The 144,179-nt window shown below is 42.6% G+C and overlaps 3 protein-coding genes and 1 non-coding gene across 9 annotated transcripts in view; 3 read left to right on the top strand and 1 right to left on the bottom strand.

Annotated features, from left to right (window-relative positions):
• Positions 1 to 26,974: 26,974 nt before the first annotated feature.
• On the top strand, positions 26,975 to 27,067 carry trnar-ucu (transfer RNA arginine (anticodon UCU)). Its single transcript has 2 exons — positions 26,975 to 27,011; positions 27,032 to 27,067. It is a non-coding gene; the product is annotated as a tRNA-Arg (tRNA).
• Positions 27,068 to 36,383: 9,316 nt separating this feature from the next.
• On the bottom strand, positions 36,384 to 135,233 carry rapgef2b (Rap guanine nucleotide exchange factor 2b). Of its 6 annotated transcripts, XM_053428719.1 has the most exons (31): positions 134,456 to 135,233; positions 108,913 to 108,983; positions 106,625 to 106,681; positions 98,679 to 98,762; positions 86,755 to 86,830; positions 83,866 to 84,033; positions 73,992 to 74,009; positions 59,179 to 59,310; positions 54,814 to 54,991; positions 53,280 to 53,416; positions 52,320 to 52,478; positions 51,746 to 51,898; positions 51,418 to 51,594; positions 51,158 to 51,265; positions 50,846 to 51,049; positions 49,564 to 49,672; positions 49,023 to 49,299; positions 48,303 to 48,460; positions 47,935 to 47,949; positions 47,229 to 47,469; positions 46,511 to 46,894; positions 46,191 to 46,402; positions 45,643 to 45,766; positions 45,151 to 45,174; positions 43,907 to 44,133; positions 43,410 to 43,577; positions 42,610 to 42,759; positions 41,949 to 42,150; positions 41,348 to 41,856; positions 40,850 to 41,140; positions 36,384 to 39,150 (listed from the first exon to the last, which is right to left on the bottom strand). In XM_053428719.1, exons 1-31 carry the CDS (start codon positions 134,522 to 134,524, stop codon positions 39,125 to 39,127), a joined length of 4,908 nt encoding a protein of 1,635 aa, XP_053284694.1. In that variant the 5' UTR covers positions 134,525 to 135,233; the 3' UTR covers positions 36,384 to 39,124. The 6 variants fall into 6 exon arrangements, with proteins under 6 accessions (XP_053284694.1, XP_053284691.1, XP_053284689.1 ...); XM_053428714.1 differs by lacking the exon at positions 36,384 to 39,150 and having other exon boundaries at positions 40,216 to 41,140; positions 41,333 to 41,856; positions 51,430 to 51,594; XM_053428715.1 differs by lacking the exon at positions 36,384 to 39,150 and having other exon boundaries at positions 40,216 to 41,140; positions 41,333 to 41,856; positions 43,907 to 44,130; positions 51,430 to 51,594.
• Positions 135,234 to 137,321: 2,088 nt separating this feature from the next.
• LOC128445637 (uncharacterized protein C4orf45) lies at positions 137,322 to 139,078 on the top strand. Its single transcript, XM_053428380.1, has 3 exons — positions 137,322 to 137,385; positions 138,204 to 138,433; positions 139,019 to 139,078. Exons 1-3 carry the CDS (start codon positions 137,322 to 137,324, stop codon positions 139,076 to 139,078), a joined length of 354 nt encoding a protein of 117 aa, XP_053284355.1.
• Positions 139,079 to 143,460: 4,382 nt separating this feature from the next.
• ppid (peptidylprolyl isomerase D) overlaps positions 143,461 to 144,179 on the top strand; it is a 7,667-nt gene continuing 6,948 nt past the window's right edge. The window contains exon 1 of the mRNA XM_053428875.1: positions 143,461 to 143,607. Within this exon, the coding sequence (XP_053284850.1) occupies positions 143,523 to 143,607 (85 nt within the window). The 5' untranslated portion in view covers positions 143,461 to 143,522. The remainder of the gene's footprint in view (positions 143,608 to 144,179) is intronic.

Here is a 144,179-nt window from a genome sequence, read left to right as displayed (position 1 = left end):
GAAGCGGAGAAGTAAAGAGGAGGAAAAGAAAATGATAATTCCCATCGTTCCAGACCATTGATTGTTCCTCGAGCTGCAGGTTTATTGGAGCTAAAGCAGGTGCTTACAGTATATGTTAGTTGGCTCAGCAGCGCAGCGACGGTTCACTTGTAATAAGGTTTACTGTGTCACATACGGGCCGGAGTAATAAGCTCTTGGCAGGTAGTTAACGCTGATTGATAAAAGACCTTTTAGAGGGAGCAGCACCCTCGGCGAGTGTTTTATTGCATTCTGCGTCCACTGGGGAGGAGAGAGAGAGAGAGAGAGAGAGAGAGAGAGAGAGAGAGAGAGAGAGAGAGAGAGAGAGAGAGAGAGAGAGAGAGAGAGAGAGAGAAGGGAATTGAGTCGAGGGCGATGTGACATTAGTGAAGGTTTTAATCCATGCAACAAAAACACGCTCTGTGGAAACAACAGGCAACAGAAGATCCTTTAGCTTTTAAACCAACTCTAGAAATCAGACCATTTCTGGATCTCTTAGGTCTTTAAATTGGTCTAAATTAGCTTTTAGCGACAATTCTAATATATTGAGTATTTTTCTATTATTTCAGCATTAATAAGTGTCGTGAAAATACTTCAACCTACTCGCATGCTTGACGCAGTCGGGTCCAAACTGCAGCGACTGAAATGACAGTGGCGATGAGTGTGTTTAGAGAAGTTTACACCTCAACCCTCCCTGCAGTCCATTTATTTCCAATATTATTTTGAATCACATAAAAAGCCAGTGCCACAGCAGTTTGAACAGCCAAAGGAGAAGGAGGATGTTCCCGCTAAATCAATGGAAAAGGCCTTACTGCTTCAACATATGGGAGTTTGGGAGTTAAATCTTGCTTGGTTGCTGATTGAATTTTACAGTGAGAGCCTTCAGGAGAGTGCCGGATGGTAATTACCCCAATGCAGGAGCAACCAGAGTGGAAAGAGGTGCTAAAAGAGAGAATGAGAATGAATAGCAGCCGGCAAATCCTTGGGTGTAACCCATCTGCTTTGAAATGTGTTAAGTTAAAAAAAAAAAATGGAGAAGCTATAAAAGGACAAATTGCAACAGAGGACACATCGTGGCTTTGGTTCTTAATGAGGTTTTTTAAATCTTTGCAGAACAGGAGGCTTCAGGTTTCCTGTGAACAGCTCACAGCGGTCGGGAGATTGTTAATTTTGAGAACAAATTTAACCAGAGAGAATTAAACCTGCAAATGACGTCAAGGGACTGGAGGAAATGGCGGCTGCGGTGAAACCCTGAAAGACAATATCTGATTTCCCCGAGTCACTCCGCACAGTCCTGATGATTTCAGAGGATGCATTGAGCAAACTCATTTTCACTGGCTTAAGAACTTCCCCTCGCAGATGAGCATCTGTTATGGGTGATGAGGTTTTCCAAAGGCAAAGCTCAGAGTAATAAGATGCAAGTTTTTCAGATCTACTGTCCATCAAAAGCTCTGGACCTCATTTTCTTTTTTGGTGTATTTGGTTATGTCTCAAATTCAAATTATAAAGCTGCAGATTATAGCACAAAGTCAGTAAAGATGATTAAAAGTTTGACGTTAATCTCTTTGGATTTCATTACTCGTGTTTTTTGGTTTCAGTTTCTACAATGTGAGGATTTCCTTCTTCTCTTCATCATGTGTTGAGGAAAAAAATGGATGATTCAGGCTTTTAGTCCGTTGACCGAGACTAAACAATAAAATCCTTTGGCTCTGGGAACTAGTGACGAAACATTTTTCACTATTTCTGACATTGAATCAAGATCAGAAGATAAGCGCCGCCACCATTAGCTGTTTAAATGATCGGTCTGCAGAACATTCATCTGAAACTATTTTGTTAACTGACTGAAAGAGAAACGACCACAGAGTTTCAAATTGAAGGATTGGCTGCATCTCCTGACATGTATAAGCATCTTTCAGAGTTTTATGATGTTTATTAATCCAAAAACAAATCTATGAATCAATCAAACTGATCGAATGTCTCCAGGATTAAAGCTCAAGACCATCTGAAGTCTGGAAGTTATTATATTTAGGGTTATTACCTGACATTGATTTCCCTTCTTAATTGTTGAGCCACACGTGACACAAGGGAACAGCCACAGAACGATGCTGGGATTTATAATGACTTTAACACATGATCATTATTTCATTATAGATCAAACAACTGATTATCATTTCAATTAGTTGTTTTGTCTGTAAAATGAACAGAAATAATTAAAAAGCCTCTAATGAAAAAGCAGTTGTTGCGTGTGAACAAGAACATAGAAACAAAGTCACATTAGAGAATCTGATACCACAGAACGTTTTGTATTTTCGATGCAGAAAAACAACTGATAAGATTAATCAATTATAAAAACAGCTGACCACTAATTGTCTGTTGAAAAATGATCTACTAATTCCAGAACTGCCTGGAGTCCAGACAGCTTTAAAACGGGCCACACACCAAACAACTAATAATCCCGGCTGTGGACTGAATGACAAACACAAAGAGCCACAGATCAAATACTCAATTTGCTTCTGTGCTGGTCCTTCAAACACATTTTCACCAAGCAGCTCAACTCAGGCACACGGCAATTAAAGTAAAACTGAATATTAAACAGGACCATGTTAAAACGCAGGCTGCCGGTGGTTGGCAGCTGTTTTGTGTTGACTAGACAATTCATTTGTTTTCACACGCTCACACATCTCTAAATCCCAAACGCACTTTTACTGAAGTTCTAATTAAGAGAAACACGGACTCAAAAAACCTTGTGTGCTTCACACTGTCAGAAGATGTTTGCTGTGGACACTGGGAACAACTGGGAGCTATAAGAAAAAACTATTAAAACCAGGCCAGCCCATGTTGTCTGTTGGAGGGGCCTCATTACAGCGATGGAGATCTGGGTCAGATCTAAACAATCGCGTCCACAGTGCAGCCTCCTGTGTGTGTTTTGACTGCGACTCATTTTTCTATAGCGCTCTCGATTTTGAAGAGAAAGAACGAAAGGTTAAAGTGCCGCCTCTCGTCTATAGAAGTGTGTGAGGATGTTCTTTTTTCACAATGTGGACGATAACGCTCCAAAAAAGGAAAGAGGCGAGTCAGCACTGTGAACTCAGACTCATTGTTTCATCTCCAAAGCGATGAGCTGGAGTGTGGAGGCGACGCACGCAGAAAAATGTTCCACTTTGCAAAATTAGACTAAACTAATGGATCCGTGCTTGGAAAGCGACTATTGGCTGAAATCATTTATCAAACGTGAGCTGGTTCCTTGCGAATCAGACGAGAGGATTTATTGCTTTCCTCTGTTTTAATGCCTTTGTTAACTGAAAATCATTTGGGGCCTTTCATTCAAAAGGAGCAGTGATAAGATATCACCTTGTCGTGGGAGAATTTGTGAGAGGCACACCCCCCCCCCCCCCATTTATTGTAATTCACAGATTAATAATTCATCGTTATAGCTAATGCCCCCAAACTGAAAATCATTCACAACGTCTGTAATTACACGTGTTCCTCTGGGCAAATCCAAAAAGATTAATAATCATCCACTTATTCAAAAAAATTGTGTGTGCAATATCAAATCTTACAAATCCCACATCTTGCTCCTGCTGTTATTCCACAGCCTTTTGTTCTGCGTCTTTACAAAACCTCTCTCTCTCTTTCTCTCTCTCTCTCTCTCTCTCTCTCTCTCTCTCTCTCTCTCTCTCTCTCTCTCTCTCTCTCTGTGCTTTTCATCTCCACTGATTCCGTGTCACGGAGGTTAAATATAGATGCGTTTGAGTTGCGGGAGGAAAGATTCATCAAGTCAGACACGATGTCCTGAAACCTCTGAACAGGTGTTGGTCTCCCCGACTCGAGCGAGCCCCAGACTTGAATGAGAGGAATCAGACGGGGATCACACGGGTCAGGACTCGTGCTGCTGCTGATGAGCCCCGTGGAGACTTCACGTACTCGCCTATATCGCTTTGTTCCTGAAGTCCTGGCCCCTGCACTTCTACCTGCATCCTGGGAACCGTGAACCAGGATCACTGAATGACTGATTACATGAGTCTACAACACTGAATTCCTTCATTTCTATGATCGTTAAGATATAGAACGGGGAAACGACACCATGATTAAAATCCCTCAACGAGGCCACTGAGCTTTCTGCCAAAGCTCTGTTGTTTTTGATTAATCAGGTTTGTTAATACAAGACTTAATTAAACTTCTGACATGAGATTGTCTGCGATTTACTTTGGACGACTTTTAAAAGTCTTCTGATACTATAGAGGACATTTTACTGGTGTGTCCCTCGTGGAAGTCGAGCTAATAGGAAGTGAATCTACCGGTATATGAGCATTTAGCTGCAGATATCTCAAACTTTATGGTACGTGTTGTGAACAACGGTGGTTATGTCGGCTACACTTTTTACTGGACGTTAAACACAACCTCTCCAGCGCTCAGCGGTGTGAGGACGCCAGCTTCTGCAGCTTGTTTACAGGTTCACTGGTTGATCATCCAACTGAATTAGAGACAAGTGAATTCAAATAAATGGATACATACATATTTAAAATGTCCACTTTCTTAAAACAAAATTAGAATTCCCCTTATTTTTGATGATTAATTGACATTAGCTCTAAGAAAATGTTAGTTTATGCCATTTTTCAAAAAGGTTCTGGATCGACTCTGACATATAAACCTGTTAACTGCTCTGAAACACAAAATTCTTCTCAAATTGTGCTCAGCCACGACAGACACAAGCTGTAAATATCAAACACAAACAAACAATTACGCCTGATCGTCCTCATTGGATTTTTCAAAACGTGTATGCAACTTAGTAAATAGAGTAAATGTATTTATGCATTTACAAAGTCTACTTCAATGCATTTAACTGAGGTCCTGTTATTTGTCATGTAGAGGTACAGGTATAGAACTGAGTATTACAGGGGTATATAGCCACAACACTTCTACATGCACTCTAGGTGAGGCTATAGATGTACTGCATGTTGACAGCATGATAAAAGACAGGTTCAGTACAATGTGGCTCATGAAAGAACAGAGAAACCAACACATGTGGAAAATAAATAGTGTATCATACAACCCGAGTAGATCAAACACATCCTTCTGGTGAAATCCCATCAAACCCTGAAGATGCTACACTTCAGAAATGTGAATATTTGTGTATTTCTTTGACGCTGACGCCTCCTTGTTGTGTGAATAAATCGTTATCACACACACAGGACGTGTGAGAAGCAAATCAGGTTTCGTCCTTTCATCTGTGTCAGGTCTGGAAGTGGGTGTTTGGCTGATTGTCACATGAGAGGCATTTCTTTACATCACAATATATTGACTTCTCTGTATCACAATCAAAAGCAATTCCCCTGCATCACAGAGCAGAAGCACTGAGGCTGCTGGGAACGTGATACAAAAAAAAAGGCAGATTCACTTGCTCCAACACGTGCTGCAGGTCTGTGTCATCTTCTAAACTCTCTAACACAACAGGTGTGTTACCAGCAAAACAATAAATGTACAAGTTTATGTAAGACACACTCGTTTATTAGATGGATATCAAACTGAGAACAGAAGAGTTTTCGAGGTTGTGAAATGCGGCCACAGATTTCATTTCTCTGACGGCTTGCCAAGAAAGAGCCGCTCGTCCACAATGACTTCACAGCACATGATGTGAGTCAGAGGGAATATGAGTGGTCCCCGATCTGCAATTTCCCCATGATCCTTATCTTTATTAGCTCATTATTTTCCGGGGAGCCAGAACTGGCTGCTGATCTGTGGCATTTATCCGAGAGAGCAGAAACAGCCAATTAGCGAGTGCTTATCTCCTCACAGATATGGAGCCGCAATAAGAATTAAACAGCACAGTGAATTTTGTAGACAGTCCTCAGATAGATTTAAATGAGGCTGTTAATGTGTTTGTATTCTGTTCAATTGGGTTTTGTAGCAGCCGGTGGAGCTGAATGTGAAAAAATAACTTTTATAGTTTGAATAGATGTTTTTAGGAAAGTACTGAAGTTCTAATGGCTCCTACCTTGCTATACAAATTTAATTAATCATGCTTTTATAATTGCGTTTAGAAACATCACTGTGAATTTACTCTCCACTAATCCGACCATAAAAATATGACGACTGCTTCTGACACCTTCTTGCAGTTCTTCTTCTTCAGGTTTTTCAGGGACTGGAGATTAAAACCACAGCCTCAACACCAGCAGTGAAATTCTGTCTCTCAATCTTCGTCAGTTGAAACGAGCACGATGACAAATTACAGAAGAGATTTTATTGTTACAGAGAGAAGTCCAGTCTGAGATCCGACCTGTGAATGTGACAGAGTGCAGCATCCCCGGACACACTGGTCCACGCCGTGGTTTTAATAACGTGATCTCACATCCTTTTCTCAGTGATGAACGAGCGGCAGTTTTGTGTTTGACTGGAGGCTGATGTGAACAAACCCTTCACTCACACACAATGATGCCTGCAAGTCAACAACACGTCTGGAGCAGCACACGGATTTATTTTCTCCCTCTGCACTGATTTATAGCATTTTTGGTTTTAAACTGAGGATTTAAAGATGTAAAATCACACACAAGCCATCAAGAGGCAGTGTACACATCCACCGAGGCCCAACAGGCATCTTAGATTCAAATAAGCTGCAACAAATTCCAGATACTGGTAGATACTGGTCCTGTAAATGTGTTTGATTTCTCTTTTCAACAAGAACCATGAATTATTATCACCTGGGAAATTGGTGAAAATGTCCAGTCACCTCTCATCCTGCTTCATAATCCTGCTGACAAACACACCTACCAGCAAACCTGGGGTGAAAACATAACCTCCACGGCAGCAGTGATAAAACATTATATATAAATGACCAATAACTGACCGTCGACTGGCTGTAAAGGGATTTAAAGGGTTGTCAGTTACTCTCAGTGACCACTGGAATATAAAATCCCCCATGTTCAACCATATGTGACTCATTAAGAGGCAGAATTTGTTTTGGTAATAATGTAGCCAGAGCTTTATACCAATTATATTACATTATATTGTAAATTTAAAAGTATTTATCCTGAATTCAGGATGGATTTAACCTATAGCAGCAAAAATGTTCCTTTCTCTTGTTTTTCCTTCCCTTCATCTTACAGGGTTTTATATTTTTGTCCACAACTTGTTTTGACTCCTCTCTCCAGAGTATGACCGCTGTACTACCTGGTGTCTATAGACAGAAGTCTGACAGCGCAGTGTCCTGTGTGAACACAAACAAAGCACCGGGTCACTCCTCAGGGTGAGGATCTGTGGGGAGTCCAGTGACAAACCAGCTGAGCGAGCACACCATTAAACCCTGTGTGTGGTTTCTGCTTCCAGGCGTCTGGGATTTCAAAGATTTGACAGTGGCTCCGATTTGAAGTTCAGACTTTTATGAGAATAACGAAATCGCCCGGAGCTCTTCTGACTGAACGCTTTTGTGTAATCACAGGCAGATAAGTGTTGGTGGCCGAGGAACTGCTCAGATTTAAGAGGAGCAGGCCGGGAATCCGCTTTCTATAATTGGCACATCGTGTATTATCCTCTACCTGCCAACCCGGAGAACACTTAGCCCAATTAACAACATCGTAAATCAGCTTTAAAAGGGCAGTGTCTTGGTTTGAGGTGTTGCTTCCCCCGGAGCCTCTGGTCTACACTCGGAATGTTAAAGACTCATTTCCCTGTCGATTAAACAGAACTTTAAATGCAAACCAATGCTTCTTCAATGCTGAACAGACCAGCACTAAAATCCTGTTTTTTACGACCTACATCTGCTGTGTTTGCTAAAGCAACAATTCAGGTTTGTTGTTGTTAAACCAGCAGGAACCAGGGTGATGTCATCAGGGTCACGGCTCCTGATGACATCACCTTTCTGTTCATTCGCATTAAAAAAAAGAATAAATGAAGTTTCCTGATGAGGTCAATGAGGTTCTGTTTATCGGTGGTTTGACTTGTTATGTGTTATTGACAATCAGAGCTGGTGAGAGCGTTTTCCCTCATTTGCAAAGGAGCTGAGAGTTTGAGACTGAAGGCAAAGGTCAAGGTTCAGTTATATTCTCAGTTTATCTGCTGCTAACTCATGTGATAAACTTTAATTATTCCTTATTTCTGATGCAGGGACACTGGACGTCAGTTGAGGGCGTTGAGAGAAAGTCTATATAACGATGTCATATTCAACGTAGCACAGTAGAACGGTGGCCATAGACGTGTTGAGGGAAGATGCAAACACAAGAACCCCAACACAACCACACAGGAAATGAGCGACAATGGATGTCGACAATGAAACCAGCAGAGCTCCTTAAGTGAGTCATAAATGCATTTTAATTAAAAGTTCTGACATCACACGTACGTTCATCTTCTGAAAGCTCCAAAGAGACGAGCATCACATTTTAATCAGCAGCTGCCTCGACCTGGTTCCCACCAACGATGGCTCTCTTGACCGCAGTAAGTTACAGAACAGAACTTTCCTTTGTCGGTAATCAAATGTGCCGTCTATTTTTTTTTACCAAACCCACATAATGATGCGCGTTGTGACACCAATTTGGAAATAGGTGACACAACGCGTCTCAGGGAGTCAGGCAGGTGAGTTGTGTGTCGCTCCTCTGTGTTGAGTTAAGTTGTGAATTTCTCACATTTTCACATCACAACTCTGATTGTTTCACTGTTGTTGATTTGCAGCACGTGTTAACTGTAGAAGAATGTTCCTCCGAAAAATTAATAAAGTAAAAAGTGGAACACACAGCGAGGGAGTTTATATAAGACGATGACCACACCCTGTGCGTCTGGCCTCTGATTGGCTGGATTTGTTTTGACACGTCTTATTACCCGACACATCTGGGGGACAGGCGGCGGTGGTGCGGTGCTACTGGAAACAGATTATCATCAACTGGTCTCAGAGCTGCAAACACTGCAGCATCCAGCACGGAGACGGGTTTATTTTCGGATCAATGGGAACTGAAAACACAGACGTGCACCGTAAATACGTGTCTGGTGATGTTCAGTCTGCTGGCACAAGTCATCAAAGTTTCCAAGCAGGCGAATGGGAAGATGAATCTGTTCAGTGGGAACTGATGAGTGTTGCTATGGCGGGAAAGTGGAGCGGCTTCATAAATAAATATTACACAAGTGGATATTTTGGGAAATTACGTGAATCAAAGCAGTGACTCATGAAACCTCACAGTGACGTCTCAGCCTTTATTGAGAATTCAAGAGAAAAACAAAAATAGTCCTCTGCATTTTACACAGCCTGGATTCAGTGCCTCAGATTTGAAGAGGTGGTTCATTAACTGGTGGAATTATAATTTGATTAGTTGATTGTGGGAACTGTGGGAAACAAAATGATTCATGAAATGACAATAACGAGTAAAAGATAAAAGCTTATTTGAACCCGACATGCCGGATTGAAACTTGAACACAGTGACACACAGACCTACAGGTGAATCCATCATATTCCAGGCAGAACTAATTGATTTGGACCAAGCTGCTCTCACATTAAAGTGTGAGAACCCGACCTGAGCCAATCGTGTCGGCAGAAATTTTGAAATATCCGGGTTCAGTCCGGGTTCAGTCACGTCGACTCGATCATACTTGACTTTCTAAAGATGCATGTGCCTGGAAACCGGGGGAAACTTCAGGCTCGGATCGGGTTTGGACACAAAAAACAAAATGCCTTTTGGCATTAATGGGTTTAATATGATTACGAGTAAATACACAAGTACTCCTGAGGTCACAGGTGAGCAGTCGGGTGTGTGGGTGTGTTCCAGCTGCTTCTGCTATAAAACGAGGATTCATGTTTCCGAGGGGAATCGCAAAGCTGCTCGGATAATGTAAAGAGTATGAAAACAAAAATCTTAATCTGCCGTCGAGCCGATGGCGGCGTCGGCGTCATTTGCATGAAAATCCCCTTGGACGCTCCCTGACCTTTACTAGTGCTCGCCACCAGCAGGGGGGGGGGGGGGGGGGAGCACCGCAGGCATATCCTGTTTGGATTAGCAGGTCCCCAGAAGCCTCGGGAAGTCTCCAGGCAGTGATTGCCTCAGTTAGAAAGTGGAATGAGTTGCAGTCTCCGCTGACCAGAGGCGACAGCAGAGAATCAGCCGGACTGTCTCTTTCTGATGGCAACCGACCCCGCACCCTTCACTTCATCACACACACACACACACACACACACACACACACACACACACACACACACACACACAGACACACACCTACGCACCGGGCCCACACATCTCGGAGCCCTCGGCTGTTTAGACAGCAGGGCGCTGGGTCCAGAGTCTTATTACCTAAGAGGAGGACTGAGCAGCTGGCAGCCTCTCGGATTCACCAAATCTCAGTATCGGTTGTTTTTTTCCGTCTGTGACACGGGGCAGCGATGACTCACACATCAACCGCTGGAGAATAGCAGTGTGAAATAAAGGGTGAAAGAAACAACAACTGCTGCTTTGTTACGGCTGGGTTATGCAGTACACGAGCAGAATTTATATTTATTTATTTCTGTTACTAATTACAGCTAATTGCTGCAAAAACATGATAATCGTGTTGATCGTTATTTCCCACAAAACAACACTTCATTGTGTTCTGCAAACATGGAGACAGCACATCAGGGGCCTCAGGGAGCACATGTGCACGTGCAGAGTGATTCTCATAGGAACTGATCTGGAGACTCTGAAGTGAATCACTGTTTTTAGCAGTTTTCATAGATCATTTTAAGATCGTTTAATTTAGAAACACACAGGTTCCCTCTATGAATTAAAAAAATTTGAGTTAACTGAGTGTTTGGGGAAAATTGTAAAAGTTTATTTAGTGAACTTGAGAAGTTCAGAGAGAATAACACACACAACCACAAACCTTTGTCGACAATCCAACACACGGTGATTGTCTAGATGTAAAATATATAAGAAAAGAATATGTGATGTTTAATTCTTTCTGTTTGAACCCGACCAAGCCCAAGAGAAAAGTCTGACTGGAACACAACCGGCAATTTGTATTTGAGTCTGAACCCGACCGGAGCCTGAGGTTTAAATACACCCAAAAAATTATGTAATTTTTAAATCTTTCTCCGAACCCATTCCTGAGGTCACACTCTATAACTTGAATCATCTATTTGTCTTAAAACATATATATATATTGAGTTGAACAACAGTTGAGAAATATATACCCAGCTGTTTGAATTCATAAATATCAGTGGACTGCCGGCGTTTTTAAAATTAAATCTGTGCATTATTCCCTGACAAACCAATGAAGATGCTCTATAGGTTGCATTGTTCTAATGAAAAAAGGAATCATAATCCTGGATCTTACTTAGTGGCTCCTCCCCCAGACCCAGACTCCATCCCTCCTCCCAGTTTGGTGTAAAATCAGCTCAATAGATTTTGCCTAATCCAACAAACAAACACAGGTGAAAACATAACCTCATCGTCGGAGGAAATCATAATGAAATCATAATTTAAATCCCCTGATCAGTTATACTCGTTACAAACAGGTCTCGTGTCTTTAATGTTTCCTCAGTTTAAAGCGTCACGTCTCCGTTTCACATGAGGAACTTGGAGCTGCAGCTGGTGAAGTCACTTTGTTCGAGACTCAAACACAAAGACTGCTCACTGGGACTTTGTTCAGGTCGTCAGAAAACAGCTGCAGGGACCGAAGCCAACACTCGTCACAGAGACTGTTGTTTTCATGACTGAGAGAAGAAACAAGCACGACTTACCTTGGCATTCACTGAAACACACCACAGGCCTAAATCATCTGTTTACTTCAAACCAAAGAGCACAGGAGCCCTCTGGAGAGCAATGCATGCTGGGAAGTCTGTTATTTATGGTTCTTTTGTTCCTTTGGAAACTTAACTCGACGAGTAGACATTCAACTTTATTGAATTTGCTCAAAACTTGCTCATTTGTTTGGTTGTTGATCGATATACGAGTGTGAGTTGACGGGAATCATGTTCTCATATGCCAACTTAGTTTATTGTGTTTTATTGATTAGTCAGTTGGAGAAGTAAATTCATATCTTAAAGTACAGTAAGTCATTTCATCTTCGACAACTAAGAACTGCTTATGGACGTTTTCCACGAGTGTAGGCGGCACACACACACACACACACACACACACACACACACACACACACACACACAGACCCTTACAGTGGGTCTTTGGGGACATGGCATACATTTACTCAGACCGCCGTCTTCCTCATCCTAACTTTAAACACTGACCCAATAATATTCTGTTCTTTTCCAATCTTAGACACTGATTCTGTCCCCAATTAACTGGTTTTTAGTATGTCCCAAAAGACCAACAACAGAAACACACACACACACACACACACACACAGTGAGCACAGGTGAAGTGAAGGCAGCTCGAATGAACAACTAGTACAGTACAGTTCACTGTAATAGGAAGGAAATGTGGCTCACAAAGGATGGAACCTCATTTTATATTAGACATCAACACTGTGCCATTTGAATCACAATTAAAAGTCATAATAAACTATAAAGTCTTAGGTCATTAACATGAGCAAGATTCTGAGAAAACAGTTTATTAACCTTTTCGAACTGATATTATAAACAATGTTTGAGTATCTCAAAATAATGATTCTTTATTATACTTCATTATTATGACTTTCTATTTTATGTAACTGGTTTATTTCAGTATTTTGAGAAGTATAATGATATTGGAATAAACGTGACAGCCATGACAGCAGCGCAGATGTGATGTTGCTCTGTTGTGGGAGTGATTTTAAATCCCGACTACAGTTTAATTTAATGCAGCATCAAATCCCAGAGGACCACTAATGGACCCCAGTTTATTTATTACTCATCTGAAACCTCTTTGAAAGTTCCGCCCTGTGACGCCTGTGCTGGGGACACAAGCTTACTGGTTCCCACTGGGCTTGTTATCTTTTAAAAGCAGGTCACACAGGTAAAGTTCATTTTTTAGAGAAAATATTGTGGTTTTCATTTAGAAATAATCCAACAATGGTAAAAACCAGCTCGTGATGGCGACTATTTGCTGCAGAGGATTATCAGGAGGACAATGAACATGGCATTCAAAATAAAACACAGCGACAAAGTAATGTGTCGCCTGATGCAATAGCTCAGCTCCTTTATGTGTTTCTGATGGTTTGTGGACAACAATGCAGGGATAAGCTGAGTCGGGCTCGGGCGACACTCAGTCGGATCAAGTCATTGTTGGTTTTTGGGGATTTTCATGGGATTCGTTGACGATAAGAGAAAAACTGAATAAATTACCAGCCTCGAGGCCGAGGGTTGAAAAATGAAAAGTACTGAATGCTGCTCATCTTCTTGTGCACACAGAGATGCTTCTATTAAATACGTCAGATGAGGTGCATTGTTTATAGCTCATCATTCAACAAAAGCACATGAGAAGTGAATGTCAGAGAAGTGGCCTTGGTTCTGATTCTGAGTCTGGGCTTGTGTCCTGAACTCACTTTAATCTATCAAGTCCCATTATAACATCTACTTTTATACTTTATTGTTTTCCATTGTATTTATTTATATGTGGCTTCTTTTTTATTAATGATTGCTCGACATTTAAACTGTTTAACGTTTATTATTTTATCTTATAAAACACTTTGTAGCTTTGTTTTGAAAAGTGCCAGATAAAGTTTATTGTACCGAGACACTCATCACCTGCTTTACCTGTTTCAGAGTCTGTTATAAATATCAGTCTTTGTAACTGCTGAATTTGTGTATAAATTTATATATATATATATATATATACACACAATTCAGCATAACACAACTACTCTGGACTTTAAATAACCTCACGAGTTAAATCAACCTTTCTCTCTGTTGCTGTTACTAAACTGCTGCTTTGGTTACAACACTTCCTCCTCCACTGTTTTATTCATAGTTAAGACCGCATTGCTATTCAAAATATAAATATATATATTTTTGCCCGACTGTGTATTTTATATACTCGTTATCCTGTTAAAGCTCCAAGGGCAAACTGCCAGTTTAATCTGAGTGCAGCATCCTAAACCAAATTGAATTCAAACCATTTTTCCCATTTGAAGGGAAAAGAAGAGAACACAAGAATAAAAGAAACAAGCAGAGGACAAAGGTTTAGAATGAACTTATCTGCAGGAGAAGGCCCGACCCAGCTCCTCTCTGTGTGTTACAGTGAATGGGCCGAGTGTGAATAGGAAAAGCTAAAGCAAGCAAATCCTAATCTGCTCGTCAATATCGTGCAGACGGAATCAAACCTACGTTGATTAAAATGTGTGACAACCGGAACAGAAAGACAGAGACTAAAGGAAGGTGTCATTGTGTAAACTGACAACTTCAAGTTAAATAAATAAATATGGATAATGAGGTGAGTGAAAAACTATTCAATACAAATTAAATCTATATATTCTCTCTAAAGGTTAAAGCTGCCATTTTGTCCTTATTCGTGGTTTATTATGAATTTATCGAGACAAAGATTCTCTATCTCTTCATCTCTCACAATGTGCTTGGTTTCATCCTCCTCTTCTTTTTTCTTTACCTCACAAACAAGTGGGAGCTTGTTTCGTTATCTTCTCGCTTCTGTGTGAAAACGACTTTAACACGACCGCGAACACAACAGGAGCCGAATGGGCAATTATCTGAGAAGTTTCATGTCAGGAAATAAAAAGAAAACTTTCCTCACAAAAGACGGAGCCACATTAATCACTGTTCACAAAGCAGCGCTAATTAGGGCAGCTCTCCACCCACACAGATCCAGGATCAGCTGGTCATCTTACTCCGATTACGGTCATGGTGACAGCCCACAAGAAGTTATTTGAATTATATTGTGATTTTATGACAATATGGTATCTCGGATATGGAAAATGTGTGTTAATGTTGTTAATTCTTCCCAAACTGAGTCACAGAGGAGATTAACTCAACATTATCTCACGTCCAGTTTTCAAATACATTGACTCAATGAGTAAAAGGCTCAATATTCAAATTGATATTATCAATAAATAGATTATGGATGTTTCTAACGTAATAATTGAACAACCTGCATCATTATACTTGTGAGATTGCATTAGTCGTTTTTGCACATTTTCCCAAACAGCTGCTGCAACACAGAATAAAAGTGCTGAACAGATCTTTGCGTAGCAGATTGTGTTTTTGTTTCTGGGATCAGTGCAGATGTGTTGTCAGGTCCAGTTTAAAGGGGACATATTATGAAAATTCCACTTTTGTAGTGCTTCTACACGTTGATTTGGGTATCTGGCATGTCTACCGTCCCAAAAACTCTGGAAAAAAACAACTCCCGTGATTTGTTGTGGTTTCTCTATTTCAGAAACGATACGCTAGAGTGGGTCGAATGGGAGCTGGGGCTCTCGCAGCCAGGCTCACCGGGGGTGAGGGGGGCGGGGCACTCAAAACAGGTCAATCTGAGGAGGGCTGTTTTAGACAGGGTCTAAAGGTTCTGTTTTAAATGATCCTCGTGGTATTTTGACCAAAATATGTTACAGACAATTCATTAAGACCCCAAGGAACCATATCAACTGTGGAAAAATGGGCATAATATGTCTTCTTTAAGTTAAAGGACAAAACTGGAAAAAACAGATCCCCTTTCTGTCCGTGTCTGTTGTCGCCGTAAAAGTTTGAGCGCCGCCGTCACTTTATGACACGGGTTAACGTGAGGCCCTTCCAGAGGGTGAGGAGCTCCTAAATCGAAGCTTCACATCAACGTCACTCCTCACTCAGAGAGGAGTAGAGCATCACAGAGCTGCTGCTGCTGCTGCTGTGATAGTAGCTCCTCAGCAGCAGAATGACTACAGGTAAACAGAGGATTAATAAGTCAGCGTCTTGCTCCGGAGACTCTGCCGTGGCCGGGTGGGCCGCACCGAGACAAAGAGTGAGTCATGGACACTGGACCAGTTGAGGCCGGGCGCTGCAATATTAATTATCCGATTGATTACAATGAATTAGCGATCGCCGAATGGGTCGGTCATTACAGGAAATGAGGAGTCTCATCACAGCTCGTTAACGCAGCGATAACTCTGCGTTAGAGCCTCACAGCTCCCGCCAGGACTGGGATGTGATCGCTTCTCCCACAAGGCTGTCGTAGAAAAAACAGCTTTAACCTGGAACTGCAGCTCTCAGACAACAGTTGTGTCTGAGAGCTTCCACTGTGGAGAGCTCGACTTGTGAATCGAGCCATAACCTAAAGTGACGCCAGCAAAATGTTCCCAACAAAACCAAACTGGTGAGAGTTAATGTAATTCATCCTGAGGGAAAGAGGAAGGTTTAACAGTTGGGAGGTTTCTCCCCAAACACCAAGCAGCCCCCCGGAGTCGTGAGAGTCTGGTTGATTTAAGGTTTCCCCCCGTCTGGATCCATGTGGGAGTTTAACCTGATCTGACTTCATGCAACTGACTGAACGGGCATTTGTCATTTTGACGAGCGAGTCCAAGTAGCAGTCGTGGTCATATTAGAGGGGCTGTCAACTTTTATTTGAGATCCAGACAACTATTGAAACGTGGGGGGGGGAGGGAAGATCATATGTAAGCTGTCGTGAATTCAACATATAAAGAAGCACAACAGACAATCTGAGGTAGATTTATGCATCGTGTCCTCTTGACCACCAGTGAAGTGAGTCAGAGACGTTGTGTTCTTTTGCTACAACAATGGAGGACGTCAGGAGACAAGGTCGTCCTGGTCCACGACACCAGAGCTTCTGAGAAGAGGCGAGACAAAGTGTTTTGTGTTCTACAGTGTAGACGGCAAAGATGAGGCTATTTGTCATCTTTGTAACGTGCTCTTCAAAGAGTTGTGTTTCAATATATCAGAAATAAATTGTGTGTCGCATCGGGTAAAGTGCGCAGCCAATTCCCCCGGAGGTCAAGTCGGAAAAAAAACATCTTAAGTTTCGAGGCGCTCGGTCTCTCTGTCTTATTTTCCTCACAGGAGCTTCTGCTGAAGGTAAATTCAGGAATCACACTTTGAAAGTTTTTACTTTTATGGCAAACTTATTTAATGATGTTTGCCATAACACTGCTCCTGTGGGAGGTAACATGAACAGTTCCACCTCGGCAGGTGTGAAGCGTCGCTGCTATAATCGGCTCAGTCGTGTCAGAGACGTCTGATAATGAACAAACTTCCTCTGATGAAGAATCTGAGATGAGTGAGTTTGTGTCACGTGCAGGTTTCGTGTGAGGAGTCGTATCTAAAAACAAGGCGTCCCCCTGGTGTCCTTCTGTATTACAGTTTCCTGCTGTGAGCAGATTTCCCCCCCGGTCCTCTCCTTAACGAGGCTGCATCCACAAATCAGGGCTGTAATTGGATTATTGGTTTACATTTGTTAGGGCACAGGGAGACACACGGTGCGTTGTGGAGTCTGGGTCCTTTGTGAAAGGTGGCAGGTGGTTGATAACAGCTGGCTTCCCTCGCTGCTCTGCTCCGGTCAGAACTGTCCTGATCCAAAACACTCCCGGCTGACCCGTCAATCTGCTCGGCCAGAAGCCTCGAGCGCCTCGACATCTCACTCCCTCTGTCTGTTTCCCCACGATTAAGAAATTCTGCTGTTGCCCTTTTCCTTTCCCTTGACTCCTTTTGCTTCTCTGATTCCCTCCTGCTGTTTTTTTTTCCTTTTCCTTCACGCCCTGTCTCTCTCTCTCTCTTCCCCTTCGACACGTCCCTCTCCACAAAATACTTGAGAAACTTTGTGGATTTGCACGACCGGCGCGAAACGTGGGAGTTTATTAAATGCTGCGAGAGATAATAGTGCCACTGCCAGAATGTTCTTTCCACAGTTGAAATATCTGCGTCTTGACAGGTTGAGGTCAATAGATTCAAGTCCCCGGTCTCGAATCACATTTCAAAAACCAGACACGGCCACGAAATACCAGCGGAATGAAAAAAAAAATAAGTTTAATAGGTCACAGGAATTGTTGCAGCGCCTCGATTCAGTCCGGCTTTCTTTTTTTCTGAGCTCATTAAAAGTGGGTCGTGTTGACATATTCAGTTTATATTCCTCACATCACAGAGCAGCCCAACGAGGCTGAATGGGCAGATCAGCTGCTCATTACAGAGATCAGAGCCGTGGCTGGGGCTGCAGGTGAAGCTGTGGACGGGGCAGAGCCAGTGGGTCCGGGTGGGTGTCTGCCCCCGGGCCGCATCACGTGAAGACATCCCTCAAAGGCATCCTGCAAGGCAATTTAGAAGTGCATTATAATTCCCACCTTATTACACCCAGACCGCTGCAGATCAGGCTCCAGGTGCTCCGGCCTGCTGCATATCCCATCACCTCACCCGCCTGGTGGACCTTCAGGTCTCCCGGAGCCGATGCTGAGATATTGCTCATCTGTCCGGGCGGAGCACCGAGGCGCTGGGAAGCTGCTCCTTAATTTATTTTAATGTTAGGAATAAAACTTCTTAATTCTCATTCAAAATCAAAGCGATTTGTTTACTCGGCCGTTTAGAGATTGATCTGAAAGAGGATTTAAAAGAAAAACTCTCTAGACCCAACTAATCAAGATTCTTTGGACTAAATTAAATAAATCCTTGTGCAGGGGGACAGGTTATTATTCATTAATATCTTCTATTAGGGAAATCATATCCTATTTTGATATTTTTAATAATGTTTCCCAATTATTCCAAACAAGCCCTAATACTAAGAAATAGTTAAGTTCAGAAAATTTTGAAGGTGTTGTGTATATTTTTGTGTTGCAAGATTGTTACTTCCACATACTGTCCACTGCTGCAGCTCCTCTTTTCAGCCTCTGTCACAAACACTTGGTTTGTGAAATTACTCACATTCGTCAGCTTTCTCCAGCATTGAAACTCCTCAGGTTTTAGAGATTGTGTTATTTATCCTCATCTCAGACCTAAGAGTCACTTTCAGCCTCTTTTACCGCTGAGTCCATGTCGTGAGGTTCAATGTCCATCGTCTCAGACACGATGTGAAGCTCCTTCTCTCCTGTTGACGCTTCTGAACAGACTTTAGCGGCAGTGTGATGATAAATCAATCAGTGTTAGTTTCATTGCTCTGCCCTAATGGTACTTAACAGTGAGTCAAGGTCAGACACCAGTGGCTCCTGGTTAGTCCAGTACGGCAGAATACGTCTGAATGTAATGATCATGATGAGATGAATATTCATAATTGTTTTCATGCACCATTTAACCAGGATATGATTCAGTCCATTACCTGACGTCAGACACAACAGATGCACCTTCACATGTCTCCTGCATATCGGTGTAAACACACACGTGTTTCAGGTGTTACGGTCATTTGATGCATTTGAAGTCAGATTCTTCACGAAGCTGCAACGATTACATAAATTAATCTGTTAGACAATTGGTGGAAAATTAACAGGCAGCACTTTTAGAAGATTACAAGTGTTTTAGAGCAAAAATGACAAATGTTTTCTGCTTCTGGCTTCTTGAACCTGAGGATTTGGTTCATTTCTTTTCTGTACATGATACAAAACTTATATAAAAACTACTAAACTATGTCCCTTAGCAGTTTCATTGAGGAAAGATAAATAAAATACAGAAAATAAAAGTTTTTTTTCTAAATATCCATTTATCTCACTTACCTTATAATCCCAGTTGACCCTAACCCTTTAGCAAGAAGCTAATTTTTATATTTAAACTACATGAGAGATTTAAAATGTCTCAATTATGACAGGGGGGGGAGGTGGATGACCCAAAGAATATATTATAAAGACGCCGCCTGCGTCAGAGTGTGGTCACTGTGTGTCACCGCCTTCACTCACATTGTAGAAGGTCGCTTCACTAATGAGCGAAGGTCAGCGCCTGGCTTCATCCATCACTGTCCTCCTCCTCCCCCCCCCGGCACGCAGCAGAACGTGGCACGACAAGGAGAACACGTCAATGTTATCACCGTGCCACAGACGACAGTGTGGCTAATTAACCCCCCCGCTACACAAAGAGGAGACCCCGCTCGCCGCTCAGGGGCCATCGTTTAGCATTTTCAAACTTGTTTAGATCTTTTTTTTAAAGTTCATTTATTTTACATCAGCTGAGCGGCTCATTGGTTCACGGACGATTCAGCCATTTACACAAAATGGTCGATTAGCTTTCATTTACAATTTTTCCAGTAAAGTTTTTGTCCTCCTCGATAAAGTTGAGCTACTTTAATCTTCAATATTGAATATTTGGTGACAAAATAATTAAATGTTCAGATACTCAGGAAATAACTTATTAGCTATTAAATCAACAAGAAAAAAATATTACAGGTTGGTTTTAGGGGAAATTGTGCACAGTTTTATTTGAATAAGACTTAAATTGAGATTAAATGCAGAATTCCATGCATTTGTACATGTGGATCAGTATGTAAATATAACATAACAAAAATCAAATGGGATTAACTCAATGAAAAGGTCGTTTTGTGCATCCAACGCCTTCAATCAACACAGTAATGGTTCCCATTAACATTTCTCCCCCTTAAGAATCAATACGTGTGATGTTGAGCGGACGGGAGAACGCGCTGACCGCAGCGTACCTGCAGGGGGCGTCCGATCGATACCAATAACTCTCACTTCACCAGGTGTGTTTACGGAACATAACCACGTTCACTGAATATTAAACTGGTGCTTTTCAATGAGCGTCAGTCACCACCCCCACTGATGCATTAACAGGCAACGTGCAGGGAAACATGTGAGTCCTGGTTGACAGAAAACGTTGATTACAAAAGATGCTGTGTAAAAATCAACAAAAGCAGGTGAAACTGGAACTTTTAATTTGAATAAACAAAACGTGATATTGATCTTATGCGCGTTGTGCAGCCACTGCAGTCGAGCAGACGAGCGCCTGACGCCACCGTTTTTCAGGGAGCCGCCATCAGCTCAGATCTATTTACGGCTTGAAACACTATCAACTGACAACAGATGGACATAAAAATGAATCAGAAGCCGCGGCTCCCATTTGTACAGATGTCTTTGTGGTGTGTTTTTCGGGCGCTGGCGATGAGAAATGGAAGAAAGAGCCTGGATCAATCGTGTTTTAATCAGAACGGCGGAATGGCACCAAATGACTTTTTGCCTGGAATCGAAGTAGCTGTAAAGTTTTATTCCAGAGCAGCAAACTCCAAAGAGATATTTTTAACTCCGAGCCGTGAATGAGTTTTGGGATTAAAAAAAAAAACACACTGTAATCACACGACTTTATATTAAAAGGTCTAATGTCACAGTGAAAGTCAGACACGGGGGGAAAAGGATCTTAAATGAATAATGGAAGAAATAAATATTATTTAATGTACCAGCTTCATATTCTGTCAACAAATTATAACTCTACAGGCTCATCTGTGCTGTCTGTCGTCTCGTGTCAGTTGCTGCTGGACACATTCAACACTTGAGGTAGATTTCACTTCAGCATCTCCCGACATCATCATCGACACACAATGTCTGAGTTGTGCTGCCTTTATAAACCTCAAAGAGGACATTTGTGTTGCTGAAATTCAGCCAATATGTCAAGTTGGTTATAAAAGGAGAAATTGAACATCCATGTTTTTGCGTCTCGTGCAGTAAATTCAGATTCTGGACTGTTTGTTTCCCTCTATGTTGAATAAGTGATAATAACCTGAACTGACAGTATATGATTGAAAAGACTACGTGTTCTCCACAGTGAAACTAGCTCACGTTGGAATATCCTTATATGTTTTAGTATCACTGTTCTATTTGTATTTTTACATTCGCGATTTTCTTACAGTTTTTAGAGGATTTGACAAACGACAGTTGAAAAGACATTTGACTTTTTACAACATCTTGCTAGCATTGTAAAAACAGTCCAAGAGTCAGAGGCTGCAACATTAGATGAGAACGTCCTTGTCTGAGATTACACAGTTATTATTATCGATGCATTATCAAGGACATTGGATAAGTGTTTCTTCTACCATGGGATGTTTGGATTACTTACTTAATTATTCGATTTTAGTAGATTTATCTTCAGCAAGGAAATCAGCAAGGAAATTAATATATTGGTACAAATTTATAAAATGTCGTGTTCACAATCCCTATGGATCAGGGTCTGTTGTCCTAAGGAATCCTGGATAATGTGTTTACATTATATCTAATACATTCACATTCCAACTTTTAAATAAAGAAGTTGATCGTTTCTTTTTGTATTGAACACTAAGATTGGCTGTTATGATAGAAAACTAAATGCCTGTGTACATTTTACTGATATGTTCAGTACCAAGGTATTTGCAACTTGTCAAACATGTAAATGAGCATTTTCTACTTGAACTTATCAATAAGTACGTTTTGTTTTGTTTGCTTTTCTCCGACAAACAAGGGAAATGAGATGAAAAGCTGCAGCCACATGAAACTGGTCAAACCGAGCTAAAGAAAGAAAACACTTAAACTCTAACAGATTCTCTCTCTTTCTCTCTCTCTCTCTCTCTCTCTCTCTCTCTCTCTCTCTCTCTCTCTCTCTCTCTCTGTGTGTAATTTACCTCTTTTTAATGGTCGCAGCCGTCAGCAGCAGTAAAGATTAGAAATGCCTTTTTTTTTCCGCACCCCTGCGTCTGCACTAGAGTGTTGTGTGTTTTTCTAATGTGCTTTGAACGTGGTCGGGCTCAGCGGAGGTGTGGGGGGGTGGAGTGGGGGGGGGGGGAGACGACAGAATCAAGAATGGTGCTGGAAACGAATCAAATCATGTTTTGCATTGTCTGTCCTTCAGAGAGTGGGCTACAGGATTACAGGCCGGCTTCAGCCTCAAACAAGCAAACCTGCAACTCCCCTGCCATTAGCAGAACCCCCCCCCCCCCCCGAGATCAGCTGAAATACAGTCGGAACATGGCTGCGCTTCGTTTTCTCACGTGACGATAAGTTCTCATTAAGAAGTCGCCTGAGTCGTAGGAGGTCAGAGCCGTGAGCAGCTGGATGAGCTGTGACTGGGTTTTTAAAGTGAGTCATAAATGGAATGTACAGATGCAGCAAATATCTCCACAGTCTCCATTTGTCATTTTTAGTAGTTTAACTCATTTTACATTTCTCTTTTCAATTTTTATCTTAGACCAGAGATAGAACCAGAAGATGACCTTCTCTACACAATGTGATACTGGAGGACTCCTCTAGAGGGCGCACCACGAAGCGCAGATTGGTGTTTCTGTGGACATATTGGTTTCCACCCAGCAGCAATGATGACTGGGACAGACAAAGGTCATTGCAGACGTGGTTTCTGGTTTGTTTTCTGTGTGCAGACATGTAGCGTTCATTTCTAAAGAATATCTACAATCGATACCGAACAGACAAAGGTCATGTGAGGCCGAAGTCGTTCACACATGAAAACACAACGGCTTCGAAAACTTCATCCTGTTCTCAGGTCCAAGTAGCATTTCTTTCTTTTACCTGTGGTTGTGTTTGAAGTAATGTTTCACTAGTTGGTATTTTTTGATATTATAAATGCACCAATACATTTTTTGAACAGCCTGTTGACTGTTGCACTTTATTTATAGATTATAGATTTATAGATTGTAGATTTAAGTCTGCAGATGTTAAAAAAACTAAAATAATTGATCTATTGATTTGTTTTCAAACTGTAACGTTGCAGATCGAGGTATCAAGAAAGTTTTTTTACAACCACTGGACTTGCTCACAAACCCAGGGACAGTTCGCCGAAGGCACTTCAGTTAAACACAAAGAGCCTTCGTTCTGATGGGGACACGACTTTATGAATTAAACCCTGAAAACCTGAAGGTCATAACACCTGAGCCCAAAACGGTGATTATGTCATCAACTCTGTTCACGACCGTAATAACTGGTACGAGTTTTTTACATATAATCTCAGAATGGAGGTGACACTCGGCTGAATTTTAGATTTGTTAAAGCCACATTAGTGTGTTGAGCTGTACCTGTGGCAGGTGTGTGTGTGTGTGTGTGAGGGTGGGGGGGGGGGGGGGTATAATGGAGGCAGACAGCAGCACCAGGGATTTAGCTTTTTTATGACGGACACACCAAAAAAATTCCCAATGAGCATTTAAACTGAATATTAGGACACAGCCAAGGACGTGGAACTTGAGGAATAAAATGAAAACTTGATTTCACAACCGACCCCTGAGCTCGATTTTTTCAAAAGTCAATTTGAAAGAGAAACTGTAATGAAAGACGATCTTAAGACAAATAAAATAATCCTCCGTGCAACATTAAAACGAGTTCCCAGCTTCAGGCGTGTTTCATTACTCTCACCTCCTCGTGGTTTCTTCATCATTATTTGATAACGGAATTTGAGTCTGTGTCAATAAAACCTATTTAAACAGCTGCATCTTATTCACTGGGATGAGTGGAGCTGCCGAGGAAACACGCTCGTGGCTCCGATGGATTTATCGACGCAGTAAAGAGGCAGACGAGAACATTTTGAATTTATCATTAATCACTTGATTTCCCTGCAGCTGTTTATACAGCAAACACTGGATGGCTAAAGCTGTATCCACTTTCTGTGTGTTTGAAATGTCAAATATGTATTTAGCTTTTTCTGATGTTTTAAGATCATATACATTAAAGATACTCCCTCCTATCTGTGTGTGTGTGTGTATGTGTGTGAGTGTGTGTGTGTGTGTGTGTGTGTGTGTGTGTGTGTGTGTGTGTGTGTGTGTGTGTGTGTGTGTGTGTATAGCGGATTGGCTCAACTATGTAACTCCATGCTTGTTTGATCATTTCCTGCCTCTCGGCTCATTCCAGGCAGCCAATCAGCTTCAGCGTTTTGCTTTGACTTAATAAAATCTTCATTGATTACAAACAAGTTGCTTGTTATTTGTCCGTTAATTGATTTCCATTATTAGTCATATAGCTTTATGTAAATCTTCTAAACACACGTGTCAGAAGTCTAATAAATCAAATAAAGAGAAAACACATGCAGGGCAACATAAGTGGTTCTTTATTAAGTTGCTTTATCTATTGTTAATAAACAAATCTGTTATTATTTTTTCATAAAATATTGAATAAACAATTTCAATTTATCAGTCATCTTATCAAGCAAATCACATTTTGCAATAGATAGTTTTTATTACCTTGTTAGACAAAGCAAGACATTGAAATATGAAGAAAATCCCATTTTATCGCAGAACACAGACAAATCTGCACCTTGAGACTTTTCTCTAAGAAAACTAAAACATTATGACAACAAGTATGATTTAAGTTAAAAATAAAATATTGTTTTGAACCAGATTTCTTGCTGATTGTGGCCTCGCTTGACTTTCTGCTTCTTATTTAGCGTTCATTCACGGTTGGTTAATTAGCTAAGAGGCACACTAGCGCCACCAAGTGGACTGTTTCCCCCAGAGTCAGATGTGACACCTACTGGTAAAACTTGGAACATACCGCTCCGGTGTTTTTTACTCGATAACGAAACCAGTTTGAAAGTTGTTGAAAGCAGCTCGACCCTGATTACTGACTGTGTCATGTATAATTATGGAGCATTAGAAAAACACTGCAGCCGTGTTTAATAATGTTTTCCTCATTATGCTCAAAGCTGCAGGCGTTCACCGCTGCAACAATTTCTACAAAACCACTCCAACTTCAGATTTAAAATGTTGAGAGTTCACTGCTGGAGTTTCTCTGGTTGAAGATTAAAAACGTGAGTTATGCACAGAAGCCGATAACATCTGTCTTATCTGTGAGCAAACTTTAGTTTCACAAAATTTGTCTAGAAAATCTCTGATATCTGATGATATATTTTACATGAGCAACAAATCCTTTCATGCAAAACACTGTTGCTCAGATCTATTTGTCAGACCTGCAGCCACCTGAAGACTTTATTACATTCTGAAGGAGGGAAATTGTGTTTGCAGGTTTGTAGACGCAGGAATCAGGAAGCAATTCCAGTTGAGAACTAGTTTGGTCCAAAACCATCGGAAAACACATGCCTCCAATTGTAGAATTTCCTTTTTAATGATGCAAACATGGTTTTTTGACAGTTGTGCATTGCAAGACGATGTCAAACTTTTGGGTTTGACTCTGCTGGAAACTTGCGATGAGAAGGAGCCATGGCGGAGAAGTTATTCCCACTCCCAAAGAAAGACGGAGACATTACAGATTCAAATACACAGACTAGAAATCCCACCCAGATTCATTCAACCCTTTCCATATCAATTCCCTTCTGGCCACACATCTGTCTGAGTTGTTTTTCACTGGAGGCATTTAGGGAACATGTGTAAATTGAAAAGACATAAAATAATCTGGGTTCCACTCTGCCCATCAGTCGCACACACACACCAAGTCATCCACCAACACAAGTTCATTTTCAACCTGTGGGAAACACTGAGTCTGTGAAATGATCATTTTGAGTAGAAAGATGGAAAACGCCAGCGAAGTGCTGACTCATCATTCTACACAACCTGAGCTGAACCTTGACAGGGAGGCTGAGTTTTCTCTTTGACTAAGCAAACCTGAGATAAACAAATGTTCTCAAATAGATCTCAGGCTGTTCAGACTCAGACATAAACACACGGTTGTGCTGACACATGAAAACCTGTTTGTTCACACTGGTAAACCACCAGGAACCATTGTGGGAGTCAAACCAGTGAACAGGCATTCCCCCCAAAGCACTGGTACAAATATTATCTTAACAGTTCCCTATAGATGTTGTAATTAATCCGTTTTGCTCTTCCTGGTTCATCTAATGAAGAAGGATGTTGACTGAACTCCTTCAAGTTTTATAAATTGAATTGGTCCTTTGATAAAACAATTTCCATCATAACTTAATCTGATGATCGTGCTGCGAGTTGCTGATTCTCTGAGTTTGGCCTAATGTTGTGTGAAAGCCGCTGTCGAGATGCTAATAGCTCAAGATAACTCGAGTGGACAACATTTAAATGCACACGTCCACTCAGATGTTCGCCGGGCAGCTGGTGAAAGGAACACGCGGCGAGAAACAGGAATACTAATACGAGGGAGCTGATTAGCTGCTCTCCAGAGGGAGCTGGGGGGGGGGGGGGGGGGATCCTACTGCTGTACGAGGGGTCACTTCTGCGTGTCTGTACGATTCAAACATCAGTCACATTGATGCATGTGCGGCTCTGTGGCGCAATGGACAGCGCATTGGACTTCTAGCATCAGCACTGAGGAAGTGATTCAAAGGTTGTGGGTTCGAGTCCCACCAGGGTCGTCGTTATATATCATTATATATGTATACCTTCTGACATACCTGATTCTGGCACAAATTTAAGCAAACATATAAAAGAAAAATACAGATATGTCTCTGAAAGGCTCATATTCATGACCAACCAGCTCATGCCAAAATGTCCTTGGGCAAGATGCTGAGCTCCCCAATGGATTGTAAGTATTAGTCACTTTAGATAAAAGAAGCAGCTAAACGTAAAATCAGGTTCTGGTAAAGTCGCCCAGTCATTCAAAAATTAAATAACTGAATTAAAATGTGCTGTGTCTGAATTAAGACACGTTGGCCTGAAACCTTCCTTCTTTTTCTGTTTAATCTGAACCAGATTAGTGTGAAAGGGACCAAACAGACTAAATATGAGTCAGAACAAAAAGAGGAGGACTCGGCCTGGATCAAAATGAACCATGGGTTTGGGTGAAAACACTTTTTGGACATTTTGGACTTGCTGCAAAGTTTCAGGCAGTTTGAGACAGAATCAAACAACAGAAGGAGAAAAGCTGAGAGAAGCCGTGGTTCCACATGGGAGGGGGGGGATCCTGGTAGAAAAACCTGAGAACCTGGAAACCTGAAAACATCCTAAAAGTGTATTGCTTCTCATTTTCAATCAGATTTTTATTCAACAGCTGATGTTTCATAAGAGTCTGTTTATTCAATAGATGTTAATTTATCTATTTCTGCAAGTGTGTGGTTGTTTTTAACATGAATAAATGAGATTTTCTTCATATCTCATTTTAGACAAGCCGTTTAATAATTTGATTAAATATAAAACACATCAGCTCATTCTACCAAACACATGAATTGTTCAGTTAACAGAATATATCATCTTCTACTTGACGGCTGACACCAAACTCTGTCTATCACAGCAATTACCTGAAAGTGCGACCGTTCCACAATGCAACACAACACAACTCACTCATCAACCTAAACCCAGTGATCTACCTGCGACAGGATGAGACACACCAGAAACACAACACATACACTCAGTGAGGTTTGACACGGCTCCTCAGTATTTTATATTTAATCAAGATATGCAGACAAGTAAAGAAAGTGATTTGATTCCTGTAATATTGACTTGAATATGAAATATGCCTGTTTTAAGATTTACAGAAGGGATGTAGGGATTTCCTCCACGCTGATATTATATTTGATATAATTATGAACAGGCAGTTTGCAGGACAGCCGTGATCTTCACATCCTGAAAGCAAATACGAGGTGGAATATTCATCTCTACAGGAGACCCGAGCTCGGAATGAACCAAAGCCTCAGAACAATGGAAAATAACCTGAAGGGAAATAAGCTGTGTCCACAACATTCAAAATATGACTCTTCCTATTTCCAGTGTGGAAACAAAGATGGAAGCAACACAATGCACCTGCCAAACAAAACAAACACAAGAGCTGAGCCACAAAGAAATCCTTCATTCATGATCAACACCAATGCAAACAGACAGTCACTGCAAAAGCTGCCGCGCTGCCAACAGAAGCAACACAACACTGACACACAGCAGATGCAGCAGCAAGAGGTGCAACACAACAAGAAGCAGAACCAGACCAGGTCCTGATATACCAGCAGCAACAGGCTGGGACTGAGCTTGGTTGAAGAAACAAACTGTAGTTTATTAAAACCAGGTTCAAATTGTTTTTATATTGATCCGATTTCTGAACTTTTAAGCAAAAACGTAGGAGACAACTTATTCTTTGTTTGTTGTTGGTCTTTTCGGTGGATAAACAAACAAGAGGCTCAGTTAAACAAGTATTTCTGGCAAATAGTAAGAAAATTAGGAAAAGCTGTTGATAAACAATATATGATTATAATTATAAACTGAATAACGATTATATGCTTAACTCGTAAATAAAAAACTATTGTAAACTGAATATACCTTAAGTTTAATAAGCTCTTCTCTGGCCCAGCTTCATTCGCCAAGGTGCAGGAAAAGTTTATTTCTACATTTGAAGATGATCTTTCAACATGTTTTTTAAAGTATTAATACTAAGTGTAAAATCAACATTTAAGGGAGATCTCCTGCTGCGGACTTCCTCCTGACTTTATACTCGAGGGCCAGAAACTCTTGAGTCTCCCACTCGGACATCTGCCTTCACACACTCCAGAGTTCAATGTCTGAATGCAGTGTTACTGATGTTGTACAGATGTGAGAGTGGCGTCAAGTTCCCAGAAACAAAAGCAGAATCAAACTCGCTGCTAATCAGTTGCTATAGTTGTTCGTTAATTAGCTTTGGACTAATCGATCGGTTGATTGTCCTGCGGCTCCTGGTTGAGGCCGAGCTTGATAAGAGTTTGGTGTTATTATTACACAACACCACAGCCGAGGCTGGAGATGCTGTGTAGCTCTCAGCCCACCACCGAGGGGGTGGGAGATGTTGGTTAAGATGGAGTTTAGTTCAGTCCTCATCCTCCCCTCCGCTGTTGCTGCCTCCAGGCTGTCCAGAGCTTGTTCATCCTGCTGCCTAACTCCCCCGCTGCGATGCTGCCTCCCCGGCACAACACTGGCTGCTACACAACACACACAGCATGGGGAGGATTCAGAGGGTCGGTCAAATTAAAGGAGGAAGAGATGTAAAATGGTGTTTTCTTCTTTTCACCAGGCCACGAGTCTTCCTGTCGGATTATGGACGATCATGTTTGAAGTTTATTGTGACGTCTTCAATTTCCAGCAGGCATGTTGACAAGACCATAGACTGTGTAAATACTTCACTGCCCCCTGGTGGCGGACCACTGTATAGTTCATAAACCCCACCTCCTCCATATTAGTGGATGGGACATGTCTGAAACTGAAGAATCAAAACACAGGTCAAATAATAGTTAGTACAAAGAAGGTTTCGGTCATTTTAGGTGATTCTTGTCACACTGATGTTTGTGTTTCTTATCAGTTTGATTTTTATTAGTTTTGATTTGATGCTATTTCATTAACGACGGCAAAGAGTGGCTCCAGTGGATCGTGTGCACGTATCGGGGGGGATCTCTGTTGCAGCCACAAGGAGGACGCACACTGATGAGTCATTTTATATAAAGAAACATTTCATTACATTAAAATATAGATGTCTGGAGGCCGGGGCCAAAAAAATAGAAGCAAGATATGAAGAAGGTCTGTACCCATCACAGATGCTGCCAAGCACAAGATGGCGGCACCAGAATCTGGGATAAATTGGATTCATTTTTTCCGCACTGTGAGGTGACAAGTCGTCCATCTTTATTTAAAGACACTGGACCACACATGCTTCCTGTTGATGGTAAACTACCTTCTCTCCTCTGGTGCTGTTCAGCAAAACTTTACAATATTCAACGCGCCCTGAGTCAGCACTTTCCTAATTTATACAGGTTATATAAATGCATGAAATGCAGGTTTGCTGCGTCACTACTTCCTGTTAATGATGAATTATTGTTCGAGAAGCTTTTGAAGTGTTAAACTGGAAGATGATGAGAATTTGGTTCGGAGGCAGTTTCGCTTCCACCTCACATGACTGCAGCTTGAATATTGATCATGTTGAAGCCTTTTAAACGACTTTAGAGATTAAATCAGCTTCACACAAATCAGTCTTTACCCTGAGGTGATTTGTTTCAGTCACTGACACAAAGTTCATCACTTAAAAAAAACTTTTACGTGCTTGATCTGTGCAGGTTCCACTGCAGGTCAGGTTTTTACAGAGTCACTCAAATATTCCAAAGTGGGTCAAACATGTTTCAGAATCAAACCATCGATGAGTTAAATGTATTCTGTGGGATGTGACTCACGGCTTTTGTTCTTTAGCTTCCATTAGCTGTCTTTTTGTCCCCAGGACCATTCAGATAATAAATGTAATTAAAGCGAGCAGCGGTGGTTTTGTCAGTGTCCACAGAGACAAACAGAAATAGCAGCAGGACTAATACCAGCTTTATGTGGAGCAGATTAACGTGGAGGCTTTCATAAGGACGCTGGGACAGTCTGGAATGTGACATCCCTGCATGTCGACCAGATCAGAGCTTTGAGTGAATCTGACCATGAAGAGCCACGTGAAATCCACTGAACTATACTTCCACCTTCCATCCTCTGTCTTGGTTGGTCTTGTATTGACCTGCAGTGTATTTATAACCTGGTTTCTCCGAAACACTAGAAGAGCTCTATACCTCCACCAAGGTCCAACCTTTTTTAAATTATTATTATTTCTTTACAAACAACTTTAATAATCACATAATTCAATCGAATCAAACTTGTTTTGTTGAAACATCTGTCGAGCAGCTGATTGATAAAACGTACAGTCGCCACGCAGAGCAACACAAACAAAACGTAAACACAACAGAGGTTTTTACAGTTTTTTTTCCAACACAACCTCAAATGAGTATTGACCAGCATGAGTCACCGTCTGTGCCTCCCCCAGTACACCCAGTTAGGTTTAATAACCAATTAGTGGTTCAGAGGGAGGGTGAATGTCAGCTCCTCGTTGTGATGATCACATGACACAAGATCTGACGCAGAGGGAACAACACCGGACTCTGGATTTCAGTCACGGCATCGAACATGAAAGTCGCTCTGGGGCTGTTTGTACTCGTATTGATTATAGAACAAATGTTATGTATCACCTATCAGATTCCTTTTCTTGCCACGACGCCTCCTGGGACTCATCGTATCTCAAGCTTATGATCACGTTCCCTGGGTCTCAGATGCATCCTTCCATCACCGAGTAGTGACGGCTCCAGTGGGCGGATCCTCCTCCTCAGGCCAACGAATCCCAGGATACACTGAGCACCTGCATGCACAGTGAGAAACCGCCCCTAGACTTAATTAGCTCAGGGGTCATTAACTTACCATTATTTGTGAACCACCCCTCAGTCGTGGTTCAGACCTCGACCCATTCAGCCGAATATCTACGTCCTGTTCACTGCAAACGGAGAAACTTGGACGCTGAGTCCCAGTTCTTCAAAACAAGGGGAAACTCTGAATCGCTTCTTCATCCCAGTAACAGAACGGTGAACAAGTGTCCACCAGTAACATCAACCCATGACCTGGACGATGTAGTTTTCTGTCGCCCTCCTCTAGGAAAACTGTGGCTGATGTAAATGTCACGATCAATCATCATTGTACTTAATAACAAATTAAAGATTGTTTTCCCTTTCAAAGAGGAGATGTAATGATCCCAGTGGACAAACTGGATATTATGACATTCACAGTTTTGACATTTGTAACATTGACGCCTGGTCTCTGTTGTAATATCCAAATATCTGTTCCCAGAGGTAAATCACAGTTTATTGCTTTACAATGCACTCCTTAAATCTCTCTGCATTTCAACCTGTCGCCCTTCAGGACCCTGAGACTTTTAATTACATGCTAACACACTCGGCCTGTTTACCGGCTGCATGCTAACGACCCTATTGTGAGTCAGGTTTGTCGTTGAGTTTGTTTCCCCTCGAAAGAAACATTTGAATTCAAGGCGTCGCGAAGCTCTCGGCTGCAATAACAGTTCAGACTGTGGCCAAATGGGTCAGTGAAAGTCAACAGGACACAGGAAGTGACATCACACCGAGTTTCATTTAGTAGGATGAATGGATGAGGGATAGATAGATAGATAGATAGATAGATGGATAGATCCATTGATGGATGGATGGATGGATGGATGGATGGATGGATGGATGGATGGATGGATGGATGGATGGATAGATGGATAGATGGATAGATAGATAGATAGATAGATAGATAGATAGATAGATAGATAGATAGATAGATAGATAGAGAGATAGATCCATTGATGGATGGATGGATGGATGATGGATGTACAGATGTAAATAATCGTCTGAAAGGCCTATGAGGAGAATCACAGACATTCTCCTACAGATGCTGATAACTCTGGTCTCCCCGGTCACGTGTTCGGTTGCCTCCTCTTATCTCAGCACATTTGCAGGTTTCCCCGTCAGAGGCCGGCGTCGCTATCCGCTCATCTAACACAGCGAGGACTCGAGAGCCGGAGCAGTCGAGGGGACGAGCGGCACCGAGAGCGTGAAGAGAACAGAAGGAAAATGGCTTCTCTGTCACAAATAACCAAACGGTCGATACGAGGCGATAACAGATCCGAGTCGTTGGGTGACGCTTATCTAGGAAAGAATACTGACGCTTTTGTGCCTGATTTGTACTATTGATTTTTTTTTTTTTAAAGGTGTCATAAGATACAAAAATGTATCGATGGAGCTCGCTGGGTTTCTTACGGCGGGAAGTGGCTCTACCAAAACAAAACGTAAATGGAGGAGTTGGAGTTTGCAAAGCTGGAAGGATGAAGGATCGAGTCGAGCGGAGGAATAGATTGTTTCTGATTACATTCACCATATCTGACAGAATCATTGAATATCACAAGAATCTTTAAAGATGATTAAAGGAGCTTTGATTTATAGTTACTGATGGAAACAGCTTGAGTCCCTTTGTGTTGAGCGTGAACATGTTTCTCCGTCAAAACATCAAATCCTCTTCCTCCTCCTCCTCCTCCTCACCAGGTTTCACCACAGAAACTTGTGCAGGAAAGCTACTGAGCAGAGGAGCGAGTACGGCTTTTATTAATCTTTCTTCCTCTCAATTCTTTGGTCTCTGACAGCTTTTAACTGAATTGTCTGCCAGGGCCTGTGTATGTGTGTCTGTGTATGTGTGTCTGTGTGTGTCTGTGTGTGTGTGTGTGTGTGTTTAGCCTCATTGGTGTCCAGACACAGGCCGCTGGACGCTGTGACATCTCCACTCCCCTCAGCTCCAGTGCTGCTGCCGCCTTCATCCAATTTACCATGAAAGGAATCCAGACGGTCCCATAATATGACCCACAGCTGCCTGGATTGAACACGGCCCACGACTCACACTCACAGAAACACACACACACGCACACACACCAAGCGTCTATCTACAGACGACCACTGGCTGCCTGCTGCCCCCCGATAAGGCCCCATCGCCCTGGGAAAGAGTGGACACGTCCATGCGGGGCTGTTTTCATAGAGAAGAGTGCCCCCTGCTGCCTCTGAAGGAGCAGCACACTCACAGACTCAGAATCTGCCTCTATCCACAGTCTGGTCTGTGTTTTAATGTCGGACACAGATTACAGCAGCTGTCATTTCGTGCAGCAGCAGAGCTCGGGGTGTTTCTCGAGTTGTTTCTGTTCCATCCTCGTGTCACTCACAGTTATCTGTCCAACGCAGGCGCGAGCTCTGACAATATCCTCTCCTCCGATGCTCCATCCCCATGAAAACGTGATTTGTCAGCGTCGGGGCTGCACCTCGGTTTGTTCTGAGGGGGACATCAGGAGGAGAAGGGTGGAGAGTTGGACTGATGGGAGAGAAATGAAAGATTTCATATTTATCCTTTATAAGTTTAAAACATATATCTCCTGAATCTGATACGCAATATTTTAATCCTCAATTATAGATTTTTAATATTCTCTAGCCTTTTTTATTCTCTTTTTATCAAGTGTTATAGATATATTCTTATATTTTTTATATTCTTTTCTTATTTTTAGCTCGTTCAACTGTGACTTGACTTTCTCACTCTAGAAATAGACAGATAATCAATAATAACCACAAATAATAAAATACTTGAGGCAGTTTGGACAATTTGACAAATATTGAATATTAGCACAAAAATATTCTCATGTCCGAAACTCTCCTGTGTGAAAGACTTAGAATAAAAACTGAAAATGGATCAAGAGACACTGAAACTTATTTTTCACCTTTATTTACTGGACTGACAGTTTTTGTAAAAGTGTGTATGTGTGTTTGTTTGTGTGTCAGAGCAGCTCCTCATTTCTCATGGTGCGAGTGTGTATCAGTTTCTGGAGAGGGTGACAAATTGGGGCCCTCGGCTTTTTGACAGAGAACCGGGGACAGCGTGCGGCTCCATTATTCATGAGGACCGGGAGTGACGAGCGAGACAGTTGTAACAGATACGGTCAGAATGTGAAATCCTCCGAGGGCAGAGCACCCCCCCCCCCACCATCTGAACACACAGCAACAGGGAACTGTTATGACAGCGGCTAATGAGAAGGTTAACAGCAGTCAGAGGTAGTGTGTGGGTTTAGAATGAGCTTATTCACTTTATGTATGTACTATATTTAACACAGTGTGTAGCAATGGACCCCAAGTGAGTCTCAAGACAGGCAGCCGCTTTCAGACGTGATTTCTTGAGTGTGTCCGGAGAACTGGGTCCTGACTCTCTCCAGAGTTTCACATGTTTTTATTTACAGTAAATCAATACAGGCCTTTATAAAAAAAAAAAACTCTCGACCTCTTCCTCTTCTACGTGAGTGGCTCTGATTTTTAATCTTGAGATATTTGTTTTCTGTTAGGGTCGGTCACGTGCTAGAAAGCATCATCAACCGAGCCACTCACTCAAGTTGAGTCTGGCCGAGGATCTACTGCTGTTTTCTCATTTCAGACTTTTTATTCATCGGGGTTTGCTCCACAGGAAGTCCAGAGGGTCTCACTCGGACATCTGCGTTCATAAATGCAGTCGAATGTCCAGAGGATCAGCACCTGTCTGAAAACAGCTTTAGAGGGACGTCACTGGATGACCTCCAGAAATGTACTAGTATATAGAAATAGAGTATTTGGGCCATAATTGTTGTAAATGATAACAAAAACTTATTCAACATAAAAATGTTAAACGTCATCGGCTTTTTAATATTCTTGTCCCCACATGATAACGGATTAGAAGCAGAATCATCTGCAGCAGCACAGGAATCACTGTGACATGTGCACATAATAAATAACCACCATTCTATTAGTGATGATCTCAAGTATCTGGAGTCTTTGTTTCATGGATCAGAGGCTGAGAAGTTTGGAAACTCGTGGTGAAGAGTTCAGGGGAGTAACAGTGACCTCTAGTGGTGTAACTGCTGTGTTTCTCAAACCACTGCAGCTCCAGTTCTGTGCAGTTGAGACATTTTCATGCAGACGACTTTAGATTTTTCCCTTTTAATGTAATGAAAATGTTTTCCTTATGTTTTATTCATAGAGCAGGACTCTCTCTCTGGATATAAGTGAATCTCTTGTCAGATTTGTAAAAAAATAACAAATTCTAGAAGGAGAAATTAATATCACAGCACGCGTGTGTGTGTGTGTGTTCCCCCCCCCCCCCCCCCCCGAGCTCTGCCCAGAGGTAATAAGATCTTACTTATGACGAGAGGGATGCGGTGACTGTGAGAATTTCATATTAAACTCAAACAGCTAATCTAAGGAACAATTTAGAAACAACACTAATAAAGGAAAAATTAGAGCTGGGACTTGTGCTATTCTCAAAGCTCTGGATAACAAGACAATACGAGAGGAGTAAATGAAAGCAAGGCGAGACTTCAATATCTCTTTTTTATTAATTCTGACACACTGCGGGGTCAGATAGAAAAGTATGAGGGTTACACTTTTCAAGTTGCTTTCATGACTTGTGCAAACACTAGACGGTATCTGGGAGGAAAAGAAGAAAAAAAAAAAAACTCTCAAAGAAAAACAATTTAGAAAAGAAAGACATCAAAATGCAGAAAGAAATGAATAAGTGCATTTAAACCTAGGTGTTGATTCTTTATGCAGTATTTATTGATTCCCAGCTTCATATAAACTGGATGTTGAGGCATAAACATAGTACATTTGAACAAAAATATAACCAATATTTACAATTATTGTATTAAAAATACAAAAACAACCGATACGTACTCCACCGATTGTCTTTTTAAAAGACATACACAGGTCAAAGTAGTACGAGAAAGAATGAAGAACAGAAGGTCATCACCAGCTAAATGTACATTTCTCACTGACATCACACATCACACGGAGTAGCAGTTCTACCCACTACACTTTTATCTTTACGCTTGTACATTTTTGTGCAACTTTTTGTTTTTCGAAATAGGACTCGGCCCGCTAATATGCACATTATCTTCAGAGTTGAATGAAAGTGAATGATGCATGTCACCACTGTAATACAAACAAATTATTAACAATCTATCTGCAGCCATTACAAAAAAAATAAAATTATAATATTACAATAAACAAAAAGGAACCCCCCCCTCCCCCGGGGGAAAAAAAACACACTGCACTCATTCATCTTATTTTTTCTCAGTCTGTCGTTTCCAAGACTGATCAATGTGATCAGTGCGAATCAGTGATAGAAGAAGAAAAAAAGAAATCTGATCGTTCTGATTGGCAGCCTTGGGAAATAAAAAATAAAAAAGGAAATTCTTCATTTGTCAGCTTCTGCACCGGAGTCCCCAAAAAAAACTAAAACAAAAAAAAATACACAATTCAGCCACTTCCCCTGGTGGCGCAATTCAACGGGAGGCCGGAGGAGGAACACAGCATCCATGGAGCTGATGTCTGTAACAGGTGAGAGGGTTTTATTTTTGTTTTTCTTGAGATGAATCGACAGCAGCGGACGAGGCGCAGGGTCACTTGTGTGTGTAGACGGATCTGTACCACACCGTAACAAGGCCATGTCCCGAAGCCACGTAACAGAAAGAGAAATGTCTTGACTTCATCTTGTACCGAGTCTTAAACGTCCAGGGAAGTTTCTTGAATAAGGCATTTTCTCTCCACTTTTGCTTGATTCAAGAGTTGCTCCTGAAACAAGGTGATTCATGACGAGGAACGAGCACGTAAAGAAATGTACGCAATCATGGCATCGTAAGGCGCTTTGGACATTCACAAAAAAAGTTGAGGGGGAGAAAAAAAAAAGAAGCCTAATCTCAATTCATGGGTATTTATATTTTGAAAAAAGGAAATGTGTGTGTGTATCGTAAGACTCTGTACAAGATTGGTTTGTAAAAGTTGAGCTACACTCACAATTTACACGTTGGCAGCTGCTGATGTTCACTACCCTGCTTGATCCCTTTCCGACCAAATACAAAGAGGCCACCGCTCTCCAGCCTTGATTCGTACGAGATGAGAAAAATCCTGCGAGCGTCCAAACCTCACACGAGAAACCAGGACCAACCTTCAGGCGTCTGTCGCTGCTGCTCCTTTGTGATTCCGCAGAAACCAACGTGTTCCCCCAGGTTTCAGCCGGCGCTCGATGGCCTATGTGCTTTTTTTTTTGTTTAAAACCTCACCAACAGGCGACTGACAGAGGCGCACGCTCACGATGTAACAGCAAACCACAGGATGATGAGGAGAAACCGATGTGACCAGGACGAGCTCCGAGGTTGGATCGAACCCTGGTGTCCAGGCCAAACGTCTGGTAACATCTGGGATTGTGCTGAAAGTGCTAAATCTGTAATAAACCGTCTTTTTTGTCTATGTGTCCGTACAACAACATGTACTCTGTGTGTGTGTGTGTGTGTGTGTCCGTACACTGTGCATGTTGAGCTTCCACTTGAACCAACACTTGATAAACGTTCACATGTGAAACACGAGTTAATACTGGATTTGTCCGAGTCCGAAACACTCAACGACAGATGGGTTGTTTTCAGTCCAGGCAGAGAAACGATGGGCTGACTTGTGTTCTCTCTCTCTCTCCCATCAGTCAAACGAAAAGAAAAAGAAGAACTGAAATCTAGAGGGAATTTGAAAAATGAAGAGTCAAGTCAACCGCTGTTTCTCTCCGTCTTCAGTCTGTTTTGTTCTAGAAAATAAGGAAAGTGCAGATGAAGCTCAACACGTCATGATGCTGTTGTGTTAACAGGGTTTCTGACAGCGACGTGTTTGTGGTTCCGTGTGTGTTTTGTGCGTCCAGGTCGACCTCCCCCGACGCCAGTTAATGATTCTCTAGTCTTTTTATCAAAGTGCCAGGCATTTAGTCATCGTCTTTGACCTTCTCTCTCTCTCTCCATCTCCTCCTCCTCTTCCTCTTCTTCTTCTTCTTCTTCACAGTATTTTTTGTTGCATGCAAGGTCATTCAACCCCCCATGATGCTTTAAGGCAGGGGAGGGAGACCAGCAGAGGAGTCCACCGATCGGGAGGGGGGTGGGGGGGGAGCCGAGTGGAGGAGGCAGGCACGTATGTAACTGATGATGAAGTCTATTGGTCTGTCTCTGTAATCCTGCCCACCCCGAACCAGGGGGGGGGGGGGCTTCAAGTTACTGCAAGAAGGACGTCCACCGTGGTCCCTCACACCGCTGACACCTGTTCGTCCTCTGTGGAGAGAGAAGACAGACACGCGGTCAGAGGACGGACGCAGACACAACACAGACACACCACAGACACATTTTACTTTCTAAAAAGTAGTGAGTTCACTCGAGTGAGAGTTGAAACCTGTTTTCTTTCAGGTCAAAGACATGAATCACGTGTAATCTACTGTCAGACGCCTTCAGACTGATTTCCTGTCTCATGCTCATGTCAGTGCGAGATGAAAATCAACTTGGAGCGACTTGAAGTTTGACAGAGACAAAAGACGTTTTGTCGATTTCGTTCTGTTTTTTTTTTTATTATTGACAAATGAGTTATGATGAGCTTTGAAAAGTCCCCGTCTGGTTTTACTCAATGATGCACCAACATCAGATATATGTGATTACTCTGACGTGCAGCGCTCTGTCGCTTGCTTGTCAAAGTCCTCGTGTTCAGAGGGAGCAGACGTTTGCGATGTCGTTTTTATGGATAATAAAGGATTCTCGACTAAACCTAAACCTAAACCAGATTCAGATAAGGTTACAGATTCCTTATGGCTGAACGTTTTTCTGTTTAATAACTTTGAACTCCCTGCTGCGGTTTCCTGTCTTTTCTTCAGTTTATTAAAAACTCACAGCTGTGACGGATCAGAGGGTCAGAAGAAGAGTCGGCCAATAACGATCTGCTGATATGAACTATTTTATTTTGATGTTTGCTGATATGAAAACTTTTATTTTAGGGAATAAACAATGTATTACAGTATGTTTGTTTATTTTGTTAATTCAAGTTCTATATATTTCGGTTTTCTTTTCATTTATAGTTATTTAGAATACAGTTTACGTCATTGGGGTTTGAGAACAACGTGTTAGCATAAATTGTTAATATTTATATATTGGCCAAAATATCAGTATCTATAAATCTGAGTATCCTCATCAGCTTGAAAGTTCTTTAGTTAGAACTAGATGCTCAATAGAAACATTTACTTTCAACAAACATTTGTTAACTTACTTATAGAATCAAAGCTTGATTCTTGTTCGTCCCTAGAGCTTAAAGCGGAATGTTCACTGTGATGGTTTAATTGTCTCAGGGACTTTTTGAGTCGTATTATCATCTGAACGGAAAACTAATGTTTACTACATTTCAATGATTGATTGTGTGGAAGGTAGGATTCTGATTTCATTGTCACATGTTTCTGTTTCAACATCTGGAAACTACAATATCACAGAATTCAACCAGTGCAGGTGGGTCAGGTGCGTGGGGGTGCGGGGAGAATGGAAGTGCATGTTTTCAGGCATTGAGTTAAACTGCATTGGGGGGGGGGGGGGAGAGGAGACCCTAACGGCACCGTGTGTGAGAGGTGAGAGGAGAGAGAGTGTGTGGCAGCAGAGAAGTGGTGATTGTCTGATCCCACCAGGATGACTCATGCACTCGGACAGTCAACTGGCAGAAGATGGAGATTTGAAATGGGACTGGTGCTACTGGTGCTGTGCGAGCTCGTGTGAAGGAATGGGCAGTCTCAGTCCAAGTGTGTGTTCCTGTTCACATGCAGGTTCATTGGAATGGAGAGGGGAGGGGGCAACCTGATAAATTAGTTTTTACCTGCCTCGGGGGGAGGGGCCCTGCCTGTTAACCCCCGTACACACACTCATGGTCTGGGAGTCTCAGGTGTGTGCGGTGCCACTCGCTTTGGCTTCCTCAGAGCGACTAGTTTGGGAGACAAGGACTCACCCTCCTCTTCCTCATTGCGCTCTTGGTCCCCGGCTGGCGAGCAGGTGCGGTGGAGGCCGCCCAACCGCTGTTTGGCCCCCTGTTGGGCCTGGTGGGAGTCGGGGGACTGGGTGACCATACGCGAGCGCTGCAGAGCCGTGGAGTAGTCGGGCGGCCGGCGGCCTGAGTGGATCGCTGTGGTCGTGGGGACAGACGGAGCCGGATGCTGACCCTCCGCGAGGTCGTTGATGTTCAGGGCCGTGTAGCCAGGGGGGGTTGGGGGAGGCTCCCGGTATCGGCCCTCTTTTCGTGCTGAGTGGACACAAAAGAGAAGATAAGGATGAAGGCACGTTTAAAATACAATACATTGAAGGTAGTGGTAGTGGTGAGACGAGGATCTTGAACCTCTGGGTCACAGGACACTCCAGGGTAGAGCTTTATCTGTTCTACTGCACAAAACTCCCAGAGAGCGATCAAACTGTACGGCTACATTCAATCACTCACAAATGAGGCCTTTACCCCCAGCAGTGATGGGTGATGGAGATGGCCGGCCGTGATGCTTGGCTTCCTCTGACCCGGTGGATGTGATGCTACTCGTTTCCGGGTCAGCATTGACGTCCTTCCCTCCTCTTCTCTTGATGGTGCCGGTGTCCCCCTCGGAGTCCTCTCCCCAGTACGCGGCGGAGGATGACGAGGAGCTGGCAGACGCCCAGCTCCCCCTGGCCTGTGCCGCCCACAGGGCTGCATGTCCTCCCAAGAAGGCCTCTGGTCCGCCGGGAGGGAGTCCAACGATTCCACCTCCGCCCCCACCGAAGGCCAGAGTCTCCCAGCTGCGCCCCTGCTGCATTGTTTGGATGTTGTCGTGGGAGCCGGAGGAGCACGAAGTCCAGGAGCCTCGGCCGCTGTCTGCAGCGTCGAGTGAAACACGGTCGCCCTGATCCTGGGTCAGCTCCTCTGAGCTGGGCGAAGAGAGCACCGTCGGGCAGCCGACGTAAATACCCCGACAGTCCTGCATTGAGGAATATGACCTGTGAGATGAAAAAAAACAAGCAAGGTTACACTATATGTAAAATCACCTGAGACAGAAACATATATTCAAATGAGTTCTTAGTGTCTGTACCCAAGGCTGTACTGGTCTGGGTCAGTGGTGGCTCTTCGTTCCAGCCGCGCTCCCACGATGTGAGACTCCCCGACTCCTCCGGAGTGACGGAGCCGCCTCTCCTCCTGGGCCATGTCGAAAGACGAGTTACTGACGAGGCTGGAGCGAGACGAGATCTCACTGTGACCAGAGTCTGAGTAGGCGTCGCCCATCCGGTTGTAACCTGAAAAGAAAAAAGAAAGAAATGTAAGAAATGTTCTAAACTTAAGACAAAATGTGAAAAATATTCTACAGAAGTCTTGAAAGTGAATTTACAGTGCTTCACAACCCTGAGGAGTGTGGTAGACGTTGAAATAATAAGTGTAACAGGATCCAGAGCTGCACAGTAACGTGCGTCTGCTGATCCATGTAAGTACATATTTTCTAGTAATAGACGACTGTCAGTCCTGGTTATTTAATGTCTTTCTTATGGCGAGACTCATTGTGCATGAATCTGCAAACTTAATCTACAAAGATCTCTGAAGTAACAACATTACCTTGGTTTGAATAAAGCAAATAATCTGACACTAAATTCACAGAGGCGACCACCAGGTGGCATTGGTGGCACATCATGGAAGAGAGCAGGAGTTTGAGGAGTGGTGTGAGAGAGGGGGGAGGGAAGGAGGATTATTGGCTTACTTACCCTTCTTGGGCGAGCTCTGGGGGGAGGTGGGAGGGGAGGAGAGCTGGGAGGAGGCGTTGGACACCGTGTCCTCTGGCTGCCTCCGGTGCCTGTCGCTCGCCTCCTCCGACAGCGACAGGATCTTCTTCAGAGATTGTGGAGAACTGGTGCCTGTGGACATGAGCGAGAAGATGAGCAGAATTAGCATGCGGAACGCTGCCATTTCCCCCCCGAGGCTGTCGGGATGCTAAACTGCTTTGTCTGGGATTTGTTTTCCTCTATAAGCTTGTTGCCAGACAGCCTCTAGGAGGCAGCAATGCCGTAAACACAGACGCTAGGACAGGCTGCCTCTGCTATCATCTGAAATAACAGGTTGTGGAGGAGAAAGCAAGGGAAGAGTGGAGGGTGGAAGAGAACAGGTGATTTATACAGGATTGGTTTCACTGTGTCAATAATCACACGGTTGTCAAGAGAAATGAAAACAAGAAATATGTTCAAATATTTCTGTTCCGGTTGGTATAATCATTAAAGTCAGAGTTTAAGTCAAGTAAAGATAAAAATATTTTTCAAATGAATTCTGGTTTAGTAAATTGCGTTTTATACATTTATTTAAAAAAAAAAATATCGAACCGAGATTCTGTCTTTGTTGCATTGTTCTGGTTTGACCTTGTGATTTAGGCGAGTGTCAGTTTGATTATTGTATTCGCTCATTTCACAACTGTTATTGAACAGGTTATGATAATAACTTGTCAAACACCTAAAAGAACAGGTTGTACACATTAAATTACTAGAAAATTCATGAACCTCAATCTTAATCTTACCGAAAGGCGGCAGATCTTTGACCGGGACCTTCTTTCGGGATGGGTAAAGTGCCACGTTAGGGACCTGGAGAGCCTGATTTCCTTTGGTCAACTGCCCCCTCTGTTGACTGGCAGCTCTAGACACGACCGGGGACGTGTCTGGTCGTTTCCCACCGGCGTTCTTGGGCACTGAGTACGGGGAGAAAGACAAAGATTTATAAGAAGAAGAAGAAGGAATTTGGTGTGTAGTGTATGAGAATGAAAAATGATGGACAGTTGTGTCTGCGAGCAGCAAACAGCAAGTAAAACTGGCATCAACCATGTGAAACCGTCCTGCTGGTTTAACCATTTCTATTCGCTGCCAATAAGTCTGTAAGTAAGACTGTGTGTCTTGTTACTACAGCGGTGACTCCATGTCTGTCTCTGGTCTGTGGGTCCTGGGAACATGTGTGTATCCCCAGTGGAGTAAAAAATATTTGTTATGTCCTTGTGTGTAAAACTCTGCGTCACAAACTCACGCGTACTGATGGAGGGTTCACACTGCATCGAGAGCGTCTGCAGACTCTCCTCGTTGACCTCCAGGCTGAGGTTGGACAAGTACTGCTTGACCTTCCTGGCCATCTGGGCGTCCTCGTAAAGCTTTTTGGCGTTCAGGAAGGAGCTGCGACGCACCCGCTTCTTGTGCCCGCCCGTCTGCGTGACGTCCAGCACCGCCGCATTGGCACTACCCTGACTTAAAGAGCTGCTTGTAGGATAACGCATATACACACAGGGGGAACGCAGATTTATAGACAGGAAACACAGAAAAACACAGAAGAGGGCAGAGAGTTAGACATGGCTTCAGATTGTAAATGAACCTACAGGCGAGTATGGATATAGATATGCTACTGCTCTGCACGTAGGACATGGTTTATTAAAAAAAAAAAAAAAGGACATGCAGAGGGGGGCTACAGCAGCTCCTCTCAACACCAAAACATTCCAGACATTCCAGGCAGCATGGGAGTGGGGGGGGGGGGGTGAGGAGGGAGCTGGTGTTTTCAGCCAAACAGGGGCGAGTAGAAAGGAGGGGAGTTCTACAAGTGTAACACGGTCATAGTTTACATTTCTGTGGCTTGAGTCAGAGCTGCTTGTAGTGGTAGTAAAAAGCCTTTTCTGGCTCATGACTCATGTCAAACGGAACACAGACAAAAGACTTGAGTGTTTGTCAATGACGCATCCAGTTGTATTTTCAATGGGGATTATTTATCAAAAAGAAAATTACAAGACGCAGATCTTATAAATTACGAGACATTTTTCTCATTTTAGGTGATGTTCCCCATCGAGCGCTCAGCATATGCAATGATTTCCCATCTGACCACAAGAATGTAAAGCATGACTTAAAAAAAAGCAAACACTTGATATCCAGGAATCTCTGGCTGTTCAGAGGTTTGACAAACAGATAAAAACCTCAACGTCAACGTTCTGAAACTAAAGCTTCATGCATTTTGTTAGTTAAAACAACATATAACAAAAGGTCACATTTGCTATGCAAGGCTAGATGCCTGTATCAGTAATATTATATTCTAACGTGGCTCAATTTATGTGGTTTGCTCCCACTAACGTAAGCAAAAGTGACCTTTTTTTGAATTCATGCCCTTCGGTTAGGCTCAGGCAGTGTTAGCAGGAGGATTAAACTCAAACTGATTAGAGGAAACAAAGAAGAAAAGCAGCTTGCAAATTGGCAGAGTGAAGGGGCCGTGGTGCAGGTGGTGACCAAACTTACCCTAAACTTCTCCACTTCTTCTTCCTAGAGGACGGGTGCCATGAACAGAGAAGCATGGGGGGCAAAGGGTGGATGAGACGAGAGAGAAAGAGAGAGGGAGACAAAGCTTAGGACAGGAAAGACCACCAAGATCACCAAAGAGAAGCAATTTCACCCACATGAAAAGTCAGCGGAGAGGGAATCAAATGGCAACAACTCCACCAGGAAGAGACATCATTAGACAAAGACACACTTTCACGGGAGCACTGTGCACATCTTATGCCAACAATGTGTATGGGGGGGGGGGACGGTTGCCAGAGAAAACAGTTGCCAGAGGGAACAGCTGCTTGGAAGAGAAGCGTGATGCAGAAATCTTAACTGAATCTATGTGAACCGGCTAACCCCAACAGAGCCTGGTTAGTCGGAGGTGAGCTGACTGCTGCTACAGGGAGGGTGAAGAGTCACGTAGAATAATCTGAAATCCGGCGTAAGCATTTTAAAAGTGGTCTTCACCTTGTCCGGAACATGAGGGCCGGGTCCATGTTGACGGACGCCATGCGACCAACATGGCGGATTTCTTTGGCGATCATCCTCAGCTTCTCGAAGTTCACCAGCCCGTCCACTTTGGAGTCATTGCCTACAATGAAGAAAAGGAGGATTACACATCTGATAGAATTGATCAGGAGAACAGAAAGAATAATGATATTAATGCTACGCTTCGAAAGGGACAACTCAGAACAAGGTGCAACTTAATTTCAGATCAGAATCTGAGGTTTTCTGTATAACCTAGCTTCAGAAAGTGGAATTCACAAAGATTAACATCTAAATATTACATTATAATGTAAGAATTCATACCTAGTGGTTAATGAAATAATCTAGATGCTACATGTTTGCTTTCACGTAAAATAATCTAAGTTTTTTTAGATTCTACACGGTTGGTCTAGATAGACTAAGACTTTTATTGTCTGTATTATAACACAGTAGCGAGGACCACATATATACCATTACCAACCAAAGCGATCACTACAATTGGATATTCAGGATTGTGATGAATCAACTACCTTCATGTAAGAAGGTGAGGTCCTTCTTGATGACGGGGAACAAGGGGATGATGGGTGGCTGGAGGTTTTGATTGTTGAGCAGATTCCTGTACTTGGCCATGTTTCTGGAAGGATCAAAGAGGTCCTGCAGGTCCCCGAACAGCTTCTCATATTTGCTCGGTAGCTTTTCCCATGTCCCCCTCAGTCTGGAGACCGGAGCCAGGTTCAGACCACTGTGGAGGGAAGAGAGCGTTCAGATATACAGTATAAATATGATCATCAAAAGGCAATTAAATCAAAACTGAACTTGTTCACAGATCACATCCCTGACTCCCTCTTACCTGATGATGGCAAACATGGAGTTGAAGTTCTTGCACTCGCGGCAGTGCAGGGCGATCTTGATGAAGTGCTTGACGTTCTTCATGCGTTTGAGCTGGTTGGGCTCCTGGGTCACCTCCGTCGCCACCCAGAAGGTCTCGTGATTGAGATTCTCCTCGAAGCGCTTCAGGCTGAACGAGCCCGTCTTCGAGCGCCTCTTGAACAGGTCGTCGATGTACTCGGTGGGCTCGATGGCACAGAAAAGTTCGAAAGCCCGCATGGAGAGCTGGGTGGCCACCTCCACCGTGCTGAGCTGTAACAGAGAGATCTGACCTTCCCTCAGGAGGTCCTGGGCATCGTCGTCTGAACATAGCGTCTCCGTCTCCATGTTGCTCTTCAGGTAGTATCTAATGATGGAGGAATACCGGATTATTTTAGTGCTGGAACTAATGATCGATCGAGAATCCAGGAACATTTTCAATCCAGGAACACTGGATATTCACCCTGGGGTCCTGGAAAATACGATTACCCTTTCTGACCTTTTATAGACTAAATGATCAATTGGAGTTAATCCATATTGGCAATTACTGTTAACTGCAGCACTCATCTATTTTTTATCTGACCAATATTTGATCAGGATGGTTTCTGCAGGTTCGAAGCGCAACCCCCTCCTTCAGGTAAGAAAGAAGAGGAAAAGGGCTGCGATTAGGGATTAGCCCATCAAACTAAAGACGTCATTACCTGCCGCTGAGCTGAATCCTGTCGGCCAGTTTAGAAAGCTGGTCTGGTAATCGCCTCTGCTTGATGACGCCCTCCGGCGTGACGGACACCTCGCACAGCGAATAAGCCTCCGGTGCTGCCGTCAGGGCGAACTCCCTGATAGCCTGGGCCACCACCTCCTTCGCCGTCGTGTCCTTCCCGATCATGATGTACCGAGACTGCTGGTCGGCCTTGAAGACTCGTAACACCTGGTCTGACAAATCTGTGGAGGACACATGATGGTTATGAGGATAAATGCTGAACGCTAATCAGATTTTACTCTAAGGGAACAGATGATTGAATCTAAACAACACCCATCACTTCTGTTTTGCCAAAGCCATTCGATCCCAGCGTTTTGATTTAGATGTCAACTGAAAACTACATTTTCCCATCATTCATTAGTTTGATTGGAAACACACCTTGAAAAAAAAAAAAAAATCATATGGTCCCAAGTCTCCAAGATTAAAATCACTTCCCACGTGTCCACAGAAATCTGAGCAATCAGTCATCAGAGCAGCGCTGTTAGCGTTACGCAACACATACGCTGATTTATTGAGTTTATGTTACATCTGCAAACTAGAGTACAGCAAATGTATTAATGCTGCTAAGTTTGAGAGGCTGAGAACATTGACAAAGACTCTGCTGTGCTAAGAGAAGCAGCATCACGGGGAGAGAAATGGATACTCACTTAGTATAACTGGAACTGGATGGGAACATAAACAACATGTGACGGGACAGGAGTTAATAAAGATACAGTGAAAAATAAAGAGGTTAGAGTTCTACTGCTGGAGCTTTACAGCAGAGTGGACAAAATGTACTGCAGGGCTGGACGATGTGACTTCATATAAATACTGAGGGATGAAATACCTAAGCTGTATCTGGGGTTGTGTTAATCAGTGTAAATGACACACAAAGGTTTGGGATCAAGTTGAAAAGACACTTTGATCAATAAAAGGTGTTAAACTATCTTCATCATACAGTGGTTCCCAAGCTCAGAGATCCACTTTCCACTGTGATATTTCCCACAACACATTTACTGGGCAGTTGAAAACACACCTGGCTGGTTGTTGAAGTCGAGGATGCGGTGGTGCGACTGCAGCAGGTCGGGGTTTGACGACGACAGGTTCCCACTGACGGGCAGAGCCGGGGCGATCTGTTTGGACTGTTTCATCCCCACGATGCTGTCGTCCTGCGATTGGCCCACGCAAACCTCACTATGGAAACAAGACAGAGAGCGTGAGGGAGGGAGGGGGAGGCAGCAGTTCTGTCAGCAACAGGCAGAGGGCGATGTTTGTGTCGGAGAGAATTGGAGGTGAGGACACTCGCTGTAGAGAAAATAATCGTTTCACACCTAACGCTGGTTGACTGGTGCTTTGACAGGAGCACATGTGGGTCAGCGAACAGAAACATCTATTTAAGATCTGTGCTGGTTCATTGGAACAACAAACCGGATGACTTAGCAATCACAGTTAGAAAGAATCAACATTGCCATAGAGAATGAAATCACTATCTCAGATTTTTCTTATAACAATTTTGAAATATGCACCTTTATTATAAACTTCTATTTGTTTTTCTTGCTAAATCAAAAGGCAACTCTTAATGTAGAATGTTAATCATTTGAACAGTATATTATTGCATCATTAATGCTACAAGATGAGATACATCAGGATCTGACGTATTCAGGGAGACCATCAATCACGTCTTACATCTGCTTCAAAAGTAATTAATCAAGTTGGTAATTAGCAAAGCCACACAAAAGTAAATAGGTCTCATTACTTGTATGGTTTGGGAGGCAGGATGCTGGTGAGCGTCTTGTCAAAGATCTTCTTCAGCTTGTTGCGTCCTCCCACCGAGTTGCTCTTCGCCTTCTTGCTGACCTTCTCCAGGCCCATCACCTGCTCCACGTCCACCGCCAGGTCGGGGATGGAGTAGCGGCTGGCCTTCTTGATGTCTCCGATCTTCGGGAGGTGTGGCGCCCCGTTCTTCCTGTCGTGCTCCTCCTCACCGTCCAAGTCGTGGTCCTGTTCAGGCCTTGTTAGGAGATCTTTAAACACTAGAGAGGTAAGAGACAAAAAGCAGATTAAAGGGATGAGCCGTATTCTTGGTGTTAGTGCAGCTGACATCATTCTGATTAATGGCCACCTTGTGAATTCTTGTCAGTCCCTCTCTCTTTTCATTTAGCTTGAAGCACTTCTGTCTTTCTTAAAGTAGTGCCCGACCAGGCCTCTCTTTAGCTTCAAATCATTGAGCTCACATTTATTTACTTTAATGCTACATGTGACAAAAGGAGAACGACTCGTGAAATCTATTTACTTACCTAAGAGGTTTGTTTTCACAGTTATAGACAAGTGCGTGTTGTTCTTCAGGATCTCGTTGGCTTTGTTGAGCTGGACGTTCTCAAAGTTCTGCCCATTGACCTCTAAGATCTGCAGAGAGAAGAGATCCATCATTAAACTCCATCGTTAAACTGGTGGGTAAGAGAAACATTGCAATAATCTCCCCGACTCCTTCTGTCAGATTGCATCCGAATAGTGTTAAACCTCAAACTGAAGGAAAATGACCTCTGAACTTTATTCTTTGTAGTCAACAAAGGAACGTAATAAATTGTCTAAAGCTGGTTTGTTTTACAAAGCGACATTTAGTCCAGCACGTGTTTCTGACATTAACGAGGGCGGTGCCCCTTCAAATTGTCTCGTCTTGGTCTTTACAGCTTGACCTCTCTATAAGGGGCCGGATATTTGCATTCAAATGCAATCTGCCAACCAGGCTTCGCCGCTTCCTCTTTAGTGGGAGAGGAAATCACCTTTGACTGTGAGTTAAGCACTGGCTACCCTCTGCTGCTCCTCTGCAAGTAAAGACTGACTAAATATTTGTTTTGTGATGAGAAGCGATTAGCGAGACGCTGAGGTTTACTACAGAGGGACTAATGCTCGAGATGTGAGATTAATACTCTCTTTAAATGTGGAGCTCTGAAATGTTCTGAGTTAACGACGACAGTTACTGAGGCTGAATCGGAAGCGTGTGAGCGGGTATGAGCGAGTGAATGCTTCCAAACATGTCAGCTTCTCTGCTTCCTTTTGGGGAAACAGCTGCAGGGGATGTTTGTGGAGTCAGGAGGGCTTAACTCGCATCCAGACACTCTCAAGATGGTTTCAAGGATTAAGAGACTTTGCTTAAAGCCATGAGGACGGCCGGGTGTGAAAACGGTTGAGAGTTTCGGTTGCGAGGAGAAAGCCAACACGGGGGGGGGGGGGCCCGCTGCTACTGGCGAGTTCAATTTCAGAGTTTAAGAATGAAACCCTGTTGAATTCAAGCTGGAGCAAAATGTAAAACCAGTTTTACAAGAAGAATTCAATTCTGTTTGACAGGAGGGATTTCTCCTCAGCTCTAGTCGACTGTGGGAAAGAATTTTTTGAGACTGCTGAACTTTAAAAAGTTGGAGGTTAGGTGCAGCTACACACTCAACACTAAAATTGAAAGAAATCAAATCCCAGAACTGTATATATTGACTGATAAAGACGGTGACGTAGAGGAAGTTATGGAGGATGGTATCAGTGTCCTTAAATGATATGCAGGGTGTTAAGGTGAAGCTTTCTTACCTGATCTCCACGCTTAAGGCCGACTTCTGCTGCTTTGCTCCCGGACTCCACGGCATCGATAAAGACGCGAAAACCTTTCTCCTGACCTCCGAGCAGGGTGAACGCCAGAGGAGAGTCCCTGGACGGCTTGGTCAGTGTCACCAGCCGCGGCTTGGCTTTAGCAGCACATGCTATATTTAACAGTCTGAGGTGCCCACACATTTTCTGGGAGAGGGAAAAAACAACACAGAGATGTGAGAAATGTGACACAAATTGACCCAATACAATTTCGCACCTTCAAAATACTGCACAAAGTGGATTGGTTAAACTCACTTCTTTCTCCAGATTGCTTTCAAACTCCTCCAGAAAGTGAGTCATGGCAGCGTCACCCTCAAAGTCATTGAAATGATTGTTTACCCACAGCAAGACTACCCGTGTAACCTGGAGCAATCACATGATCAGCACAGGTCAACATACAGTTTACTGGTTGACTGGTTGTGTAGACAATGTTCTGTGCATGCAATTTTTCGCAAGCAATTTACTCAATCATTCAATTAATTGCAGTAGTTATTATTTAATAATAGATTCATTACTTCTAGCTGTACCTTGTCCCTGAGACTGGGGTCATGGAACCACTCCAGGAGCTTCTTGCCCACGACCATGGGGCTGGAGAGGAAGGTCCTGTAGGTCAACAGGAAGTCCTCGATGTACGTGGGGTCCACCACCGAGTGCTCCTCCACCAGGTGCATGGTGAGACGCTCCGGCGTGCCCTGAGGTTTAACATTGAAACATTATTTTTATATAATAGAGGTCTGGTCATATATATTTTTAGACATAATCCCTTAGATATCTGATGCCAAACCGAGGACTCCTGACAGTTTTTTGGGATTAAAGTAAATTGACTGAGGGCAGATTGTTCACCTTGATAACGATGTGTCCTTTCCTGGTGCCGGTGCGATCCAGCTCGCGGTGTTCCTTCACCATGACAATCTCACCTTCCTCCTCGACCTTCTGCATGTTCTTCTCCACCTGGTTGAGGATGCAGCAGTAGTCCTGCTGGGCTATGCACACAAACTGGACAAGATCCGGAAAAACAAGCGTTAGAGGCATATTTGAAACAAAAAATTAATGTTAATTCTCAATCTTCTAATCTAGTGTTATCTCTTGATGACAGTTTTAATGATGATAAATTAATGTCGTTTTCGCAAATAAGGAGATTTTCTTGAAACTTTTCTCTGTCGTTACTTTCACCTCACTCCCATTAAACACACTTGTTCTTTACAGGTGTCGACCGAGTCGCTTTCAAAATATCTAGGGGATGCCACTGTCCAAGATGATTTCAGCTCCATGAGTTCCAACACCTTTAGCTCAAGTGGCTCTCAGTGACAGCAGGGGTCATAGCATGCTTTTCACACAAAGATGAAGAGGAAATTGACCCGATAACCTGAGCAGTGGAAGAGCTCAGTATTCCTGCTCAAACATATTATTAACCTACCTGGCAGTCGTCCACCTTGGTCTTCATCACACCCTTCATGTATTCCTTCTCCATGGTCGGTGACACCCCAAAGCTGTTCCCCATACACAGGATCTCCGTCCGGCTGTCGGGATACGTCACTTCCACAGAACCGTTGAGAATCACTGACCAGGAATCCAACTGTAGGAAAACACCAGGCGATGGTGGTTAGACGTTAGAAGAAGAAACGAGAGCAAGAAAAGAAAACAGCAGAAGGAGAAACAGTAATAATGATGAAATAATTAATACTTTAATGTTCCTAGCAGCTGTTGTTAATGAACGCTTTAAAGTTATTAATCAAAAAGAACCACATGCAGTAACTACACAATGTTGCTGCAACTAACAGATGGTTTCTAACTTTCCTCTAAAAGATTCAGTGATAGCAGGAAAATATTAAAACTGCCCAGCGAAACACAACTAGAATAAGTTACAATGCACTAGAAGTATTGTTAGACGTCGGAATTGCTTGATTTAAAAAGAGGTTACTCGTTTATTTTTCATTAGCTGGGATTGTTTTAAGAATTCCTGAAAAGCTGACCCACATTTTAAAGATTCACAGCTTTAAAGCCGTCAGCGAATCCATGAACCTTGAATTCCCTGTGACTGGAGATTTAGTGTCCGGGCCTTCGAGGCAAGTTCTCCTCTCGATTGTTTGAGTGCATTATAGCAAAACGATCAAATTGTCTCCATTGATATGCTCTGACCAGAGAGAAGGAGAATAAGTGATGCTTGCTTTCGTAGCCTGAGGGAACCCAGAGGGGCCTGGTGATAAAGAGATGTCGGCTATTCAAGTTTAATAGAGCAGAAAAACATCAAATGGAAAAATAGAGGTTCATTGGCGTGAAGAGGTGAAACTACTGTGCAGTTCAAAGACACACACGAAGGCAAGACAATGTCACAAGACCAGGCTTATTATGTGGGTAAACGTGGATGAACACACACCTCCTCTCCGTCGTTGAGAACGATGGTGCCGGCGCGTTCCACTACAGCAAAAACCATGACGGCGCACAGTTCCCTCCTCACTGACATGGTCATGTTTGCAAACGCTGGCAGTTGATGCATGAACTCCAGTAATTGCTCTGTGTGGGGGAGAGAGGAGAGGAGAGACAGCGGAGTGAGTGGAGGGAGGTTAGGAAGGAAAAAACAAAAGAGCAAACAGAGTCTTGACACCCAGAGGAGAGAGAGAGAGAGAGAGAGGACGTGCAGAGCTCTTGGGCCGCCCGCTCCTGTCCTCACTTCCAGCCTAGATGACACGAGCTGCAGGCTGAGCATCAAAATGGATCATCACCACAATGAATAGCCAACAGAGGAATCATTATCTGGAGAACATCAAGCCAAATATCAATTCCATTGATAAAACTTTCAGGGCGAGCCAAGAATAATCGCTGACACTTCGCTCCGTGACCCCTGTGTGGGTTCACTGCAGACACTGAACCGAGACAGAAATCTAACTGAGTGCTCCGTCAGCGGTGAACAGGTTTAACAGGTGTGCTCACACAAATGATCCGAAAAAAATCATGAATCATCTCACAATCTCTAGACCTATCCGGCAATCTCGAGATGTATCTGAGAATCTCTACAGCTGTCTAACAATTTTAAGTGGCATCTAATAATCTCTAGAGATATATATTAATGCAAATAGTAGTAATGTTTCTGTTTTTACTCTTTTGAATGTATTGTCTACCATCACCGTCTCCCCCACTGGCTGGCCAGCAGCAGTCTGGCGTCTAGGTTGACCTGTGCTTGGCATGGCAACAGCGTCGTGTGTGAAGCCGTGGAAGCACTGAAAGTTTAATGTGTTGGGAGAGGTGAGGCGAGAGGATGTGCCGGAGTGACCTAGAAAAGCCTGCCGGCAGAGGGAGGGGGGACATCAGCAGAGAGGGGGGGAGGAGGGGGTTGGCACTCGTTGTTACTCTCTCTGCATTCGATGCATCATCCTCCTCCTCCAGTCCACATCTGTAGCTGAGCTCTAAGAGTGCGTACTCTACTTTCTTTCCAACGTGCCTATCATTCTCATTGGAGTTGAGTCATCATAGCTTTCAGGGATATGGTACTGCAAGCCTGATGTGGCTTTGAGAATTACTCGAAAGCTTGGCTTGTAAACGAGAGCAGTTCAGACTTCACACAAATGCAAATTTGCTGTGACCGATTTAAATAAGAAGGGTAGGGTGTGGTTTTTACACAGATAAATTAATTAAGCGTAAACTGGGACGAGTGCTGTCCCAGTCGTTTCCCCATTTGGTCCCGGCTGAGAGCAGCACTGTGTTTTTTCGATGACATCTTCAAATCCTATCACTCTCTAAAGAAGTCTTGCGAACACTGCACTTTCAGGTTCGCACAGAAATAGACTTTTTAAAATACACTGCACCACAAAGCCAAATAAATCTATTTATAAGCTGCAGCAAAAAAAAAACACTGTTGCTTATTCAGTATGTTTTAGAATTGGTGGCTTTAGAACTCGTGACTGGGCGCTCACCTATGTCATCATCGGTTCTGTCCATCGGGTCCTTCTCCAGGCAGTCACGCACAATGTCCCGGCTCATGAGGGGGTCCGACGCTCGCTCGATGTCCTCCTCATCGTCATCCTCCTCGGAGTCCACGGCGGTCTCCGGCAGGCCACTCAGGTCCATGTCACCGGGTTCGTTCTCTGTGGCCTACACGAAGAGGGGAAACAAACAAGGAGTTAGTCATTGATTATTGATTAACATAGGAAGGGATTTCTCCATCCAACGTCAGCGGTTGGCAACATACAGCCGGCTGTAAACACAACCATCAGGTCAGGGTTTGAATCTATGCAAGTGTCTTTGAGCAAGACAACAAATCACCCACATGTTCATTTCAAAAGCTGGCAGCTGCTGACAAAGCCAGACACCAAACTCACAATCGACTCTACAAGCTACAGAGCAGAATTTGTAAACAGCCATTGGATGAAGAGGAGCAGGCACATACACGCCGCGCAAATCACACAACATCACAAACCTCAGCTGCGACACACTGCATTTTTTTTTTTAATTCCAGATTTGAGCCATTTCACGAAATTGATGAGGTATTCAGTAATGTATGAGAAAGACAGTCATCAACACTCCATATCAAACAGTCTGCCGTGCATGGCACCAAGCTAATTAACTCCCAACTACCCTCTCTCAGCAAACTCCACCGCCTGCCTCACAGCCAGATCCTGTTCTTTGAAAGCACAAGATGAAACATGTGCGGAGCCAGTAACATCAACTAAGATGAAAAGTGAAAGCAATGCAAATACTTGTGCATGAGCAATAGAGGGCTCCTGCTATCATCAAAGAAAAATACTTATGTAAATGACAGAGGGGCCACATCGCCTGGTTCCAAACATGAAACCCTCTCAGAATAAACCAAAGCAGTGATAAAAACAAGCATCTGCACCGACGACCAACCACCGTGAACCCTCTTACCTCGGCGTAGTCGAGTTGCGTAATAGAAAGCGAAGAAAAGGTCGTCTTTACAAACTGTCCACAGAATCCAAGTGCCAGACGCATCTTCACCTCACAGCTTGTCACTCGGCTGTAAATGTTTCAAAGCTCTGAGTCCCAGCACCCCGTCTCTCACCGAAAGCCAATGTCATTTCTCTTCAAATGCCATGTGAAAAGGGCTCATCAATGATTCAGGCCAGTGTCTGGTCGGCCATTGGGGCGTCACCAGCGCACACACACACACACACACCCTGGCGGGTGGGGCAGGGACAGGGTCTGCACAGATGATGTGGGCGTGGACACACACAGATCGAGAAAGGGGCAGGGAACAATAAAAGCTGAACAGCATATCTGATCTTGAACCACAGAACATAAATTACAGAACAAACGAACATACAGTTTTCCTTTGTGCCGCAATGACGTCATAGTATTCAACTTGGTACAAAACAAACGCTCAGCCTTCCACATGGAGACATCTTGTCAACGTCTGTGAGCCGGCGTCCTGTAATTACCCAAAGGTCGCTCGGCTGTGTGTCTTTGTATTCGTGCCGTCTCATTTCCGTGTCATGTATACATCAGAAATCCATAAATATGCAGCGAGCATTAAGAGTCTGGGGGCGAGTCAGGTGCTGTTAATATTTCATCAACACTATTCGTGGATCAATGCTTTCAAAGTCCTTCTGAAGGACCAATTTCATGATTTATTCAGACACAAAACAGTGCGCCATGTTGGCAGTGACGTGGGAGCGACTCTTCATATGGTGCTTCACCGGTGGAGGCCAGCGGTGGCTGTTGAGATCAGAGCAGCCCAGAGGTTTAAGTATTCAGTGCTTTCCATTAAAAAAAACTCCACACCCGCTATCTGCTCAGAAACTCTTCACACCAGCACGGGCTAAACGCTGAAAACTGTGATGAAGACTACGATTAAACTTTTATACCAACGTGTTTCTGTGTACCAGCGACTTCCTGTGGCCTCAGGTGAAAAGAACCAGGCTTCCTGTGATGTGTTTATTCCAAAACATCCCCAGTGAGGACCACAAACATCTCTGGTAATCTATTACATTTTAGTATTAATTCGGAAACCTGCAGGGTGCAACTTAAGCAAACGATAAAAAAGTAATGTTGCATAAAACCAACAGTTGGAGGAGTCACGCCGGATGTGATCTGTTCAAACCCCGCAAATTGTCTCTTTACCATCATCAAAAACAAAGCAAAGCTAAAAATCCTCATATCTAAGGAACTCAAACCAGTTCATTTTTTGTTTTAAAAAGGACTAGATTTATTACTGGATAGATCAAATTCACCCTTGATCTATTTTCCGCCAGCTGACTAATTGTTTCAGCTCTAAATTGGACAGATTTAAGACAGGACTGTGAAGCTGAATATACACAAAAACACAGCAAGGATACGCAACAATACCTTTGGTGGTAGAGGTCGCACAAGCACTGACAAACACACACACACACACACACAAGTAGATCACCAGTGAGCTGAGAGGAGACATTTTATAGACTGTGACAAGCAAGAAAATATTAGGACTTCGAGGCAAAGCAAAGTTACAGCGAGTTTTTTGGTTAGGAGCGGTAAGCAAGAGCAAGCAAAGAGCTTTTTCTACAGGTTAGAGAAAAGCTGCATGTGCAGGGATCCAGCAAACGAGGATAAATGGGACAGTTGTGTGTGTTTGTGTGTTAGTGTGTGTGTGTGAGTTTCAGAGACTGAGATATCAAGGGACAGCCAGAGAGCTGCTAGCAGATGGCTGTAAGACCAGGATCACAGACTGGGGACAGAAGAGCCTGTTCAACCTGCCCCAGCCAGCGACAGCATGGCCGAGCACACACACCAGCACACAATAACACTCACTGACACACATACACACACACACACACACAGACTCAACAGTAATGCTCACTCATACCAACCCCACACACACATGCAACTATACAGCTGCATTTAAACAATTTAACGCCCCTGCACACACAAACACGAGCCAGGAATCAGTCTGAACAAAGTGAAGGGATTCTGACTGATGCCCCTGAGCACAGTCACAAGCACAGAGACAAACAAACACGCACACACACACACACACACACAAATAGGCTCACAGCAGGTGACGGCACTGAGAGCCAATGGGGTGGGTGTGCTATGTTAAGAGGATTAGTTGCAGGGTTTGGGGCACGTCCACAGTCACGAGAATTTTTGCGTGTGTGTGGGTGTTCTTCTGAGCTGTATCGTGTTTTAGTTACCACTGGGGGGGTTGAAGCTGCCGGACCAGTTTCTTTTTTTAATGACAGTAATAAGTGCATTTGCATTATCTGACTCTGTCTAGTGGCCTATATCTTTTTTTGAGAGTTATTTTACCATAAAATTGCAAGTCAAGAAATGGCTTATTATGCTGCTTATCTCGTGTTATTAGTACTTTATGAGACTAATATCAGTTTGACCCTCTTACTTAATCTATCCACTAAGATTATATATTATTAACACATTATACTAGAAAATATATTGTTCAACTATGTTGTGCATAATGCTTAAAAAGTGATACCATCGAAAGGTGTTAAAGGAAAAGACTGATACAATTTTTTTTGTATAGTAAATATATAAAGTTGAGCCAGCTAGAAACAGTTTACGTTAGCTTAGCTTAGCATAAAGACTGGAAACGGGGGGAAACAACAATTTTGTTTAAAACCTGTGCCATTCAAATAAAAAATGCTGAGCTAAGCTAAATGGTTGCTCGTGGTATGAGTAATATCATGAAACTTTAGGCAAGAAAGAGAATAAAGGTATTTCCCAAAGTGATGAAAGAATTTATTATAACGCCGTTTCCAGACATGAACTCTGGAAAATGTCTTTAAAATTGGGTCTGAGCATTTTGGCTTTTACGAATCAGACGCGTTCACAACAACAGGAAAAATGTCTGGAACATTCAGGTGAGGGACGGCAACAGAGAAGATCACCAGCGTCGAGTCTTATCACAGAGAGGTTGACATCATCGGCTTCTTCTACGCGTTTGACGTCTCTTTTTCATCCCGAGATATTTTTATTCTTTTTGTTCGTAACATGAGAGAAACATCATGTACACGCCCACTTGCTCTCTAAATTGTCCGGACATTTTCCTGTTGTATTCTCACATTGACTCACCCGGACATTTTACTATGGGGCAGGCAGGAGAAGAACATCCGGAGCATCTGACAGTTCATGTCTGAAAGCAGCTTAAGATACTTAATGTTTAAGAGTGTAAATAAACAACATTAGACACCAAACCCGAGCCCAACAGATGGAACTTCTTTATCACTCCACCTACTAAAATACTACTCAACTATCCAGGGGAGTCCAGGTGTGAGAAGGGGGGGGGGGGGGGGGATCCAGCACCAAGTTTGGGTGTGGGGGGGGCTTACCTGGTAAATGTCTGACAGGCTGCTGCTTCCAGAGTCGCTGGTGATACTACATCCTGAGTGGCTGGAGGAGACGTGGGTCACCTGTGGGTGCAAGCCGTCGGCCAGGTGAAGTCGGCTGAAGTCTGCGGGGAGCTGCACATACACACACACACACAACATACACACACATGGTCAGTATCATCCAGCCCAGCAACCACCACTGGTCACTCACACTGACACACATGCTGACTGCCAGGCCTTAGCAGCATGTTGTTCTTCGGTTTGACTGATATTGTGTAGGAACCGTCTACTATGCTTGGATGATATTGCAATTCTTCCCTATTTTATATTTGAAAAGTCTCATGAAATATAAAATGTTTTGGTGAAGCGGACATTCAGTCAATAGCTGTTTTAATGAAAAAGGATTTTCTGCAATTGCTTTATACAAAAACTATAAAACGGCCCTGTAAATGTTAATTGCAAAAGGGTAGAATAAAAAGGATTTCTCCAATTGTTGTGATTACTCATTGTTAACAGAACTAAAACATGAATTACTCCCACTGCAAGAGCTCCCCTTTACACATAATCTAGAATGAAAGCAAAGGAAAAGGCAGAAAAGACGAGTTGTTAATTACATAACTTGACTTAATGGATCCGTCAAAAAACCTTTATCAGGTTTAGGACAATATGAGAATGAAAAACAGGCCCCTCCGCTTCAACCCCCCCTCTGTCTGTCAATTAAAGAGCAGTTGGGTAAAATCACACATCAGAAAGGGGAGGTTTAAAGCGGGGGGGGGGGGAATCTAAAGTGTCTACAAACTCTGCAAGAAACTTAACTGACAATAGAAATATGCCAAAAACTGAGTGACACATTTCTTCCTCTGAAAAACCAGTAGATAGCATCAGTTAGCCATTAAATACAAGAGAGCTGTTTTCCTGAGCCGAACAAACAAACAAGAAGTGCTGCATACATTAAGGAAATACCCCAATTAAAGCAACTTGGATAATCTGAACGAATACCAGGCTGTAATTGGGGGAAACCCTTCTTCGAGATTCGAAAGTCCCAACTGTAATTAGCCATATTTTGAGCCAACCCCACTTCGCTATGGAGTATAACCTGATATGTAAACTACATCAGAAACCTCCTGCTGAAAGTATGGAAAGGGGATGAATCAAACAAAAGTGCGGCATGTTTTTTTGTTGTTGTGCTGAAATCATTGAGGAAAAGAGTTGGCAAACAATTACAAGGTTTTGAATCAGTTATCAAGCAAAAAAGATCAACAAATAAATGTGTGTTTTCCTGCTTTTCTCTTTTATATATTTATAAATGATTATCACAGGCTCTAAGACACAATAAGCAAATAGATGAAAATATGTCAGCTTAGGCTCCGAAGTATTTCTACTTGACATCAATTAACTGGGAAAGACAATTGTCTGATTAATCCATAATTAAGATAACAGTTATAGTCCTGATAAGAAGATTACAGTATTATGCATTAACATTCTGGCTGAAATAAGACATGTTTTGTTAAAGAATGTGAAAATTATACCTGTTATGTTACTAAACCCCTTTTTAAACCTCTTCACCTCAATCAATATTACAATTTTTATAATTTAATCAATTTAAATGTTAAATATGATCACTAACACTTTATTTCAAGGGAAGTTTTATACATTATTCTATATCTTTTGGGTGAAATTCATCATATCTGACAAGATGCTAGAGGGGTGAGCAATGAATTTAATCACACTGCATAAACTGGTTCACAGGGTGTATGGATGTGAATATTTCATGGCTAAATCTTTTATTTACCAATATATATTTGATACTCAGCAGGGAAACCGCTCCGAACCCACTTTCAACTTCACTTCTGGCTGTGGCAGCTCATCAATATTACATTTTCACACCTAAAAGTCAAATGTGGCTGATTTAACTAGGTTGCCTCATCCGTCGTGCTGCTGGATATCAGAGCTGGATCTAAACATCTTGAGAGGAAGTTTACACACGCTGGATATTTTCAGATGTGGACAGACCACGTATTTCTTCATTTGGACGGGAAAACATATTAACTGAGCTTTGAATGCCAGTAAATAAAAGGTCAGAGAGAAACTTGATTATATCCTGATGTAGCTGTGACATTTGACGGCTCGTGTTCACCAACCAGGCTTTTTCCTTCTTTACATCCTGAACTGTGAAACCTGGAATAGTCTTTGAAGTAGAGTCGTCTGGGTGTCAGCATCATCCACCTCAAATGCAGCTGGTGCTGTAAATATCTATACTGCCTCAGGTTGTTATGGAAATCGGTCTCATCAGCTGAAACAGTGTGAAGTCTCCTGGATGACAAATGGAACACACTGGGTAGAAATACGCACAAGGCTATTTAGCAGGTACACAATCATCTGCCACTCAGCGACTTTAAGGCTTAATAGAGATGAGAGGCAAAGCGAATTAGCAATTTGGAAAACTCGAATCTATGACTGATAGACTTCTCAATATTAATGAGCTGCTATAATAAAAATTGACAACCTGAAGGAGTTTAAGTCACTTAACTAATTTTAAAAAAGCTGTTTGTTTGGGGTAGGATTAGAATAGGAGATATTTCTATTCACAAAGAGTATTTCTGCGTCGCTGGCGAGAGACCGAGGGCCAGACAGTGCAGCTCCTGTGGTACTGAGGTGTGATGTGATTACACTGTGTCAAAGATTGCCATCACGTTTAATTATCTGGCTGGCTGCACCAATCAAAATGGACGACCAGAGGGGCCAGTCAGTCACCATCTCCCCCCCCCCCCCTGCTCTGGGGCTACCATTTTCCATTCCCTCGTCTGGTCGACTTCACCCTGAGTGCCTCCAGCTGACTCCTACGTTATTATCTCTGGCTGGACAATATTGTGTTAGTGTGATGAATGTCTTTGTTTGGAAGTGGAGTGATAAAGCCGCTACACATTTTTTTTTTGATGACTTTAGGGACCTAAACGGATTATGGTTCAGTGCATCGCTCTCATAGAACACAACCGGAAAAAGTACGAAGCAGTCGCCAAAGTAACCTGTAGAGATATTTTCTCAAAAGGTAGCTTCTCCAATTTAAGGTTGACATTATGACACTGATCTTTATATACAGTCTATGGGCTCAAATTAACTGTTATGATAAAAGCTTGAACCGTGGATGTGTAATGATCTGTGACAGTAGTCCCTAACAAATACTCTAATTTCCCCTAAGTTTGAGGAGTCTCATGCTTGCTACAAAACTACATGACCAAGCATCCACAACCAAAAAAGAATAAACAAACATTCCTGATCCATTTTGAGGATTAACATCAAGTGTAATATGTCATTGTTAACATACTCTTAATACTTTGGTTGCACACTCAATAAGTGGGAGGGCACTGGGGCCTAAATAAATTGAATATACTCATTATTGAGTACAAGACCAGTCATGTGGAGTTGTGTCGATGAGGCCTTCCAGCCGGGCACTGGAGTGGTCTACACGTCAATATTAACATCCCCACTGGTTTCCACAACCAGCTCCGAAACGTCCCACCACCTCTTAATAGCCCCCCCCATTTGCCCTTTGTATACGTACAAGCCCCTCCTCCCGGAAAGAGAGAGAGATAAAGGCAGGGCAGCAAAGAGGGATGAAGGGAGAGGATAATAAACACTTAATCCTTTCACTCCACTCATTTAGGTCATCCGTCTGTTGGTCAATAAACCAGGGTCCATTCCGACTATAAGCATGTGGTCCATTGACCTCCTTGGCCCAACGGCATGTAAGATATTGGGCCAAGATGGATGCCAGCACAACAATAATGACACGCAGCCATTAAGCTTTTCCAATCAGTGGCACGAGAACCCGGCAATGCATGCACCGTGCAGTGTTACCTCCAATCGATCTAAAAGAGTCTGAAATAACAGGTTTCTTGAAATCAGGTTATAAAAGACTCAGCATCCACCACAGCTCTCAACATTCAGACTATCATCCTACCTTATGCAGTCCCCTCTGTGCTCCTGTGCTCCAAATTCAGCACTCTCTCTCCCAAACAAATGAAGTGAGCTCTGCAGAAGCGCGAGTCGAGAATGCGTACAATCAGCTGTCGCAGGAGGATTAAGCATCGCTCTAATGCTCCTGCCACAGCTCTGCCTACATGTGAGCAGATGTGGTGCTCCTTAAATTACACTGTAGACCTAATGACCTAGATTGCTGGGTGGAAGCCCTGGGTGGAAGTGCTGGCTGGTTCTCAATCTCTTTACCGCCTTTCGATGCCCGGGGGTGAATCTGTGCTACGACACTAGCTGTCCCATGCTGCGGGTGGCCAAGCTCAGAGAGGCAAACCCGAGTGGCGTGCAAAGCGTTGACACGTCTCAAATAAAAAGAAGCCCTTCTTTCACTGAACAAAGCTGAATAAAAGAGCTGGTTTATTGGATGTAGATTATTTAGCAAAACACAATAACAAAATAGCCTCCAGCTGCACAGCCTCTTAAAACATTTCTCATGGTTTTAATTCTGCTTGTTTAAAGAGACAACAAGCACATCTCAGAGTTTCCCCTGACCACGGTGGCAGTTTCTCGTTTTCCCCGAGCCTCACGGATCAAAAGATTAAAACCTTTTCGGTGGGGTGTCCGATTAAATGGACCTGATATGCACTGTGGGCTTTCCTCTCCCTACAGCGCTGCCAGTCAGCACCACACAATCCAGCAGCTAGACACGGGGAGATGTCTATCTATAATGAGGAATACAGTCCACTAGACTAACTAGATGTTAGCTACGGTAAAGAGTATACGAGTGGGAAGTGCAACAAAACACTAAATCTCCATAAAGTAGGTTTCTTTGCACAAGATTCATCTTATTGAGTTTTGACAAGATTATAAAGGATACAGATGATGTGATTTATATGTTTTTCTTGCATTACAGGTACCTAAGGAAACACAGGTGGTAACAGTGGCACAAAGACTGCCACCAGCGTCAAGTCCCTGAATGCAACCCACAGATTTATTAGCTAGGCCCAGCAAGGCTAAAGCATTTGTGCACAGGTCGTCTGTATATCACCATCAATTCAACAAAAATGCTCAAAGATAAGGAGACGGCATTCACAGCCAGGTCCATAAAACCTGATAAATCAACATGAAATGTACTGTGATGGTGTGAGTCAACATGTGCCTTGTTGGTGTCAAGGTAAAGTGCAGCTGTGGGAATGTAAATCACAGGTCTGCAGAGTTCTGTACACTACATACATATTGCAGCCAATGGTCAGAAGACTACTCTGGTGATGTCATTACTGTAATAGGATCTAGTGGCTGTTATTGACTTTGCCCATGGTGGGTTTCCTGCTGGGCTAAATGAATATTTACACAAACCTTCATTTATATGCTAAAAGCAAAACAAACAAAAAGGAATGAGGGGGGTGGAGGGAAAGACAGAGGAGAAGAAAAACAGTGAAGGGCAAACGTTAAGGCCTTTAACATGATTGTATATTAAAAGAAATCAAAATTAAATCAGAGCATAAAATAAAAAATATATACAATTACTCCTGAGTGCAAAATACTGGATGTGGGCAACTGACACAATCTGAAAGATGCCAATTGATAAATGAGCCAAACTGAGATCGTTACACTCATGTTTCCCAATGTTGGACATAAAAGCTTAGTCTGATTGGACGTGCATGTGTGTTGGACTTTAATCAGGTTTTGGCTGCAAAAATGATGGCATCCTGCCAGTGAAGGGTTCTTGAATTCAATGTGCTACTTGAAGGCAATTGTGCTCTTTTGCTTTTCCTTGTTAAAAGCAACTATAATAACCAAACAATAAGTGTCTTACGATACTTTAAGTGCATTTTGTATGTGTGTAGAGCTGCTACCAATCACTGGGGGCTTTTTGAGCTATTTCTGGAAAACCAGTCCAATCAATGTTGAAAGATCTATTTCGGTTTAACAGTACCAGCGAAAAAAAAAAAAAAAAAGCCATACTTCACATACACTCATACGCTGATATATGTACATAAAGAAGTAATAGAAATTGAATAGTTACACTTGCAGAGACTACTACTGGCTCTTAGCCTATATGAGGACTCACCGAGACAGCAGATGAAGTATAGCGTCAACAAGTACTACATCTTTTACTATTATAGGATTATTACGGTGATATCTTAGGTCGGCGTCTGTGCTCTATGATCCAGTAACCGTCCATCAGTGTGATTTACAACCCTGCTGGCGTGTGTCTGTGTGGTCCCGGTGTGTGTGTGTGCGTGAGTGATGCCAACAGCGCTGACAGGCAGCCGATCAATCCGTTCACCGTTCAAGTGCAGATCAGCCAGAGCCGCCTCCAGCACCTCGGACAGCGCCACCGGCGACCAGAGGAACCCGGTCAAAGCTGAAGCGTCTCAGCTGCTCACCACAAAACAAGAGAACGACTAGAAACTGAAGGATTCATGCAACTGATCAGTGTGTTGTTGCAGGATTCAGACGTCTGCAGCTGCAGCAGCTCCGAGAGGCTAAAAGGTGGGATCACTGAATTTAGTGCAGCTTCATCTCTGCACACATGACATCACCTCTCCGACCAAACCACCCTGATCTATTACAGCTTTCACTGTTGTTCTTCTGCAATGCAAACGACATGTGGTGCGGCTGATTGGCTCGCGTGGTTAATGTCAGCTTATGGACCTACGATCAAATATTGTCACCTCGGTGCGTCGTAAAACATAACGAGGGCAGAGGCATCGGTCGTTAAACACACCTGCACCACCTGGTCCGCGCGTGCATGTGGGCGTTATTTGCACCGCACACACATGCACACACATGCACCACCGGATCCCTGCGTGCATGCGTGTTATATTTGCATGACACTTAAATAGGGTTTTACCCCGTTTAAGACCCGCTGCTTTATTTTAATAACCCCCACGATGTGCTACGGGCCCATACGACCAATAGAGTCTCTAAAATCGTTGTGCGCGTGTATGCGCGCGTCTGCTCCGAGTGACAGCAAGCACATGGCGGCCGTTTCTAGTACAACACACTGACACACATCGGAGGCTCGACGGGGCGATAACCAGCCTCCGATCAGCCCCGTCCAGGTTCCTGTCTCGCCCTTCCTCCGCCCTGCGCTCATTCATCTTCTGCAGGCTCGATAGAAATCCGATGCACATCCATTACACGGCCGGTAATCATATCTACTGGGTCATAAATGAGGGCGAGGGGAGGGAAAAAAACAGAAGAGGAGCGATGGAGAGAAAACGATGCACGTCGATAGCGCTACTTACCGGGGTTTTATCTTGCTGGCTCGGGACTCCATGGCTGTCTGACGCTGCTAATGGTTTCATAATGAAAAAATGTTCACCGGGTTAAAATCTAACATCCCGGAGCTGCTCTATGATACAGCATGAACCCCCATCATATCCAGCCAAGCCCCCCCCCCCCCCCCGCCCTCTCCACTCCCTCGGCTGGCTGCACCGTCTTGTCAGTTTTTTGGGGAGTATCCACTGTTCCTCGGCCTGATTCAAGACTCTCCTCACCGGCGTTCATCTCCTGCCTCCCCGCGGAAATGTCTTAAAATCCCCACGGATGAAGAGGAGGGTGAAACAGAGAAGAAATATCCTCGTATACAAGCGCAAGTTAAAAAAAAAAAAAAAACAGCTGCTTCCCTGCGCGCACTTGACAATCACATCCACAGCCGGAGCGCAGCAGCAGCGCGCCGATAATAAAGCAGAAAGCAGGAGGAGGAGGAGGAGGAGAAAAAAAAGATGAGAAAAATGGCTGACAACACTTTCACTCACGTTTGCTTCCTCCGCCTCTTCACGCTCTCTCTCTCTCTCTCTCTCCCCTCCCTCTGTGAAGCTACACACACGCACATGCACGTCCAGCGCCGTTATATGCACCATTAGATTATTCGAAGACCGAGACGCCTGCAGCCTCCAGCGAAGTACTGTACGTTAAAACCCAGCGGTGTGTGTGTGTGTGTGTAACGGGAGCAGGAAGGGGTAGGGAGGAGGAGGGATATGTGTGTCAGAGGAGGGGGAGGAAGGAGGGATGGTGGCGGTGGCAGAGATGTGGGGGGGGGGAGGGGGGGGAGACAGGACCTCCTCCCTTGCCCCACAGTGATGCCATAAGAGCAGCCACTGGGCTCCTCTGGAGGGCTGATGGAGAGATGGGAAGAGGAGAAGGGCGTAGAGAGGCCGAGAGTGGAAGGGAGATCATGGAGAGATGAAAGGAGAGGAGGACAAAAAGAAAGGGTTTGAGGAATAGATGATAGAGGGATGGATGGGATCGAGGGAGGAGGAGAGGAGGGGGGGGGGGGGGGAGGGGGAGGGGGGGGAGTAATGCCATTGTCACGCTCGCTCCGGCGCAAGCCAGCGGCTGGAGCCGGTCGGCATGGCAACCGCATAAAGTAAAAAGCCATTTCCTGGGCGGGGAGAGGAGACAGAAACTGAGACAGAGGCACACTTCCTCTAAAAGAGAGTGAGCAGAGAAAGAAATAAAGTAGTACAGAAGGAGGAGAGGAAGAGTGGCATCGAGTGCAGATGCAGCTGGAGGATAGGGGCCAGAGGAGGAAGAGGAACGCGGGGGACAGTGATGTCACTCCGTCGCCGTCACTCAGCAGGGATAGCCATGGCAACTGGGCGAGCTCGAGTCCCCCCCCCCCACCCAGTTCACCCACCCACCCACCCAGCCCCATACACACCCTGCAGGGCCTTCAGTTGCTGTGGCGACGGAGGCAGCGAGACATGGCGAAATGAAGAGAGGGAGGGAGACGAGTGTGTTTGTAAGAGAGAGAGAGAGACGAGTGTGTTTGTAAGAGAGAGAGAGAGAGCGAGAGAGAGAGTGAAAATAGACTCTGCCACTTCTCTTTCACTCGACTGTAGTACAGCGAGGGGCGGCATCACTGACAGGGTGGCAAATAACAACTAAACAACACTCTGCTTTGTGAGATCGAGACAGAAAACATGTGTGTGTGTGTGTGTGTGTGTGCGTGTGCGTGTGTTGTGCATGTGTGTGCAGGTGACAGGCCTCTGCCTCTAGAGACTCTGGATATTGGATTCAGAGACAGTCCCTTATATGCTTTAAATGACACATCACATTAAAACAACGCAGGTTTTAAAGGTGGACCACCACAATAAACAACAGATAAGTTGATCAGAGCCACACCGCAAAACAGCCAGCACCTCAGTTCACAACCGAAAACACAAATAAGGCCTCAAAGTAACCGACTGGAGCCGTCACATTTCATTCTATAGAAGACGAAGGACCACATCACCTCCAAAAAGTAGGACATCACATTTATTTATTTATTTACGTTGTTTTGTCATTTGGCTGTCAAAGCTCCGTCCTGCATTTTGCCAGGCAGTTTTCTGTCATCTTGCTCCATCAATGTTATTTTCTTGTCATTTTGATGAATGACAGACAAAACACTAGAGGCTTTTTGTGCACAAAATAACTACAAGAAATATGAACAGTTCAAATGTAATGTTAGCATCAACACTACTGGTCAGCACATCATCTTGTGATCTTCATGCACGTTAAGGTTTAAATTATACAAAGAAATCTATACAAATTATTCTCTTTCCACAAGGATGCATGTTTGAAAAAGTCCAACAATTCCAACCAAACATCTGACACATTCATTTTGTTTGTGTGCGAGCAGCTGAGGCTGGAGCTTTGTGTAACGGTGATATAAAGAGCCGGGTTGCTGTGCCTCTAGACAATGCCTAGAAAGCAGAGTACATTTACAACTGGCTGGCTTTGGAGCAGCTCCAGTCAAAGCAGTGGGGGGGTGAGTGGGAGGTTGTGGTGGGGGCAGGGAAGCTGGAGACCCGGGTATGACATCACCTCTCCTGCCCCCGAGCCATGATGTAATGTATCCAACAACAACAAAAAGGCTCAGGTGCTTGGCTGTGCAGCCATTAACATCTACAACAATCACCAGGGGGGGGTCAGTGGGGGTGGAGAGGCATCATTACATCACCCGGCAATGGGGTGTGCGTCTAGGGAATATCAAACCTTTCTGGCCAACCCCCCCCCCCTTCTCTTGTTTAAAGCTATCAGGAACAAACGGGCCATTTTTTACTGACTAATCACAACATGAACGTATAGGCTAAAGAGGCAGGATGCATCGATCTTAGGGGATTGTGACAGTGATGTGAAAAGCGCCACTTGAGAATAACGCAAATGCACTCATGCTCAATTGCCCTGTGTGCTAAATGCATGAGGCAGAGGGGGGGGTGGAGCCTCGTCTGCCATTTGTAAACAGTCTGTGAACCCGGCTGCTCTGAGCATTTACAGCGTAGGACATGTGATGGCTTTTGTTTGCTGATGCGTACCATTAAAACCATAAAAACCCCATTACGCTGCAGGATGACACCAGCGCACCACACGATGAGCACGCGCACACACACTAACACACACTCCAGCACACACTCACACAGGGGGTGATGGAAAAAGCGATCATTACATGGCATCTTCAAATTGTATCCACATCCTTCAACGTCTTTGTTCAACTCAGCAGCAAAACAGCGGAGGACCCAGCCGCACACATTTCCAGCATTTTAACACCGATTCGAGTAAACATGTTTTCCAGCAAACAACGTGAATAAAACTCTGCTTTTTTTTTCTCTGCATCACAATCACAACACAGCGGCGATAACACAGTATTTCAGCATCGTTAAGCAGTCACATTTACCATCAGGTGCATACTTGCAGTATCAAGCACTAAACACAGAAGCCAGCCAAACAACTCTGTCATATCTGGACTGCATGTGTGAGGTTCCCTTCCTTAACCAGTATTTCAGTCCAACAATATCCTTTGTGTCTTTCATGACCTCCCCGCATCAATTCTAGTTTGACAGCAAGAGAGTAAACACGGAGTGAAATACTGCGATAATACACAATGACCAGTGGGATGCTACTATAATACACAACACACCAGGGTCTGAATACCTCAAGGTGTAGGAGTACACTGTTCATGACTATTTTCAGCTGCACATTAATACACATTTGGTTCATTGGTGAGTATTTATATGAGCATGATGGTGAGTATGTATACCAGCATGATGGTGAGTATTTATATGAGCATGATGGTGAGTATTTATACCAGCATGATGGTGAGTATTTATATGAGCATGATGGTGAGTATTTATACCAGCATGATGGTGAGTATGTATACCAGTATGATGGTGATTGGGAAACAAACAAAGTGTCTATATCTATAACAGTGAAGGAAAATGTCACCCAGTGCAACAGCATGGAAAATAGTGGAGATCTATATCAGCTTTTGGATACACAGACAATACTCGCTAGAAGTATAAATACATTTTTGGCAATGGTCTTTTAATGTTTTTTTGACAGTAATAAAAATAGAGAATTGATATATCAAGAAAGGACACGTGAGACACAAAAGGCATATATAGAATCAAGCAGCCTTAATCCCAACAAATGAAATTACATATTGCAAAAGCCAAAATTCAGTTTCCAGCCTCATCTGACGTGCAGTGAGTGAGCAGTAATTCTTCAGTATCTTGCTCGAGCCAACTTCAACTCATGGACACACGCCGACTATTTCAGGATCAAACCCACTCTCACTTATTGATCTGTGTCTTCCCTCGATCGGCTGAATGTGTATGTAAGCCAACAGAAAGCCACATGCAGAGGAAACACAGCACTGCTGACTGCCAGCTAGGTGCATTAATCCCTGACACCAGTCCCATTTACAACACCTCTAAACACCATTGTTACAGTGAGAAAGATGATCTAATGAAGAGACAGTGTTTTGCAGCCGCGTTGCAGCCCGTGGCATTACTTCATCTATCACGCTGTTGTCACCTGCGTGCTGCTCTGTAAAGAATGTTGGCAGGAACACGTGCAGCCAAGCGTGTTTTAAAAAATGGTTTTATTAGCACATGCACAGGGGGCAAAACATCTGCTGTACCCATGCTGCAAGGTGCACATGTCAGAATGGGGGAGGAAAAGAGAGGCTTCTGGAGAAACAGTGGTTAGTGAGTAAGATGGAAAAGTTGATAATGAACAAGAGGTTTCCGGATCGGGTTATAGACTAACTGTGGAAGGTTATGAACTGGAAGTCTTTAACTTCACAGTCACGGTGGAGGAGAAGGTGATGTGAGGGGGTCTTATTGTGTCAGACAGCTACAGGGAGTGAGTTTAACCTTTGTGTTTCTTGCCCAATGTTCCCGTTTTCTCTACATTTCATGAGATATAAATGAAATAGCCGTAGATTTTAAAGTTTCACACAAATAAGTATACCTGAGTTTGTTTGCCACTATAAAAACCTTTGTTTTACAGACTTATCAATGCCTTTATGTATATAATAAAATATTTCCTTGAATTTTCAGTTCTAAACAATTGGTTATTTTTTTCCTTTTTATTTGTAGTTATTTATAAGAACATTTATGGCTCAACTGTAAAATATCAAACGTTGTTTCGTCGACAAAAGGATTGGATAATTATGTATTAGATCAACCAAAAGATATGTATTGGAATTTTTTTTGCTGCATTGGCCCCAAAACCCTCGATAATTGGGCTCTACATAATAGAATATGAAAGTTTGATTTAAGTCTCTCTTCGTGTGTGCCAGACTACTGTTTAAAACTGAATTAAAAACAGCAATCCGCTATGATCCCAGTCTTCTATCATGTTTCACTCAATATTAAGGCTTGTATATGACGACTGTGCACCCAACACAAAACGAGTCACATATACAAATTGTATTTTAGACTCACAGAATTTTATTTTAACCCTTATTTACCCAGAAGACTGAGACTAGGCATCGTTATTAATATCTCAAATATCTCCTGCAGCAGCTGCTCCAGCTCCGCACTGAACAGATCAAACAGTTCTGCTTCCAATTGTTCGCAGAGATTGGGATCAGATTTAAGTGGCACAAACAACAAAAACAAGCGCGCTTTGTTATCCTCGCCACGCGTGCTCATTACCATCCAAATAAATGTCATCTGTCAACCCTTTTGAAAATAACTCAGCTTTCAAAAAGGTCTTTGAATGTCAAAACTGACATGAAAAGCACATCAAATGTCAGTTAGTGTGTTCTGTAACACCGGATGAGAAATGAACCACAGCTGGCTATAAATGAGTAGCTCCGTTTCCTCTGCGGCACGAGGCAAAGTTTCACCGGAACCATCGAGCCGAAAACTCAAAACACCCAAAAATATCTGTTCCATTTCCTTCAAAGCAAAACGTCTGATTTGTTGCTATGAATAACTATAAACACAGATTCTGCTTTTGGTGTCTGTGCTAAAAGGGAGATGGTTTGGAGAAGCAATGTAACAAATTTACTGCAACTCAAAATGCTTATTAACTGCATTAGATATTGTGGATAATAAATGAAGGGAGTTGTCTTTCATCACAATGTCTACGTTTTCCAGTCGAGTCATTTTCACCGTCTTTGCTAATTAAAAAATACTGTAAGAGACCTCGAGCTGAAACAATAAGTTGACTAATCGGTCCAAACTAAATTAAACTGAAATGATTGATTGAACTTTGTCAGGACATTTTCAACCCAAATGAGTTGGATCTTCAATTGATTTGCTTATTATCTTAGTTTTACAGTAAACTGAATGTGTTTTCAGAGAAGAAAGATTATTTAAATCTGTAAACTTGGGTTTTGGGAAATTGTGAAGGGCATTTATATTTTATGCAAGTAAACATTAGTGAACTCATTGAGAAAATAATGGAATGATAGTGAAAACAAACAGTTTCAGCTCTAAAAAAAAAAGCTCCTCTGAATAAATTTGAGTGCAAACAAAGATGAAGGAATGCAGCAGGCAAGAAAGCAATAATAATTTTTTTTAAAAAAAGGAGGTGTACAATGAAACGTTTGTGTTCACCGCTGCAGCGTAGACACAATGTCTATTCAAAACGCAGGCTTTTGTATCCGTGCACAGCTGAAGCAGAGCAGGTTGTCACAGAGGACAGCTCTAAAAATAGGAGCTCGGCTTTTCCTCGCCCGAGAGTGGCAGGTTTGCTCTCTGTGCTCTCGCATTTCTCAGCAGGTCTGACTCCTCAACACCTTGAGCTCTGATCTTTTTCTACCGCTTCCTTGCCTTCCTTTTTGGCCTGCGTGACGACAAACTGAAATACAACACGTCGCTTACAGACCAAGCGGAAAGGGGCCACGAATGTCAGACATGTCTTTAAACAGCTGGTTGATGCTCGGATAATTCCCTTTAAAAGCCATCATAATCAAACACTTAGCATATTAACGGTGCTATCGGAAGATCATCGCAACACTGACGCAAGACCAGCTAAAAGCAGACACACAGCGGGACCAGCAATGATCCAAAGAGCCTAAAGACAAGTCAAGATCCTTATCGGGAGCGTCAGCAGTGTTTCAGCCCCTCAATCAGCGTAATAGTCGCCATTATCTCAGTTTACAAGACCATAAACAGCACCAGAAGTGATGTTTATCATTTCTCTGTCATCACCGGCCAACGTGATGAGGTCTGTTCTCACAGAAGCATTTTTATTCTCTGATCCGGAACAAGATAATATGTATGGAGGGAAAAGATGGAGTGTTTTTATTTTTTTATTATTGTTATCAGGGTTCTTTTAGTATAATTAAATTTGTGTTGTGCTGCTGATGCTATGGAAGTTGGGTGTGGTGCCGGCTTCAATCTTCTCCGCCTTTATCAACCACCAAGTGCAATCAAATGAAAGGAATTCATTAAGGAGGTCTACAGACACAACAAACAGGGGGAACAGACACAGATAAACCCAACTGACAGAAGCACAGACACAGACGCCTAGAAAAGAACACAGCCACACTCACTTTCACGACGACATATAGTAAACACAACAGATAACAGTGTTAATAGATACAGTACCTGAGGTTTATTGCATTCCTGGGAGCCAGAATAAGGAGAGAGCCATGGAAAGAAGAGAAGGAGATGAAAGTTATCAAACATGTCGCCTGCCAGTCGAGGAGGAGAGAGATTGCGGGTGAAAGCGTCACCGACATGTCGACATGTAGGAGAGTGACATACTCTCTACTGAGTATAAGCTGGAGTGTGTGTTTTGAGTGAATGGATGGATAGATTTGATGAATCTCTGATGAATGAGTCGACCCCCGTTTGTACATTCTGAAGCAAACTGAGTGAAAAAACACTTTTAAAGAGCCGCAGCCACCCCGTTCTTTTTCTGTAGTAATAATATCTTTGAAAATTCAATTTCAGTGAGCAACAAAAAAAACTTTATTCACAATGAAAACAAAGATTAAATCTACCTCCTGGCAAAGTCTCTCGTTGTGACTTAGCACTTTAATGAATATTCAAGGTGAAAATTCAACTTTCTCACTGCTCCTACTCAAGGACTGGTAGAGAACACACAGACACACACATTATTATTATTCTGGCCTGCACACACATCCTTTTTTTTTTTTTTTAGAAGATGCCTGCAGATTACTGAGCAGACCACTTCATCCTCATTAACACTGCAGGACATTTTCAACCCCTAACCACACATTAATACTCCAATCATTATGTGCTATGTTTAGTAGGTTTTTAATCCACCTTGAAATATGGTTGAAGTACCTGAAATCACATGATACTATTCGGTGGTGGATGTGGATGTGGATTTTTTCTTCTTTTTTTTTTACTGATATTTGACCCAAGAGGCTTTGAACTGGGACGATCCCAGACAAACTGGGATGTCTGGCCCCCGTAGATAAGAAAATCAATACTACTGCCCTGTCTGTATGCAAAATATGAATCCACAGCTAGTTTGAAGAAACGGGGGAACAGTTGATCTAGAACCATAAAAGAAACACAAAATGTCCTTTTTACAATTATGTTAAAGTATAAAACACAATAATTGATTTTTCATCTTTCATCTTCCAGCCTTGACAGCATGTTACATCTGGAATCATCGAAAGGCAACTTTAAAATATAAATGCGTCGGAGAAACTGCTAACTTTATTTGCAGTAAGATCTTAAAGCCGTTTAAGTTGTCAGTAGATGAGTGAGCAATGTCATTGTCAAGGACACTCCAACAGAGCGCATGATTGCCGGTGGACACGTTGGCTGTTAGGGGGATTAAACCTGTGACCCTCTGATTACAGGACGGCCTCCCTAACCACCAGGTAGCCCGGGTGGAGGGAGAGAGTGAAAGGAGTATTGATTGTCTGCCTCCTGCTGCTTGTATATTTATAGAACAGCTGTGTATGGGGCCTTGGATGCCCTCCTGGCCACGGAGTTAACCCAGAGGAGGAATAACACTCCTCTGCTTGGAGTCGTGTCTGGAGCTGAGGAGGTGTTTAAAAGAAGCGATAGAAAGGAGGGAAGCAAAAAGACGACCGTGGGTGAAGGAGATTACTATGAATTACTATATTATAATTTGTTATGGACAAAGCATTCAGAAAACATGAAGCCTTAACAGAAGCAAATAGCACCATGTCATTTCAAACTGATTGACAGACAAAGCCCTTAAGAGAGCGGCTGAGACAGAGATCACAGTGGAAATATGTGTATGCATGCGTGTGCATATTTATACGAGTGTGTGTGCGTACGTGGATCGACGGCACAAATGGCTGTTGATAGTTAAGAGCAAGATAATGCGGGAGATAAAGTTCAAAATGGAGAGGTGCTGAAAAATGGAGATTACGAGCCTCTGCGAGGGAGAATATACAAAGATCAAGCAGTGTGGGGTTGTGTCTGTGTCAGAGAGAGACAGAGAGAGTGATGCTAGAAATAACCGGTGTCCACTGTGAACAAGGCGCCCGAGTGTTAACCCGCAGCTCCGAGCACACAGGACACACGTTGAATACTAAACACTGTCCTCTTTCACTGCCCTGATTTAACCAGGGCACGAGCACATACATGTATTTTTACACGTCTGTCATTAGCCCTTTAAATCCCCGGGTTGTCATCTTTGCTTCTAATGATAATTCAAGTCAAAACCACAAGTGCACGTTACTTCTCGAGCGTTTTAGGTGACAGCTTCAACTGCATTACTGAAATCAAATGACACGATACTTTGGGAAAGTAGCAAAGAGCATAACTTTCTTCAGTAAGTTATGGTTCTATAATAACAGGAGGAACTTACTCATACTATAAATCAGAGGGTTTAATATTACCCAACAAGAGGGAAACTGAGGCATGGTCTTCGACAGTAAATCTGAACAGTGCCGTTAAGCCAAAGCTGCCGTCTTTCACCTTAGAGATATTGCAAAGGTCAATCAAATCCTTCCTGGACGAAGCTGAGACACTGATGCACACAAGAGAGAGAAGCTCTGGTGCAACTCGGTTGCAGTTCCTCGAGACAGCTGTCTTCAAAGTTGCAAACTCTACTGAGACTATCTTTTAAGTTTTGTAGGTCAGATTCAAAGTGGGGATGTTATCGTGCTGCGCCAGAGGAAGAAAAACATCACTGATGGTTGAGATTAATGCTCCTATATATTCAGTTTTATGTTGACTTAGACAGATGTGAAACCACAGAGCATTTAATCTTTAACCTTTACCCTATAACCTTTATCTCTTAATTGTGTAGACGGGACAGATACGTCAGTCACATCTGATTGATAGGGCAACATAACATTTTCCTTCCCATATATATATAAGAACACTTTTTCAGAATAAACTTTCTGACTTTAAACAGACAGCATTGTTAAGTCAGATATTAAATCAGTCTCTTAGCGTTTTAGGTGCCATTTTATAATCTTTTAACTGAGTCCTTTAATATAAAAGCGCCTCACTCTGTTTAAAGTGTGTTTATTTACCAGGTCCATTTGCTTTGGAGAGGAGGAGACCTCTGTAAGAAAGAAGCAACTCTTGAAACAATGAACACACCCACAGACACACACAGGGCTGGCCACTGGTTTCACCCAGCTGGACGATGTGTGCACCAGCAGAAAACCCGGATAAAGAATGACGTGAAAACAAAATGTCCATTCATCCTGATTATAAGGCCCCTTTGTGTTTTGTTGTTCTTATCAATACACAAAAGTTCATGTCAAGACAATTTTAAGGTTCTGTATGAGCTCTGAAAAAAACTGTCTCATCCAAATCTTCCAAGTGACAGTAATTGTTCAAACAGACTTAAATGAAATTGTATTTAAGGATTAATGAAATAATTTGCATTCAATTTAAACCCTGAGAGCACAATCCTCACATCAGACAATAGCTTTGCCTCAGATCTTGGTGGAGGACGTGGGGAAGGTTTGTGTGTGTATGTGTGTGTGTTTGAGCACTCCCACTGGGAGTCCCACTACTGGGTCAGCATTACATATTTTAGTTATTAAGCTGGCACTCTCCAGAGCAACATACAATGACTGAGCATGTTCAGGCTGTTGCCCAGAGACAACAGCAGCTCACACAGCTGTTCTCACATCCTCATACTCTGGTCACTATGGGGGATCGAACCTGTGACCTTGTGGTTACAACCCGCTCTCACCGCATGCATGCAAGGCCGTCCTGTGGCGAGCAGAGATTTCATATAGCAGGATAATGACTTGATGCAGCACTGAGGGCAAAGATTGGCATTAGGGCTGCAGGATATATCGGCTATGTACGATATATCGATATAATTTCCACGGGGATACAAGATTTGACAATATCGTTTATATCGATATATGCGTTAAAATGGTCAGTTTCGCCTCAAGCGTCTGCGTTTGCCTTGGGAGACTGTGAGCGCAACCGCGACCCCTCCCACTCTGTCGTTCCGAACGTGCCGATTGCAAAGACGCGTCGTTCCCGCCCCCACCACCCCGTCACAACAAATCAAGCATGGAGGATCCCGATAAAAAAAACGAGACGGCGGAGCGAGACGAAATTGTTTCTAAAAGGAGAAACAACGGCTCCATCATATGGAAATGGTTTGGTTTTAAAAAAAAAGATGAGCAGCAGCTGCAGGTCATCTGTAGGGAATGCAACAAAACAGTTGCGTCCAAAAGTGGAAGCACCACCAATCTTTTCCACCATTTGCAGCAGCGGCACAAAGTGCAATACGAGGAATGTGTGAAACTCCGTGGCTGTGCTGCTGCTGCTGCATCACCGACCGCGAAAGCATCTTCTGCGGCTGCCCCAAAACAATGTCTATTGCAAGAATCCTTCACTCGTGGTGAGCCATATGACAAGAAAACCGCAAAGTGGCGTGAGATCACTAAAGCGGTAGCCTACCACATTGCAAAAGACATGGTCCCGGTCGCAACGGTCGCCCAGGATGGTTTCAAAAAGTTGCTCCGAACAATGGACCCAAGGTACAATTTGCCAAATCGAAACTATTTCTCTGAAGAAGTGCTGCCAGAGATGTACACCACTCTCAGGCAAAAGCTGACAGCCCGGCTCGCAACAGTAAAATATTTTGCGGTCACTACCGACATGTGGTCCAGTAGGACCTGCGAGCCGTATATGTCATTGACAGTTCATTTTATCGAGGACTGGAGAATGGAGTCGGCGTGCCTCCAAACCAGCTACTTTCCTCAAGATCACACCGGAGAGCACATCGCTGAAGCCCTGCAGGATGCGCTCTCAAACTGGAAGCTGGAGGAAAAGCGGCTGGTGGCCATAACCACCGACAACGGGAGCAACGTTGTTAAAGCGGCCCAACTGCTAAAATGGCTGAGGATGCAATGCTTTGGTCACCGACTTCATTTGGCCATTGGTGAGTACAATGGCAAAGTAATAGTTACAGGGAAGAGAAAATGTGTGCATGCTTTAAAACGGTTGTTTGCCATAACAACTTTTTCACACAGTTAAATGGTGTTTGAATTTGACATAAATCTAAATCACACACCTCCCTCTTAAACACAGGTGATCTTCCTTTTTTAGATAATAAAAATCAAAGAAGAATTACATTTTTTAAATACTTTTATTTTAAATGTTTTCTATTAAAGAACATGAACACAATTGAAAAAGTGAATACAAAAACAAAATAAAATAACACGGCGTACTCTACTTAACAGGTTTCTAAGACATTGTTTAAATTAAAAGGTTAAATGAAAAAGTAAATGATTTAAAATATTTAACAATTTTATTTCAGGACATGGCATGGATGATCACCGCATCACAAGGTGCATTGCGCTGTGCAAGAAAATTGTCAGCAGCTTTTCCTATAGCTGGAAACGGAGGAGAGAATTAGCTGAGGTGCAGATTCAGCTGGGTCTACCGACTCACCAGCTCATCACAGAGTCAGCCACACGTTGGGGATCGAGACAGCAGATGATCAGCAGGGTCCTGGAGCAAGAGGCAGCCCTCTCCAAAGTCCTGTTTGCTGACAAGAAGTCGAGACATCTTGTCCTTAACTGGCAGGACGTAGAGGTCCTGCAGGCAGTCCAGAAAGTCCTGAAGCCCCTTCATGACTTCACAGACGCTCTCTCCGGTGAAGAGTATGTCACCCTCTCCTACGTCAGGCCTGTGCTACACCTCTTCAATTCAAGTCTCCTAATACGGGAAGAGGATGATAGTGAGCTGTGTAGGTCGATCAAGACCAGAATCTTGGATTACCTTAATGCCAAGTATGCTGACCCAGACACAAGTGACCTTTTGGATATGGCATCACTTGCGGATCCACGTTTCAGGGTCCAATACATCCCAGGTGAAAGAGTTGAGGCACTGAAACACAGAGCTGTGTTGGAGGTGGAGGCCTTGCAGGCTGATTTGGGCGGCGGTAAGCCGGACCCGGCTGGCCCTGTGCCAGAGGAACCAGGAATGCCACCACCATCCACAAAGAAGAAGTCACTGGCCAGCTTCTTCAAGCGGAGCACAGCCACCAACACCAGGCTGACACAGAGGGAGGCGATTGAAAGTGAGCTTACAAGCTACTTACAGTCAGCTATCATCGACCACGACACAGATCCTCTCCAATGGTGGAAGATGCATGCCGATATTTTTCCAGCACTGAGCCTCCTGGCAAAAAAGTACCTTTGCGCACCAGCAACCAGTTCCCCTTCTGAAAGGGTTTTCAGTTGCAGCGGCAACATTGTCAACTGTCACAGGGCATCCCTGAAGCCTGAGGCGGTTGATAGACTAGTTTTCCTTGCACAAAACCTGTAAAATATAAGAGCACTGCAAATGAGAAACGTTTTTTTGGCCTGTTCTGTTGGTAATTTTGTTCTGTTTACATTCTTGTTCTTTGCACAGCTGTAGGAGAAGAAAAATCTTAACCCTTTTCATTTAATTAAAACTATTTAATATATTTGTTATTTCACACAATGTTAGATGTTGGCACCACATAATTTGTCAAAGAGATTTAAAGATTTTATTTATTTTGTTAAGAAGCATAAAAACTGTTCTGTTCATGTGTTCATGTGTTCATTCAATTTACCTTTCTTGCACTTGGCACATGTGCCAGCCAGAGTTCCATGTTCCATTCTGGTGAAAATGACTATACAAAATCACATGTTGATATATGTTGCAGTCATACTGATCTGTGTTTTATTAAAAGTGCTTGCAACGTCTCACATGTGGCTTTTGACTTAAAAAAAACCATCTAACCCACTCTATAGAAAATATCGAGATATATATCGTATATCGCCATTCAGCCAAAAAATATCGGGATATCATATTTTGCCCATATCGTGCAGCCCTAATTGGCATTGGCCCGTCACATCTCATCATGTTCAAAAAGCCATTAAGTTTCACATGAACAACCTCACTCTGCTTTTTTATTATAAAATAATTGATTTCATTTCAAATTATCTCATCCTCACTTAACTGAACTTTCAAATTTGTTTTCCTAATGATTTTTGCCTTTATAGCAGCAAGTGCATGATCAGATACATTACAGTTGTATCATTTTGAAATGAAACAAAGCAGATTTGGTTACTTTGTAATCTTGGAAATGTATTATGTTGTGAAAGTGTTGTTGTTACTATGGTCTGAATTGAAATTAAATCTAGTCTGAGACAAACCTCTATGGCTTAAATCCATAAGCTAACTAGAAAATATTTCGAATTTTCCCTAGGTTAATCACTTATAACTACAAAAAAATTAAAATAAGGTGTCAATTGCATGTTTTGGAGCTATATCTCTACGTATTGGACTGGTGCTTATAGTAAACAAGCAAATCAAAGACATGTCCTTCATCTCTGTGAAGAACATTTTTCAGTATTTTCCTACATTTTTATAAAACCTAAGTTTATCTGCAGTTTGATAAATTCTGACGATAATCATTTCGGCTTTATGTAAACTGTTATGTGGACGGAATCAAACTGAAAGAGCTGGGCTGCCTTCAGAAGAGGGATTCCTCTAATGTTTTCACATCTGGTCTCACGTTTACTTTGACAGGAGTGACTAAGCTGAATAAAAAAAAAAAAAAACCTCTCCTACTGGAAGAGATTTCCTTTCCTCAATCCCGAGTTGCTCCTCGCCGCATGTCTCACCTCCTAAATATGCCTCGGGGTAGGAGGGAGGAAAATCTGAGCGGTCGGTGCCTGGCATTCTAAACGCTGGAGATTAGCTTTGCTATGTGGGCTTAGCATCCGTCCAGATTCATTGCTCTGTCACTCCGTCTGCCTCCGCCCCCCCCACTCTGTCATCAGCAGCTGCAGCAGCGGTGGCAGGCTGCACTCGAGTTAAGTTAGCTCCCTTCCCTACTGTACTTCTGAGTGCACTCCAGCACAGCCCATTTGGGACTGCCGGTTGCCATGGCACCGCTCCATCCTTCCCACAGGAACGATACGAGAGAGGAAAAAAAGAGGAGTGTGTGACGGGAGACGTCGGGCCATGAGAAAGTTCAGTGCGGTCTTCTGAATCCAAAAACACAGGCGGTCTAAATTTAGAAAGCAGGGTGGGGCTGCGCTGAGGCAGGAGGAAAGATGAGGTTGACTACAGTTCTTCCTTTTTAAGCTCGATTGTTAGGAGAGGAACCCGCACTCTGACAGAACCCCTGCCCCCCCCACGGGAACGTCAGGAATGAAGGGAATGCAGTGAAATTGTGCAGAACAGGAAGACCTCTGTGCAGCAATTGCATGCTGGGTATTTACATCATTAATGTGAACATGCTCTGCTTCCTATTCCCAGAGAATGGGAACACAGTGGGGAGAACGTCTGGTGCAAGAAAACAGGCAACTGTCTTTTCCTACTGCTGGAGTCGAATCCCTTCAGATGGGTAAAGTCAATACTCTGCGCCATGATTGGATCTTTTAAAAGTCAGTATACATTTGTCAGGTGGGACTCAGGAGGGAGAGCGGGGTTGTTCACTAACCAGAGGGTCGGGGGTTCGATCCCCAACTTGTCCAGTCTGCATGCTGAGGTGTCCTTGGAAAAATCCCTGAACCCCGAATTACCCCTGACGGCTGTACATGTGAATGATCATGTATGATAGGATAAAACTGCAAAGAAGCAGCATGTGAATGAGAAAGATCAATGAAACAAGATGATGTCCGTTTCCAACAACTTTCTCCTTTTCCAAAACTTCTCCTCTAAAACCAACAAATCAGTCACAATATATTCTCATCTTTAAATAAATATGAAGAGATGTAGAGTTTGGTTCAGAGCTTGTTTCTTTAGACATTAATTGCACTACATTGAAAAAAAGTCAAGTTTTTTCTAAATTGTGTCTGTGTCCCTGAATGAATCGATACTGGACTGGAAATAAAAATGACAAAACAGAGTCATACTTCTCGTATGTCATTTACAAACAGTCAACCAGGTTGGTTCATTCTCAGCAGCTGTTCACAGCTGTATGCGATGAAATCAACAGATACTATTAAAGCTGAGATGCATCAGAACTGCTTTGCAACTTTTTATCCATTCTGTTTTGCTTGGAACCGTTTCAATACAAACTACTTTGGATCCCTTGTTACAGGTGCTTTTAATATTTGTGAGTGATTTCGCCTTTTCAGATCAGTTTAATTTAAAAACTTTAGAGGAGTTTAGAGATGTTGCACAATTTAACCACGAGGCGAAGGCGTGTTTGAGAAACGTCCAACAACTGATGTAATTCTTTATTTCCAACTCCAACAATCATGTTATATTCATCTCAAACCCCTTGTTGAGGTCTCAACCCACCACATTAGAGACAATGCTTCCAAACTAAACTAATTCCAGTTCCAATGGTTAGATGGTTGGATGATGATCACACAGCAACACAGCAACATGCTTTTTGAGAAAATATATTCTCCGGGGCACTCGTCACTTGTAAAGCCAAGAAAACAATGATTGTATTCACTTCTACTATGCTGTTAAGTGTGTTCTGCAGCGTGTACAGGGATTTGAAGAGTATCTGCTGGACAAAAACACTGTAAAAACATGAACAACATCACATATCGGAGTACAGACAAACAGGGTTTTTGAAGAAGCATTTGCGATGCTCAAAGAATTGCAAATACTCTTATTAAAGGGAGGACTGTGACAAACTGAAGCCAGCAGGAGCTACAAAATAAACAGAAGAGCCGCAACTCTAATGTAGCTAGAATGGGAAAGACAACAATTCAACGCTACAGGGAGGATAGATCACAGCAAAGATTAGCAAATCAGGCCACTGTAGTAAGAGTTCCCTTATCAAGCAAGGGACGACAGACAAAAACACAACAACCTACAACCCAGAGCTAGCTACGAGCAGCAAAGACAGAGGAAACAGGACGACAACACAAATCTTCAGCTACGCTCTGAAGCGGGACTGCACAACAGGGTCTAATGCAGAAGCTTGACACACAAACAAGAGCACAAAGATGGCAAAACACAGCAACACTACGCTACTTCAGTGGGTACACAGCGATCCGCCGCAGCGAGGGGCAAACACAAGACTGCATGTGCAACTCACCGTGTGGTATCCCCGGGCTATGGGCGGCTTCCCGGTGGGGTACGGATCCACTGTGTCAATGATTGTCTGCCTCTCCCCCTTCTGGTTGATCTTTCGAAAGCGCCGACGGGATTGTCTGTGCGATGCCTGTCGCTGGAAGTACTCCTCATTTTCATCCATATAGTCCACCTGGAAATGATGGGGAGTGGAGGGGAGGGAGAGAGAGAGAGCGAGAGAGAGGGAGTTACTGTCTTGGTCCTCATTCACGCCCATCCCGAAAAACACACACACTCATCTCAAAAACCCCACCCTCCTCCGATACTCTACCATTCCTCCACCTCCTCCTCCTCCCTGCCTTCTGCCTCTCTCGTTGCGTAAAAATAGAAGTGTGTGTGGGCTTCACGTTGCACACCTACGTCAAAGGGCGCTCGCAACGAGATAAGAGACAGAGAGGGGAAAGAAGCAGAGGCTGGAGGGATGGAAGGAGGTTGAAGGGACTGATGGGGAATAGATTGAAGACGAAGGCTGGCAGAGTAAAAGATGAACACAGAAACAGAGAGGCTCTCGACTCTGTTAAACATATTAGCGATGAAATAGCATGTTAAATCAGGTTGGAAATACCCCAAAAAAAATACACTTTCAAGTGGAAACTGGCACAGAATGACACTTTTAACATGAAAGTCGGTAAAGTCATGCTCCACAGTTTGAAGTGTTTCTGGCTAAACGTTTCCTAGATGAGACCACACTGCTCCCTGGACGCTTTGGGTCAGGATGGAAGGACACATCTAAGTTCTTCTCCTTTCCCTCTCCTCCTTAAATTTTGGGACTATTCCTCCTCTCCTGCCACTTTCACTGCGGCTTCACATTTCACACCGCTCAGCCTTCGGGATTACACCGCCAAAATCTCCCTCCCTCTCTGCCTGTATCTCTTCCTCTCGCTCTTCCTGTCTCTCTCCCTCTCTCTCTCTCTCTCCCTCTCTCTCCGCCGTACCAACCGCTGCCATGACAACGGCAGGGGAGGTGTGTGTTAGCGAGAGCAAAAGATGTGATTGTGTGTCTAATTGCAAATCTGTGCAGTGTGTGTTTGTGTGTGTGTGTGTGTGTACAGTACGGACACACAAGCGGCTTATTTTAAGTTCTTTTGCAGGTCTGCGTGTGTGCATCTCTCCTGTGTGTGATCTTTGTGTTTCTATGTTGCAGCAGCGCAAAAAAAAAAAACTCTCGCTGATTATAGGGCGAGTTGGCACCTATAATAGCAAGTGGGGTAAGGCCACCAATTGTCTATAGTGAGCTGCTCAGAGAGGTGTTATTACTGTGAGGTTGTGTGTCTGATACAGTAGATGCTCAGTTAACAGAAGCATCCCCCCCCCCTCTACAGCACACATTCATGGAGGCACAGCAATTACAACATGTGAAAGGAAGATTACTGACATGCTCTGTGCCAACCAGTCGTTATTTCAAACTATTTCAAGACTTGGGTTATATTTGATGCCTTTGCTTTACCAATATGGCACAGGATGGATCTGTATGTGATATAAATAGTGGAGAGTATGTTAGATAGGTGCGTGTGTGTGTGTTTAAAGAGACATGCTACGTTAGAAACCAGATCAAAATAAGTATTTAGGCAGTTTGCAGAAAGAATGGTGTCTTATACCGGCTTAATTAACAAGAGTCTGCAATTTGGCTGGTGGAAGTAAAAGGAAGTCAAAATATTTGGTCACAGCTCTCAGCACACCGGGGCTACATCCAGAATAATATGTTTTGTTATAAAAATAAAAATCATCTTAGTCTAGATGAGCTTTTAACTTAACTAAAGGCATTGCCATGGCATTAACATACACTGAGCATATGTGTTCTAATATAAACAGGAACCAACATCTTTCTAAACCAGTTCTAACGTTTGCTGGTTTTCAGTCTTAACCAGCTTACCAGATAATTGAGGAATTAATCATTTAGTTGATGAAAAATAAAACACTTTATTATTGGAGACTGAAGTCCTAATTCAAGTCCTAAACACTTTCTTTCTCTCGGTTCTCCTTCCTGTCTCCTCTGATAGTAAACTGAATATTTGTAGGGTCATGACAGTTACTTGGACACGATATAGACAAGGCAATTAATCGGCTATTGGAGAAATTAATCTAGAGATTACTAGATAATGACAATACTCATTAGCTGCCTTGTTCATCGCTGTGGTTTACTGTCGTCCCTGCAAGCGGTTTTCTGGGTTCTCTTGTTGGTTTGTGGTGTTTCATCACAGAGACAGATCTGATCGCGATCTGAGATTAAAAAGCTGTTCGAAAATTTGCACAAGGTTGATTTTTGTTTGGAATATAAGCAACCACTGCTCCCTTTGGTGCAAAATAAATTAGCAGAGCTGCATTTGTTGTGATTCTCGGCCCTCTGGGGTTTCTGCTCCACAGATGACTCCATTGTGTTGCTACCTCTTGCCTCTGTGCCCCACAGGGCCGGTGACGATAGTTACTCAAAAGCTTCTTCTGTGAGTCAGCGTTTGCTTTTCCATCAGAAGTGGGACAGAGCTTCTTCTAGGGCGTGCACTCACATAACCCCCCACACGTTGGAAGGACTCCAGCAAAGACACGGTTAAAATACGGCCGTGCTTTAACGCGGCAATAAAATATCGATAGGTGGTGCTTACACAGATTATTCTAAAACATCACGGGGCAAACCGTCAAAGGCATTACACTATATTACACTGTTGTATGCAGCATGCACTTGCTGACCCACATGTTCATTTTGTAATTCCATAATGTGAGAAAACCATTATACCAATGGTTTTGTCACATTATGGAATTACTAAATGAACGATTGTAATTTTATAGTAACAGAGGACAGAAAAATAAGTCTCGGTGCTGTCGGCACTTTTAAAAGAGTTTGAACAATGGGACTCACCACAATCATCTCTGAGGGTTCCAGGACGATGCACTCACATCCGCGGCGTAGGCTGCCCGCTGATCTCTTTCCAAAACTAGAAGAAAGAAATGTAAATCATTAAAAGAAAAACCCAAAGAATTAATAAGTCAACCTAAAGTGGAGAGAACGTTCTATTTGCTGGAAGAATCTATAACTGAAAGCACCTTTGCATATTGATTTTGAGCCACGTTGATGTATGTGTGCGCCTATAAGAACCACTCTGCCAAACATTGTGAATATGCAGTATGGAACTATGGTTTATAAATGTGAAACAGAGCAGCATTGACTGTACAGTTCCTTCTTTCAGCCGTCATCCCTCCCATCTGGAGGGAAAGCCTCTGGAAAAGTTCCATCTCATGACGTCACAGTTTGTAAAGTACGCCTCGCTCCCGATGAGGGGGCAACCGGGGGGAATATTAAAAACAGCACAGACCAAAAGTGCCTTTAAGAAAAAGGCAGCGGCCATGGAAACTCTGAGCATGAGGAGATCCAAAACTTGTGGGTTTGGTAGAGAAGGGCGTCTTTGTCCAGTGCCCGACCTCAATGCAGACACATAAGGGCGTCCTTGTTTGTTATTTTTAGCGTCTTTTGATAAAGAACGTGACCCCCGTCCTGTTGGTTTGCTGATTGCTTCGTTAGATAAACTCCATTGACCCAAAAAGAACAGAATGCCTTCATGTTAGTGTTCTTTCCCTCCTTGTCATTTTTTGGACTGAACAGCCATGATTATAGACTAGAGATACATTTTTTACTGAAGTCAAGGTGGCCTGTAAGTCTAAAACATTAAATTATTACAGAACCTTTAGCGCTGAAATAATTATTTCAATGTCAATTTTGTAAATTGGAGAAATATACATGTTCACATTTTGTTGTTGATATTGTTTCTGTCCATCTTTGACAAAGTTGAAAGCAAATTAAACATTGTTTTTGACTGACAGTTAATACATATTGAGCAATTTCAAGACTTTTAACAGACTAAAAAAAGTTGATAACATTGTCCTCAGTTCAAAAACTGCGTCTCTAGTTATATAACAAATTCTTTAAATTGATAAAACTGCAGTAGTGTTGAGTTTTCCTGAGCGCTCCCAGATGAAGTGAGCAGTGAGGAGCGGTGTGTGGCTACCTGCGCCGTGGAGGTGGAAGTTTTCATCAATCATGCCGACAGGTGCAGGCCTCGGGCACAGCGTGGTCTAAATGCTTTGGAGCCCGGGGCTTGTGGCTACATGCAGCGGGTATACAGCTCGATCAGGCTGTGAAATAAACACCAGGCGGCTGCAAAGAGCGGGTGCTGCTCTACCTGCCACTTTGGCAATGGACAAATAATGATTTTTTTTGTGGTACCTTTTATTTTCCACGAGTCGATTTAGCTGGCTTTGCTTTTCTCTTTCTGCCTCCTTTTCACTGACAAGCCTTTGTGGGGTTCTGTGTTTTCATTTTCTTGTTTGTCAGCCGTTCTGTTGTTTCTGTGCCAGAGCAGCGATTTTTTACTCTTTTTTGTTTTTAATTTGTCAACTTTCTGATGCTGTTGGAACAAATAACTCCGTATGATTCATAGTTACTGTTGAGGATAAACTGAAATCAAAGACAACGTGAATGACTGGCCAGGCCACAGCGAGCAGAGAAAGAGAGAAACTCAGTCGGAGGGTAAATGCTGATGGCTGCAGTTTGCTTTGCCTGAGCTTCGGTTTAATGCCTTTCAACTCCGCTCGCATCCCCGACATACACAAGCCTCGGATTCCACCACAGGGCCAAACAAGTGCTACAGAACGCAGAGCTTACGCTGTATTTTCACTCATGTTCCAGCAGGAAGACAATTGCTGTAATTCTCCTGCAACTTATTTCCAGCGAAAGATGATTTGTCAGCTGGGCAGCGGCTTCAGAAGGACGACCGAATGCTTTTGATCTGGGTTTACAGGCATCTGGAGTCGGTAGCAGCTCTTATAAAGGGTGGAATAGCACAGCCATTCCACCCTTTATGTGTCGGGAAACACGTTGGGCCACCAAACGCAAACACCCGGGTGACACGTTCAGTCATGTTCCTCCATTACATTCCTGACATTAATAATCTAACCCTCCATTTTGCAGGAGGCAAATGCCACTGGCAATGTGAGATATTAGAGAGGGGATTATGAAAGTGAAGCGTGAGAGGATTTTTTTCCCCAAAACAATAAACTTCTTGTTTGGAGATTATAGCCTCCACTGCTCTATGACTAGTTATGAGCAAATATTAACACCAAACCTGCCGTGTGGCTGAATGTATGCTAGAAAACAAACATAATTCTCCCAACAAACACTTGGTGGGACCGGGGTGTGGGAATCTCTGCGGGAATCACCACCGTCACACGGCAAACACTGCAAAGTTTGACCCGTGCAAATATTTGATTTTATTAGCAGATGATGCCAAAGTGTGTGCTGAAGAATCCAGTTACACAAGCAGAGGGGAGTTGTGTATGTTCCAACTGCAGAGTGTGTGCATGTGTTGGCTGACAGAACTTACAAAACCAGATGAGATGATGGGAAATGATAAGGAAGTTTGCTTGAGCAGGTACACAAGTCTTTTGTTACCAAGCACAACAACGGGCCTTTCCGAAACCAAATGCTGCCACTAACTCTGTGTTTATTACTCTTTTACATACTAGTGTTGAACAAATGGTTATCTCCACTTTGACTGAAGGGGGGGAATATGCCTCACGTGTTGTTTTCCGCTTTAGTAACTTATAATCACATTGATCTTACAAACAATTAGCACCACTAGAGCATAAACATCAGAATCAAAATCAATGCATTGAAACTTAGATTTATGCAATGATTTAAAAACCTTAAAACTTTTCAAAGTATCAAAGGAATAGCACAACTTAAGTGCTGGAACAATCGCAGAAGCTGGAACTCTTCTTGTAAAAGGACAATTCTGACCCCTGTGTTTCTGGCTTACTGTTGCACCTGTTGCCCAAAGATGATGTGTAGACGATACCATTGGTTATCAACATATTTGACTGTTTCATAACATTTAGCAAATTCTGACTGTGCTTTTGGTTAATGCTCCAGGAAACCAGGAAATGAAAATAGCAATTGAGTCAAAGAAATTTAAATTGTTCTATCCGGATTAAAACCATTTAATCTTGGTAAGAGTGTATTTTTAGAGAATGACAGTGTTCCCATTAAAATTCAACAAAATTTGTATTTCTAGAGTTAGCAGATTAACAGCTGGAGGCTATTACATGGGAGAGATCCTTTACAGCTTCTGTGTGATTGCTCCATTAAACTGTTCCCAAATTAGCTTATTCTGACATCAGACACTTATGAGTATTATGTGTGAGCTGGTTGCAGACAGGCAGCCTGTATCTCATTTAACTAAATAAACCCTTCAGCTCTTTCTCTCTCTCCCTCTCTCTCAGTTGACTGACTGACAGCTCTCCTGCCTCAGCGGCCTCGCATTCTTCCCCCGTTACACAACAGACCCGGGTGTCTGGAATGTCACTCCACATGCATCACCGGCCTTTCGCTCCACGAGCCCGACAGCCCAGTGCCAAAGCCTCAGATCCATTCTGCCGATTGACTGAACCAGTGCAATCCCTAATCTGCAACCCCCGGTCTGAGCCAGAGGACGAAGGTGAATGGAGAGGAAGAGGAGGGAGGGCAGGGGGTCTCCTCACTCTGTTAAGCTGTTTAGCTGAGTAACTGGTGAGATCACAACAGATTTTTTAACCCACCAGACCCTTGAGAAGGATGAAGATTAAACTCCCCGGTTATGCAAGAGTTTGGACCCAGCACAGAGGACGGGAGGTCAGGAATGGGAGGAGGAGGGGGGTGATTCTCTGGAGTGATTGCTTTGTTAATTAAAAGAGCATCCAGTTTCAAAGGGTTTACCAACATCCCCACAGAGCGGCAGCTGACCATCCGGCCAGCTCTTGCCCTCCAAAACATAAACAAGATTCCTTGGACTAACAGCGAGGCCACACCACACGGGCAGGATTCCTCAAACCTGTGCCATGCCACTTCGGAAATAGAAGTCAACACAAGGCCAAGAAAGTGCCACTGGCTCGTGACTGTTAATTCCCAAAATTAAGCCACACTGACGTTATAATGGCAAAGAGAAAAGGCCACTGAAGAGGAGAGTTGAGACTGAGCGTGACTTGGCTCACAAGCTCTAAACTTTTCCAAGATGTTTTCAATCAATCAATCATCACCCATCAATCATTCATGTCCAACACGTCCCCCCCCACAGCAGGAGCTCCATCGGTGTTTTGGTTTCAAAGTTGCCCAAAAGTTGCGCCTGACACCCCCTCAGACACGAAGAGCACACACCCCTTCTCCTGGCAGCCGACTCAAATTCTAAAATAACATCAAAGTCATTCTCCACATTCCAGACTTGAAGGATTTACTGGAAGCAGCTCCCGTTTTGGAGAACAGTCAAATTTTTTACTTATGACCCCCAAAAAGTATTTTGGTAGAGCTTCGGTGAGTCACACACAGGATTTAAATGCTGCCGTCGTCCGGACACTCACCCCACTGGCTGTCCACGCTGTTCCCGGAGTGACACGGCCACCTGATAAGATAAAACTGGATCCTCTTTCGTCTTTCTATCCCCCTGCTGTTAGTCCACAGTAAGTCCCACAAGCACGTTCCAAGTCCCGAGACTTTGGTGTGACTGCGGCATATCGTCCTGTGCACGCCCCAGTGCTGCTGCCTCCGATTTGTGTATGAGAATGAGAGTGTGTGACTCTGAAAGGGTGTGTGAATCAGCCTGTGTCCGATGGCTCTGCCCCCTTTCTCTCTCTCGTCCCTCCCTCTCTCACTCTGCAATGTGGTGTATTGACTCCATCCAGCATTCCAGCGTACGACTCACTTCCTGCTACTGAGTTATGAGTGTGTACGTGTGGGTGTGCGTGCGCGTGTTATGGAAGGGAGGGTATGTGCGGACAGCCTCAGTCCTGCCCTTTCAGAAGAAGTTATTCATGAAGGCTGACAACTACGTACACAATGTTACACCAACTCATTTTGAAATATTTTTTAAAAAGTTGGGTGAACTTAAAATGTCTATGACTATCAGAACTATTTGATGTGTTTTACATAAGAAATGTTCTTTTTATATCCATTTACTGTTGACTTCAGCCTTGCAGTTTCATTAAGTGCACAATACTAATAATGAGTAGTGAGATATCCCCTTCAACAAACTTTAAACCATACCAATTAGCTCTGATCCCAGTCTGAATGTGGCCGCTAACAAAACAGCTAAAGATATAATAATTAGGCAGAAAGGCTCATATTAGACATAAAACTGCTTTAGTGGTGAAAAATAAACATAACTGGGGGGTTTAAGTCTAACAAACAACTTTTGTAAATCCTTAACACAAACATGCCAGCGCCTGCTTTTTCACGTGTCCAACTTATTCTCCTTAAAGGATTTAATGGTGCAGTTTGATAAAGTTTGGGGAAGTTGACAAAGAAAGGAAATGAAGGTCAGAATTGAAGCAACAGTGGTGGAAGTTTACTTTCTATTCCACCTTGGGTCAAGCTATAAAAAATAAAAAGCTGGATCCATCAATTCCCCAAACAAACAGCTCTAATACAAACCTGAAGTCATTAAACCTGGGGTGGGGAACATTTTTCCTATCAAGGGGCCTTTAACTTTTATATTAAAGTATTGGTGCCCAGCTTTAGCAGCCATATGCTGTGTAACAACAGTTCGCAAAAAAATATTATGTAACCTTTGTTGGACGTGGTATGAGTTGTCTTATGATAGGAGGGAGCGTCTCATGCGCTGAATGGATTATTACTCTGGAATAACAGAATCGTTGTTAAACTTTTAATCTAAGTATGAAAACCATGAAACTGTAAGGGTTTGTCCTTTATCCATGCGAGTAGTGAAATCACACTTTAAGACCGTTCCTGTCTTGAGAATCGAACACTGAGAAACACACGAGTAAGATCTGCATTCGCTCAATTGGTGAATAACTTTATCAGTGGATTTTGATCTACAGTCACAGATGAGTCTTTCTGGGCTGCTGCTGCAGTCAAGAAATGTTGCAAGCTACTGAACCTCAGTCCAGATAATGTAAGTAAGTAAAGCGGACAAATCCTGGTTACTGTTATATGCTGATTCAGGAGACATGTGATTATGGTTTGTCTATGTTAAGACTGATGATCAGGAAATGGGGTTGATGACCTGACAAAAGATTTCCACTTGTCATTAAAAGGCAAACGGCAGCATGCAGAAAGGGAAGTGAAAAGAGGTGAATCAGAGGTTTCACACAGTGCGATATTAATACAAATATTACAAAATGTTTATTGAATACCGAAGTTGGAAGCTAACTAATGATTGAGGTGCTCTTTCTGTTGCTGTTTATTTAAATCACTATTTCAACCTTTCATTTAATTTAGAGTCTGTGGGTATTTTAAGACTTTTGTCTATTGTTTGGAAGAAGTTGCATATTTGCAGAAAAACCAAGAGTTGCAGCATCAACACTTCGTATTTAGATTCAGTTTATTTTAGAAATTTCACCATGTTTGCAACTTCTCTGCAACTCTACCACAGCTTCTGTGCCAAAATATATTTTAAAAACAGATAACACACTTTTATTTATATAAACTTGAAGAAAATGCCAAGATTAGACTTGAGAAGAACAGTCTGGTTCAGCCGAAAGAAGAAAAGAAAATAGAACAGATGCAGCAGCAACTTGTTTCTATCCCATTATCATGGATAACGACCAACACCACAAAAAGACTGCTGATCAATATTTGATAGATGTGGTCATCATTATACAGTATATACACAGCCTATATTGTATATATATACAATGCATTTTCAGTTGAATTGAATGGGTTATTTCATTACTGAACTATTATTTGACTAACTTTCTCTTTTTAAATGTATTCTGAAGCTGCCTCTTTCACATGAAAGGTGTCCCAAATTAATCATCATGACCGACTAACTGCTTCTATCCTGTGAACCTGAAACCCCTCCCCCCTCTTACATCACGTCACATGTATTTTTCTTGTTCACTCGAGCACACGCCTGGTAGCTCTTTAAAGTGACAGAGCTTCCTTTCACCAATGACCGATGATATTTTGTATTTTTTAAACTTTTTATAAACATCCATTGTTGGCAGAAAAATCAAGTTGACCCTTGAAGTCCAAGTATATAACTCCACCATCACATAATCTGACAAGTATCGTCCTCATGTAGCCTGATGAACTAAAGGCCCAATTTACCACTTTACTTTTATTGCATGCTTGCTTCTTCACTTGAAGACAGAGTCATTCATCTTCCCTCTGGATCACATCTCACTACAGGGACCACCGAGGCGAGAGGAGCAGAGAGTGCGCGAGAGAAGCACTGAGTGAACGATGGAGTCGTATCAGGTTATTAACCTCGCTGCCAGTGTGGATACGGACAGCCATCTCTAGACGGGGGCTGAAACCCAACTCCACTGCATCTTTAAAAGCTTAAGGAAGTCCCGCTGGACTCGGTTCAGTTCCTCGTGTCACAAACAATTTCCCCTCTGAGGCATTTTTAACTCATCTTTCCTCCTCTTAAGAGTAAAAAGACCAATGTGTTGGAAATAAATATTAAAAATACACTTTAAATCAAAAGAGATAGATTAATACAACAGCTTCCGCTTTTATATGTAAATTCCTAATCAAATGGTAAATGGATTTGTATTTATATAGCGCTTCTCTAGTCTGATGATGACCACTCAAAGCGCTTTACAATACAGTTTTACATTCACCCTTTCACACACACACTCATACAGTGCATCTACCCCAGCACTTTGTTATTCTATCGGGGGCGATTCAGGGTTCACCATCTTGCCCAAGGACACTTCGGCATGCAGATGGGTCAGACTGGGGATCGAACCGCCGACCTTCAGGTTGGAGGATGACCACTCTACCCCTCAGCCACAGCCGCCGCAAATAAAGAAAACCTCAATATTTATACATGTATTTCCTGTGATGACACTGATGTACGTGTGAGATGTGACAGTTGTGTCCTCCGGTGACTTATGATGACTTCCGGTTAAGTTGGAACTCTTGTGGTACGCTGTTATAAAGAATCTCTCAGATGCGGAGGAAATTCAGTCATACCACAGGTGCCACGAGTTTCATGCTTGAATTGGAAATTTACACAGAGCTGAGTGAGTTCCGTGACCCACAAGTCCTTGAAACCCTGAAACTGCAGTGTTTCACTTTGAATGAGTCATTTCAAATATGACAGAAAGGAAATGGGTCCTCCTGCATCTCAAAAAATTGATTTGCATTCTGTTGCCACAAACAAATTTTAGCAGCGAGCCACTATCTAGAATCTGCAACTCCTCATACTGTAAATGAAAAGAAGCTCAACAGAAGTGAGTCACACGAAGGGAGATAACATGAGAACAGATAAATCATAACTTATCCTTACTTTTGTCGCTATCGTGGTAAATGTGTCACTCTGACATATTGTAGTATTTAGGTCATATAATTGAGTATAATGGGCTTCTGATGACTGTACTCCGAAGTCCTTTATGTTTTAATGAGCCCGGTTTGAGTTAAGCTAACATCGTGGTCATGGCTCAAAGAATAGAATTATGGTATTTAAGTCTAAAAATCCCCCCATCCCTTTGTAACTGTAAAAACATCGCACTACTTCCACTTTGGGTCATGACAGATAACGTTTAATATTCATAAATCCACAAGAGGCCGTTGTCAGAGAAATGAAAAATGACGCAATTTTCGGCACGTCAAAAGAAATGACAGATACTGTTGGCGAGGACTTTTTGTCAAACTGTACATATGGAGGCTGTTAATGTGCAGACAGCACTTGTATGATACAAGGTCCCCATGTAATTACTGTCGGCTTGGGTCATAGAATGTTTATAGAGATGGACGACATGACAGCTCCCAGAAAAGTGATGCCAGAGTGTCTTTATTGCCCCCTGGTGGCTAACTGCAGTACAGATTATAAACCCTGCCTCCCCCATGTTGGTGAATGGGACATGGATCACACTAAGATGTCAAAGAACAGGGCAAATATCATGTTCTCAAAGATGTTTTCAGTCAATTGAGTTGGTTTTTGGACCCATCCAAGGCCAAGAGATACTAACTGAGCGTGACCCAAACCCAACATGGTAGGAATCCGACTTGAGCTCGATGCAGCTGCACTGGGTTTGTGTTACCATGTCCCTCAAACACATGATACTTGCTTGTTTTCCCTGAACATCACTAAGACTTTAGATTTGTGTGTGTTCAATTGAAATTGCTCAATATCCAGATTGTGCATCAAATGTAATTTAGTGCATTTGACAGCAGCACCACAGTCTTGTGCAATGCAGTTGGCATCGCCCTAAAACACAGTGAGTTAATTACCAACACCTATACGGTCTCATGCAGCTGGGAGGATCCCTACTCAGGCTTCTTCTGAACATATGCTTAGTAAACATTTCTCAAAGCCCTCTCCTCTCCCAGCACCTGAAGCCGGGCATTAACTTTAATCTGCCAATATCTACAAATCCCCCGGCAGCATCCCACACACACTCTCACCTTGGCAAATCAGAAAAGGTTATATTTAAGAGGGGGACCAGCCTTTTGGCACATTTCCGATCAGGCCTTGCATTTTAAATGCCTCCCACGTTCCTGTGAATCCGGAGAATGACCACGCCGACCCCCACCGGGCTGCTGGCACCACGCTGCACCGCAAAGTGACGGCCTCCAGCTCTTAGTGGCCGTAGGTGTGTTATGCAAGCCTTAATGGATGAAAAGATCATTGTTTTCACGACGCCCACAGCAACGGTTCATGTAACAGATCCGCTTGTGAAATCACAGCTTTTTAACATTTGGGACTTGGCTGCAGGAGGTGGTGATCGCTGCTGTGAGATGGAGAAGGGAACATGAAGCTTTAGTCCTCTGCATGTGTCGCAGATACTTATCATCCTCTACCTCTCCTCTAGTGCTCAAATTTGTGTTTCCCTGTGCAAACAACCTTATCGGTATAACTGGATGAATTATATGTAAATCATGAAATATTGAGTGTGACTTCAAACACTGTCAACAAAGCTGGGGGCTGTGTGACAACAGAATAAGATCATTATATTTCCCCTTCAGTGTTGCACACACTCTTTTTCAATCAAAGTAGCTGGTGACTCACACACATTTCTGGTCATGAATCATGTTAATATTTATTTGTACTTGTAGTATATTGTTGTGCTATATTATATTTTTTTTACTATAAGCAGATATAATAATTTAATCTTTGCTTTTTAGAGAGCTGTAAAAACTTAATGTAAGATATATGATATAGTAATGCAATTAAAACGTCTCCTCCAGGGACATTTAACAATATTGCAACTGTGTTTTAATATAATGAAATTTATTATGTCTTAATACACCAGCCTCCACTAGTGGGTACCCACAGGGGGACACAAAGGTACATTATATTGGGTTGTATACCACTAATCCAATATTTATGTAAATGCTTAACAAGAAGATCTCAATTTCAATAAAATCCTATGTGGATTTAACAAGGCTTTTATTTTGAAGGCTACAGTCAAATAGTTGTTTTCCCTCACTTCTTAAAGTGGTTATAACATAATTGAATATGTGAGTTAATGTTGATTAATGTAGTTTTAATATTTGCCTTCAAAGAAAAATGATCTACAAACTGGTTTTAATTCCCCTTTATCTTCTGGACTTTTTCTGTGGGATGTGCACATTTCCTTAGCTGTTGTTACTGGATAGTTTTTACAGTCTGGAACTGAGGGGTTGTTTAGTTTCATACTTAAATCTGCTGATCAGGATAGAAGCTTGTTGAGGCCTGTGTGTAACACTGTACTGTTGAGACCATGTTGGCTGGTGGGGAGCATTTTGTGGCTGGTTATGGCAACAAAAACGTTTATGTAAGTTTGTCCCTGAATGCTTGGTTTGTCTACAGCTGCAGGTATTTGTGGCTTTATGTCTGGGTTTTGTTCACTCGTGACATTGCTACCTCCTCCATGGTCATTTTGTTTTCACCCGTGTGTTTGTTAGTTTGTCAGCAAGATTGTGCAAAAACGACTGAATAGATTTCCATAAAACTTGGAGAAGGAACACATTAAACTTTGGTGTACATAAGTAGAAAGGGGTCGATCAAGGAGGTGTGTTTTTCTTTATTATTGCGAGATGGGCCGTTTTTTGACATCTTCATGAGTTTGGACTGTCGAATCTTGGCCATGTTATTCACTCTACTGGGGCCATTCCAGTTTACGTGTGGGTGTGTGTGGGTGTGTGTGTGGGTAACATAGGACAGATTAGAGAATTACGTTATCACACCACCTCTGGTTTCTTGCAGAAAACCAAATGTAAGGCACCGTCCCAGAATCCATTTCTCAGCTCAGAGAGGCGACCACACTGTGGATGGTATATGAGAAGCTTGGGGATTTTTTGGACTGTACCAGCAGGCTGAGCAAATTGAAAGCATGTGCATCAAGTTGCTGACAAATATTTGTCAAATGTTCAAGTCATAACGTTCAGATCTTGTGCAGCAGTTGGAAAGACATGAAACCACAGTTGGCAGCATGGGGGACTTTCTCCTCAGCTATTTTCTTCAGTGGCATCATAAATAAAATAGATTTTTGAGCTAGAAAAGAGCTAAATCAGCTTTGTACTCTTCTTCATGAGAAGTCCAACAAACATCTGCTTGACTCTTATACTTTTTTTAATCCTAGACATGGTGTTTCCTGTTTAAGTAATTTGGAATTGAGATGATAGGATTGGAGACTTTTTAGGACAGAATAAATTAAGATTGGCTCTTTCTTTAAGTCCATGTTCTCCTTTTTCCGACTTTTTTTTTTTTTTTTTTTTTTAAATCGTCTTTGAAGGGATAGATGTCAGTACCAAGTTCAAACCATCAAACAACACCCTGACCCCAAGCAGCTTGACAGTAATCCTACCTGCTTCTGGGCAGGAACATGGACTCCTTAATGAAGACGGAGCCGGACAACAGGATGTACCAGCAGCTTCCAATGTCGTCAGGGCTGAAAGAGAAAAACAGTGGAGACATTTAGGATAAAATAGGAAATAATGTAATACAGCAAGGTGTTCAAAACAAATTGACAAGATATAGACTCCAAAAACCCTGCAATTTTGACTCTTTCATCAAAAGATTGAAGTAAGAAATAAATGTATTACAATGGAAGGTGAGCTAAATCAAGTAATGAATTAGATAAGTGGTTAGAGTGAATATATTTTGTTTGCAATGGAAAACTAAACACCTTTAGGTAAGGGTTAGGGTTACTGACATTTCACAGAACAAAGTGATGAATCTGTTGAACTGGGAAATCCTCCCCCAGATTAATCAATCATAAATTAATCCATGTGCCTGGCAGGCCCACACTGTTAAATGTAGTATTTCTGCTCTATTTTCATCGGCTGCTTCTACCTGTTTATGTAACGCTGCGGTTTAAATGCATTGGCAATGTAAGGGCGCTCATCGTGCCAAGGACTGGGATTAAAAAGGGAGAAAGTGACAGAAAGAGAACAGGAGAGAGACAGAGTGTTGGGGAGAAGGAGAGAGAGACCTACGAATGAACTAAGGCGTAATCTCTCATCCACCCACACCCATGGCCCTGCTCAAACACACCAGAGGAGGAAATTGGGCATCTCAGACAAAGTAAACTCCGACTGACCCCTGGATGATGCAGTTGCCTGTCAAGTCTGTACAACATGACGGGTAAACAAACACCCACGAGTGGAGACACATTAACGCTCGTCAAGGCACCGTTTCTGCAGGGTTAATTTAAATCGTCAGCACTGTTTCAGGTTTTAGGATTTACGCGACTTAACGAGTGATTTCACAGACACAGTGAAGGAAAGTCAGAGGTCATCCAGAGGGTAAATCTGTCAGAATAAACTAAAAGCATACATTTCAGTATTTAAATAGGGGCTGTCAGTGTTAATAGAGCATGTTGATAACATAGCTGTTAAATGCCGTAATTCCATTTCCACGCTCATCTGGTTTACCCTTGGACCTTCATGGATAGCAGGGGGATAATCTCACAAGGCTGAGATACTCTGAATCTCTGAACACTCGGTACACGCAGGATTATCAGAGATGTTAACCTACTGCGAAGGCACTGTAAACAAATGCCACGGCGACGGATATAAAGGTTAATGCGGCCTTACATTTGTATACAAGCCGTCGAAAGGCTCAAAGGACACAACGGAACATATGCACACATTGTGCGGGTCAGGTCAAATACCAATTGTTGTTGTACCAACTTGGTTTGTGGTACTTTCATTTTGAGTCTCTGTCGAACCCGGATTTTGATAAATCACGTTTTTTTTTCTAATTAACTTCCCTGTGTGGGTTTTTCTGGGTAGTATTTAAGAAAATTTGTGGATCATTGTGATAAGAAATAAAAAATAAAAATGTGCCGGTGGTCGGTCAAAGGCTTCACCTAAATGCCCCCCCTTACAGTAAAATGGAAGTAGAGACTCAAAGAAGGAAGTTTCCCTCATAACACGCAACACTGATACCATCTTTCTACAGTACTGGGAAATTTGACAGGAAGAGTGAAGTTTCTGCTGCACTGGTGGGAAAATAGTTATGACACTAAAGAAAAACTGCTTTCATTTTCATAGCAATATGATTATTTTGATTTAATTTCTGTGAATAGAATGCTGCAGCCAGTAGCTAGTTAGCTTAGCTGAGCAGAACAAGTGGAGAAGGGCAGAAACAGCTAAAGTGCCTCAAATCTAAACTCCAAAGGGCACAAAGTATATAAATAAAATCCTGACTGATATGGATTTCTTGGGGACAATATTAATACTGAGTAAGGGAATAAAATAAAATACAAATACGACCAAATAAATAAAGTTTTCATATCATATCATATTGCTGATATGTCTCTGAAAGGCTCTACCCCAGACGATTCAATTGAATGCGTCTCCGTTTGTGTTTTCCAGTCCGAGCTTTAATACGTGACCTCAGAGAAGGCGGGCGTCTGCACACCGAGCTGAACTCAGGTGAAGCTGCTCTGGTGTAAATAAAGCAGCAGCTTGTGTGGTAATCGCAGAATCACCTGGTCTGAGCGAGACTTCTTAATTGAAAGCAGAGGGAGAAGGAAAAATCGATGAGCAGCCAGACATCAGCAGGGCAGGATTGCTTTCTGCTTACAGAAAGGTAAAGGATGGCTGCGCTTACTCTACATCCATCCTCCACACAGACACGTATATCCACACCCAGCACCACTGCGCTGACAGACTTTTTTTTTTAATCATTGAGAACAAAGTCTCGCCGCCTTCCTCCTCCTCCTCCTCCTCCTCCTCCTCCTCCTCTCCTCGCACAGCTAATGAGGCTGGAAGCAGCACGCCCTACTGACACACGGCAAAAATATATCTCCCTTGTTCCGTCCAACACCATCGCGCCTTTTCTCTCTTTCCCTCCGCTGGTCCCCATCCTCCTCCCTCCAGACTCGCTCCATCCTTTCATGGCTCTTCTTTGCATTCGGAGACGACCGACGACGACGAATGAAACGCTGAATTATTAATTGCTGGCAAGCAGATGCGCCGAGCAAAGGAAGAGTCTGAGGAGGAGGAAGAAGAGAAGATACAACACCAAAAAAAAAAGTAGGAGATAGGAGACTCTTATACGCCGCGACAGCTTGACTGAACTGGGTCACGCGTACTGGAAGCGATTGTCAAACACTAAACATCATCCACCAAGACCCCCACTGGGAAGCCTTTAACAGTGGGGAATCAGGTTATGTGAGAGCCATGGAGATGGCGGAGGGGAGGAAGACGACCGGGGGAAAGTGATTATTGCATCAAGACTTTCACGGGATGAGTCTTATAAAACAGTTTGATTTTTAAAAAGGAAATGGAAATGAAAAACTGATGTTGCAGAAATTATGCATCACAATTCTCAAGAGAAACAACCTGGAAAACTTGCGTGAAAAACCGTACACCAGGTACTATTACACTAAAGTAGGTCTAATTAGGTTATATAACTTGTGTTTGTTCACTATCCTCTAGGTGAGTCATAAGTACAATGAGTTACTGTCCATTGTTGTCTCTAAATGAGGCTTTTTGTTATATTAACTATGGATTCATCTGACAACTAATGTCTTCCTGAGTATTTGATAAAGCCTTTGGTCTCTAAAATGATGAATAATACGGAAAAAGTACTCAAAAGGGGAGGATTTAGAGTCTAAAATCCATAAGATCAATGTATTTAGTATAATGTGTCCGATCTTTGCTTAAGAAAAATGTCTAAAATGATTATTTGATTGTTAAATGGGATTTGTCAATTTCATAAATGATTCATTTCAGCTTGATATTAAAATTACTGTATATGAATAATTGTGGGTTTTAACACGGTCAGTAAAAAAATATATAAAATATGGCTGATTGTGCAAATACAGCAGCAAAGTCTGTGTTGCACTTTACACTCAGTAAAATAAGCCAATGTCAACAAAACACAGGGGCAAAGATGTTCTGGACTAAACAGACATTTTTGTTTGGAAACGTTGAATTTCATAAAAGAAATGTTTCTCCTGAGAATCACATTCAGGAGGCAAGAATATAAACAAATAACAAAAAAATAGAACCATTCTAAATTTGTTATTGTGGTGAAGCTTTCCCCAAGAAACTCTCAATACCACAATGGCGTGGGTGACATTATGAAATAAAGTATTCATACCACGTTTTAAAGGTTTGAAGAATAAAACTTGAGAAAAAGTGGGATGGGACTTGGTGTCAACTTCCATTCTGTTTAGGATTTACACGATTTAAAAACCCAAAATCTCGAGGGTTGTTCTGAAACTGCTTTCTAAGAAGTATATACATATTTAACTGTACTGCTTTTCTGTGGTGATTAAAGCCGACTGGTCTTTGGGATGTGCTGATTTTTTTCCAGTTATTTCATCCAATCAATTCTCTGGTCTACCCTGCTGTGACCCCTCGTCTGAAGGCCAGCAGATTCATAGGGAGTAAAGAGCTGCACGGGGCTGGGGCGTCGTAACTGCCTCTGAACCGCGGCCAGGGGTTAAAATATCGAACCGGTTCTACGGTGTTTCTCTTTTCTTCTGGAAACGTGATTGGATTGTGTTTGCTGATTTTTTTTAACGAAACAGCTCAGCGCCAACGTAGAAATTGTGATTCTTCCTGTTTTAATTATTACAATCAGCGCATATAGCTCTCTGACTGTGACAGTGAAAATTGGATTTCAGTGTGACGGTCACACAGCAAAGGAAAATCAGACGTGTGAAGGTACCTTTTATTACATCATGAAAACATGTCCACCCAGAACAAAATAAAGGAAAGGGCAAATGTATTCAGACTCAGTTGTTGTTTCCATTATAACAAGTAATAAAGTGACATTATGCAACTGGTCGATGGAGCTGCTTGCATTAATTGGTTTTTCATGAAGTGCTATGTAGGTGGCATTCAAAGCACTTCCACTCCAGCTGATAAAAACTGACATAACCTCCAATGTGTGGTCTGACTTTCACATTCATTATACGTAATAATACAGAGGAGGGAAAACATGGACTGCATTACATGAGGCGATGTGCAGAGCAATCATTACCTCTGCAAAGGAGGCTTTTGCATTTCGTCTATTTGTTTGTTTATCGGCTTGTTAACTAAATGCATTTCCCTGAAACCTTGTGGAAAGATGGGACATTAGCTCAAAAGAGTGTTTTGGTGAAGATCTGGAGAAAGCTTCTGCTCCAGGAATAATTATTAAATGTCTTCAACTTGCAAGATTTAACCGATTTCATTGAGATTGATCAAATCTGGCTTGGTAAGTGGACCGATGCCTGAATTATAAGCTTCCTAGCTTTAAAATATATTCAAATGATTCATCGTTTAAAATAAAAATTATCCTTTCAGCTTTGATTAAATGCTTCGTTGGTTATTCAATGGTTCAAGCACAGACAGCCAATAAGTCGACTGCACCACTCCAACAAAATATTATAACATTAGCATTTGTGAATATGGTTGTATAAGCACAGACGTTCCGGTTTAGCTCAGGTCAAAGCCAAGTCCCGCACTGAAAGGGCCGACATGGGAGGAGGTTAAAGGTCGAGCAAACACTTTACCGGCCACTATAAAATGTGCCAGGTCAGCCTCCATCTCAGGACGGCTTTAGCACTATAATCTCTGGGTGGTAAATCCTGAGAGGGCTCAGGCTCTGGGATGTTGTCATGAGATATTAAGTGGAACTGTGTGTTTGTATCTGTGCATGTTGTGTTTGCACTCAGGCCATCTATAGCCCCAAGCAGGAGAAACGAGTACTTTTTAAAGTATTCTCCTCCAGGACATCCAACTGTCAGCGATATGGCAGAGTGAGGCGCTCAGTGTGTGCAACATTAACTCTGATACTTAAATAAATCTCAGTGGTTTTATCCAGCATTGTGCAGAACAGTAAATACACAGACATACATACAGGATTTATTTCTATGATAAATGTTCTCCTGGATATTATCTTGCTTAAATCATATAAGCACATGATATAAGGCAGGATTTATATGAAGCAAGGGAAGTAATATAACACAGCTCAGCAATAAATCATTGTTTTCTCCAGTCGACGTAGAATCTGCTTTGCTTATTCAAGAATTTCAACTCAAATAAAATCTGGAGCTGAAATAGTGAGATTCACTTACTGAGAAAATGCAATTTTAGCCGAATATTTTAACTGTCAGTATCTTTACTAACTTATGGTTTGTAAACGGTGTAAATGGTAACTGGTGACATTTTCCTCTTAACAAATGTCATTATGGATTTTACTAAAAGTATATTTAATTTGAAGGTGCCCTTTGACTTGAGGAAATTAACTCTCTTTACGAGCATCTCAATGTACAACCCATACAATTTTTACAACTTAATTGAGATAGGATCACATTAAATTCCCCCATTGACTTTTAAAGACCCCATTCCCCAGCAGATTACTGCCGTCGTCTGAAACGGATGAGGAAACGAAGACAGGCAGTTAGAAGCTTGTATATTCAGAGGAGACTGATTAGGATCCCGCAAAGGAGGCAACTCAATCTGATCGACTGCTGTTTAACACCCAGCTCTTATCAGGGGGAGCTGCCACTGGCTTTTTATAGGTTAATACATGCAAGCATGCAGACACTTGTGCAGACGCACACAAATTCAATGCAAACAAACAGTTGTACCAAGAAGAGAGAAATGGCAAAGTGTAGAGACTAGTGCAAATTAAATTAACCAATAAACCAAAAGGAAAACGACCTGCTGTGTTTCTGTGCTTTTGCCGAAGGTCAAATTAAGCAAATTGCAGGTTGTCATGTCCTTCTCTTTGACTGCTTCCACAGGAAGCCATTGAAATCACTGCATGCTTGTAACACCAAAGATTATCTGCAATTGCCCTGACTCTGCACTGAGTTGGAAATATTTTGTCCTTGGACTTTTTTTCTGTCAGAAAAGACAAAACATGTGCATCACAGCTGAGATTTGGTGTGAGAGAGACAACCTGGTAACTCAACTGAGCGTCAGCATAAACCGACTTTTGGACTACATCCACACTTGTGCATTTTCTATTCCATTTCCAAAGAGTCAGTTTCTGTCCGTCCAGACTTAAACGTTTTCAAATTGACTGAGGACAGAAGCCTTTTCTAAAGTCTCCATTTTAGATGCTTTGGGACTCCAGAATATCGTGGACTCCAGATGTAAATCAAGCAGAAGTGATGAATCTTAAAACTAAAGAGTATTAGTGCGAGTATATTACTTTCTGTTTGTTTTTGTCTTAACAAATCACCAGTCGAACATAGTGATTAAGTCGCATCTAATAAATTCTGCCCGTCACTCCTGCATAGCTGCACTGAGACGACCATCGTCTTACTCTTCACGTTCACGAAGTTGCCTGACAAGATAAATATTACAACAGTGTGATGACAACACCACTGGTAATTGGTTCTGCTGCCGTAAGAAGCCATTTTTGACGTGTATAATGATTATAGAGTAGGTTAGCGTCAATGTAAAGTTGGCCTGATACTGTGTGTGTGTGTGTGTGTGTGTGTGTGTGTGTGTGTGTGTGTGTGTGTGATGGGCCTGAGGGAATCTTGCAGGAACTGGAGTCTATTATGCGACCACTGCTTAATCTGCATTCCTATTGTTTAATCAGCTCCCACACCGACAAGTGGGCTTCTAATGAGGTGTTGACTCTTCCTCATCATCCCTTCACACTACACACACACACACACACACACACACACACACGCTGGGGATCAGGATGCAGGGGGGGACGGCGAGGCGCCCTCTCCAGCTCCTTGAGACGCTGATAGAGTTAATTAACTGTCTTAATTCTCACCATGGGTGTTTGGAAGACGTCAACATGTGACACCAGTCAAACAAACTGTCTGTTGTTCTGCTTAATGTAGTTGTGGCAGCCTTTCAGCGAGGATCTAAAGACACTTGCAAGCTCTCTGGAAACAGCTTTCCAATCATATTAACCCTCCACAACACATAGCTCAAAGGGAGGAAACGTTAAAACAACACAACTAATTGGTTTTCTACCCGTTGGCTGAAATGTTTTAGGGGCTATAAGCTACTTTTCTAAGTTCGGTAAACAGTGACGTAAAGAATCAAGCTGAAATTAGACTTGGAATCACTTCATGGTCCTCAGTGGTTTGGAAACACTGAAACACACTCGCCTTCATTAAGACGTATGTTACATTGGTCGTTCCACAGTATGTTTTGATCAAAATGAATTTAGATATTCTTACATTGGCTGCTCACAGTTTGTCTTTGCTTTCATACGCTGGTGAAGAAGCAAGAATTGCCCCCAATATCATCAATAAACATTTACGCACAGGCAGCCCCACCCACACAAACACACACACACACAGACACGACCAGACATTGTGGTACTTACTAGTATAGCACCTCGTTGGCCTCGTGTCTCTCATAACGAACCGTCTCACACATTATCCTGCAGGGACAGAGCAGAACGGGAAGGTGATGATCAGAAAACAACAGTAATAGAAACTTGAATTAAATAAAGGGGTTGATAACATTATTACAAAACAGACAAAACAAAGAAAAGAATAGAATCAAAATGTAGCTGTTGCTGAAATATTATCTTTTACCTTCAGGCAATAAATATACAACTGACGATTTTGTAAATTACAGTGACTCATATTGAGCTTGTTGCTGATAAACAAAACATGGAAGTAGAGTGTAGCTTTAAAAGGTTGAGTGGAAAGTAGTAGGTTGTACTACAGATGGAGAGAACAATGGTGACACCATATAAAGAACAAGAGCATAGTAGTGAGCTCATTGTGACTCATTCTATTATGTAGTGGGTCTACTGCTGAGTGGGAAGGTTGCTTTTTTCTGCCGCTTCTACAATGGATTCTGCTGTTGATTGTGTGTGTTTACTTAAAAAGAAACCTCAGTTTTTTAGGTTTACTGATTAAGCTTTAGATAAAATTACTACAGTTATATCACCAAGCATCTTTTCTTATGCCATCTATCTTTTTCTTTATGTGCATTTAACACTCAAATTAACACAGAATCAATTGACCCATTACACATTGATTGATTTGAATAACGAGATGAACAAGTGCTAAACATCTCAATTTAATTAGCGACACACTGCCGGTTGCGCTTGCGTCACCTGGAACGCGTCCAGGCCAATTAAAGTCAGGCGGCTCCAGTGTGGCAGCGGATAGTTTAGTGCCGTGTTTAAGGGCAGCAGAGACCGTTAGTTATGTGTTGGGATCTCGACAATTAACCGACGAGTCACGAGGCTCCTCATGCCAATGTAAAGGGATTAGACATTTCATCAAGCGGACACTGTGCATTACTTTCCTTTCATAATTTATGCACAGATGTACTTTGCGCTCCCACAGCTCCTGTTTGTGAAATGCTTTTCTTAGTTTGAAATATCTTTTCAAGTGCCGTTATTTTTAAACTATATTTATTAGGCACACTCTCTGATATTTGGAATCAAACTCCCTTTTCCTCCACATAAAGAGTGTCGGGAAAAAATCATCCATATCAGGCTTTCCCAGAGGAGACAAGAAAGCCTCAACATTACAGGCAGGCTACTACAATAAACAGAAGCTGATGAAAACAAAAAGAGGCTTTAAGAGTAGCTGGGGGCGGCTGTCGTCGTGTAGCCCCCTCTGCACAAGTAGAGAAAAACAATCCTGTCACTAAAAAACAAGTCGCCGTGAACAAGAACCACAGAAGAAAAACAACACATTCCTGCAGGAGAATGAAGTATAACACAATCCCATGGTTGGTGCGATGTCTGGTTGGCTGGGAGGCTCGTTTTCCTCTTTTTTTTTTTCAAAGATAGGAAAACCCACAACCGCTCAGATGAAGTTGGCAGCAGTTGTGGTGGTGGGTTGGTCTGTGGGACCACGGGGACATTCCGCAGGATCCAAACAGCGAGGGGGGGGGGGGGGGGGGGGGGGGGGGTTACTGCAGGGTGGGAGGCCTCTGAGGGGTCACGCAGAGGAATGTTCCAGCTCCCGGGTCATGTACTGCTACATTGTTCCCTCGCCAGTATAATCCACATGTATGCACACAAGGCATGCTGGGAACAGACTTCTGACATGCACTGTTTGGATAGTTCACGCCAGACGGGAAAGACGGGAAAGCCAACGTGGTAACAGGAGAGATGAAGGTAGAAATCATAAGAGGGGCTGAACTGGATGTTACCGCCATTTCAGGTTTGAAGGTTTATATAGGTTATAATAAAATAAACTTGTATTGACTTGTCATTTAGGTTTTTAAACTGTATGGTCCCTTTCTACCTTCCTGAATTAGCTTACAAACCATTTTAAGGAAATTAGGGTTGCAAACTAAAATTTGCTTTATCGATTTTACCCTTAATTCTTTTTTTTATATATAAAATGTCGGGGGAAAACTTAAGAATACAAAATAAATGACTGCTGACATGATAACTCCCGAAAGATTTGACACGGGTCTTAAAATCCTCCACAACTTCTTTTTAGAGAGTAAAACCACTCCAACCTTTAAGTTGTTATAGCGACAGACAAATGCCACTGGTGTTTGGCTCCGTGTTAATTTTCCCACCCCGACTATAACTGAGGAGCTGTCACTATGTTTTAATTTGCATTTTTAATGTGTGTGATTGGGGATATCGAGCTTTGAGTTAATTAAATGCCGTGAACGTGTGCAGACACTCACCTCAGCTGGTGCTCTCGCAGGTTGGACAGGGCCTCCATCCCGTGGAGGTACGAGTAGACGATCTCCAGGTCCTGAAGAGGAAGAGCAAACGTGTGATCAGACACAGGAGCAGAGGTGAAGAAGTAAACACTCAAACAATCACTGGGGCTTATATTAGAGTGGATATGATCATTTGATTTGGTAAATTAATCAATGGCAGAAAACTATTCTGCCACCATTTGCTTTCTTAATTCTACAAAGGAGAAAACAATCCGATTAACTGTACTAACAATATATGGGCACAGAACGGTTAATAATCCTTATCAAGGTGATAAGAGATTGTTCTTATTCAGGCAAAAAGGAAAGTTTATAATTTAGTATAATAATCATATTTGTTTGATACAGATCCCCAAAATAACAGATTTTTTTCAGAGAAAGTTAAATGCAAATATTGAAACTTGTTCCTTCAGCAGGTGACACACTTGCTTCTCCCACCGCAGAAAACTTTTTAAAAAGGACACTGGTTTGTTTAGACTGAACATTGGAATAAAAAAAAAAAAAAGTACATTACAGAGACAAAATTAATAATGCAACTATGCCGCACAACTATAAACTCCCCATTCAATTACTTCATCAAGTGACTCAGTGAGCCACTCTCAGATTGTTTGGCCTGACTCCAAGTCAGAGGTGAAACAAAGTGGCCCTCTCCGAGAGCTGGCAGCCCGCACAGCTACACCACTGTCTGTTGGTACAGACTTGGCCGCTGACAGATAGTGTGTGTGTGTGTGTGTGTGTTGCGGTTCTGGTTGCAGCTACTGGGATCTCTTTGTCGGTGGGTAACTGGAGGTAGACGTGGCGACAGCGGACCAGAGGCACAACAGACTCTCTGTGGTACACTCGCTCTACACAGAATGACCACCTTGTCTTTGGGTTGTGTTTCTGAGAGCAACAATCGTTCGCTTAGGGAAAGTTTTGTGTGATTTGTTGACCAAAACCTCTGAATGACACTTGGTTTGTGCTGGTTTGATTTCACAAGATGTGCGGATGAACTGTGGTTACAGTGTCAGAGTTTTTAAAGGTCCGTCAATAATACGTTCAAAAGGGTTTGAGGAATTGGAAACATGCAGAAAACAATAACAGAACCAGTCTTTGGTGTGTGACTCATGACCTTGGATAAACAAAACCAAATAAGCAATAATAAGAATAGCAGAAACACGTGAAGTCCAAAAATATGCAGCACATTACTGCAGGCTATGAATTCATATCAAAACTATGTTATGAAACTACACCCCCAAGTGTCGGCCCCTTGAAGAAGCCTAAACACGTATAATTACTATTGCTTTATTTGGGTTGGGCCTTTAATACATAGACTTAGGAAGGAAACTGTATTGTCCTGGGGGGGGGGGGGGCCTGCCCTGTTACATCACACAGCAAGATCCTCACTAACCACATCCTCATGTTTATAGTGTCTTTGGTCAGTGAAACACTGAACAGGAAGGTTTAACAGAGGCTATGTTCTAATATCTACTGCCGCCTACTGGAGAACCAAGAAACTGCAGCCTTGACTCGTTCAGCTGCAGTTTAAAATGTCCACGTGATTCATGGAGGATTGAAAACTGGGGCACCTATTATAAGTCCTTCCTTAATGTGATGATGAAGACGACCAGTTAGTTTCTGTTTCAAGCACAAGATATGTACAGAACATGTGTTCACATAACTTTGTGTAGAAATAATTTCAGTTTGTGCAGTGCCCGACCTGATTTACATGTTTTTACAGGAGTTAAACGCTGACATACACTAGAACCTTTGCATTTAAGCCGTCTCTCACAATGTCGTCCTCCTTGTTTTAACTTTTAACAATGAGAATCCTTACAAATATATTCAAAAATGAATCCACTAGTGCATCTTTTCTTGCACAGTGGAATTTGGCTCATCTATGTCCTCATGGGTTGTGATTCTCTACTGTGTTTTTTATCTGTTTTATTAATTAATTAAATACATTTGACCTAACTTAATACTTGTATTTTACACAGAAATTATCAAATGCATAACACCAAATGTGTTTTCTCTAACCTCTCACATGCTGACACCTGCTCTGAGGTGGTGAGGTGACCTAGTTGTGAAAAACACACAAACCACCTATGTAACTACAACGTCCCACTTATGTAACTGTGTGCTCACAACAGGTCAATGACCGAGACCCTTCATCTTTCATCACCACCTTTTTCCTCTTTCTGTCTTCCCTCATTGCTGCCCAGCACAAACATGAGGCAACAAAAAATTCCATCTAACCCCAGATATAACTCTCATAAATGTAGTTTGGGATCAAGTCACAGAATTCAAACAGACACTCGAAGAGAACAGGAGGAATGTCACTGACGGAACCTGTGTCAGTCACAGAGAATTCAATTTGTTGACTATACAAGAGGAAGAACTTCCTTTAACCTCTGTAGCAATAAGTATTAAGTAACCGTGACACAAAGGCAACACTAGGTGGCAGTGTTGCAGGTTTATTTTTCTTTCCCCCCATGCCACAGTGACATCAGGGTGAATAAAACAGCGCCACTCAAATGCAGCCTCACAGGGAGAAATATGCAAAACCATCAATTGTGGCTTGAGTCTCAAATATTTCAGATTGACTCTATGGAAAGAATGTAAAGGACCCCATCCTTTCCACTCGGTGGGCCCTGCATTTTCCGGTCTAATTTTCTCCTCTTTTTTCCCCCCCTTTCTTACTGGTCTTCTTTTAGACGGCGCCAAACACAATCACCACAAAGTGCACGGAGAGAAGACATATTAAAAGTTTTAAGACATAGAGATGAGAGCATTGAATCCAAAGCAACCTCTTGCATTTTTCTTTTGCATCGTTTCAAACGATTAACATATAATAAAAAAAACCCTAGTTGGATTTATTCTAACAGATGATTCTTTACGCTTCTTTTCCTCTCAGTGCTGAGATCAAAAGCTGAGGGCGTTTGATGTCTGCTTTCAACGCCACTTAGGTGTTTCGTGTTTGCTCTCATCTTCATGTTTATTCCAGTCTTTGGGAAGAAAAAGGGAAAAACTCAGAGCAGGAACAGAAAGGAGAGAGATACGACCAATAGAAGTGGGTACAGCTGAAACTGGGGCACGCTGATGAAGGCTGCATCTGAGATTCTGCTCATTGTGTGGAGCTGGATAAAAGACAAAAGAAAAAACTGCTGGCTTTTGGACTTTTGGGAAGTAGCTCAGGCTTCTAAGCTAACACCAGTAACGCCATCTAATCCCTGCCCCTTCCTTTTCCAAACGAATCCTTCCAGGAACGCAGGTGGCCCCACGCTGGAGGGAAAACAGACCGAGATGCTGTTCTCGATAAGAGAAATCCTCAGGGGTATTTCAAAGCTGCTCGCCCAAAACTGCTCATGGCGTTCCGTGCATACCAGTTACAGACTTTAATCACAGCTCTTTTTTTACTGTCAACTCCCCCCCCCCCCCCCCCCCCCCGGTCATTTCCTTGGTGCAACAATAACATGACATCACTTTACACCTTCATTTGACAGACAGATAGTAGCAGGGCAATGCTGCCAAACCAGTGGAGGCATTTCCTTTCCAGAATAGAAATTAAACAATAGCAGCCCTTGTCTACCCCATTTTGTGCCTAAATCCATACACACACACAGACATGCACACGCATACACAGACACACACTTAAACCGACCACGACATCCTCCATTTTCTACCCATTCTGTTCGGGCCCCAGAGGGAGAGGGTGCAGTGTCGGGCCTGTTGCCAGCCTGCTGAGTGGCATAGCGTTGAATGGGCAAACAGGTCAAGGAAGTTGTGCAGTTTTTCCCCACATTGTGTTCGTGAAGACTGAGGAGACAATAAAAAGGATTTGCATGAAGCGACTTCAAAAAGGCCAGTTTATAGACTACATGTTTTTAACACAAATGGTGTCACAAAGAATCTGAATATTTATTAAATTGATAATGTATTGTACAAACTATGCATGTTTTTACTTAAATAACCACTTAATTGTTTAAACTATAATGTAAAAAATATACTTTTTGGACATCATATGTTGTTTAAGTTCCAGTTCCATTTTGCTATACGATTGCAAATGTGTATTTTTGTCATTTTAATTGATTTATTTGTCTAGAAAATGTCAGAATAGCAGATACAAAGTATGTGAGCTGAAGAAGTTAGATTCAACCGACTTGTTTTGTCAGAGAAATTGTCTGAAACACAAAATATTCATTTTACCATCAAATAAATATGGTGAAAAATATTATAAAACTCAGGGACAAAAGAATGTGAGGTATTTTTACTTGATAAATGTATGAAAATCATGAAACAGGCTTTTTTGTCAATATGAAAGAAAAGTATTTGTCTACTTCTGTCTTTGGTCGATAATGTAATTGTTGTGCTTGTTTTAATTCGTTTTACAGCCCCTTGTCGTCCTGGACTCATGTTTGAAATCACCTTTTCTTTTCTTATCTCTTGACACGACAGCATCTGCTCGTCTGATAGGAAGCTTTTTTTCTGCTCCAGCCTTTTCACTGTGGCCCAAATGGACAATCCACTTATTCATTTAGCGGCGGCTGAGTGCAGATAGCGAACCTCCACATGCGTCTATCAGCTGCTGTCAGACGCACATCCAAAAGAAAGGGCGATGCAACCTTTCAATAACAATGGGACACTGCGGGGGACGTAAACAAAAGGTAGTGTCGGGAGGTGAAGGACATTTGAGATGTCTGATGGATGCTCAGACACCAGATTTGCTTCTGAGGCATGAGCTGAAGATAATGTGTGACATGTAACATTGACATCATTGTCTACCGTCCAAAAATAGACACAGCAAATTGCAGGTGATGATGTTATTTATTATATTTTGTAGGAATGACTGATGATAAAGTGTTGTCAAACCATAAGACCAGAGACATTATGTTTCAGGAGCAGCGCTCACTGAGGAAATTGATGATCGTATCTTTCTATGTAGAAAATGTTAACATCTCCAGACGTCTGCCTTTGTACATGCAGACCATCTTCTATAATAAATAAACTGCTGAGGAAATGGAACTAATCTTGTGTGTCTCATGTATATTTTTTGGCTGAGCTGCAAAACACCTAAAAATAATTCATCATTTATCACCCCCAGTCTCATCCGTCCTTGTGAATATTACATTTTCTTTTAGTTTAATAAGGCACTGTATGTTGTGTGGTCAACGAGCAGGAATTCTCTGGTGCTTGTTGTGTCGCTCAGAGTTTCCTATTGCATCGCATGGTGACATTTGTGGTGCTGGAGTAAATACTTGAGGTTTTACCCCATAGAGCTGCACATTTGTGTAACTTCCAACGAATACGATCCTTTACTCTGGTATCAAACCATGTTTTGTTTCCTCCTCAGCAACATCAACAATGTTTCTTCATCCTAAAAGGAAGCTTTGTTGTTCCTGTTTCACGACGATACTTGATTCTCACGCCTATTTGATTCAGTTTTGGTTTTGGTTCTAACCAGCTTGTGTGCGTGTGTGTGTGCGTGTCTGTGTCAATACAGTCATGACATTTGTTGATGATGCTAAGGGAAACAATTAGGAGAGGTAAATTTGGTGCAATAGTCCTCACTGCTCATGCAAATACAGAATAACTGTTGTGGGGTGGCAACTAATCAAAATTTTAAAAAATGGTTTATAGTTAAGCCAATGAAATGTCAGAAAGTGAAAAATGCAAACCACACATAATTGTTACAGCCCTAGAAGGTATATTTTCATCGATTAAAAGATTCAACAATGAATCATTTATTTGTTGTCATGAGGCAGTTATCAAAAACAAGAGCGTTTTCAAGGCTGCAATAAATTACTATTTTCATTATTAAAATATCAAATGCTCATTGTTGACCATTCTTCTCTCGTATGTGTGGAACCAGGGTTTTTCTGCCAAATGTAGCTGAAGCTATTCGTATCAAGCCAAATGAGAGAGAGGGAGAGGGGGACAGAGAAAGGCAGAGTGTGAGAGAGAAAGGCAGAGTGTGAGAGAGAGAGAGAGAGAGAGAGAGAGAGAGAGAGAGAGAGAGAGAGAGAGAGAGAGAGAGAGAGAGAGAGAGAAACCACGGTGGCCGCCCACTGGGAGGCATATGTACTTCTGTCAGCGCTGCTGGGCAAATTGTAAAGAACTTGTCCGAATGGGTTTTCACGGGGGAACGTCTCGCTGGCAAATTGTGAAACCTAGCAAATTCTTATCATTCCTTCTGTCCGCTGTGCGATTCAGGGGAGCAGGCCTGGACCAAATTCAAATCTGTTCAAATCAGACCAACGACAGAACGTGCTGAGCAAGGTTTGAGAAATCTGGGGTGCTGAAGTACGTGATGCAGAGATATTGCCCACAACCCAAAGGCAACCATCTTTACTTGCCTTTACATTAAAGTCAGATTTTCTTACTCCACTAGTTGGATTCCCAAACCGAGGAGCACCACAGGAACACTCTTTCTACCCCAACAGCCCTTTGAGCTACAGAACATGACACAGACACACACTCTCAGGTTCATCTTAGATCCTTCAGAGTTTGAGAACTTTTCTTTGGTCTGGAGGGAAATACGAACATGACGAGGACACAGGAAAGAGCTGACAAAGTGCACAAAACTTCAGAATGAAACTTCACTCGCTTATTCAACTAAAAGTCCCATTCAAACTGGAACATTGTCACAGTTTCTCGTTAGCAGGAGGCTGCATCTTTCTACTAGTCGGCTCATTACAACATCCAGGTCTAAGATGCTTATGACCTTGATCCCTGGCGTCAAAGAAGGAATGGCCGCTCTAATCGCGGCACTTTGCGCTGGGAGGATTTGTTGTCGTTCTGTTTCAGAAAATAGCTGCAAAGAGCACAAATTAATCCCCCGCGACTTGGGGGTGAGGACGACCTAGTTTTACAACAATTGCTCACTTGTCACTGCGGGGGGAGCTTGTCACTCTGTACCTTCACCCTCTGAACTTGTGTGTGGCTGATTCAAGGTTGGACTCTTACAACTAGGTACGCAAAACCTCTTAGGTTAGGTTGACATATGGAAATATAATAGATATTTAATTCATAATAATAACGCCAAAGATTGTATGTATTCAGCATCTCCTTCATTCATTCAACAATTCTGTGCAGCCGTCACACCACCTCATGATACACAGCATTCTTTTGAAGTTGTGACCTTTTCCAGGTTTTGCCTTTCTGTGCCAACGACCCCTCGTTCAGAGATGGGCTGGTATTCCTGGATCCTGTTACTGTGACAGCGGAGGGGCCGTCTTGTGTGTCGGGCCGGGGAGAGGCTTGCATTCCTCAGATGACACTGGCTAGATAATGTCTCCGTGTCCACACCACCAACACACACACTCAGAGACACACATGAAGCCAAAGGAGGCCATCGGAGTCCTGCCTCCAACCCCCTACTGCTCACTAACCTATGGAAGGTGCTATATAGAATACCAAGTGGAGGGGCCATCTGGGTCGAGTGTTACTGTGCATGTGGGGTTCTGCTGGGATGCTACCGGCCTTAAAATATACCAGGGCTGCAAGTAAATGCTATTTTTGATTATATCGAAATAGCTGAACACATTTCTGTCCCATAAAAATTAAACGTGTCGACATTTGTCGACTGATGAAACGACAAATTTAAATTGAGTTTCTTTCGTCTGTGACATTGCTCAAAGTTTTACTATTCTCACAATTTGCAGCAGTTGGCAACAAACAAATGGTAGAAAATGATAAAGCCAGACACTAAAAGTATAACTTTGCATTTTGTTTTAACACATTTTTCAAGAAAAAATGCTGCCTACTCCTTTGCAGATGATAAGACTTGTTTTTCTTTTACTTGTGAGAATTTATAGGTAAATGTAAATTATTATGACATTTTATACGACTAAATAATGAAATTCAACAATGTAAATAATACTTAGTTGTGACCCCAATTCAGACGACAGCGCATCAAAACATATTGTTATTGGTTCATTAGTAAAGCTGAGCTGTAAAAGGCCATTTCCAGAGAAAAAAAGCACAAAGTCGGCTTCAAGGCATTTTTGAAATTCTTCAGACTGGACTTTAACGATGCATGGCATGACATGAAATGTCACACTCATCGACGTTTTGCTGCCTAATAAAAACCATATGTCGGCGTCAGAGCCTGGATAACTATTTAAAGTCGGTGTTGGAGCGTAATGAAGGAGACAGAGCTGCTGTGTGAGGAGATAAACGGCCTGGAGCAGGCGTAACAAGGTAAACAGACCACTGGGAGTCAGACGGCCAGTGTTGGAGGTTGGAAAGGTCATGTTGCCTACGATGCACTATCTGCTAATGGCAATATATTGCATTATATTGTCTGTTCAGCACAAACGCCGCAGCATGTCTGTGTCAGTGTGCCAAGTGGGACTGAGGAGGACCGCCCCCCTGAAGCAGCCAGAACAGCAGCGGTGGCAGTTTATCCCGAAATGTGCACGTTCATCACCCACCTCGGGGGCAGCGGTACGATGCTCCGGTCCGTGCTGCCACATGCACGGTCCATCTCTGCGTTAATACGTGAGAGTGCATGTGTGTATTCCCTTGCCTTTGTTTGTACATTCCACCGTGTTAACAGGGTGGCCGGCAGCTGTCCTTGAATCACTATTGACAGAGAGTGTGAGATCTACTGGGTATTTTTATCCATTAGCCTGTGTGAGAGAGCAGGTGGAGGCTTTGTGGGCTACAACAAGGTCACACAGTGACGAGCGCAATGCGCTGAGATCTGTGGCTGTTTTTGCCAAAAGTCGAGGTCGAAAGTCTGTTTTTGCATAGACGCAGCATGTGACTATAACAAAGGGAGTCACTCACAGTAGAGTTCGTTACTAAAGCACTGAACTCATTGCCTCGAGAAAAGAACTCCTTCCAGAGAACTCAAAAACAAACATTTCTAGAGAACTGCTACTGGGACGGCATTAGAACCATGTGCCACCTGAATGAAGCTGGCATACTACACAAAGCTAATTACCGGTCCTCTTAACATTAAGCGCTTGGTGTTAACTCAACGGGTTAAGCTAGTGCAGCACATGGCCCTTTCCGTCCTCCTCTCTGGCTCGGATGCTGAATTAAGCAGCAGACAAACAGTTACACTTCTACTTGCCACCTGCTCAGACATGCTTAGGAAGAAAATAGACATCCTCTTTGTCTACAGGAAGCCGTTCAACGCATCAACCCCATCCTCTACTTTCACTTTTGTACACCGGCCTGATGGAACTTAGTGAATAAATTAAAACTGTGAATGATGGCCGGGGGCTGAAGTGGCTTGAGGACCAGGACAATTTTGCAGTTGAAGACCAATATTTAAAAGCACTCGGGAGCTGCTGTTTGTTTCCCACCGTGGTTTAGGCAGCTGGCGGACACGGCGACTGGCTGGAACAGGAATCACGGAGGCATGTGAATGAGCTTAGCAGCACCTACTTGAGCTGCCTGCCGGTGTAAAACCCTCAAGAACAAAAATGCCCTCCATCTCTTGAGGCATGCAAATTAGGTGCATGCCAGGCTGCACAAGTAGCTGCAGATAGTCACAGTGGTGGTAGTGTTCTCGGAAGAAGATGTTCACTAAAAGATAAAACGTGTGCATGTTTCGCGGAACGCCAACAGTTTGTCTTGGCTGTAATAATGTCAAGACGAAGGCCCAGGGTTCACTGACCTCCCCGACCCATCTGCTTTGATCACGGCTGTAACCATCTGACACAGATGTTTTGTTGGACGCGAGTTCAAATGTCCCGGCACTTTGAAAGATGGAAATGTGCAGCCAAAGCTCGTGACCTCTTCTGAGGATAAAGCTTCTGTTTTTTTTTTACAGAGAATCAGCCTGAGTAGCATTACAGCATGTCGAAATATATCCTGAGCTGCTTTCAGAAAGACCCAGATCTTTTCCTGAAATTTTCCAGAGGGCCTGTGTACGAGAATGCAAATGTTTGAGTCAGTTGTTGCAGATGGTTTGCAGTACTTTTCCCGCCAGCTCCCGAGCAAATGTCTGGAAAATTCACAGCGCAACAAATTTGAAACAGGGAGAATAGAATACAAACATCTTAGGATGTAAAAGAGTAAAAGACATGTGATTACGTTATGTCCTGCCGCCCCTCGCCTGAATTTAACAGGAATGTTCCTGTTGTTATGAATACGTTAAACCTGGATTATCTCCTGCTGCCTTCTTCAAATCTAAAAGTCAAGCCGTGGACAATGTCTGGAAAAATAAGGTCCAGACATTTTCATGTGTTTACAGGCATAAAGAATGTGTTGAGAGCAGTTGAGAGCAATTTAATGCTGCAGCTCACCATCCCACTCCGACTGCTGCATTTACTGAGTACCAGCACAAGCTAACAACAAAAACAACCTTCAGGGGGAAAAAAAATTACAGGATGTTTCATGATGATGTTGTTATAACTACTTTAAGCAAAACACCAATTAAACCAGAATCAGCGAACTGGAAAGGTAGGGTTGCCGACACAGCTGTACGATCCTTCTGAATAACAGTGGAGTAAAAAAAAAAAAAGTCTAAATAATTAACAAACCATCCAACTGAGACTCGTGTGGCAATTAAGAAACTGATATTTTATCACTGATCATGTAAAAATGCAGAAAATAACTAATGAAAAGCTTTGTTTTTCCAGAGGAACAGAAAAATAACGCAATCTAAATCCTAAGGTGAAGAGTTGCTCTACGATAAAGAAAATAATTTATGAGGAAAACGTGGAAGTACCTTCTGGTCAGCATTAAAGAGGCGCTGCATTGTTCACACCACAAGCCAAGTATAACTTTTAAATTAATTTACTAACCAACATCAGTATGATTTAAACAAAGGACTGCACAAAGAGAGGAAGGGCAGTCGAGCTGATTATTAATTCAGAATCTGCAGTGGACTGCACTGTTGTCCTCGAGGGTAAGAACGAGCTAAGCTGACCTATGAGTAAGAATGAAGTTTCCTGCACCAGTCTGGTTCACAATTATCCACACGGAATTAGTCAAGTAACACTGATACAGGATCTCACAGCTCCGTCTAATTAGCACCGAATGATATATTCTGACTCAGCCGCACCTTCATGATACCAGGGTACTGTCACCCAGGGCAAGAAGTCAAAGCTATCAACAGCATCACACATGCTTTTGCTTCTATTATTTTTGCAAGACAATGCCAGATTGCATGAATTTGTGAGACTGTTTAAAAAAAAAAACTATATGTTGATGTGTAGGCTCCACCTTGAGGAAATCCTGAGGTGAAAAGTTCAGATTGGGTTTCTTTTCTTCACATTTCCATCCTTGTATCACAAAAACAGGAAGTCATCATGTAAGAACCTGTTTCACTCCAGCTGCTTTAAGTAACTTAATATGTTGACAAGACTTCCTCCCTCCAGAGGGCTCAACACTTTCTCCATGTGACTCGATCACGCCGTTTGTTGTTTGGACTCCATTTGGTTCGAACACAAGTCCAGATTTTACACTGAAACCGGGACCGTCTTTGTTGCTGGTGTTTACTCAACGTGAGCAAACAAAAACATCCAATCTCCAGCCTCTTGACACAGTGTGTGACCGTAGCACTGCAGCACCGCTCCACTCACCACAGCCTTGTTCAGACTGAGCCACTGTAGGGAAATGTAAGCCCAGCACTCACTGCACGTGTTTACTGTGGGTCTAATCAATAAATCCTGTGTTGAGATTTCACTTTAGTGTGAAACAATGAAGTTCCAGCAGATAAACAAGACTGTGAAAGCTGTTTACCATATACAGAGCTACAATTTAATAATCATACATTTTTCCCGAGCTGAAATATGAAACATCTGATCCTCACACGTGAACATTTGTTGTTTTTTCTTCGTCACTGCATTTAAGTCAAATAAATATGCAGCCCAAACCATAACAATGGCGCAATGTGGACTCAACGGTGGACTCTGACCGATACCGGACACAAAGGGATCTCTCAGCTCCGTCACTGAACCTCATCATAGCAGGTCTGCGCCCGGGAACAAAGCCAACTGTCCGGCCAAATGAAACCCGCTCCATCTCGCTCAAACAAAGGCCTCAAAGAGGAGCCGCGCAATCATCACAAAGTTACGCAACATCATATAAAGATCAATTCATGGGAGCTCAAAGCGAAGAGCAAGGGGAGAAGGGGTATGGGGGATGAACTGGGATGGGGATGTGCTTTAATCTTTCCAGGGCAAATGGCTTTCTTGGTGGCCCAAATGATCAAAAAACGCCCCAGTTCCTGCCTCCCCCTCCTTTCTTCTGTCCAATTAACTTGACACAAATAGAAGCCAAAGGCAGGAGGAGAGTTACAAATGAATTCCCCTAGAGTTCAGCAATGGGAGAAAAATTAAATAATTCCCCACCAGCCCGGGTTCAATACTCTGCTGTGACTGCATCCATTTGGTCTATTTTCTAAAACGTGGAGCCATTAATCCCAAACATTCCCCCCGCTGCTGCATTTTGAAATAGTTATGGAATTCAATAATCAATCTTTTAAATCTCTGTGGCTTTCTGCCATGGCCGTCTGCATGAAGTAATTCCAGCATTACAATGCTGCTCTAGCTGCTGGTTGCTAGGGAACAACCCGGAGAAACTCTTTCACTACGAGGACTACTTTCAACCGAGCCAGAGTTCTCTCTTTTCAGGGCCATGAAGGCTACGAACACACCCTGGTCACCAGGGGGACATTATAGTTTGTTTGTGAGAAATCTCAAATAATATCTAACATACTGCCGTTAAGAAGTATGCATTGCAGATGATGTTGCAGCATAGAGAAAATGGGGTTGCGTTTTTTGTATCACTTGAAAACGAGAGAAAAAACATTAAAAAGATGTGGTGCTATTTCATATTGACTTGTATTTTTAGCACCTTTTTGAATTAACAAGAATGAAAGTTATCCAAATACTACCAATGCTTACTTTTATGTACTTATTACTGAAAGTTAAATTGTCATACTACATTACAAGTACATGCAAATGCCACGTGATACAAAAAAAGAAATACTGAAACGTGGCTCAAAACAAAATCTAACCCGAACCCATAAGAGACATATCAAGGAAAGCGTGCATGCATGTGAAACAAAATACTTAAATAAATGTGACTTACTGTTTTCAAATCGGTTGCACTAAATTCCTAAATTAATTTTGAATGAAACCGTGGCAGTGCCAGTGGTCTCATGTTTGGAGAGTTTCCAGAGGGTCTTTGGGCTGCAGGACTAGAACAGCGTGTTCCCTCTGGGCTGGGAGCGGGCCAGCGGCGTAGCCTTTTGTTAGAAGCTAGACAACAGTGTCATCTATGCCCTTTCATGGTTTGTCATCAGAATGGAGCGGGGGTCTAGCGCCTGCCTGTGTATGGTGTGACTCCTCACCTTTTTTTATCTCAAAAGGTTGTGAATGTCGCACTGTAAATCTTCATCGCAGAGGAGACAATGAGAATGGTGTGACTAAGGTCAAGTGGGTAAATAAAGCTCAAACCACTTATGTGAGCTGATGAAGTATCTGGTGAGCTGCCAGGACAAAGAGAGATTGGTGCTGTGACCGCCACTTATCCGTGTAAGGCCAACTGTGTCTCCTGTGTGGAAGTCATGCAACCATCGACAAGATGATCCCTGCTTCCACGGTCAGTTCTTTAAGCCTCGCTAAGGATTCAAGGTGCACTGCTCTCAATTACAGTGCTTCTCTGCACCACATCGCCGCGCCCAGCTCCCCCCATCGTCTTGAATAGAAGCTTCCTGTTTACAGCGTTGCGTTATGATCCCACCCAGGGCCTTTCACTTCACTCAGACTAAAATAGGCCGGAGCTCTGGATGGACGGGGATTTCAGGCTATATCCTGAGGATGTTTTACAAAAGAAACATGGCCAACCATTGTGGTCTTTCAGGACTTCAGTCACAAGTTAATGTTTTCCCTTTCCTTTGCATCCCTTAAACTAATGGAAATCACTGAATAGATTTACTAGAGATCTCATCTTGTATTTAGTTATTATTTTCACTTAATGTTGTTGCATATTATTGCATGTACGGTCATTTTAAATAGATAGAGAAACAGATTGAAACTTAAAAATGCATTATAACAAAGCTGAAAACACTGTAAATGCTCCAATTTATGTTGATGGTCCGCTAAGTTAGCATTATGTGATTATCTTGGTTCTCTTATCTTATTTTCCACCTTACTGTTCAATAAAACTAAGCCTGGTGATCGCCTGTAACTTATGTGGCAATGAGCTAGAAATACAAACCATTGTTCAGGTTTACTTGGCATGTTCACAAATGCAGTTTGTGCGGTTAAGCTAAAAAAAATGCCATTCCCAGAGTAGCGACAATATAATTGGTGGGATTTTAAGGGTTTGTGACAAGGGGAAGCTGGTGGTAACAGGGAGTCATTGTGTTGGGTGCGCACCTCACTTGCTGGCGGATTCAAAGTGCATATAGGGAAGCCTGCCTGAATGTCGGCATCCTTCCCTCCAATTATAATCAAATACAGTCTTCATTTAACGCAGCAATAACACAGCCTCCAGCAGTCGGACCCACGCAGGCGAGCGGAGCAACTTCAGTAACGCTTGAGAACATTATACCGGCGTGAGTCACATACTTCATCTCACCTTGCAGAACAAAACAGTATTAAATATACTCTTGATAGGGTCAGGTGGTAATCACAGTCATCTCTTGACTGTATTAACCCAAGCATGCACAGTGCTTCACAACTGCTGATGCGTGTTTGGACAAGAGGTTTCACAGTAAACACTTGCAGAGCCATAAGCCGCATGTCACACTGACCGATGTCTTGAGCCTCCTTTGTTACTGTGATTGATGGGTGCCCATTGTGTCGTCTTGTACATTTCAGACTAAAGCCTCTTTGCTCAACACTACTTCCCTTGCAGAGTGCGGTGTGCAGCCTTTTTTTTTACTGTGAATCTCTGCTCACGACTAGAACAGAGGAACTGTAACCAAATTACAAAATAAGCAAATTCTGCCTTAAGAGGATTGTACAAGCATTAAGTTTCCCAAGCAAGCTGCTAATTTGGCGTTATGTAAGCCTATTTTTGATGCTCGCCCTTTGCTGCATGACACATAAGGAGATCTGTACGCTGGTAATGGGAAGAGTGATTAATGAAAAGGGTTTGGTCTCAGCAGGCAGGTTTAAGTGCAAAGAAAATATCGGGCCATATGGGAAAACGTCTGGCGGCGGATGGCTGTTTGAGGTCAGCCGAGGCAAGTGTCAATTAGCCCGGTCAAGGTCTGAGGTGCAGATGAGCTAATGCCGTTTCATAAATAATGCTTGGATGCAACTGACGCTGCACCATTAGGAGAAAAAAGGATTGCTGTAAGACTGCAAGAAAAGCATACCACAATGTCAGCAGAGTAAAATCAATGTAATTTGCTCTACAAGGGGAATGTTGCATCACGGCAGTAAATGTGTTTCCACAAACTTGTTCCAGAGGACAAATCCTATATTTTAAAATTAATCTGGGCACATTCAAGCTCACTGGTCCTGATAATCTCTCGACTGGCACCCAAGCAGATCTGGAGCCACTGGAAAGAGAATGTGGTTAATTTCAGGAAAGCTAGAATAATCATCCGACTTCTGTCTGAAAAGCAGGAGGCAGCGAGAAACTGTCAAACCTTCCAGTGAGAATCAGTTTACGTTGAAACCTCGGTAATGAACGGACATTTTCCCTGACGGGCAACAGAGGGAACAGAGGGTTGGAGGGTTGGAAACGTGACCAACCACAGGTTAGACAAACCCCCAGGGACCAATTACAAAGATAAGGTTTCAACAAGACAGATATCTTACACCAATCCGCTCCACTGCACACAGGAAGTGGAACAACTGCAGTCCTAATCGCTGATTTCTAAATGGGGAAAACAATGTTGTGACGAGGCTTTTTCCCTCCTATCCCTCTTGGCGTTCTCTATTAGGTCGTCCACTGCCCCTCGTATTCCTGCCGGCCGGGCTCGAGGACTGCTTCTATCGCAGTTTCCCCTCCTGACAACATCATCCATTAGCACAGCTGTTTTTGCTCATGCTAGCATAGTAATGAATCACCTCTTTTAGCCCAAATGGCAAGTAATCACCTGCCTACCAGCAGCGCAGCTGTTAATAAACCACAGTTTGCATGAGACATGACAGGACACATTAGGATCCAATGCACACACAGCAAATTTGTGTAATGACTTGACATTTGAGCTAAACACCGGCTGGAGGGTTTTTACAGAAGAATGTTAAATTAGCCATCGGGTCAAAGACGTCTTGGTTGAGTGATGTGACGAGAACAGATATTTCTCTGGACTCGAATCTGCTTCCTTCACACACTTTCCCTTTACACTCTTCCTGGTCCTTGCCGAAACTGCTGCATGCGTTTGTTTACACTAGAAAGGGAGGGATTTCCTTTGCATACAGACACACAATTGGTTGGTAGAAGAAGATTTACTGTACTGCCTCGTTGTTTTTGGCTTTAAGAGTGGCTCTAGTCCAATGCTTGCAATGTGCAGTGTGAATTTTGACCCGGGGTGATCTGGGTGCCCCAGCTCTTCACCTGGTAAAGCGCATAGCATTGAAGCCAAGTCTTTGCCGCAGTGGCCTGAACTCTGGCCCCTCTGAGAGCCCTCCTGCTTCATGTCCTCCCTTATCTCTGCCCTGACTTTCCTGTACCTCCCTCCACTTATGCAATAAGAGTAAGAAGGGAAAGGCATTAGTTTGCGGTTGCAACACACACATGGATCACTTGTGTCCTTTTATTCAACTTGGATTATTTGCCAAATTTTCTTTGAACAAATTTACCCACATACAAAGTTATTTTACCTCACATTCTTTAAGAGTAACAGCATATGAGGTGGAAATGGTCTTGATAAGGGCCGGGCACATCAAAACTATTGAATATAAATGTTCATATCATAAAACCCACATTATAGGGTTTGAATTATGTAGTTAAACAGCTGAATATGTTCGTGCATCAAACTCCTAAAAGAGATTATAGTGAGGAGGATGCTCAAACAAAAAGAGGAACAATGGAGGGAAGCTGATAAATATTTGAAACCCAAACTGAAGCAGGTGACGACTGCAATGCGGACCCAGTGTTAATGAAACTGGTTCTGGTTCCCACTAAAAGAACATCCTGTGGAGTCTTAATGCTAATCAAGCTGGCTACGCTTCCACAGCTGACTGGTAGGATGCCAATAAGGTGCCAATGACTTCGGTTCTTTTTTTCCTACGGTTGAAAAACAACACTTGTGGTAGTGAAAGGTTCTGTGCAATGAATATAATTAAACAAGCAAATGCTTTACTGCCTGATCGGCCTCGTGCTAAGGAGCACGTCAGAGAAAATCTTTAAGTTCTACCTACGCAATTGGAAATGTTAAAGCATTCGGCTCACCCTGTTTCACTCTCAATTGTTCAGGATTGAGAAAACAAATTACACTGAAACAGCTGTAAGTACATGTTGCCCCGCTCACACATTAATCTCAAAATTAAAATCTCCAAGGACAACAGCATTATAAATTTGCCGCGCTGCCAAATTTTTTTTGCCCTGGACTTGATCCTGTTCGTGCGATAGCAACCACATTTAAGTGCCATTGTTACGAACAATGTAAACAAGTATTAGCTGCATGGTGAATCCGCGGATTTAGAGATCGCTAATCATGCAAATTAATCAGCTCTTCATCTGATGCACATCATGTCTGAGCAGTTCACCAGGAGGGAGGATTATACAGCAGATTACACAGAGCAAGGCTAAAAAGCAAAATCACTCAAAGAAGTGTGTTGGTTGTTTACATCTATGACGTCACAAGCACTGGCATAAAGTGCTCATTTTAACCCTTAAAGACAGTGTGGCTCTTGATGGTGTATTTTATGTCAGCCAAGGATTTAAGTTTTGCTTACTGAGCTTTATAAAAATCAGATATCACTCTTTTCTCAAACTTAGGTGTCACTTTTTCCAACGGCTGGAATTTCCAAGCTGCCGTTTAGGAATGAAGCTTTTAATGACAGCCTCAGCAAGTAGCGTAACTCAATAGCGGTCATGTAAATATTGCACGTCAGGAATGGTTTATTCTCTAAGCTCTCCAAGCAGCCAAGTGGGTCTCGGACTAAGTTATGTAAAGACTGTGGTCGCTCAGTGGCATGATGTCTGTTGCCTTGCTGCTGTGAGGGCCAGTGGAATTTCTGCAGCCTTGACTCGGGTGCTGTTTTTTCTTTGCTTTAAAAATATCTCTGGGAATGTGAACACAGGGAAGTGAAACATGCCTTTGACATCAGAATCTGTGTAGTTCACATGCAACAAATGTACAGCGTGACCCCGAAGGCAAAATCCATGACGCATCTGACCAGATAAAATGTGATTTACAATCAAACGCAGCATAATAGCGATGAAGCAAAGCAAGCAATCTTCACAGCCACAAGGCCAGCTTTTGTTCTTTTTTTAAGTTGTGCATGGTGATAAGAAAAGTAATGTGTAACCCCAAGCAACAAATATGTGCCTGAGATCACCCAGAGTGAGAAAGTCAGAGTAAAGATCAGAAAATGAAAGTATAGAAGAGAGAAGAGCAGAGTTTGCAACTGAGAAGCCTCCGTGAAGTCTCTCGATAAACACTTTCACCCTCTATTGTTGTAAAAGGAACACCGATACATTTCAGGATACTTTTGCAACTTCAGCAAAATGTATATGTATTTTTTTTTCATATGCACCTCCTGAGGAAGAATCTACTTCAAACTTGGTGAAAACAAATTTTCTCTCGCCACTAAAATCGGAGTCAAGCTGCTGATTCTGGTTTTTTATCTCCTGCACAAGAGACAAAAGTTGTGCGGCGTCTCAGTCGACCCGATAACGACCTCGTACCACATCCTTGCAGATATATCCTCGAAGAACAATCAGGCAGGAAACTTAATCGTAAAGAAGTAGATAACTTGCATATTATTACAGCTGGAACGCAATTATGACGAGGAACATCTCAAGATGCAATCTCACTTATGGTTTCAGCACCTATCTATAAAAGATTGTATGCACCTACCTTCGTCGTGAGTACACAAAAAAGTACCAGTGCAATCACAGAAGTAGATATGTTGTTATCAAATGATAAGGAGCGGTAGCTTGGTTTTGTGGTTCGCGACTACTAAATGATGCTCTATGGGGGTGAAAGCTTTACTTTGTTTACCTCACTTCAGTCTCAGTGGTGCATTTAAACACAAACTAGTCTGGAATGGCCTTCTCATTATTAGATTTTAGGGAGTAACAGGAGCACAGGGCTGCACAAACATCCTGGTGTATTCCGGTAAGGAACAAATCTGGAATGCAAATGCTTTCTGGCTCATAGTGAAACATGATATCAGACTTTCATATGTTCAATTAAACTGTAATTATACCTGCTATAAAAGCCATCTTCCTGCAGTGAGGGGATTATTTATACGTTTAAGATGAGGGCCTTTTCATCGGCTGCTCCCTGTGCAGTCATCGCGCTAAAGACTCCATGCTTTTAATACAATAATCAATTGCTTTTATGAGCCCATTGACCACCAGTCTGGACTTTGTTATATTGCCATCACAATCTAATGAGTAAAGAAACTGATGTGAAAGTCAAAGCACGTTTCAAACGAGCCAATCAGGAGCTGCACTGGTGTGTGGGCAACGCACGTCGGAGCATTTGTTTTTTTTTCTTCCCTTGAAATGATCCCCCTGTATTTAGAGTGGGGAGGAATACGTCACTGTGACCGCTGTGTGTGCGTGTAACCACTTCGGCCTGCGCTCAGCCTCCACTCTCAACACAAGAATAACATGTGACATCATTTCTACCGGGATACAGCGCTGCCGAGCACGAGCAAACACCGAGGCAGGCGGCACCTAAGTTTACAGGATGGATGGGAGTTGTGCGGAATTAGAAAACCCCGTGCTGCCCCAGACAAAAGACACCATTATGACGGCAGTAGAGGACAGGAGTCCAGGTTAACTGCTTGAGCCGAAGTCCAGGAGTTGGGTTTTAAATAGTTGTTCACATACTTCAGACAAAAATAGGCAGACGGCTGCAAAACAACACCCAGTTTCAGAAAATAAAAACAGCTTCAGGGGAGGAAAGGGGTTTCACTCTAAGTCAGTCTTCCTGCCGCAGAGTTCAAACAAAATCCTGACGCTTTTCCTCTTCCTGATGTACCGAGCAGGATGCTGACAGACAAGGCAGCTTTGTGCTCATCAGTCACTTAACATGTAGCAACTGGTTCCTGTACAGGTCGATCATCGGCTGTACTTTACTCTGTTCTGGGCTCTAAAAGTTTGCCTGCAATACAGTAATGGAATAAAAATCTTTCATGTAGTGATTTTAAATGCAATGTGCTGCATAAATATTGAGAATAGTCTGACATTATTCTTTCTACTATTCAAATAAAATAGAGTACGATGCAAAATTGAATTTGCATCAGACACACATATCTATACATGCCCACGGGCCATTTGCGTATTCAAAATAATATGGCTGAATGCATTAAGAGCTCTGCAACATTTATATGCAGTAATTATTTTGTTCTACTATAAACTGAGGATCTCTGCTAATATCCTGCCCAGTTTTAAAGGATTAAACTAAATGTCATGCTTCGATAAATATTTTAATAAAGAGGAACAGCCTTTGTCTGTTGTATAACAGACAAATAACAGGGCACAGGAATGGTATGTCCATGTTGGCAGGCCAGCTCTTCTATTTTTTATCGGTCTAGTTTGTACATAGCACACGTTCGACACTCATTCTACCAACATATTAACATTTTAGTCGTTTCTCATATTAGCAGGAGCTTTAAACTCCTCATTGCTGCTTTCTTATGCTGACGACCAGCTAATTATCTAGATACTAAACCTTATTTATTCACGACAAGTCTTCAGGGTTATAAATATCCTCTAAATGTTCCTTGTCTGCGTACAGACACTGCAGCCCGGTGCTCATCCCCCTCATTAGGTCCGGAATATGTGGAAACAATGTAAAGTAGGCAGCCCGTCCCTCCAGCTATGAAGCTGTAAAAAGCAGGGTCACGGCAGAGGACTGTTGTTTGTGGCCTCTGGCTTTGCCACCTGGCTTGAAGAGAGAAGAGACGTCTCTCCCCAGCCCAGTTTCTAGTTGAAAATAAACGGAGGAGTGAAAGCAGAAGAGTTCGTCGGTGCACCCCGAGGGCCCAGGTGCATGTTGACTTCAGTTCCTGTGAGACCACAGAAAGTGATTTCACTCTCTCTGTATGACACCGTTGATTCAGGAGAGCGATGCTGCAGCAAAGCGTGCACTTCAAATCAGTCGAGGTTGGTTTAGTTCATTTCCTCTGAGGCCCAAAATAATGACATTAAATGTTCAAGAACGTAAACAAGTGACTCTCAATACACATTTACACAGCCACGACTATTCAGAGTTATAAGGTAATTGCAGACTGAAGACTTGAGCCTGCAACTGGTCAGTGTGGAATGTTCCAACTTATCCATCTACCAAAACTTCTGACGAATATAAAAACAAAACATAGTACTTTCACTTACATACTGATGATAAAAATAGAATTGGTTATGGATGAATTTGTAAATGAAGACGATTCCTCCCAGGTTACTTGAGAACATATCTTTTGAACCATAGTGGAAATGCAAGCCATAAAATGTTGAAATCATATTAAAAAGAAGAACAAGAAGCAACTCCTCACATTTGATTAGGTGGCTGGAGTTTCTACATGATCATTTCATTGCAGTGTATATGAATCAAAGAGTTTATAATATCTTGCAAGATCATTGCCATATCTCTGATAAGTCAAATTTAATTTAGATGACGTAGATGTGGAACCATCTTCTGAAGCAGACTCACTGTCATTGTGTCACCTCCACATCTGACAATAACCCTCTTTCTGTTATGTTCTGCCGCAGTCGCTTTTAAGTGAATAAAAAAAACATTTCTAAAAGGAGACAATAGAAGAGAAGCTCCTGCAAGACTAAAAACGCCACATCCACCCTACAACAGAATTTAAAATTGTATTAAAAATAGCTTGAATGTGAGGCTGGTCTGCCAGTTAGCAAAAATACATGGATGATCACCAATTCAGAAATCGTCTAGTCCAATGTTTCTGAGAACCACGCCACATGTTAGAGAAGTACTTCAGTTAAATTCAAATGGATGTAATTTTAATCACAAATACTGAAAAAATAAATTACTGATCAAACGTCTGTGTCATGTAATCTTAATTCTTATCGCAACTTCAGCAGATATGCAGCTTCGCTCTCTAGAAGAATTGTGTCATCCCCCTTCCTCGAGTATCCGGCTGCCTCCTCCTCCCCAGCCCGTTGTCAAAAATCCAGTAGCCTCCCAGTAACAGCCCGAAGAGAAGCGAACTGACAAAGCCTGGCGCGAACACTATAGCTGTCAAGTGGCCGGTTATTTAACCTGCCGTGTGACAATAGGGTTGAGGCAGAGGGTCAAATCCCACTGTGGTCCGTTCTTGAGCGATAAAGACAGATCCTCTGACCGTTGGCTAATCCTGACCGAGAGGCCCTGCCAACACCATTAGGGTAAACGGTGTCAGCCGCCACAATCGCTGGATGCTCGGTAAAAGAACACTTGGGAAGGTGCTGCTATTAAAAAACACAGATGGACTCAAGGTCACATAAGATTAAGCACCGTGAAGATTAATGTGAAGATTAATGTAAAAAAAAAGACTTCTCAATTATAATCATATAGCTTCCGGACGTTCTATAGAATGACCACAGGCTCATTTGTTATAGATTTATAAGTCCTGTGATCACATTCCATCTTTCCCCCCCATGATAAATCCATTCATAAACATTGAGAATTAGTCATTGTTCAAACAGGCATAGTTTGCCTCTGCATTCATTTTTCATCACTGAATGAAATGTTTGTGCACTGACTCAGCACCAGGTCATGCTGCAAGTGTTGAAAGACCACAGCCATCAAACGAAGTGGGACGTAGATCATGCAAGCCTCGGTATTTCTTAATAAGAATATGTTCTCCTGGCAGGTTCAGGCGTTCTCAGAAAACAGCATTCAGACTTTGCTTAGACGCCGAACTGTAAATTCTTTCAGGTGTTTGCAGGATGGAGCACGTTATATATCAGAAGTATGACGGCTGTGGATCATATTCTCCCTTCCACACCCACAGCAGGGAACGCTGCAGAGCTAGTTCTTGTTATCAGTTAAAAGGTCGATATCATGAAAACTGCTTGAAACTATTTCCTCCTGAAAAATATCCAGTTCTGAGGGGAAATTAAGTAAATGTATACTCAGGATATCAGTTCCCTAAATGTGCCAGATGTTTTTCCATCAAGCTCCAACTATAATTCACAAGGAAAATGGTGAAAGTTTTAGTAAAGAATGTGAAGAAAAAGATTCCTCGATCAGCACCAAAATGTAAATTATTCTTCCCTGACTCACACAGCATCCTTCCACAGGGTCTCATGAAAAACAAGTCAGTTGTTTTTGTGTTGTTTTGCTTCTTACTCTGAGGCAGAAATTGAAGACTGGCAATTGAAGGTCAATCAAATGTCGCGAGCAAAAGAAGCAACTTATAAATAACCTCATTAGTTAATTAGCAGAGGTAAACTGTCAACAGTCTTGATGTAAAATGTTCTATAAGGTCACACTTCTCTTTCTTGTGTTAGATATGTTAGTTAATTTTAGTGCCATTTGAAGATATCACTACGGGAATTGTTTACCTTTTAACCCAAACATATTTCAGATTTTCTCCATTTGGTGCAAAAAGAAAAGATAAATCAGGAAACGAACAATTCTTGAAGCCTCAGGACAACAAACTATTCTGCCTGCTCCTGTCTTACATGAACATTTCTGCTACTGATGTGAGCCAAAATCTATACCTCCATCTTTCTTCCCCCTGGACCGTGGAGGCATCGCTCACCTGCGCCTTGCACCTGGCTGTAAAGTCCATGGACCTCATGTACTGCGGTTAACAAGCCATCAGTGACACCAGTAACTGTTTCCTCAATGTCAGACAAACGGGCAGATGGCTGTGCCACTAACTGCAGCCAACTGGTTTAAGTGGTGGTCTATTGATTGTCCATTGTGTGTAAAGCCTCTGCTACAGTACAACCGAGCAGCATCCCTGTGCAGCGGAGGCAGCTCTCCAAATGAATAAAAAAATACAATCCCAGGAGACAAAGTGGATTTATTGGGTGTATCTGTGAAGCAAAGCTGATCATATCTGAGGTCATACATGCCTGGGTGCTGGTGTGCTTGTGGCTCAAGGGCAAAAACCACAGCCCACAGGATTTGCATGTTCAGAAGACATCCAGTTAGAGTGATGCTTGGGTGGCACAGTGCAGAAACCATAACAGTCTGCAGCAACGACTTATAAAACTCTACTTGATCAATGGTAATTAATAGGAGGAGAAATCTAAATCATAAAATCCTTAGATTCTGCCTTGCTGTATCAGAAATAGTGATTGGAATAATTGAGACAAATTGGGATTTGTGAAGATAAAAGTGATTAACATGGCTCACGATTACATCACAATACTCGATATATTGCAACACAATCATTTTCGTGGACACAAATGGAGCTTAAACAATGTCCACGTGTGCCATCCTTGCAATGTCAAACCACAAACTCATAAAAGTCTGATCTCTCTATACAAATATCTTAATTTAGAATATAGGACAAGATGGTGAATGTCCCCTGTAGGTTCTGAAGGTCTTCTGCACAATCCAATTAACCAACTGCCAGTCGAAGTAGGCAGGTGGATGTTGGGGACATATCTTCAGTTGTGCACCTCAGTGTCATCAAGTGTTTTGTGGCCTTGTAACGATCGACACAGGTCAAACTTGAGGGTAAGCTGACAGGCTAAGGGGGAATCTGACAGGCTACTAGCATTCCCTTTAATAAACTAAACACTGTCCCATTATATACAAGTAAATATCGATGTTTAGTGCCAACATATTGATAATTGTATTTCAGGATGGCGATATATTGCCAAATCGATATTTTGCAAGATTGCAATCCAAGTATTTCACTGTTTACTTTATATTTTATACCCAGTCAGGAAACCCCAGCATTATTAATTAAATCCATGAGCTGGATGCTCTGTAACTTCTTCTTTCTACTGTGCACTCGTGTGTGTGATGTGCACGTCTTAATATAAAGTGCATCTCCTGTATCTGTCTGCTGTGCGGGGCTAATATGAGCTACTGGCTAATTTGGGATTAGTCTGAGCCTCTGAGGCGAACATCCCTGCAACTTTGCTTCACGTGCCAGCTATGCAGAATGCAAAAAGTCCAGTCTGCTGCAAAAACAAAAAACCTGCACAGTCCCCGGACATGTGCAAAGAGCCGGACCGGGACACGGACCCCGGGCTGGGGGGGTCAGAGTCCCACCGTGACCGCAGCTCCTGTTATGTTAAGTGGCCTCGATGATCCGGAGCTGATACGGAGCTTAAGCGGGATGTAGCCGAGCTGCTATCTGAATGGCAACAGTTGCACACACGGGAGGGGGGGGGGGGGGGATACTCCAGCAACACACCAGCAGCGGGTGTCGCCGGTAAAGAAACACACAAGTGACAATTTGTCTGATTTTAAACCAGTTCAGACCCCAAGTGAGTATCTTCTCCCACTGACCTGTTGCGTCCGCTCCGCCGGGTTCATCATCACAGCCTGGCGAAAGCTGTTATCCACATAAGACGCCATTGTTTTGGAAAGACGTCGTGTGCAGGATCCTGGACACGTCTTTATCCCGGAGAGGGGAGCGCGGCGCTGGGTATCCAGGGATGCGGATATAACCTGGAGGAGCTGCCCCCTCTCTCTGTCTCTCTGCGCCGTGTGTCGCGTTATTCTCCGGATGAGCTAGCGGATGAGCTGGGAGTGCCCCCGGAGCCAGGCCACGACTGGAGCCAGACAGCCGAGCCGAGCAGTCTCCTCTGGCAAGGGGGTGGGGGGGAGGTGTCTGCTGCTCTTTCCGCTGCCCCGAGCCGGAACCGGCAGCCAGCGACAAGTCCCCTCCGACGCTGGAAAACTACTTTTCCCCCCCTTTCTTGTGAAAATAAAAATAAAAACAGCCTCTTCCAACTAATCTCTCAACGCGGAAAAATGTCCCCTTCATGCGCCGCGGACGGTCTCCGGAGCTTGTCCCTGTGTCTTCAGCTTTCCTGCGGGGCGACGGAAAGAGAAAAAGACAACGGGTCGGAACGAAACATTAAAAAACAAAACACAGCTAGCGGCTAACGGCTACAACCGACGAGCTGGCGGTCCCTGTCGAGAGGCAGAGCCCGGGGAAACAGTCACTGAGACTCGGTCATGATCCAGGCATTTTTCTTCCCCCCCCCCTCGGTGGGTCTGGAAGTGAACACGGGTCCGCTCTGTTGTGCGCCACCATGGTGACTGACACCCCCGCGGTCAAGTCGGCCGCACTTAAATGTGACACTTCCGGGAGTCCCTTTCAGAGCAAAGCTCCATTGACCGCAACGTGCTTTTATTGTCAAATGCACAGACAATGGAGGACACGGCATATTAGGGCGGTGTCTGTGGCTGTGTCTGTGGTTTATATAAAGCGTTTCATTGTGCACATGCTCGTACATATTACATGGAACTCCCTGCTGTAATTAGCGTAGGTATTTCACATAATCTGCTCACATCCCTGCAGGACATTATATATTTGATGTGTTAATTTCACCCCATGAAGATTCAATATTTAAGATTTAAGGATAAGGTTGTATTCGTCATGTACAAGTTAACAGTAAATGTTGGAGGAGAAGAAACAGGTCAGCCCAGCAGTGCAATTATTACTTTTAAATAAAAGCAAGGTAGAAGAAGCTTATAAGAAACTAACACCAATGACCATCCCTGTATACATGTAGCAATAATACATTTAGATTATCTTCTCCGCTGTAATTAAGTTATTTCACATAATCTGCAGATATCACTACAGGACATTGTGTATTTGATATGCCAATTTCACCCCATGAAAGATGACGTATTTAAGATTTATGGATACAATTTGCAATGCATCACACAAATTGTTGGATGGTAAGATAATAGATACTTTAACTATCCATTAAGAAAAGGTCAATTAAACCCTGGGGGGAGATGATATGCCTCATAGAGCTCTAACATTGCCTACCATGCATCACAATCATTTTAACTGTGTTTCCACGTGTTGTACATATTAATCAGTTTCTCTTTAACTGTCCTGTTGTGCTTCAATGTCATTGTTGTTCTTAAACAATTATCTTAAATGTTCATTTAGCAATTGATCTTATTTGAAGGACAAATCTTTCATTTCCTGTCTGGCTGTTGTTGTCTCCGTGTGACTTGACAGAGATTTAGTCACAAGGGGCGAGTCCATTTAACAAAAAAGAAAAAGACATGGGAACGAGGAGGGCGAGTGCAATGTCACAAAGAAGAGCTATACCACCACCTAGTGGCTCATCATGGAACCCTCATGTAGGTGGATTCAGCCAATAAAAAGCAAGGTGTGGTCAGTGGTGTAACAGCAACCTAGATCTCCTTAAAACGTAAATGTTTAATTTTTGTAGAATGGATATAAATTCATTGAATATATTACTGTAGCGCTATTAGCAGATTGTAAACAATGATGTATATGTAAATAATGTGCAGCAAAATCCATTACTGAATTCACAAACTTAATATGAATACATTTGCTTTTCCAGTTAATGCATTTCTTTGGTAGAACTTTTCTTCTGGCCAAACCACTCTTGTTATTTTCGGGCTGCAGTGATCGGTTTAAAACTGAAGAGCCTGCAGGGACTGACTTTTCGCCCAGTGTCTGCATAGGGTGTTAAGAGCTGAGATAAGATTAGCAAAGGTAAGGCGTTATTGATCCACAAGGGGAAATTTCCATGTTACAGCAGGAGAGAGGCTAAGAGGAAAAGAAAACAGAGGAAGAACTCTTTAAATAAATACAAGATGAAATAAGAAAGGAGGTGCTGATGCAGGCCCAGTATAAGTATAACAATAATATTAGCTTTATTTATATAGCACCTTTGAAAACATGATATTCACAGGGGTGATTGCAATACACATTCACACTGATGAAAAACAATTATAAGAAGACAAACATTCTAACACATATATTTATTCAAACCTATATATGTGTAGCTATGTGCAATATACAAAATGATCTAAAACTATGAACATTATGACGTTATGCATAATAATATAATGGTGTTATTATGCAAAAAAAAGAACTGGCACCATTTCTGCTCCCAAGTTGATTTATGTCATGAAGGTATCTGGGACAAACTGCATTTAAATGTGCAGTGGACATGGTTCAATGGCCGAAACAGCCCCTTGCTTTTAGAACGTAACTAGGCCACAAGCACTGACACCATAACAACCGGTTGTTGCATGACAACTGAGCATGACCCCGTGGACGGAGGAGACCGCTGGGCTCAAGTTATCGCCCAGGGTGGCCCATTATTTAGATGTAAGCAGCTTTGGACCGACCCTATAAGACAAGAGCGGGGAAATGATGGGAGACAGTGAAGCGGCAGAGGGACGGTCACAGTGTGGAAGAAGGATGATCTTCACAGGTAGGAGAGGATGTTTTTTTATTGTGTTAATGTGAGTGTAGGAAGATAAATGTGTTCGGAAAAGGATGGAATTTGAATTAAAGCAACGAGTTGGTTGTTTGGTCTTTAATATGCAACAACTGTTATCATAAACAAGTCAGCTAATATGGTTGGGACTCGTGTGTTATCAGGCTGCTGTAACACTTCTTTGAGAGGATGCTGAAATAATATAATATCAAAACATATGTTCTGTGTCAGAGCAAATGTGAATGTAACTGGACACACGGTGGCGCTGTAACCAGGGCCACAAGTAAGTGGACACATTCTGTGAGTTTTCAGGCTTGAGTGTGTAATTCTAATAAGGTATTCTGTATGTGCATTAAGATTTTGTGAATTTTAAGTGAACTTGTTTGATACATCTGAGTTTCCTGCTCTGATGTGTTAATATTATACAGAGAGATTAATATGGGTGGGAGGTCTTTTCTTCTATAAATACATTTTTCTGTTGTTTAATTTCGGGCTGGCTAGTAAGATCACCTGTAGTTTATTTTAGGTTAGTTTGTGGGGATTGATTACAGACTGTTTTGCTTCTTGTGTTGCCTATATCTTTTTTTTTTTCATTTATGTTGTAAAATAAATACATATTGTTTGACTGCTGTGGCACTGGAAATCCTTGGGAGTGGGGAAAAGGGTTACTCTCAGGTTACCACACCGGGCGTAACATTACATTGCAAATGCACATGTTATTGTCTGTCTCTGTCATATGACCGAACACACATGAACATTTCCTCAATAAAGTATTTAGATGTCTTCTCTTTATGTCCCCTGTGTCTGTCAAGGTCCAGATGGAATCGGAGACTACAGGCCGAGATCAAATTATTTCCCCCGGCACATCGGTGAGGGCGCCTCGTCACCTGAGGCCACAGGAGACCTCAGTTACTTGTGCAGAGCTGGACCCAGCGCCCCACCTCCTAGGCCCAGGCAGAGCTACGTGGGGGAGGTGGGCTGGGGCTGGCAGTACAACCAGCTGTTGAACAGTGGCGCGCTGCTCAGCAATATGCAAATCAAGGTACTGCTTGTGTGCAAATGAGCATGAAGAAGCATCATCATCATCTTCACTTAATGCACCACAGAGATTCACTAATGCAGGAGGACATTTAATTTAATGCAGGATACTGGGATAAATACCAACAGTCCCCTGAAATTCAAGCAGCCTGCAGCCAATTAAACACACCTACAGAGAGCATTACCATAAATACATATGTCCTGGGAAATCAGTGAAAATGTTTAAAAACACAGCATCTTCGCCCCAGGATCTGGAAACGCACCAATATTTGATGGGTTCTCTGCAGATCCATACCACAAGCTTCAATTTGTGTTTATCCATCCAGTCGTTTTTTGCTAAATCCTGCTAACTAACAGACGGAAACTTTAACAAACACAGAGAAAACATTACGTCATTGGCAGAGGAACTGAAGGGACGAGTTATAAAGTCTGGATTATAATCGTGACCCCAGAAATAGTGATATCAGACGGATGAGGACGGAGGCTGATTTAAAAAAAAATCTCAGGAAAACTGGTTGTCATAAGGTAAATCAAATAAAACAACATTTCAGGAATGAAATAACCGAGACCTGTCTTCCCTTCCCGACAGAAGACGGACATACGGACGGCAGTGGAGGACAGAGTGGCTCACAGGTTTCAGAACCAATAGTGAGACAGAATTTCTTACCCTAACTCTTGTCTTCATGTTTCAATTGGTCCGACTCGTGTTACAGGTTGGTGCTGTGTCAGATTGACAAGTTACAGCATGTTGCACAGTGTTGAGTGACTGCGTTGGAGGTTATCTGCTTGTCCATTCATGACGCAACATGTACACCTCTGCAGGAACTACTGCCTCGAGCTGGAGACAGGAAATCAGAAATCATAAAAAACACACACACACACACACACACACACACACACACAGACCCCAACAAACACCTTGGAAGATTCACATTGTAAATTTATCTTCTTGAATGACACAGTATCTACAAGCCACTGCATGTACACTAAACCTAAAAAATATATCTGGATAGAGATTATTTTTTCTAGTGTGTTCATTGTCTTACATTGTTGTTTAAATCTGGTTTCAAAAAGTATTTCTTCACTTTTATGTGTGCAATTGAGGGAGGGGTCCCTTTTATTTAAAATGATTTATGTTAATATATTGTAACTTTAACAAATTCATATTTTAAGATATTTGAATATCCTCAATGGTGCAGTAGTCCAACAGACTTCAAGAATATATAAATAAGCAGCCCAACACCTTACAGATGGGTCATGTAGGTTATATTTTCTGGAAGTTTCCACATTTTCCATTTATTCACTCCTCTTGTTTTCTGGTCTAATCATCAGAGCCTCGTGGGACCAGGACTGTGAGGTTTGTGCAGAGACAGCGCACATTAATCTATGTCACTGATTCAGTGTGAGGAAGAGAACAACAACCCACTTTCAACCGCTGTTCTTTAAAAATAACCTATGTCACAAAAACAAGAAAATCCCCACATGACAAAACATCTGGGGAGACAAAAACATATTGAGAGAGGAAACCCAGTTCTAAGGCTGAATAATGGACTGTCTTTATAAAATGAACATGTGTTGGAGTTATGAGAGGAGCTCACAAAGAAACATGTGAGTGTCACTCTGCTCATCAAATGGGCCCATTTGTTGAAAGGGCTTGTTATTAGGCTCACAGTTTCTCAAAAGAGATCAACAAATGGTTTTCCTGGAATCGCGCCCTTCAGCATCCATGCAGCCAGCACGCACAACACAATCAACGACAACAATAGATGAGTCAATATTGTGTGTCTGTCCAGGGGAACAGGACACACAGCGAGAGCCTCCGACACAAAGGAGCACAGCCTCTTAAAGGGGCAGATGTCCGCCTCCAGTGAAAAGAACAGGTTTGAGCTGTGTGTAGGAAAATATACAATTTAAAAATAATTATAGTTCATAGTTTGAAGTACATTGTTATGTCCTCCCGTTGAGAGGCTTTCGTGAGGCTCAACAACTGTAAGTAGAAAAACCCACTGAGGAGGTGAACAACATAATATAAAAGCTGTTTATCTCAGCTGGAAAAGCTCAGTTTAATACAAGATAATTGTCTGTCTATGAGATCTGAAGTCTGCTGATTCATTACTTAATTCAGATGGTTAAGTTTGACTTATCTGTAAAGCATATACTTTTCCTGATTATAATTATAAAACTCTTTAAAGTATGTGTATTCTTGAGAAAACATAAATTCAAACTAATTGGTGTATCTGGCGGAGTTTAGTGTAACCAACAAAATAAAAGGAAAACTAAATATTAAATGTCTTTGTGAGTTGTTTATTTGCTTTATTTTATTATCCCGCAGAAAGAGACAAATAAAGACATCTTCCTGGCAATTGTGTGCATAACTTTAGCCGGAAAGGGTCATTTTGGAGGCGGAGCTTTGATGCAAGATCCAATGGGAGGAGGTGGGATGTATCCGTTTAATTTCTTGGCTATTCCAGGATTACCAACCCGTACTTTAAATACTCCAAATGTATAATGAACTCTGTTGCACATTTTATCTGCTGTGTAATCAGCTTTACTCTATTAGCCTCCAATAATAGTTTGATAGGGTTGGAGTCCGGGGTCGAGTGAGGTATCACAGGGGGGTCACATCTCTGAAGGTGATGAGTTATTGCATATTACCTATGTGAATTAATATTGAGCCAATTATGAAACATCACACCCTGAAGATTTACATGTAGATCAGTGATCTGTTTCCTTCATCGACTCCCTGCCCCCCCAATGACTTCCTGTTTGATTCCTCCCAGAAAGAAGATGGCAGATAACTGACGACGAATCAAGTTTTGACAGAGACGGGTTGAACAGCAGATGGCATCCCACCACCCACGGCGGCCAGAGGAGCAGGCTGCTAATGAGACTTGTCGAGTTGGATTAAACATCTTTTAATTCCTGTAACATGTCGAGCATTCAGCACTTTCATTTGTCACTCCCCCCCGCAGCCAGAATGATGAAAGAGAACTTCACATAAATTCCCGACATCACAGAGCCTCAGTTTGTTGTCCTGCACAAGTCGACACACACACACACACACACGCACACGCACACACACACGCACTCACACACACACACACACACATACACACACGCACTCACACACGCACACAGACACAGCTGTGAAAGTTCATGGAAAGTTCAGGAAGCCACTTCATTAGTTACGATCATTGCAACTCATTTTGGAAGTCTGAACTCGTGTGGAGCTTTGGCACTAAAGTCTGGGCAAAGAGGGAATTTGTTCAATGTGGTGGAACATGGCAGATATAGTTCTGAGATCATTTCCAAAAAACAAAAGCGGTATCACAGTAAAGGTTTCCAAATGTATCCCTCTGTGTCGCATGCAGGACTTTTCCTTTCCTACACCTGTTTTGTTTCAGTTTTATGTCGTTTTGTTTGTTTCTAAGCAAGATTACACAAAAACAACTAAATGGATTTTCATGAAGCTTGGTAGAAGGATGGATAATTAAGAAGAATCCTTTGAATTTTGTTGCAGATCTGGATAAAGGGGCAGATCCAGGAATCCTTATCACTTCTGTTAACACGTTATCGCGTTCAACTTATGAAAACTGATACGTAAAGGTCACTGTTCACGAAAAATATGCGTGACGTGCACAACACGGCACAGGGAGCCACTGCAGAGGGGCTGAAGAACAGCGGGTTGCCAACCTCTGCTCTAAGAGAAGCACCTTGTATCCATCCTCCAAGCCAAAGGCAATCATATCAATATATATAGAGAGTCTATAACTGTATAGTTTAATACAATAGATGTAGTAAATAGAATCTGACCATTTTTATAAGTGAGCTACAAGGACATCTTATGGGATCAGCTGCAACTTGCCGGTAAAACCATCAGAACAACAGGAGTCCTTCAGTCTGACAGCCACTTGAAGTCATGCTGAGTTTTATACTGTTTATATAAGCATATAAGCTTTTATTATCTCTGTGATACATGTATGTATGGATCCATTGGGCAGTGCAGCAAATCAGGCACGGTAGCTCGGTTTACTGGATTCATATATGACAGAGGATCTACTGGATGAGGTGGACAAGACCAATATTTATGTGGGACAAACAAACGATGCCTGGTCAAAGGATGTATGCACATTGTTCTGTGACTTTGGGTTTGCACACGTTTTTCTGTACAGTGAAAAGGTAAATATGTGTTTAGAGAATCTAAATCTGCACAAAACAAACACCAGGTGGACGACATATGGACTAAACAAAAGCTGCATGTTCTCATAATGATAAACACTGAACATGGTACAGATAACTCTTTTGTATACAACCCATCTAATAAGCAAAGATCCCTGTGTGCTTAGCTGAGATCAGACTGTGGAAAGTAGACTGTACGTTATGCAGTGGGGGAGGAGCCAATCTTAAAACAAAGGTGTAGAAAATTCGATCACTCATTTTCTACTGTTTTGTGGCTGCTTAATGGTCTGTTAGATAAAAAAAAGGGGGATATGTATTTTGTAAAAACAGATTGATGTGCAAAAGGCTAAGTTGGCAGTTTGTGTATTAAAAATATTAATTAGCCAATTATCTGTAGGAAGAAACATTACTCTTCTGGCGAGTCAATTAAAAAAAATGCAGTATTCTATACTTGGTGTATGTAAAACCCAACCTGCAGGAACAGAGGCTTTATTATCACTGATGATGATCATAAAGTCAAATATCCTGTGAGAATTTTAACGTTTTATCCACAGATTTCATTTATATTAACATTGGTAAATGTGTTCAATAAACAAAAACCTCCCTCTATTTATTAATCATCCTTCAATGACCGGAAGTCTAATTGTAAGTGAACGCAGCCCGGACACAGCCTCGATTTTATACTTTAGATAAACACCAAACAGTTTGCTGTGTGATTATAATTTGCATCATTATTGTTTATTTAATCTCCAATACAATAGTTATTATTAAATAATAAACGTATTCCTACGTTATTCACACCGTCCCCCCACCCCGGTAGGCTTTTACTGTGAAGTTCTACAACCGGAAGTAATTAGCCTTTAGCTAGGCTAGCCGGAACAAGTGAGTGAAGTGGTCCAGTCATTATTTTAAACATGTCTCACACAGCGCCGGCCGAGAAGCCTTCGAACCCGGAGAACCCCCGAGTCTTCTTCGATGTAGATGTTGACGGAGCAAGAGGTCAGCACCAGCCTTTCATTTAATCACTGTTAGCTTACACAGCTCTGCAGCCGCTAGCCTCGTTAGCTTAGCACCACCCAGGAGAACCTGAGTCATTTAAGGAACAGACACAAATGTTATAACGTGATAATAAACCTCTCACGGACACGTAGTTGTCGGTTCAAGTAGCAGCTCACTCGTGCTTATATCGTGAGTTCAGCTTTAAGTTGTGTAGTATTTGTATGTGTTGCTTGTCTGAATGAACCACGTGTGGTTTCCTCGTAGACTTCTTAATTCAGCCATTGTCCACCGTAACACAATACTGAAGTCTGGGATTGACAATCGCTTGTGTTGGTTATTCAGCAACTTTTATTTGACTCGTCTAAACATCACCAATTTGATTTTTATTATGTTGCTGCAGCTTGGATGGGCCTGTTCTTTGCTATTGGGATAATCAGGTTATTATAGTGATTTTGGACTATTTAAATATCCTAATACACCTTTTTAATTTGGTAAAGACAACATTAATCTATAATTTGCTCCATGTGAAGGTGCAGGTACAATAAAAGAGGAACCCCAGGATGAATGAGTGG

Source organism: Pleuronectes platessa, chromosome 8, assembly GCF_947347685.1.
Source record: "Pleuronectes platessa chromosome 8, fPlePla1.1, whole genome shotgun sequence".
Taxonomy (NCBI): Eukaryota; Metazoa; Chordata; class Actinopteri; order Pleuronectiformes; family Pleuronectidae; genus Pleuronectes; species Pleuronectes platessa.
The sequence above is the reverse complement of the archived record's forward strand: the minus strand, read 5'-3'. Positions and strand labels throughout refer to the sequence as shown.

What these genes read in the sequence shown, in the direction of transcription:
- LOC128445637 (XM_053428380.1), top strand. Translation starts at nt 137,322, where the DNA reads ATGATGGGAGACAGTGAAGCGGCAGAGGGACGGTCACAGTGTGGAAGA. An exon ending in AAGAAGGATGATCTTCACAG is followed by an intron (nt 137,386 to 138,203) that starts GTAGGAGAGGAT and finishes GTGTCTGTCAAG; the next exon opens with GTCCAGATGGAATCGGAGAC. An exon ending in TCAGCAATATGCAAATCAAG is followed by an intron (nt 138,434 to 139,018) that starts GTACTGCTTGTG and finishes CCTTCCCGACAG; the next exon opens with AAGACGGACATACGGACGGC.
- rapgef2b (XM_053428714.1), bottom strand. Translation starts at nt 134,524, where the DNA reads ATGGCGTCTTATGTGGATAACAGCTTTCGCCAGGCTGTGATGATGAAC. An exon ending in AACCCTCAGAGATGATTGTG is followed by an intron (nt 84,034 to 86,754) that starts GTGAGTCCCATT and finishes CATCATTTCCAG; the next exon opens with GTGGACTATATGGATGAAAA. An exon ending in TCCATGTTTGCCATCATCAG is followed by an intron (nt 46,403 to 46,510) that starts GTAAGAGGGAGT and finishes TTCCCTCCACAG; the next exon opens with TGGTCTGAACCTGGCTCCGG.